This window comes from Muscardinus avellanarius (genome assembly GCF_963383645.1).
Source record: "Muscardinus avellanarius genome assembly, chromosome: 5".
Taxonomy (NCBI): Eukaryota; Metazoa; Chordata; class Mammalia; order Rodentia; family Gliridae; genus Muscardinus; species Muscardinus avellanarius.
In genome coordinates, this window is record NC_137790.1 from 105,581,671 (window position 1) to 105,725,849 (window position 144,179).

The 144,179-nt window shown below is 41.2% G+C and overlaps 2 protein-coding genes across 4 annotated transcripts; one reads left to right on the forward strand and one right to left on the reverse strand.

Moving 5' to 3' along the window:
- Window positions 1-15,844: 15,844 nt before the first annotated feature.
- Window positions 15,845-89,272, forward strand: PHC3 (polyhomeotic homolog 3; the record flags this gene model as incomplete). Of its 3 annotated transcripts, XM_080695734.1 has the most annotated exons (15): window positions 15,845-16,003; window positions 22,019-22,174; window positions 24,756-24,833; window positions 31,771-31,929; window positions 34,455-34,553; window positions 40,859-41,102; window positions 44,616-45,061; window positions 45,173-45,487; window positions 51,212-51,365; window positions 59,510-59,760; window positions 63,085-63,241; window positions 78,540-78,654; window positions 83,082-83,214; window positions 83,311-83,542; window positions 89,118-89,272. In XM_080695734.1, the coding sequence occupies 15 exons, from the start codon at window positions 15,860-15,862 to the stop codon at window positions 89,270-89,272; spliced, it is 2,838 nt and encodes a 945-aa protein (XP_080551860.1). The 3 variants fall into 3 exon arrangements, with proteins under 3 accessions (XP_080551860.1, XP_080551859.1, XP_080551858.1); XM_080695733.1 differs by having other exon boundaries at window positions 44,616-45,487; XM_080695732.1 differs by lacking the exon at window positions 34,455-34,553 and having other exon boundaries at window positions 15,860-16,003; window positions 44,616-45,487.
- Window positions 89,273-103,756: 14,484 nt separating this feature from the next.
- On the reverse strand, window positions 103,757-105,911 carry GPR160 (G protein-coupled receptor 160; the record flags this gene model as incomplete). Its single annotated transcript, XM_080695919.1, has 2 exons — window positions 105,890-105,911; window positions 103,757-104,839 (listed from the first exon to the last, which is right to left on the reverse strand). The coding sequence occupies exon 2, from the start codon at window positions 104,771-104,773 to the stop codon at window positions 103,757-103,759; it is 1,017 nt and encodes a 338-aa protein (XP_080552045.1). The 5' UTR covers window positions 104,774-104,839; window positions 105,890-105,911.
- Between the last annotated feature and the right edge of the window lie 38,268 nt (window positions 105,912-144,179).

Below are 144,179 nucleotides of genomic sequence, written 5' to 3' on the forward strand. Positions count from 1 at the left end.
ACTGGAATTACAGGGCTATTCCACCAGGCAAGGCTGACAGATCAGATTTGTATTTTGGTGGTTTCACATGTGCTTACAGTGGTATGGCCACAGATGGAGTTATACTTTGAAGGTGGAGCTGGCAGGATTGCAAGGGGTTATAGAGCTCATGAGTGGCAGAGACAGGATTCCAGTCTGTCTGATTCCAAGGCACTTTTTATAATGACTCTTTGAGGCAGCCACCATGCTAAGCAAACACCAAGTAAAAAAGCAGAATGGAGCCGGACATGGTGGCGAACACTTGTAATCCCTGCGCTTGGGAGGCAGAGACAGGAAGATTGCTCAGATTCGAAGCCAGCCTCTTTGGCTTAAGAGACCCTGTTTCCAAATAAAAAATAGGTCTGGGAATGTAGCCCATAGGGAGAAGGGTTTCCAGAAACCCCAGTACCAACACACACACACACACACACACACACACACACACACACACACACACACAAAGAGAGAGAGAAAAGAAAAGCAAAGCAGAATGGGAACAAGAGTGCACAGCATTCTCAGGTGTTTCTTGGCACCTGTACTAAGACCTTGTGACACATGACAAGAAAATTCTGGACTGGGTGGAATGGTGGTCAGAGTGTTGATTCTGCTTAAGCCATGGATTCTTCCTCCATGTAAGTCACTAGACTTCTAAGGACCTTTCCAGCTTTAGTGCCCTGTGTGGCCACTATTCAGCACCTTGGGGAGATATAGCAATGTGTGTGGTGCCACCCACAGATAACTAATGTTAGACTGATAAGCATATGATTAACACATGATATGATCACTGTAAGAATGGGTGAGAGGTTGCAATCCCAGAGGTTATGTTTTCAGTTTCAATAGTATACTAAACATTTTTTATTTTTGCATATTTTTTTTTTTTGTGTGTGTGCTAGAAATCTAACCCAGGACAGTGTTTATGATAGGCAAGCACTCTACCACCAACCTACAACCCCAGCTTTAAGTTATTTTTTTCTTTTCTTTTCTTTCTTTCTTTCTTTTTCCTCTCTCTCTCTCTCTCTCTCTCTCTCTCTCTCTCTATTATAGGGGTGGAGCCTAGGGGCATTCTACCTCTGAGTATAACCCCAGCCCTATTTTATTATTAATTTTATTATCTATTTATTTATTGGTGGTACTGGGGAGTGGGACTCAGGGGCTTTTTACCTCCAGACTATACCCCCAGCCCTATTTTATGATTTATTTGGAAACAGAGTCTCACTAAGTTGCTGAGAGCCTCACTAAGTAGCTGAGGCTGGCTTTCAACCTGTGTGATCTTCCTGTCTTAGCCTCCCAAGCACTGGGATTACGAACATGCGTCACCACCACGCCCGGCTTATTACTTTTTATTTTGAAACAAGGTCTCACTAAGTTGCAGAAGATCTCCCAAGTTGCTGAGGCTGGCCACAAACCTGTGATCCTCCTGTTTCAGCCTCCCAAGAACTGGAATTACAAAAGTGCACCACTGTGGCCAGTCTAGCATATAACCAAAGAAAAGGGAAAGCATATTTATATATGTGTCATTCCAACTTATATACTCAAATCTTATGTCTTATTGATCCAAATATCCAAGTATTCTTGGATACTCTCAAAAAGCATTTTAAGACCATTGGATATTAGGTATACTTAATAGTATTTATTGAGCAATTCTAGATGAAGGAAGACACTCCTAAAAAGTTAAAAAGAGCTAGGCATGATTATGTGTGCCTGTAACTCCAGTGTGTGGGAGGATTGGAGGATCACAGGTTCAAGGACAGCTTTAGCAAGTAGTAAGACTCTCGGCAACCTAGCAAGACCCTCTTTCAAAATAAAAAATAAAGCCGGGCGTGGTGGTGCATGCTTGTAATCCCCGCGCTTGGGAGGCTAAGACAGGAGGATCACACAGGTTCGAAGCCAGCCTCAGCTACTTAGTGAGGCTTCCAGCAACTTAGTGAGACCCTGTTTCCAAATAAAATATAAAAAAGGTCTGGGAGTATAGCCCGGAGGTAGAAAGCCTCTGGGTTCTACCCCCAGTACCACCAAAAAAAAAAAAAAAAAAAAAAAAAAATATATATATATATATATAAAATAGGCCGGGTGTGGTGGCACATGCTTGTAATCCCCGCGCTTGGGAGGCGGAGACAGGAGGATTGCACTGGTTCGAAGCCTGTCTTGCTGGCTTAAGAGACCTTGTTTCCAAATGAAAAGGTTAAAAAATAGGTCTGGGAGTGTAGCCCGTGGGAGTGTATCCCGGAGGTAGAAGGGCTTCCAGGAACCCCAGTACCACCAAAAAAATAATAAAAATAAATAAATAAAAAAAATAAATTGTTCTGAGGGATATAGTTCAGAAGTGGAATGCCTCTGGGTTCAATCCTTAGTACCACACATACCAAAAAAAGTTTACATGCCTTTCATCCCAGTATTTGGGATACTGAGACAGGGAGATTATAGATTTGAAGCCAGCTTTGGTAATTTAGGAAGATCCTCAACAACTTATTGAAACCTTGTCCTGACATAAAAAAAAAATAAAGCCTGGCATGGTGGTGCACACTTGTAATCCCAGTACTTGGGAGGCTGAAACAGGAGGATCACAAGTTCAAGGCCAGCCTCAGCAAGTAGTGAAACTTTTAGCAACCTAGTAAGACACTGTTTCTATATAAAAATAAAATAGGGCCGAGGGTGTGTAATGCTGAAATTGAGTTGGGGGTTGCAAAGGAGGCAAATACCAGCCAAATTATTAAAGACCTCTTTAATTAACCGGCACCTTCAGGCAAGGTCTGCTAACCATGGAGGAAGGGACCAATGACTGAGCAGCAGAGTCACACAGTCGCAGAGTTGATCAGCAGAATCACAGTCGGTCAACAGAGTCACACTGCCGAGAGGAAATGAGAGTATTTATGTAGCCGGGTCTTGGGTGGGGCTAGAGGCTGTCCTCTTTCAACATCTGAAGTCTTGTGGCATCTGGAGTTTCACGATGTCTCTGCTTCTGGCTTCCGGGGTTCCACCTCCTGTCCCCGCTGCGGATCCTGTGAGGAAAGGGTGGGACCCAGCCTGTCAGGGTGTAGCTCTGAGGTAGTCCCCCTCCCTCCCTTTCTTCCTTCCTTTTTACCACGTTGAAAGGAGGGGCATTCTATCTCCCAGCTACATTCCAGTCCTATTGTATTTTTTGTCTTGAAACAGTGTTTCACTGAGGCCTCCAACTAGTTATCCTCTCATTTTAGCCCCAATTCCTGGGATTACAGGCATGTTCACCATTCCCAGTTTCATGTGGTAAATTTCTATATTCCATGAATCATCTCGGGTTAAATGGTGCAGCTTGCTGCAAGCTCCGTTGTAGTCTTGTTGGGGCGAAGGGAAAAGGGTTAAGTCAGTCTTCCCTCCAGTTCCTTTCATCATTTGTCCAAGGATTGATGCAATTTCCCAACTAGTCTCCCGGTTTCCTGTTTTCCTTTTCTTCTATCCATCTACACAAAAATATATATATTTTCTCTAAAATCAAATAGCACTAAGCTAGGCCTGGTGGCTCATGCTTGTAATCCCAGTATTTGGGAGGCTGAGACAGGAGGATCGTGGTTAGTGGACAGCCTCAGCTACTTAGGTCCTTTGCAACTCAGTGAGACCCTGTTTCAAAATAAAGAATAAAAAATAGGGCTGGGAGTGTAGGTCAGAGGTAGAATGCCCCTAGGTTCCATCCCTAGTAACACACACACACACACACACACACACACACTCACATCAAATAACACTTTTTCAAAATAACAATTCCTTGCTGGGCGTGGTGGCGCACGCTTGTAATCCCCGCCCTTGGGAGGCGGAGACAGGAGGATCACACAGGTATGAAGCCAGCCTCATTGGCTTAAGAGACCCTATTTCCAAATCAAAAATATAAAATAGGTCTGGAAATGTATCCTGGAGGTAGAAGGGTTCCATTCCCAATACCAAACAAAGAAACAAACCAAAAACAAAAACAAAATAACAATTCCCGTGAACTCTAGGAAGTTCAACCTACTAGCATACCATGTCAATGTTTCTTTTAGGATATGACGGAAAGGTAAAATACCTGTCTCTTGTTTGGTTAGATAAGGAATAGTTTTCTTTCTTTCTTTTTTTGTGGTACCGGAGATGGAACCCAGGGGCATTCTACCTCCGAGCTACACCCCCAGCCCTATTTTTTATTCTTTACTTTGAAACAGGGTCTCACTGAGTTGCAGAGGGCCTCACTAAGTAGCTGAGGCTGTCCGTGAACTTGCCATCCTCCTGTCTCAGACTCCCAAGTACTGGGATTACAAGCCTGGCTTTGGGTAGCTTTCTTGAGAGTAGTCCTTCAGTATAGTGGCTAAATGATGTGGTAAAAAAATTTTTTTTTTTTGGCTTTAGAAATACAAAGTTATTTTATCTTCAGACCCCACTTCTAGTACAGGATAGCCATCAGGAAATGTATGGAATTACCATGAGCCTCACTACTGTGCTAAATGTGAATGATGATAATTAAATTACAAAGTTGTTTGTGAAGATTGACAAATGTGTTACATGCAAATCCTTTGCACATAATAAAAGGCTATACAAGTTAGGCATGGTGGCACAGAATTGCAGTCTCAGTACTTGGGAGTCTGAGATAGGAGGATCACAAGTTTGAGGCCAACCTCAGCAAATTACCAAGACCCTCAGCAATTTAGTGAGACCCTGCTTCAAAATAAAAAAAGGGATGAGGTAGAATGCCCTGTGTTCAATCTCTATAACCACATACACACACACAGAAAGATATGCAAGTGTCAGCTGTTGTTTTAATAAATATTAAGTTTTGGGCTAGGCATGGTGGTACACACTTGTAATCCCCGCGCTTGGGAGGTGGAGACAGGAGGATCACGCAGGTTTGAAGCCAGCCTCACTGGCTTATGAGACCCTGTTTCCAAATAAAAATATAAAATAGGAGCCGGGCGTGGTGGCGCACGCTTGTAATCTCAGCATTCGGGAAGCTGCGACCAGAGGATCGTGGTTTGTGGATAGCCTCAGCTACTACTTAGTGAGGCCCTCTGCAACATAGTGAGACCCTGTTTCAAAATAAAGAATTAAAAAAAAAATAGGGCAGGGGGTGTAGCTCAGAGTTCGAATGCCCCTGGGTTCCATTCCCAGACCCCCCCCCAAATAAATAAAATAAATAGATAAAATAAAATAAAATAGGTCTGGGAGTGTAGCCCGGAGGTAGAAGGGTTTCCAGGAACCCCAGTACCAAAAAAAAAAAAAAAAAAAAAAAAAAAAATTAAGTTCATGGCCAGCTTCAGCAATTTAGTGAGGCCCTCCACAGTTTAATATGACTCGGTTTCAAAATAAAAAATAAAATAGGGTTGAGGTCTGTGTAGCTCAGAGAAGTAGTAGAATAGCCACTACCCCTGGCTCTAAGTTTTTAAGTGTTCTTAAAAAGCAACACTGGTCTGATTTTACATAATATACATTCTCATTTTTAGCTAATTTGCATGAAGCAACAATAAGGACATAGCCTATTTGAAGAAAAAGGGAAATGAAAAAGGACAATTTTGGCAAATATGTTCCAAATACGCCTTGGAATTATGTCTTAGTCTTCAGATCTTAGACTGTGTGTGTGTGTGTGTGTGTGTGTGTGTGTGTGTGTGTGTGTGTAGGGGTTACTGGGAATTGAACCCAGAGGCATTCTACCTCTGAGCTCCACCCCTAATCCGATTTTATTTATTTGGAAATAGGGTTTCACTAGGTAAGAGTCTCAGTACTTGCTGAGGCTGTCTTCAAACCTGCAACCCTCTCATCTCAGCCTCCCAAGTGCTAGGATTACAAGCATGCGGCGCCATGCCAAGCCTATATTTTTCTTCCTAAACAGAAGAGTTTTAGCAATAGTAATAAAAAGTTGATTTTTTTTCATGGTACTGCAGATTTTGCTACACCCCAGTCCTATTTTTATTCTTTATTTTGAAACAGGGCCTCACTAAGTAGCGAAGGCTGGCCGGGAACCTGTGAGCCTCCTGTCTCAGCCTCTCAAGTACTGGGATTACAAGTGTGGGCCACCACACCCAGATGGCAGTTGATTCTTGACTGCTGAATGACAATGACATCATATCAACAAGTCTGAAAGAAAAAGTAGTAATATCTCTTGTTTTTGTTGTTTCTGGGGATTAAATTCAGGGGTGTTCTGCCTCCAAGCTATATCCCTAGCCCTTCTTAGTTTTTGTTTTGAAACAGGGTCTTACTGAGTTGCTGAGGCTGTCCTCAAACCCAGGATCCTCCTGTCTTAGCCTCTCAAGTACTGGGATTACAGCAAGTACCACCATACCAGGCTAGTATTAACTTATTTTAAAGAATCTTTCAATGAGTTCTAGGAGTAGTTGTAGGAGGGCACTGCTAGAGAAGGAAAGGTAAACCAAACAACCCTCTATCCCTATGTTATCAGATGGAACCAGGAATAATTTAAGCTCACATAGGGAATGTTCATCTCTCTTCTTTAGGCACATCCTGGAAAACAGGATTTTTTTCTTTTTTTCTTTTTTTCTTTTTTTTTCTCTTTTTGGTACTGGGGATTGAACCCAGGGGGGTATTCTACCTACCTCTGCACTACACTCCCAGCCCAATTTTATTTAATTTTTTTTAGAAACAAGGTCTCCTAGATTGATGAAAGTCTTCCTACTTGCTGATCCTCCTGTCTCACCCAAGTACTGCAATTACAGGCGTTTAACACCACGCCCAGCTGTAACCCGGGGTTTCTAAGGTTTAGTGTACACTTTTCTTTTGACCACATTACTTTTTTTTTCTTTTGTGGTACTGGGGACTGAATCTGGGGCATTCTATCTCTGAGCTGCACCCCCAGACCAGTTTTATTTTATTTTTTGAAACAGAGTCTCACTAGGTTAGTGAGAGTCTCAGTATTTGCTGGCCTTGAACCTGCAATCATCCTGTCTCAGAGTCCCAGGAACTGGGAATTACAACCATGTGCCACCCAACCCAGCCACATTACACTTGAAGGTGGATTTGTATCAGTACTTCATTTATTAATCCTTGAAATTAGCATGATTGCATTATGTCAGGAGACATTGATGCCGGTGCAGTGGCTCACACCTGAAGTTCCAGCTACTTGAGAGGATTGTAAGTTTTCAGACTATCCCAGACATTCTAATGAGACCTGCCTTAAAACAAAACAAAAAATAAACCGTGCTAGGGATGCAGCTTAGTGGTAGAGCATCCCTGGGTTCACTATCTAGTGCTGGGGCAGGGTGAGAGTTGTTTATGACCACTTTGCTTTTTTCTGTGAAGAGCAATAAAGATTTATTACTTGTTGAATGTAAAACACCTTTACATTGGGTGCCAATGTCTATGAAGCCCATTCTACTCCCCAGATTAAGATTTTTTTTTCCTGTTTTTCCTTTTTTTTTTTTTTTTTTGGTGGCACTGGGGATGGAACCCAGGGGCATTTGACCTCCGAGCTACACCCCCAGCCCTATATTTTATTTTATTCTTCTTCTTCTTTTTTTTTTTTTTTGGTGGTGGTGGTCCTGGGGGTGGAAGCCAGGGATTTTCTACCTCTGGGCTATACTCCCAGTCCTATTTTATACTTTATCTGGAAATAGATCTCACTAAGTTGCTGAGAGCCTCACTAAGTAGCTGAGACTGGCTTCCAACCTGTGCGATCCTCCTGTCTCAGCTGCTCAAGCGTTGGGATTACAAGCCTGTGCCACCACGCCCGGTTTTTATTCTTTATTTTTGAAACAGGGTCGAAGTTGCGGAGGGCCTCACTAAGTAGTTGAGGCTTTCCTTGAATCGCGGTCCTCCAGTCTCAGCCTCTCAAATGCTGGGATTACAAGTGTGCGCCACCACGCCGATGTTACACTTAATATTTTAATCATTGTGTCTGTCTCACCCCTCCTCAGAGGAGTTGGCATAAAACAAACTACACGAGCAAACTGGTGGCCTTTCCTACATGTTCCCTGTGGTATTCAAGTCTGTGATGCCTACCAAGTGCCTAGAAAACTCCTGTCCAAAACACAGATGATCCTTTAACCACCTAATCAGTATCTGAACAAGTCCTTCCAGCCGGGGAGAGATTGCTGGCTGGGCACAACAAACTCAAGTGCCCCCCAGCCAGAAGCCCCATAGCAGCAAGGAATTCCCTTTCCCTCTGACACCTCAGCATCCAATCCTCCTGGGTCAGAGGTTTGGCTAGGCTTTGGTATATTAGATGTTCTTGAAAAATTTAAGTCTCAGCAAGTAGTGAGACTCACCCAAAGCAGACTTTACTACATCTTTTTTACAGACCCTTGCCTAAAATGAAGAAAATCCTGCTCGCTGAAGAGGTTGACCCTGGGGTGCAGAGGCGCCCACCCCCAGGGCTGCAGGGGCCGCGGGCGGGGCGCGCGCGGAGACCACGTGACCGCGGCCGGCGGCCCCGCCCCCGCCCGCCCCGGGGGCGCATGCGCAGCCCGCGTTAGTGATGGAGGAGAGAAGATGGCGGAAGCGGAGTGAGTGACTTGTAGTGACTGATGTCGTAACCCGGGCGAGCGGGGCTGCGCCACGTCCCCCAGGGGGAGAGCTCAGGGCTCGTTCGCGGGCAGCAGGAAAGGGAGAGCCGAGGGCCGCCTCGCGAGCCGAGCCCGCCCGGCCGCGGCGGGGGCGGGGAGCGGCGGAGGGTCCGGGTGCCCCGCAGGCGGGAGCGCCCCCTCCGCCGCCCGGCGGTGCGCAGGGCCGCGGCGGTCCTCCGGGGGACGGCCCGGTGGCCGCTCGGCGCTGTCATCCAGCCGCGGCCCGCCGCGCCGCCCGGCCTCCCGCGGGCTCCCGGCCGGCGCCGCCCCGCTGCCCCAGGAGGACGGCGCCGCGGGGCCGGGCCGGGGCCCCGAGCGAGCCCGCGAGGAGCGAGCCTCCCCCGGCCTCGCCGCCGCGGCGCCGCCTCCCGGGAGGGCCGCGTTCTTGCGGTGGTGTGATGGCACGCCTGGCCGGCGACTCTGAAACTTAACGTTTCCTGCTTAGGCCTCTTGCGCACCACAACTGCGGCTTCTGTTTTTGCAGGCATTAATGTGCACAGACGTGGAGTTACCAAAATTGTTCTTTTGTGCTAGGCCTCGAAATGCAGTAGGACGGTTTGGCCCGTTGCACTTTACCGATGTTGAGACCTAATGCCTAGAATTTGGATTTTCTGTGACTATTTTTGGTCAGTCGAACTGCTTGTTTGGGTTTGAGGGCATGGTTGAGCAGAATAATACTTTAAAAGGATCAGACTTTATAATCTGACGTTTTACATCACTGGCACATGGTACAGAAGTGTTAGGATAGGCAGTTATTTGATAAAAAGTTTACTACTAAGTCTGCATAATATTGAACAGTTACTATGTGGTACAATGATTTGGTGATTTGAAGGCAGTTTAAAAATAGCACAAAAGCGTAAATAAGTGTATGTATGTATGTAGTACTGGGATGGAATCCATGGGCATTCTACTCCTGAGCTACACCCCCAGACCCATTTTATTCTTTTTATTTTGGAACAGGATCTCACTAAGTTGCAAAGGCTGGTTGCAAACCTGTGATCTTGTCTCAGCCGTCCAAGTACGGGTATTATTATTTTTGAAGTATTGTTATTTTTGTGTGTGGTACTGGGACTGGAACCCAGGGACATTCTATCTTCTACTTAGAATCCAGGGGCATTCTATCTCTGAGCTACACCCCTATCCCCATTCTATTATTTTATTTTATAACTATTATTATTATTATTATTTATTTATTTATTTATTTATTTTTTTTGCGGTACTAGGGATTAAACCCTGAGCTACACACCCAGCCCAATCTTTTATTCTTTAAATTGAAACAGGGTCTCTCACTGAATTGCAAAGGACCTCACTATGTAGCTGAGGCTGGTCAGGAGCCTCAATCTTCCTGTCTCAGCCTCTCCAATGCTAGGATTATAAGCGTGCATCATCACGCCCGGTTTTTATTATTTTACTTTGAAACAGGATCTCTCTAAATTGAAACCGGGTTAGTGAGACACTTTCTATTATTTTATTTTGAAACAGAGTCGCACTAAATTGCAGAGGTCCTAGAGAAGTTGCTGAGGCTGCCCTTGAAAATGCTATTCCCCGTCTCAGCCTCCCTGTACTGGGATTACAAAGCATGCCTAGCTCGGTATGATTTCTTTCTTTTCTTGGGGATTGAGTCCAGGATTATTCTACCTCTGAGGTATGCCCCACCCCTATTTTAATCTTTATTTTGAAACAAGGTCTCACTAAGTTGCAGAGGATCTCATAAATTGCTGAGACTGGCTGTAAACCTGCAATCTTGTCTCAGCCTCCCAAGTACTGGGATTGATTACAAGTGTGCACTACCATGCCTAGCATGATTTATTTTCTAAAAAAGTTAGTGAGGAATCAGTTCCTTTCTCCATTTTTCCTTTCACTTTTCTCTTTCTCTCTCTCTTTTTTTTTTGGCAGGTCTGGGGATGGAATCCAGGGGCATTCTACCTCTGAGTCACAGCCCCTGCCCTTATTTTTTTATTCTTTATTTTGAAAGAGGGTCTCGCTAAGTTGTCGAGGGCTTCACTAAGTAGCTGAGGCTGTCTGCGAACTTCCGGTCTCAGCCATCACACTCGACTCACTTTTCTCTTAATAAATGGAATTATTTTTCACATTTGACTCCTGAAAGCGGACAAATACTGTTTACATAGTGATAGAGAACAAAGAAAATTTGTACATAAAGGGAACTTTATGGGAATAGTCTGTGCATACCTACTAAGTGCCAAATTCCTTTGGATTTTGTGGAATAGAAAGCATTTTTGTTAGTCGGGCCTGGTGGCGCACGTTTGTAATCCCAGCATTCAGGAGGCTGAGACAGGAAGATCATGGTTCATAGCCTCAGCTACTTAGTGACATCCTTTGCAACTCAGTGAGACCCTGTTTAAAAATAAAGAATAAAAAATAGGTCTGGGGTTGCAGCTCGGAGGTAGAATGCCTTGGGTTTCATCCTTAGTATTGCAAAAAATAAAATTATGCTGCCTTCAAATTTTATTTTTATTTATTTTTTGGTGGCACTGGGGATTGAATCCAGGGACATTCTACCTCCAAGCTATATCCTCAGCACTATTTTATCTTGAAACAGTGTCTCACTAGGTGCTAAGGCTGTCTCACTACGTGCTAAGGCTGTCCTCATACTTGTGATTTTCCTCAGCTCCCAAACACTGGAATTACAAGCCTGTGCCATCTTGCCCAGCTAGAGAACTTTTTTTTAAAGCAACATTTTTAGTACCAAATTGGAAACAATTCAAATGTCCATAATAGATAAATGGAAAAACAAACTGGGGGGAAAATTACCTAAGTCTGCAATAAACACATATAAATTTTTTTTTTCTTGTCATTATTCCTTAAGGAAATGGTACAAGTATACAATTATCTATAAAGAATTTACATTGTAGCCCAGTGTGGTGGGCATGCATACATGCATGTAATCCCCACATTTGGGAGGCTGAGTCTGGAGGATCTGGTTGGAGGATAGCCTCAGCTACTTAGTGAGGTCCTTTGCAACTCAGTGAGACCCTGTTTCAAAATAAAGAAAAAAATAGGGCTAGGGGTATAGCTCCAAGGTAGAAAGCCCCTGGGTTCCATCCCCAATACTGGGGAAAAAAAATTACAGCGTACTAGGCATTATAAGTAACCAAAGACTTAAAGTATATACAGAGGGGTTTGTGTAGCTTAGATGCAAATACTATCTGCCATTTAATATTAGGGACTTGAATATCTACAGATTTTGGTGTCCTTGGGGGGGTTCTGGAACTGATGCTCTGCAGACTAAGGGATGACTGTATATTCATACAACAAAACATTATTTGGCAATAAATAATGAAGTACTGAAGCATGCTACCAAATGTATAAATATTGAAAACATTAGGCTAAGAGGAAAACAAAACAAATAAAATTATATGATTTCATATATCTGAAATCACCAGTAGTTCTATAGGAATAGTGTTGCTTAGTTGGAGGGATAGGGATTGAGATGACTGCTAATGGGAATGGAATGTTTGGGGAATGTCGAAAGTGTTCTAAAGTTAAGAATATCATATTGCCAGGTGTGGTGGTGCACACTTGTACCCAGTGCTTGGGAGGCTGAGACAGGAGGACCACACAGGTTCGAAGCCGGCCTTAGCTACTGAGTGAGACCCTGTTTCCAAATAAAGTATAAAACAGGTCTGGGAGTATAGCCCGGAGGTAGAAAAGCCCCTGGATTCCACCCCCCCCACACAAAAAATATCTATATGTACACACCAATGAATATAACAAAAACCACTTTAAAAGGGGAATTTTGGCCGGGCGTGGTGGTGCACGCTTGTAATCCCCGCGCTTGGGAGGCAGAGACAGGAGGATCGCGCAGGTTCGAAGCCAGCCAAGCGCGCTGGCTTAGGAGACCCTGTTTCCAAATATAAAATGTAAAAATAGGTCTGGGAGTGTAGCCCGGAGGGAGAAGGGCTTCCAGGAACCCCAGTACCACCAAAAAAAAAAAAAGGGGGGGGAATTTTATGGTATGTGAATTATATTTCAATTAAGGTACTGGTTATTAAAATTATTAAAAAGCTCACAGAATCTAATTGATTTCACTTCTCTTCAGCATTTTCCTAAATTTTTTCTTTTGTTTTCACTGTACATTTTCTCATTTTTTCCCCATGTAGAGAAGTGTGTGTGTGTGTGTGTGTGTGTGTGTGTGTGTGTGTGTCTCTCTTTCTCTCTCACTGGGGATTGAACCCCTAGTCCTATTTAATTTCCACTACTTTTTGAGGCTGACTTTGAACCTGTGATCTGAGAGGTCTGGGATTCCAAGCATGCACCACAATGCCTACTTTAGAGAACTTGTTTTTAAGCAAAATATATATGGTAACAAAACTAAGCTAATGAGAATTACATCCTTAAGCATTTTTTTCTCATGTATAAATGTAAATGACTTTAACTTGTATAGTCAAAAGAATATAAAGAATTGTTTTACATTTGATCTTAGCCAAAAGGTCTAGAAGGAATTTTTGTTTTTGTTTTTTGTGGTACTGGGGGTGGAATGCAGAGGCTTTTTACCTCAGGGCTATATTCCCAGACCTATTTTATACTTTATTTGGAAGCAGGGTCTCACTAAGTTGCTTGAGAGCCTCACTAAGTAGCCGAAGCTGGCTTCAAACCTGTGCGATCATCCTGTTTCTGCAACCCAAATACTGGGATTACAAGTGTGCGCCACCATGCCCGGCCCCAGAAGGATTGTTTTAAAGTACTCTGATATTGCTTAAATTTTTATCTTCCTAGGTAGGTTAATATTCTTTCAGCATCTGTTTTGGTTTTAAATCTCTCATATATATATATATATTTTTTTTTGCGGTACTGGGCATGGAACCCAGGGGCATACATTCAGCCCTATTTTGTATTCTTTATTTTGAAACAGGATTACACTGAGTTGCAAAAGGCCTCACTAAGTAGTAGCTGAGGCTGTCTGCAAACTTCAGTCCTCTTGTCTCAGCCTCCCATATGCTGGGATTATAAGCATATCACCACACCTGGCTTTCAGCCCTTTATTATTTATTATTATTATTTACTATTATTATTATTATTTATTTTGTGGTACTAGGGATTGAACCCTGGGTCATTCTATCTCTGAGCTTTACCCCCAGCCCTATTTTGTTTTTTGTGGTACTGGGGATGGAACCCAGGGACATTCTGTTTCTGAGCTCTACCCCCAGCCCTGTTTTGTTTTTTGTTGTACTGGGGATGGAACCCAGGGGCATTCTACCTCTGAACTACACCCTCAGTCCTATTTTTTATTCTTTATTTTGAAACAGGATCTCAGTGAATTGCAAAGGATGTCACTAAGTAGCTGAGGCTGTCCGTGTCCTGTTTCAGCCTCCCAAATGCTGGAATTACAAGCATCCTCTGTTACGCCCAACTCTCCAGCCCTATTTTTTATTCTTTATATTGAAACAGGGTCTCACTAAATTGCGGAGGGACTCACAAGTTTATTGATGCTGGGTGCGAACCTGCAGTCTTCTATCTTAGCCTCCCAAATACTGGGATTATAAGCATGCACCACCATGCCTGGCTATTATTTATTTTGAAACAGGGTCTGAGTTGTGGAGGTCTTCACTATGTAGCTGAGACTGACCACGAACCTGCGATCCTCCCATCTCAGCCTCTCAAGTACTGGGATTACAAGGCTGTGCCACCAAGCCCAACACTCAAATCCTTCATACTTTAATAATGTAGAGATAAGATTCAGGCCAGGCTTTATTTGAGCTACATATCCTGAATCTTTTAGAATCAAATTTAGTAGTAGATATTAACTATTAAATATAGTAGTACATGTTAACTATTAAATATAGCTCTAAAGCCGGGCATGGTGGCGCACGCTAGTAATCCCAGCATTCGGGAGGCTGAGACCAGAGGATCACGGTTCGTGGACAGCCTCAGCTACTTAGTGAGACTCTATGCAACTCAGTAAGACCTGGTTTCAAAATAAAGAATAAAAAAATAGGGCAGGGGTTATAGCTCGGAGTGAATGCCCCTGGGATCCATCCCCAGACCTGCAAAAAAAAAAAAAATATATATATATATATATATATATATATTTATATATAGCTCTATATAGCCCAGTGTGGTGGCGCAAGTTTGTAATCCCAGCATTTGTGAGGCTGAGACAGGAGTATTGTGGTTTGTGGGCAGCCTCACCAACTTAGTGAGGCCCTTTGCAACTCAGACCCTGTTTCAAAATAAAGAATAAAAAAAATTGGGCTGGGGTATAGCTCGGAGGTAGAATTCCCGATTTCCATTCTCATTACCCCTCCTCCCCCCAAAAAATACTCTTATATATATGTGAAAGATTTTTTTTGCTTCTGTTTTTGGTGACTGTGTGCTAGCTTATTTTATGAAGGCTTTCATAGAGATTTAGACTCTTGCCGAGCACTTCTTTGGAATGAAATATATATATATATATATATTTTATATATATTTTTGTACTGGGGATTGAACACAGGAGCATTCTACCTTCGAGCTATATCCCAGTCCTATTTTTTATATCCCAGCTGAAACTGGGTGTGAACCTGCAGTCCTGTCTCATACTTCCAAGTACTGAGATTACAAACATGTGCTACCATGCTTGGTTTAGAATGAATATTCTTTAAAGAAATTTTTTTTTGGTACTTGAAATTAAACTCAAGGGCATTCTTCTCTGAGCTACCCCCCCCCCCAGCACTACTTCATTACCTTTTCTTCCTTCTTTTTTTTTCTTTTTTCTTTCTTTTTTTTTATTTTTATTGTGGTACTGGGGATGAAACCCAGGGGTATTTTGCATTCTAGCAATACCCCCAGCCCTACTTTTTAATTCTTTATTTTTGAAACAGGGTCTCACTGAGTTGCAATGGACCTCACTACATAGCTGAGGCTATCTGTGAACCACAATCCTCCTGTCTCAGACTCCCAAATGCTGGGATGGCTGAGACAGGAGGATCGCCAGAAGCATGCACCACTATGTCCAGCTATTCTTTATTTTTTGAAAAAGGGCCTCACCAAGTAGTTGAGGCTGGCTGTGAACCTGCAACCATCCTATTTTAGCCTCCCAAGTACTGAGATTACAAGTGTCCGCCACCATGCCGGGCTTTCTTTTTTAAATTCTTTTTGTGGATTGTACTCTACCACTGAGAGACACTACCACTGAGCCACGGCCTCAGCCCTTTTTGTTTTGAGACAAGGTCTTGCTAAGTTCCCCAGGCTGGCCTTGGAACTTGAAGGCCTCCTGCCTCAGCATCCTGAATAACTGGGATTACAGAAGTGCTTAAAAGTTTATAAGAGAGTGCTTCTATCAATACAAATTCTTTGTGTTGCTTGCTAGATTTAAGGATCACAGTACAGCTATGGATAGTGAACAGAACTCTGGAGCATCTTCTGTGTCGACAACAACCAGTAGCACCACCACCACCACCATTACCACTTCCTCCTCTCGGATGCAGCAGCCACAGATCTCTGTCTACAGTGGTTCAGACCGACATGCTGTACAGGTATTTCAGCAATCATGATGGGTGGGCTGACACTTAGGATAGCATTATTATTATTTTTTCTTCATTTCTGAGGCTTGAACCCAGGGACATTCTGCCTCTGAGTTATATCCCCAACCCTTTTTAGTTTTTGTTTTTTGAAGTATTGTCTCTCTAGGTTGCTGAGAATCTCACTGAATTGCTGAGTCTTTTCTCAGTGATCCTCCCTTCTCAGTCTCTCAAGTACTGGGATTATAGGCATGTACCACCATGCCCAGCTAGGATATCATTATTTTTTGCTTAAGCCAGATGACTATATTCACATTTTCAATGTACAGTTAGAATTGTTAGAATTTGGGCTATGGACTTAGCTCAGTGGTAGAGTACTTGCGTAGCATGTGAGAGGCCCTGAGTTCAACCCCAGGATCATTTAATAGGAAATTGTTAATATTTGAAACAACCAGCTATTAATTAGTAATCATATAAGGGAGCTTGTATTTTTCAGCTTCTATAAGATACAAATAATTGGATGATCCGTAGTGCTGCTACAAAGTGATGGCCCTGAACCTAGATCCTTAACATGCAAAATGGCTCTAGGGCCGGGCGTGGTGGCGCACGCTTGTAATCCCCGGGCTTGGGAGGCAGAGATGGGAGGATCGCGCAGGTTCGAAGCCAGCTGCGCGCTGGTTTACATAAAAATGTAAAAATAGGTCTGGGAGTGTAGCCCGGAGGTAGAAGGGCTTCCAGAAACCCCAGTACCACCAAAAAAACAAAAAACAAAATGGCTCTAGGATTTTCTGAGTTATTTTATATTTGAAACCAAAATACAGACTTAGGAAGATCTTTTGAAGTCTGTAAATGTGTTAAGAGGTTTATTTAAAACCCATATGGTCAGCTGGCTGTGGTGGTGAATGCTTGTAATCCCAGCATTGGGGAGGCTGAGACTGAAGGATCGCGGTTCGCGGACAGCCTCAGCCTCTTAGTGAGGCTCTCTGAAACTTAGTGACACCCTATTTCAAAATAAAGAATAAAAAATAGGGCAGGGGATATAGCTCGAAGGTCAAATGCCTTTGGGCTCCATCCCCAGACCCGCAAACAAACCAAAACCAAAACCAAAACCCATATGGTCAAAGAACCCTACGCAAGAAGATCCATTCTATACTTCTAGGGTCAGAGGTGGAGGGGTATTTAGAAAGAGTCTTAAGCTTGGTCACTTGGTTGAGAAAGTAAAGTTTATGTAGTTAAACTTTGTAATAGTGGAGGCAATATGGTATTGTATAAAAGGGCATGAACATTGCATTCTGCTATGCTATTTGTTTGAATTCTATTTTCATTATCATTAGCATCTATCTATATGGCCATGGATGAGAGACATATAATCTCCTTAACCTCGGTAAATTGAGGATAAAATTACCCACTTCATTAGTTACTCTAGGGATTAAGCTAAACGTCTAGAGTTATGTAGGGGTACATTATAAGTACCTAATTGCCAAGCATGGTGGCGCATGCTTGTAATCCCCATGCTTGGGAGGCAGAGACAGGAGGATTGCTCAGATTGGAAGCCAGAGACCCTGTTTCTAAATAAAAAATTATAAAATAGAGTGTAGCCTGGAAATAGAAGGGTTTCTAGGAACCCCAGTACCACCAAAAAAAAAAAAAAAAAAAAAAAAAGATAAGTACCTAGTAAATAATTGTAGCAAGTATCTATTGAATAATTGCTGTGTGCCAAGCATTTGATAAATGCTTTATATGAATTATTGTCTTTTTTTTGGTACTGGGGATAGATCAAAGGTGTATTCTACCTCTGAGCCACACCCTCAGCCATATTTTATTTTGAAAGAGTGTCTCACTAGGTTAATGAGAGTCTGACTACTTTCTGAGGCTGTCCTAGAACCTGTGATTCTCTTGTCTCAGCCTCCAAGTATGGAAGATTACAGGCGTATGTCTTCATACTAGGCTCTGGATTATCTAGTTTAATCCTTACCACACATTTACAAAGTAGACCTAATCATTATTTTACAAATGAGAAAGCTAGTATTTTATTTTTTTAATTTTAATTTTTTGTGTGGTATTAGAGATTGAACCCAGGGGACATTCTACCTCTGAGCTATACCCTTAGTCCTTTTTTTTTAGTGTGGTATTGGGGGTTAAACCTAGGGGCATTTTACCCCAAGCTACACCGCAGCCTTATTTTATTTTTTGTTGTGGATACTGGGGGTGGAACTCGGGGAATTCTACCTCTGAACTATACTCCCATCCGTTTTAAATTTAATTTAATTTAATTTAATTTTATGTGGTACAGGAGATTGAGCCCAGGGGCATTCTACCTTCCAGCTACACTCCCAGCTCTATTTTTTTTTTATTTTTTATTTTTGAAACAAGGTCTCACTAAGTAGCTGAGGCTGGCCATGAATCTGTGCCATGAACCTGCGATCCTCCTGTCTCAGCCTCCCAAGTACTAGGATTACAAGCATGCACCATCATACCTGGCTTTACTTTTTAATTTTGAAACAGGATCTCACTAGGTTGCTGACAGTTTCTACTTGCTGAGGGTGCCCTTGAACCTGTGATCCTTCTTTTTTTTTTTTTTTTTATGGTACTGGGGTTCCTGGAAACCCTTCTACCTCCGGGCTACACTCCCAGACCTATTTTATATTTTTATTTGGAAACAGGGTCTCTTAAGCCAGCAAGGCTGGCTTCGCACCTGCATGATCCTCCAAGTGTGCGCCACCACGCCCGGCCTGTGATCCTTCTATCTCAGCCTCCTAAGTACTGGGATTACAGGCATGTGCCACCACACCTAGAGAAAACCAGTATTTTAAATAAGCTAAATAACTTTCTCAAACTCACATAGCTAGTAGGTTCTCTGATTTCATACTTTGTGCTTTTTACATTCTATGAGATCTTGTTTTTTTTCTATTATACCTGTTTGCTTTCTCAAGAATTCTCATAATTGCATTTTTTTGGCAGTTATGAGGGGCCTAATGTATGCTAGGCCAGTGGTCTACCACTAAACTAAATCTTCAACTAAATCTAATTGCATTCTAATTGCATTCTTAACTGTGATATAGTTCTGCTCTGTTTTTCTGTGGTAGAGATCATAGTGTAATAATTATTTAACTGTTCTGTGGTTTAACATTTTTAGTTGAAAAAAAAAAGCATACATATGATATATATTTTTTTTTTGGTGGTACTAGGGTGGAACCCAGAGGCTTTCTACCTTCGAGCTATACTCCCAGACCTATCTTATATTTTATTGGAAACAGGGTCTCACTAAGTTGCTGAGAGCCTCACAAAAGTAGCTGAGGCTGGCTTGGAACCTGTACGATCCTCCTGTTTCAGCCTCCCAAGCGGGGATTACAAGCGTGCGCCACCACGCCCAGCTCAGATGATATATTTTACTATGCCATTTAGTTCTTTAGATTTCACCTAAGCTTGAACTGTTAATAAAAAATAAAGTGTTACTCAAGATACATGAGGATCTGTTTCACAAACAACTCTTAACTTTAGTTCTTAGGAGATAATAGGATTCCTTCTCTTAAAATACAGTCAATAAATGTGTGTGTGTGTGTGTGTGTGTGTGTGTCTGGGGATGGAACCCAGGGGCATTCAACCTCTGAGCTACAGCCCCTGCCCTATTTTTTATTCTTTATTTTGAAACTGGGTCTCACTGAGTTGCAGAGGGCCTCACTAAGTAGTAGCTGAGGCTGTCCGTGAACCGCGATCCTCCAGTCTCAGCCTCCCGGATGCTGGGATTACAAGTGTGCGCCACCACGCCCGGCTTAATATATCTTTATTGAGCTAAAGTAATTCTTTAATCTTCCAGCTCTTTTCCAGTACTCTTGAATTCTTTTTACCTTCTTCTGGAGAAACAAAATAAGAACAACTGCTGCATATGCCTATAGTCCCAGTACTTGGGAGGCTGAGACAGGAGGATCCCAGTTAAAGAACAGCCTCAGCAAGTAGTGAGACTGTTATTGACCTAACAAAACCCTCTTTAAAAAAAAAAAAAGGGGCCAGGGGTATAGCTTTGAGGGTTGAATCTCTAAGTTAAATCTCCAGTACCAAAACAAATAAAAAAATAAAAATAAATGTGCTATACCAGGAATATGATGTTGAATGGTAAGAAAGACTATGTTGATAACTGGGAAATTACTATACTCTGACAAAAAAAGTATAAAATATATTATTTTTTGTTTTTTAAGTTTGAATTTTAAAATTCAGTTATGAAATTAGAGGAACATACATAGATTTCTCTGACAAAAAAGACATTATAATTCTGAATCACTTAATGGTAGTTTTCTGCAGCTAGGGATCAAATGCCTATATTGACTTTCTGACAGGAGTTTGTAGCAGACGAAGCAGTGTACAGTTGAAGAGATGAGATAGCAACGTAGGAAATAAACAGAACTTAGTAGTAGAAATATGCTTCTTGAAATTTGGGTAGAGGGATTTATAGCTTTATGGTTCTAGCTGACCTGTCATGGACACTTAAGCTTTAGGATTATGGTTCTGTTTCTCCATTGGCACATTTTTTTTCTCTTTTTTTGCGGTACTGGGGATGGAACTCAGGGGCATTCTACCTCTGAGCCACACCCCCAGTCCTATATTTTTATTCTTTATTTTGAAACAGAGTCTCACTGAGTTGCAAGGGCCTCACTAAGTAGCTGAGGCTGTCCACGAACCCGGATCCTCCTGTCTCAGCCTCCCGAATGCTGGGATTACAGGTGTATGTCACCATGCTCGGCTCTCCATTAGCGCTTTCGGTTTGATTCTGTGATTAAGGCTTTGTGCTCTTCCAGTCACGGTGCATGATGTGTCTTTGGAATGTGGCTGCAGGACACGAGTGTAGCCCAACTTACCTTTTGGACAGACGCAGTGTTCTTCTCTGGTCTCAATAGAATACTTTTGCTACTTATGAAATTTCAGGCTCAGATTTTATATTTTACTAATAACCATTCACTGTAACTTTTTGTGCATGTGTGGTACTGGGGATTGGACCCAGAGGCATTCTTCCTTTGAGCTACACCCCCAGCCCTGTTTTTTTATTTTTATTTTTTATTCTTTATTTTGAAATGGTCTCACTAAGTTGCAGAGGCCTCATTAAGTAGCTGAGGCTGTCCTCAAACCTGTGATCCTCCTGGCTCTGCCTCACAAGTGCTGAGATCAGAAGCATGCCCACCATGCCAGGCTCTCACTGTAAATCTTTAGGCCTTTAGGCTTTTTTTTTTTTTTTTTTTGTGGTCCTGGGGATGGAACCCTTCTACCTCCGGGTTACAATCCCAGACCTATTTTGTATTTTTTTAAAATTTGGAAACAGGGTCTCTTAGGGTCTCTTAAGCCAGCAAGGCTGGCTTTGAACCTGCGCGATCCTCCCGTCTCCATCTCTCAAGCACAGGGAGTATAAGCGTGTGCCACCACGCCCAGCCTTTTTTTTTTTTTGTAAAAATAGTTTTATTCTATGTGGAAACAAAAACAAAGAATCTGATTTTTTTTCTTTCCTTTTTTTTTTTTTGGTGGTACTACAGATTTAACCCAAGGACATTCTACCTCTGAGTCACATTCCTAACCCTATTTTATTTTAATTTGGAAACAGGGTCTCACTTAGTTGATGAGACTCTCACTACTTACTGAGGCTGTCCTTGAACCTGTGCTCTTCTTGTCTTAGTCCAAGTACTGGGATCTCAAGCATGCACCACCGTGCCTGGCTTAGAATATGACGTTAACAGATATCTAAAGTCAGGCACGGTGGCGAATGCCATATAATCGCAGTCCTTGGGAGGCTGAGACAGGAGGATTGCAGGTTCGAGGCTAGCCTCAGCAGGGTAGGTAGTAAGACTCTCAGCAACCTAGTGAGACTATTTCAAAACAAAAAATAAAAAGGGCTGGGGTGTAGCTCAGAGGTGGAATGCCCCTGAATCCAAACCAAGTACCACAATAAAACAAAACAAAAGTAAAATGCTTCAATTCTCAGCACCATAAAAAAGAGAAAAGGCGAAAGGTTGAGATTCTGACTTAGGTTCAATTGACTCATCACAGGTGATTCAGCAGGCACTGCACCGCCCCCCCAGCTCAGCTGCTCAGTACCTTCAGCAGATGTACGCAGCTCAGCAGCAGCACTTGATGCTGCACACTGCAGCTCTTCAGCAGCAGCATTTGAGCAGTTCCCAGCTGCAGAGCCTCGCTGCTGTTCAGGTAAGACTGGCATGCGTTTGTCATCTATTTATGACTGACTGCCTTATTTATTTTTTGGTGGTACTGGGGTTTCTGGAAACCCTTCTACCTCCAGGCTACCCTCCCAGACACCTATTTTTTATATTTTGATTTGGAAATAGGGTCTCTTAAGCCAGCGCGATCCTTCTGTCTCTGCCTCCCAAGCGCAGGGATTACAAGAGTGCGCCACCAGGCCCGGCTATAAATGTATAATATATGACACCAAAGTTTACATCGTCTTCAGATAAATATGGAAAATAATTACACTGGGGATTACTTCAGATGTCCCATGGTTATTTCTTCTGAAGAAAATATGTTAATAGACTGCCAATTAGTAATTATTTGGTGGGGCTGGGATAGATATGTTTTGTATTACTGTTGGTTGCTTTTGTCTCAGTGCTTTTTACCCAGATTGAAGAAATACTATGTTAGTGGCGTGTTTTTTATGTACAAATTTCTAGGTATAGCAGTGAATATTTGCCACTACATAAATTATATATATATATATATTTCTTTTTTTTTCCTGGTACTGGGAATTGAACTCAGAGGACTTCTTTCCCTGAGCTATATCCCCAGCCATATTTTTTTATTCTTTTATTTTGAAACAGGGTCTCACTAAGTTGTGGAGGGCCTCGTGAGGTTGCTGAGTCTGGCTGCAAACCTGCGATCCTCCTGTCTCAGCCTCCCAAGTACTGGGATTACAAGCATGTGCCACCACACCCAGCTTATATTTCTGTTTTAACCAAAGGCAAGATCTTTATAATGTAAACAATTTATGTTCATTAAAAAATCAAGCTGTAGCCAGGTGTGGTGGTGCACGCTTGTAATTTGAGCATTTGGGAGGCTGAGACAGGAGGATCTGTGTTCGCAACCAGCCTCAGCTATTTAGTGAGGACCTTTGTAACTCAGTGGGACCCTGTTTCAAAATAATAAAAAAATAGGGGCTGGTGGTGTAGCTCAGAGGTAGAATACCCCTGGGTTCCATCCACAGGGGTATACACAAAAAATCAAGCTGTAAAATTTTAAGAGGCAAATAGAGATTCTACAACTCCTACTGCTTCCAACACTTCAGAGGGGGCCAGTGTAACAGTTTATTATGTTTCCCTCAAGAAATTTTCTGTACCAAAATACACATACACACTTTTCTAAAATCCAGTTATGGTGGCACATGCTTGTAATCCCAGTACTTGAGAGGCTGAAATAGGAGGATCGCAGGTTCGAGGACAACTTCAGCAGGTAGTGAGATTCTCATCAGCCTAGTGAGACCCTGTTTCAAAATAAAAATAGAATAGGGCTGGGGGTGTAGCCTGAAGGTGGAGTGCCCCGGGTTCAATCCCCAGTACCACATGAGCAAAAAATCCATTTATGTTATTCCTACTAATAACATATATTTTTATGATTAAATTCTTATGCTTAAATTTTTATTAATATTGTACTACTTTAATAAAACCATGAGATTTAATTTTAAATTTCTTCAGCACTAAAGGAGCTCAACTGACTAACCCTGAAAAAGGTTCACTTCTGGTTTTTTTTTTTTTTTTTTTTTGCGGCTCTGGGAATGGAACCCAGAGGCATTTGACCTCGGAGCTACATCCCCTGCCCTATTTTTTTTATTCTTTACTTTGAAACAGGGTCTCACTGAGTTTCAGAGGGCCTCACTAAGTAGCTGAGGCTGTCTGTGAGCCGTGATCCTACTGTCTCAGCCTCCCGAATGCCGGGATTACAAGCATGCGCCACCACCCGGCTTTCACTTCTGTTATTAACAGATACCTGTTGTGTCTTTTCCATAGCTAATTTTAACTAACATTGTGTTCATGAGTTAGAAAACTGAGTCTGTTGTGTCTTGATATAGTTCCAGTGTCTTTTTCATAATGTTGAGTGGTGGTTTCACTTCAGAGATGATAGAAACCTATAGAGTGAAACTGACAATGACTGTAGGAAATAAATTAACTATTGGCTTCTGTTTCATCATTCAGCTCTTAAGAAAAATCTTTTTGCCAGGTGTGGTGGCACATGCTTGTAATCCCAGCTTTTGGGAGGCTGAGACCAGGAGGATTGCTGGTTTGGAGCCAGTCTCAGCAGCTTAGTGAGGCTCTCAACAACTTAATGAGACACTATTTCCAAATAAAAATATAAAATAGGTCTGAGGGTGTAGTCCGAGGTAGAAGACCCCTAGGTTGCATCTTCAGCAGCACAAAACAAACAAACAAATCTGACCAAAGCAGGTTGTTTCATCCATATACCTTTTGGCTTTTGTTGTTTTTTTTTTTTTTTTTTTTTTTTGTGGTACTGGGGGTGGAACCCAGGGGCTTTCTACCTCCAGGTTATACACCCAGACCTATTTTATACTTTATTTGGGAACAGGGTCTCACTGATTTGCTGAGAGCCTCACTAAGTAGCTGAGGCTGGCTTCGAACCTGTGTGATCCTCCTGCTCAACCTCCCAAGCGCTGGGATTACGAGCGTGTGCCACTGTGCCCGGCTCGTTATTTTGTTATTTGGTATCAGAAAGGTTTTTAACTTGAGGTTTTTGCAGACATATTTTAAGGGTTTTGTTATTTTAGGCAAGTTTGTCCAGTGGAAGGCCATCTACATCCCCCACAGGAAGTGTCACACAACAATCAAGTATGTCGCAGACATCTGTAAGTATCCTGTCTTTTCCTGGATTTAAAATTAATTTTTTTTAAATTATTGCTTTCCAGAGGTAAGCTGTTATTCATGAAGTTGTTATTATGGATTTGTGGCATGTTATTTAAGTAATAAGTGCCTGGAAATAGAAATGATAGGTTGAGAATTTAGAATTGTTATTAAACTTTTGAAAAAAAAAAGAGTCTTAAAAATAAATTTGTATAACTTTTTATGCATCATTCCCACATGCTAGGTAAAGGAAAACAACAACAATACCTCACATTTGTTTTGTTTATAGTCCAGGGAGCTATTCCTCAAGTGAGTTGACTGGCAGTCCACAGAATAATGGTAATAGTACAGTAAGTTTAGGTTAGTATCTCTGAAAGAGACAGAGCAATGAAACAAAAGTCCCTAGGTGATAATAGCAATGAGACATTAAGTGGCAGGCCAGTAGTTTTCAGAGTTTTGGTTATTTACAAGTAGGTTTCCAGGTAATGGTGAAGTCATGGGAGGGATTTGGCTTCCAGGATTAAAAATAGCTACAAGGTAGGCCATCAAGTAACCAGTTAGACAGGTTGGAGTTTAGAGTATGAACAGGATCCCAGTAGGGGAATGAATATTATATAACAATTAAGTCAAAAGTCAAGTCATATATCTTGGGAAAACTAGGTGTGGTGAGGGGAGAAGAACACGGTTAATTGAATGCATAGATACCTAGCAGATGCCAGCATTATCTTCTTTCTCCTTATTAGAACAAGACAACTAATTCTAGACTATTTCAGTAGTGATGGCTGGTGATTTAATGATTATTTGGCTCTAGAAGTAGGACTGAGCTTTTAGGTTGGTGTCTTCAGCATTTCAATTGAGTGGGGCAAAGATTTAATTAAATTTGGCCTGCTGAAAGTATGAACTACACATATTTAAATATGTTTCAGATATCCTGTTGAAAAAACAAAAACCAGAAACAAGGTTAAAAACAGAACAATGGAAGGAAAGATACTTGTATGTCAAGTGGCTTATATTTCTTCTTTTTTGTGTGTTTGGTACTGGGGATTGAACCCAGGGGCATTCTACCTCTGAGCTACATTCCTAGCCCTATTTTTATTCTTTATTTTGAAACAGGGTCTCACTAAGTTGCTGAGGCTGGCTATGAACTGTGATCCTCCCGTCTCAGCCTTCCAAGTACTGGGATTATAAGCGTGCACCACCAAGCCTGGCCCCCAGCCATATTTTTAATCTTCATTTTGAAACAGGGTCTCACTGGGTTGATGAGAGTCTCACTACTAACTGAGGTTGTGTTGGAACCTGTGATCCTCCTGTCTCAGCCTCCCAGGTACTGGGATTCCAAGTGCCACCATGCCTGGCTTTAACTGGGAATGTTAAAAGGACGACTGGGCTGGGGATGCAGTTCAGTGGAGTGCTTGCCTAGCATGCTCCAGGCCCAATATCCTGCCCTGGGGATTTGGGGGGCTGTTTTTGGCTTTTAAACACACAAAATATATTTACCATATTAATAAAGAAATATGTATAAAAATAACCATGAGATGGCATTTTTACCTGTCAGACAAGGCAACTAGTTCTAGAGTACTTGCCCAGTATATGTGTGAGGCGCTGGGTTTGATCCCATACTCTTTACAAAACAAAACAACAGTAACAATAAAAAACCCAAAAGGCACAATTATGTGCATATGTATGTTTTATAATGGTGAAAAATTAGGCATAACATATATTTATTAATTGTGGATTAGTTAAGTGATATTCTTACAGTGGAATACTGTAGCTGCTAAAAATTTTTATACACAGCTAGGTGAGATGGCACATGCCTGAATCCTAGTACATGGGAGGCTGAGGTAGGAGATTTGCAAATTCAAGGCCAGCCTCAGCAACTTTGTGAGACCCTATCTCAAAATTAATAAAAATAAAAAGGGCAAGAGGTATGGCTTGGTAGTAGGGAACCTCTGGGTACAATCCCCAGCACCCCCTCCCCCATAGATACTGTACCAGGTACATACAGAGAGGCTTAGGTTTTCATTACAAATTAAGTGAACGAAGCAAGAGAATGTGGTATGATCTCTTTCTTTTGATTGTTTCTACTTTTTTATTTTTTTGCGGTACTGGGGATGGAACCCAGGGGCATTCTACCTCCGAGCAACACTGCCAGCTCTAATTTTTTATTCTTTGTTTTGGAACAGGGTCTCACTGAGTTGCAAAGGGCCTCACTAAGGAGCTGAGGCTGGCTTCGAACCTGCGCAATCCTCCTGTCTCAGCCTCCCAAATGCTAGGATTACAAGTGTATGCCACTGATTATTCTGTTTTTTAGTTATAAAATTTCCTATTGTTTCTTCCATGTATCTTATATTTCTTTTCTGAGACCTTTTTGTTTTTTTATTTGTTTAGGGTATGCTCATATTGCTTGTTTAAAGCATTTTTATGATTATGCTTGAAAATCTTTGTTTGATAATCTTAATATTTTTTCTTCTTGGTTTGGGCACCTGTTAACTTTTTCATTCAGCTTGAGGTTTCTCTGGTTCTTAGTATAAGAAGTGGTTTTTCAGTGGAAAACTGGACACTTAAAAAATTGTGTTTTTATAATATTTTTGGGTACTGAGGATGGAACACAGGAGTATTCTACCTCTGAGCCACACAACCAGTTCTTTTTGTTTATTTATTTGTTTTTTATTTTGAAACAGGGTCTAAGTTCTAAGGCTAAGTTGCTGAGGCTGGACTTAAACCTGGGATCCTCCTGTCTCAGCCTCCTAACAACTGGGTATTAAGACCAGGATATTTTCTGAGATGTACCCATAGCCCTATTTTATTTTGTTGTTGAGGTTGGCCATGGATCTGCAATCCTCTTGTCTCGATCTCCCAAGTACTGGGATTATATAAGCCTGTGCCACTATGCCCAGCTTTGAAAACAAATTTTTTCTTTCTTTCTTTTTTTAATGGTACTGGGGATGGAACCCAGGGTCTTTCTACCTCCAGGCTACACTCCCAGATCTATTTTATATTTAAGTTGTTGAGAGCCTCACTAAGTAGCTGAGGCTGACTTTGAACCTGCGCGATCCTTCTGTCTCAGCCTTCCAAATATTGGGATTACAAGCATGCACCACCATGCCCGACCTGAAAACAAAAATTTTTAAAAAGGTTGGGATGTAGTTCAGTGGTAGAGGGCATGCCTAGCACATGTGAGGCCCTGGGTTTGTTACTTGTACCAAAAAACAAAAATCTAGAAGTACATGTATGGTTGATAACAAGTAGGCAGAAAGGAAAAGGAAGGGAACAGTTAGTGCTATATTTCTCTTTTGAGGTGTGGGGTTTTCTGTAAGTTTTTAGAGCTGAGCATGGTGGTGCACACCTGGGATCCCAGGACTTGGGAGGTTGAAACAGAGGGATCACAAGTTCAAGGACAGCCTCATCAACTTATCGAGACTATCAGCAACCTAGCAAGGGCCTGTTTCAAAATAAAAAATAAAAAGGAGTGGGAATGTAGCTCTGAGGTAGAATGCCCCTGGATTCAATCTGCATTGCCACACAAAAAAAGAGTTTTTAGAGAAGGTGATTTTGAGTTGTTCATTGTAGGTGGGGATGGGGTTGGGGTGTTATGGTGAGTAGGATGCTTATTACAGTCAGAAGCATTGTTACCAGTGCCATAAAAACCTGAGAAATCTTTACATCATAGGTCATTTTATATGGATAATGTGAAGATTGTGCATGGGCGAGTGGGAGGTAGGTAGAGAAGACTGAGCTTAATCCAGAAATATACATATGTTTATTTTTCCTTCTGGTTCTGGGGATGAACCTAGGGCCTTGTAGGTGCTAGGCAAGTGCTCTACCACTGAGCTACATCCCCGGTTCTATCCAGACAATTCTTTAATGTATAATTAATAAAGTCAGGGAGAAGAGAGGCGGAGTAATATAGCAGCTAAATAAAACCAGTGAAAGATTACATGTCAAGCAGGAAACACACTGAGGTGGCTCAGTTTGCAGCTGTTAGAGAGTAATGTAGCTGCAAGTGCTGGGATTACAAGTGTGCGCCACCACGCCCACTCCTAGTCTTTTCTTTCTAATGTTTCAGTAAATTATTGTTGCCTCCAATCTATCACTTTTTTTTTTTGGTGGTACTAGGGGTGGAACCCAGAGGCTTTCTACCTCCGGGCTATACTCCCAGACCTTTTTTATATTTTATTTGGAAACAGGGTCTCGCTAAGTTGCTGAAAGCCTCACTAAGTAGCTGAGGCTGGTTTTGAACCCGTGCGATCCTCCTGTCTCAGCCTCCCAAGCGCAGGGATTAGAAGCATGCGCCACCATGCCCGGCAATCTATCACTTTTTGAAATTTAAAAAATTGACAGATAAAATTGTATGTATTTATTGTGGTGTTTTGAAATATATTTACATATTGTAGAATGGCTAAATCTAGCAAATAAATGTATTACCTCATATATTTATCATTTTTTGTGGTAAGAAGATTTAACATTCACCTTTTTCAAGAGTACAAGAAATCATTAAGTATAGTCAACATACTTTCCAATAGGTCTCTTAAGTTTATTCATTCTACCTAACTATAATTATGTCCCTTCTTTCCCCATTTACCCAGTCTTTGGTGTCTATCATTTTACTTTCTACTTACTGGAAATAAGCCTTTTTAGATTCTGCATGTGAGTGACATCATGTAGTCTATGTTTGTCTGTGCCTAGCTTGTTTAACTTAACATAATTTCCTCTATATTGTTGAAATGGACAGTTTTATGACATATATGCTATATTTTCTTGGTCTATTTACCTGCTGATGGGCACTTAGGTTGATTCCATATCATGGCTTTTTTTGGCAGTGCTGTATTAAATGTGGGAATGCAGATGTCTCTGACATGCTGATTTCATTGCCTTTGGGTATATGCCCAGAAGTGAAATAGTTTTATTTTAATTTTTTGGGAGCCACCTCTATGCCATTTTCTCTTTCTTTTCTCTCTCTCTTTCTTTCTTTCTTTCTTTCTTTCTTTCTTTCTTTCTTTTCTTTCTTTCTTTCTTTCTTTCTTTCCTGTGGTACTAGGGATGGAACCTTTGCTCAGACTATACTCCCAGACCTATTTTATATTTTATTTGGAAACAGGGTCTCACTAAGTACCTGAGGCTGACTCCTCTTGTCTCAGCCTCCCAAGTGCTGAGATTACAAGCAAGTGCCACCATGCCCAGCTACCATTTTCTATAATGGTGTAATTTACATTCATACCAATAGTATTTACAGGTTTCTTTTTCTCCTTTTCTTACCAACACTTGTTATTGATGTTGTTGTTGTTGTTGTTGTTATTATTATTATTATTATTATTATTATTATTATATTTTATTTTTTTGTAGTACTGGGGATAGATCCCAGGGGCATTTTGCCTCCGAGCTGTACCCCCAGCCCTATTTTTATTTTTTTTTATTCTTTATTTTGAAACACGGTCTCAATGAGTTGCAAAAGGCCTCAATACATAGCTGAGGCTGTCTGCAAACCATGATCCTTCTGTCTCAGCCTCCCAAATGCTGGGATTACAAGCATGTGCCAACACACCCGGACACTTGTTATGCCATTCTAACAAGAATGAGATGGGGAAAAAAAATGAGATGATACCTCATTGTGAGTTTGATTTACATTTCCTTGATGATTAGTGATGTTGAACATTTTTTTCATATATCTGTTGACCATTTGTATGTCTTTTTTTTGAGAAATGTTTATCCAGGTCTTCTGCTGCCCTGCCCCTCCGTGGTACCAGGGATTGGACTCAGGGACATTCTACCTCCCAGCTATACCCCCAGCCCTACTTTTTATTCTTTATTCTGAAACAGGGTCTCACTAAGTTGCGGGGGGCCTCAGCAAGTAGCTTAGGCTGGCTGTGAACCTGTGATCCTTCTCAGCCTCCCAAGTACTGGGATTACAAGCGTGTGCCACCGTGCCTGGTATATATTTTCAAATAACATGTCTTCACATTCACAGATTATTTTGCTTTACCAATTCTCTTGATACTCTGTTGCATTTCTTTTTTCATTCATTTTTTTTCCCCTACCTTCAGGATTTGTGTGTGTGTGTTTGTTTGTTTGTTTGTTTATTTATTTATTTATTTATTTATTTATTTATTTATTTATTTAATGGGTCTGGGGATGGAACCCAGGGGCATTCAACTCTGAGCTACACCCGTTCCCCTATTTTTTTTAATTCTTTAATTTGAAACAGGGTCTCACTAAGTTGCAGAGGGCCTCACGAAGTAGCTGAGGCTGTCTGCGAATTGCAGTCCTCCAGTCTCAGCCTCCCGTATGCTGGGATTACAAGCGTGAGCCACCATGCCTGGCTTGATTTTTTTTTTTTTTTTTTTAAGCTTAACATCTCTGATACATTTCTGAATTGTTTTTCTTTTTTTTTTTTTCCTTCAAGTTTTCAAAGCTTCCTTAAAACAACTCCTTTGAGTTTTTTGTCAGCTCATGTATCTCCATGTTGTTAGGGTTAATCACTGGCCAATTTTTGTCTGTTGGTGTTATCATGCTTGGAAGGCTGAGACAGGAGGATCATACAGGTTCAAAGCCAGCCTCAGCTACTTAGTGAGGCTTTCAGCAATGTAGTGAGACCCTGTTTCCAAATAAATTATAAAATAGGTCCGGGAGTATAGCTTGGAAGTAGAAAAGCCTCTGGGTTCTACCCTCAGTTCCACAAAAAAAAAAAAAAAAAAAAAAAAAAAAAAAAAAAAACAGATACCGAAAGTCTTACTGAAAAATTCCTGGTTACTAACTAGTCCATGCTATTGGTTGTATATGCAAACAATTGCCCAAAGTGAGAAGGTCTATCAAAGATAAAGGTGTTTCTTTTGGGTTCCTCAACTATGGTGTATACCATTGATTCCCTAACAGCAGTTTGGTGACATTTAGTAACATAGATGCAAGGAATGGAAGCCTCTGACCTGATAATGTTTTCTTCCTTAGATCAACCTCTCCACCTCTCCTACACCTGCACAGTTAATAAGCCGTTCCCAGGCTTCCAGTTCTACCAGTGGCAGTATTACTCAACAGACTATGTTGCTAGGGAGTACCTCCCCTACCCTAACAGCAAGCCAAGCTCAAATGTATCTCCGAGCTCAAATGGTAAGATATGAGCTACTAGAGTCTTAGTGTCTAAGGACTTGAAAGTTCAAATGTTTCTCGATTTGATGCAACAAGACTTTTTTTTGGACATTTCTAACGTTTAAGAAATGTTAAAAAATGTGTGTATGTATGTTTGTGTGTGTGTGCATGACGCATGTGCACTCAGCACTTGTACATTTATAAGTCATGAAAAATTCCGATTTGAATTGGTAAAATTCAAATTCAAAATTGGTAAATTTTTATTTGACTTGATTTTTTTGGTAAAAAATAATAATTGTTAACTTTGGTAAGCTAACAGTCAAAATAAGAATGATTACTTTTTAGTATTAAATTTGACTGATTTAAAATCTTTTTTACATTTTAACATCTTTGAAATTGTGATACATTATATATTTGATGTCATTTCATAGTTATAATTAGTACTTATAGTGGTACATAAAATCATTTTATGCTTTTTGACACTTTAGATTTAATGAAATAGTTGGAAATATTAAAAACTTAGTTATTAGCTCTAGGTAAGAATTTTTAGAATAGAGCCATCTAAAATCTGGATGGGGTTTCTTGATAATTTACCAAATGATTCTTACCTTTGGTTATTCACATCTCAAATTCTCTAAGGTTGTGTTCTTAATGTCCACTTTGATTTTTTATTAATATAGGAATGTTAGTGTGGTTAGTTCATATTTGAGTACATACTATTTTTCTAATTGAATTGTTGAACTTCTTTAATAAAGGTTGTAGAAATGGTTGACATTTAATTTATTTGATTTCTTTACAAAACGCTAGATAAAAGCTTTGGCCCTAATATATATTTTTCTTTGTTTAGTGAACTGAATATTATATCTAGTTCACCACTCAGAATTGGAACGTTTCTAGTCATATTTCTAATGGGAATTAATTATGTGCTCACTCTTTATTTTTTATTCATTAGATATTACTGTATTTCTGGTTTCTTGTCCCCTACAACATCTTCTTTTACTAATAATATGCTTTGAAATTAGGTTAAACCACTTGAGACGATTGTAATTAATTTGACCATTTTGTTTGTTTGTTTGTTTTTTGCAGTATGGGGATGAAACCCAGGGGCACTCTACCTCTGAGCTACACTCCCAGCCCTATTTTTATTTTTTTGAAACAGGGTCTCACTAAGTTGCAAAGAGCCTCCATTAAGTAGCTGAGGCTGTCCTTGAATTGCAGTTTTCCTGTCTCAGCCTCCTCAATGTTGCGATTAGAAGTGTGCGCGTCCACTCTTGGCTTATTTGACCATTTTAGACCTCTAAAATTGGATTCATATGGTTCAGAGTAAAGGGAGTATCTTTTCTTTAGTGCTTTCAGGCTATTTATACTGAATATTATCTTCTTGTGAAAGTTATATTTTGTTGTTGAATTTACTAAAATTTAGTAAAATACTAAATATCTGAAGTCTAAAAGATCCCATGATTGGTTGTTTTAATTTAAACAGTAATAAGGAATGAATAATTCTTAAAGCATTTTAAAAATAATATTTACAGCCCGGCTTGGTGGTGCATGCTTGTAATCCCAGTACAAAGCCTCAGCAACTTAGTAAGGAAGGCCCTCTGCAACTCAGACCCTTTTTCAAAATTAAAAAATAAAAAGGGCTAGGGGTATAACTTGGAGGTAGAATGCCTCTGGGTTACATGGTTACATTCCCAGACCACACACACACACACATACACACACACACACCCCAAAACAACAACAAAAAACCCCAAAAACAGAAAAGAAAAAATGGTATTTACACAGTTTGAAATAACTATCTTAATTTACTAAGTTGAATTGGGTAATCTCTGAGTGGATTGTATTGCCTTAAAAATTAATGGCATTTGTTTAATGTTAAAATTTTGCGAAGAGATGAAGAGGAAATGAGTTTGTCTTTCTTTCTTTTTTGATGTGAATTTTTTTGTTCTATTTAAGGTACTGTGGCATTTACGTTTAGAATGAATATTTCTTTACAAAGAGTTTTAAAATGAAAATCAACCTAGGTTTGGTTGATTCTGTAGTTCCTTTGTAGCTGGTAGAAGCATTGTATTGTAGTGTGTGGCATAGTTTCCCTGTGGTAAAGAGGACTGAAGAGACTTATTTGGTGTTTCTTTTCATGTTTCTTACTGAAATTTAGTTCGTGTTCCAAAATAGTGACTATAATTATCTATTTTTCCATTTTAGGAATTCTGAGATAATAGTTTTGAGCTGGGAAAAATTTAAGTATAATACTTTTTTAGGACAAAATTTGGAGGGTTTCATGTTACCAAAATATATTTTCTTCTCTGAGCACTGATTTATTTTTGTACTCATCAGAATCATGAGCTGTTTCAAAACTGTTTATTATTATTTTTTTAGTTCTCTATTATCAGAAACTTCCCTGTCACGTAAAATGTTTGCTTAGGAGATAATCCTAAACTGCACTGTCTTTCTGTCACAAACTTCAGTCCCTCTTTCCTGCTATACATTGTGTGTGGGACATGTTCTTTTGTCTTAGGGTATTTTTTGGTTTTCTGTCTGTACAGCTGATTTTCACACCCGCTACCACTGTGGCTGCTGTACAGTCTGACATTCCTGTTGTCTCGTCGTCATCGTCATCTTCCTGTCAGTCTTCAGCTACTCAGGTGAGCTTGTCTAGCATCATAATGTGGTACTTGAAGTATGGATCTTGAGGATGAAGATAAGCATTGCGTTTGTCTTTCAACTCCTGATGGTTCCAGAGCTGTTTGTATTTTGCATTTCAGATTGAAATTTAATAAAATAAAATAACTTCAAGAAAATATTATTTTTAGAAATTGCAATACAGTGAAAACAGAATTTAAGGTATATCAAGGTTTATGAGAGTTTTGGTAATGACATTGTATTTCTAGTTTTATTTTAAAGTATATTTCTCTGGTTATATGAGATGTATTCTTTTTTGTATGTTCTTTGCAAGCAATTATATAATAAGTCAAAGTAGATGGTGGGTTTTAAGTTTAAAAGTGAATTAAAGTGGGCAAAGTTTAAAGTAAGCAGAACATTACTATTTGGTACCATGGAAAAAAAATGAACCGTAACGTTTTTCTCATACCGTTCATAAAAACAAACTAGAAGTAGAATGTAGACGTGAAGGTAAAAACAAAAGATATTGAAGTTTTATTTTACTTTATTTTGTTTTGCAGGACTGGGGTTTGAATTAGGGGCATGGTACCTGTGAACCAAACTCTCAGCACTATTTTTTTGTTGTTGCTCTTTACTTTGAAACAGGGTCTCACTAAGTAGCCAAAGGCCTCACTAGCTGAGGCAGGCTGCAAACCTGTGATCCTCCTGTCTCAGCCTCCCAAATACTGGAATTTTAAGCATGTACCACCATGTCCGGCTTTAATATTGAATTTTTAGAAGAAAACATAATAGAATATTCATGCTACTCCAGGGTAGGCAAGAGTTTCAAAAGCACTAACCACAAAAGAAAATAATGATAATTGGATTTTATAAAAATTAGAAACTATTTCTTAAAAGTTATCATTATAAAAATGAGGCAAGCCATAGACTGAGGGAAAATATTTCTGATACATGTGTCTGACACATATACCCAGAACATACAGAGTGTGTTATAAAAGTATGTTATAAAGTATGCTTATACTTTAATAGTAAGGTCATAAACAATTCAGTTAAAAATTGGCAAAAGATTTGAAGAGACATTTCATAAAAGACAATATAAAAATACCAATAAGCACCTGAAAAAATGCTCAGCATCATTAATCATTACAGAAATGCAAATCAAAATCAAAGTGAGCACCGCCACACATTCACTAGAGTGGCAGAAATGAAGAAGACTGATACTGCTTATGTTGGTGGGAGTGTGGAGCAGTCAGACTCATGCATTGCTGGTGAAAGTATAAAATGGCTCCACCACTTTGGAAGACAATTTGGTAATTTCTTATAAAGTTAAATATACACTTAACAAATCTGTAAATAAATGTTCATAGGAACTTAAATCAGAAAAGTATGTGTGTGTGGTACTGAGGATTGAATCCAGGGACATTCTACCTCTAAACTACACCCCAGCCCTTTTTATTATTTGTCATGGAACAGGGTCTCAGCTAGGTTGTTGAGAGTCTCACTAAGTTGCTGAGGCTGTTTTCCCACCTGCAATCCCCCTATTTCAGCCTCCAAGTACTGGGATGACAGGTGTGGTCCACCACAGTCAGCTACCAAGTGTCTTTTTTTTTTTTTTTTTGGTGGTATTGGGGTTCCTGGAAGCCCTCCTTCCTCCGGGCGACACTCCCAGACCTATTTTATATTTTTGAAACAGGGTCTCTTACGCCAGCACGGCTGGCTTCGAATCTGCGCGATCCTCCTGTCTCTGCCTCCCAAGCGCGGGGATTACAAGCGTGCGCCACCACGCCCGGCCCAAGTGTCTTTTAAATGCTGAATGAATGGGTAAACAAATTGTAGTATATTCATACAGTGGAATACTACTCAGAAGTTAAAAAAACTAAACATTTTGCTAAGCAAAAGAAGGTAGACTCAAAGAGAGTATTTTTTTGTGATTCCATTTATATGAAATTTGAGAATAGGTAAAATATTTACATGAAAAAAATTACTTTAGTGGTACCTGTGGCAGAAGGTGGGGGAGATTGTTTGGGAAGGGACATAAATGAACTTTTAAGGTAATGGAAATGTTTTAAATGTTAATTAGAGTAGTGGTTGGTTATATAGTGTATACATGTCAGAATACATGCAGGTGGTTCATTATTTTTTATTTTTATTTTTTTTTTTTGTGGTACTGGGGTTCCTGGAAGCCCTTCTACCTCCAGGCTACACTCCCAGACCCATTTTTACATTTTTATTTGGAAACAGGGTCTCCTAAGCCAGCGCACGCAGCTGGCTTTGAACCTGCGCGATTCTCCTGTCTCTGCCTCCTAAGTGCGGGGATTACAAGCGTGTGCCACCACGCCCGGCATAATTTTATTGCATGTAAATTATACGAGTAACTGATAAAAATGATTGAGTGAGTAAATTTTAGATTAAAAAATTGAATAGACTGTGACTTTGATATAATTTTGATGTTTTTCCATAGTGACTTTTTTAGACTGTATATGATAGAAAGTTATGTATATTAGGATCATTTTTGTCTTCTTATTTAATATCTTAGTCTTCTGATGAAAAGTAAGAGATAAGAAGGTAATGATATTCTTTGGTATTTTTCATAGAATTTTTGTATATGATTTCATTTAGTAATAGAGGCTAGTTTTCATGTTTTGGTATATAAAGATAGGTCAGTTAAACTCAGATTTCTCCTATCTTTTCTTTGTGCCCCTTTATAATTTTTTAAGTCTGTTAGCATTCTGAGTGTTGTTACTGTCCTTGCTAAGCTTCAATTTCTTCACTATAACTTAGAAGTAGTAGCCCAGAGTTGTTACAGGGAATAGATGAAATAATAATCAAAAAGTACTTAGGAAGCTGAGCGTGGTAGCACATGCTTGTAATCCCAGCATTTGGGAGGCAGGAGGATTGCACATTCAAAGCCAGCCTAGGCAGCATAGGGAGACCCCAGCTTAAACAAACAAAAAAATGGGTCTTCAAGGTCCAGTTTGATGTGGTCTAGGTAATGTGGCTCTGTGATGATTTACTTAATTCAAGGATATACTTCAAGGAATTAGGGGAATCTCTCTGTGAAGGTTGTTTTTCTCTGCTGTGCTTTTGAATTGGCAGAGGACAAGGCTGGCTGTGGTGGGTGATGCTAATGCTTTGTAACTCTAATGCTGACTTTCCTTAAGTTCAGGCATATTAGTTTTGAAAAGTTGCTTTGTTGATTTTTAAAATTATATTTGCAGTTTTTAAAAAAATTATAATTGAGAAATGCCAAATTTGATGTTTTAATACTCTTTAAACTATAGAAGCCAGTATGACATTTAATTTTTTTCAGCATTAAACACTTTTATAGCATGCTGTAAAAAATGAGAAGTTTGGGATATCTTACTTTTATTTACTATTTTAAGTGCATCATCCATCCTCTCCATTGTGCAAAGAGGGAAAAAAAGATGATTTTCATTAAGATCCAGAAAAAAGCCCAGTGTGGTGCACGCTTGTAATCCCTGCGCTTGGGAGGCGGAGACAGGAGGATCGCGCAGGTTTGAAGCCAGGCTCACTGGCCTAAGGGACCCTGTTTCCAAATAAAAATGTAAAAAATAAGTGTCTGGGAGTGTAGCCCGGAGGTGGAAGGGTTTCCAGGAACCCCAGTATCACCCCCCCAAAAAAAAAAAAATCCAGAAAAAAAGGCATAGTTATAGAAAAGTAAGAAATTTAACTTTCTAAGGGCATCTCTCTGGTAGTTTAAGGAAAAGTCATCCCTGTGGACTTAAAAGCTAGACATAGATTCTCAAACTTAATGACTTACTGTCCCCTTTTCAGAAAAAAGTTCCTCATTCCCCTACCCTGTGCTTCCTTATTCAGTACCCTCCATTGTACCTGAGGCTAATGGCACCCTCACCACCTGGGGTGGAGCAGAATCACTGACTTAGGGAGTCTGAGCTAGAAACTAAGTTCTCCTCTCAACACTGTAACATTGACTCTAGTTTCTTCATTTACAATGAAGGGTGCTTGCTGGGGTCCAGCCCTAGCAGAGTTGGGGTTCATGTGTTGATGAGGGGGAAACCGAGGCTGATGAGAGAAGACGCTACATGATTCAGATTCAATCTTCTCCATCTTATTCAGGATTTGTTACAGTTTTTATGCTTTATTTTTTGGCAGAAAAGCAAGAGCATAGTCATGCAAGCAGGATTGCCAAGGACAGTAAAAATTATTTTCTATAAAGTTTAGGGCAAGGGTGCTGGACATAGTATATTTTGTCTCACTTCACAAGGCTGACTCAAACATAATCGTATACAGTGGCTCTAACTAAGGTCAGTTTGAACTTAATATTTGGCCCAATATCTTCATCCTTGGGAAAGAATCTTTGCTATCTGTGTCTCTCACAAGCCGCTGCTCATCAGTTTTTAGTTATAATGTCTATACATAAAGTTCCAATTATACATATTAATCCAAATAATCCTAAAATAATTTTTTGAAGAAAGGAATGCCAGACATACTTCATGGGGGATCTATGCCGTTGCGGATCCCCTGATCGAGCTTTCTCAAGATCTGCATGAAATTGCTGTGGCAGGTGTTATGATACTTTCCACAGTGTTTGTTCAGTTCAAATTAAATAATTGATGTAAGAGTATTTTGGCAGTGGGGACTCTATAAAAATGTAAGGTGTGTGTGTAGGCAGGCGTGGTAGCATACACACGTAATCCCAGTACTTGTAAGGCTGAGGTAGGTAGGTTTGAGGACCGCCTTAGCAAGTAGCGAGACTTTCATTAACCTAGCGAGACCCTGTTTTTTAAAAATGTAAATTAAAAAATAGGGCTGGGGCTATATCTCAGAGGTAGAATGCTCCTGAGTTTAATTCCCACTACCAAAAAAAGTAAAATAGGAAATTAGCCAAACTATAGGCTTTTCAAAATCAGAAAATTTTTATTATTTGATCATAGGATTCAGATGAAATTAAAGTTGAATTTTACAGTGCCCCAATTTTTTTTTATCTTAGGATGAGTCTTCTGAAAAGTGAAGTTCTGTTAAGGAAATCTGAATATGTGGTCTATTAATATCTAAGTTAACTTTTATAATATACTTTGGTAATATAGTTATAATATAGATTATATACAAATAATATATGATACTTGTAACATTGTGTAAGTGCACATATTTTCTTTCAGAATTTCAGAAACAGGAAAATTAGAAGAAAAAAGTATATTCTGTAGAAATGGATATGGTTTGGGCTGAGATTATGGGGAGTTTTGAGTGGCAATCTGAGAAATGTGTTTTTAGTGCATTTTATTTTTGTATTAGACTTAAATAACGGTGGTTATTGGTCCATTTATGTGTTTACATTGACATGAAATATTTGAGAAAAATAAGAAAAGATGCTCTGTATGGTCTCACTTAGAAAATCTTTTCAGTAGTTTAGAATAGATTAAAACTTGACCTTGCCTGACATATGAACATTTATTGAGTATCTGCTCCTGACTGAACGGGTCATTGGACAGTTGGACAGAGAAGGTGTAACCTTAGAGCATGAGTTCGTGATGTAGCTGTGAAAGCAGGGCACACAGGAAACTAAGGAGCAGTGTATCATTGCATTGTCGCTTCAGAATCTCTTGCTTGAATTTTTATCCTGGGGCCAGTGCTAGCACTGAATATATTTGATATATTTATTCCAGATAGGCCAGAACTTAGGCAGCTTTTGGTGAGGCCATTTTCTGCCTTTCTATTCAGAAATGTTATAAACTCAAGTGAGAGTAGTTGGGGTAATCCTTGCCTCCGTTTCAGTTGCAGGATATTTAAAATAGCCATAGGTATAGACAGGAGCAGCATGTAGACCTATTTTAGGGCTGTGCACCATCTTTTTGGTTCATGAGAATTAGTTTTTAAAGGCAGTAAGTGTTCAATAACCAAAAAAGTAACTAAATTAATAAAGGGGGTTTCTGAAAATGCTTTTTATAAGTTTCACAATAGGGTAGGTGATTTGATGAAATAATTTTCTTTCTTACAAGATTAGTCTTATAGTCACTGTGCTTAGAGGTGGTCACTTAATGCTCTGTGTTGCAGCATTCATAGTTTATTTGTGATCTACACACACACACTTTCATATACTTTTTCATGATCTTCCTTTCTCTCCCTCCTTCTCTTCATCCTCTCTTCTTGCCCTTTACATCTTTTTTACAAATATCACATAATATTTAAGATAATAATTCTCTTTTTCTTTAGGATTAATTAGTTGTTTCAAGTGCTTAGAAAAGTGCTGTGAAAAGTATAAATGTTTTGTTCTATTATTATAATTGTAACGATTATTACATCGATTGAAACCATGTTTCATTCTTATTTTCTGTTATGTGGTTCTTAGGTTCAGAACTTAACGTTACGCAGCCAGAAGTTGGGTGTATTATCTAGCTCACAGAATGGTCCACCAAAAAGCAGTCAAACTCAGTCATTGACAATTTGCCACAACAAAACAACAGTGACCAGTTCTAAAATCAGCCAACGAGATCCTTCTCCAGAAAGTAATAAGAAAGGAGAAAGTCCAAGTCTGGAATCGCGAAGCACAGCTGTAACCCGGACATCAAGTATTCAGCAGCTAATAGCACCAGGTGGGATAAAACTTTTGTTGAAAGTGGTTGCATTATTATTATTATTGTTATTATTATTATTATTATTATTTATTTTCTTACCAGATAGAGCAAAACAAAGGATATCCGCTACTTGAACAAGAATGACATTTAAAAAAAAACATTTTTAAATGTGAGTTTTGTTAAGTAAAGAAAGAACATCTCATATATAGCTTGAAAAGAAGATTATAACAATAAAATAGATGTTTTTTGTTAATTAACTTTTTTTGTACTACTATTGGGGATTGAACCCAGGGGCATTATACCTCTGAGCTATATCCCCAGCCCTACTTTATTTTTATTATGAAACAGGGTCTCGCTAGATTGATGAATCTTTGACTACGTGTTGAGGCTGTCCTGGAACCTGTGATCCTTCTGTCTTAGCCTCCCGAGTACTAGGATTGCAAGTGTGCTCCACCATGCCTGGCTAATTGACATTTGATTAACATCTTCATTATGTGCTGGTCTTTATAGCAACAGAACCTTTTAGCTTAAAAAAAAATTGCCAGTAATTTATGTAGTATGTTTTAATGAAACAAATTTAAAAGTATAAAAGCAAATATATTATTTTGTTTGAAGTTATTAGTAGGAAGAATTTATCTGAGAGAAAGATGTCAAGGAATCCTTCCTTCCTTCCTTCCTTCCTTCCTTCTTCTTTCTTTTCTTTTCTTTTCTTTTCTTTTCTTTTCTTTTCTTTTCTTTTCTTTCTTGCGGTACTGGGGATGGAACCCAGAGGCATTCTACCTCTGAGCCACAACCCCAGCCTATTTTTTATTGTTTATATTTTGAAACAGGGTCTCACTGAGTTGCAAAGGACCTCACTAAGTAGCTGAGGCTGTCCATGAACCGTGATCCTCTTATCTCAGTCTCCAGATTGCTGGGATTATAAGTGTGCAGCACCACGCCCGGATTGAATCATTTTATTTTTATTTCAGCCTCATCAAGCCTTGATGTCCACTTGTGCTTCCTCTTTTTTCCACAGATAATCTTGCCTCATGGTTCTTAGAATGAAAACTTTGGGGGCATCCAGAGTGAGCTTGCTTTCTGTCTTGAATCATATTCATCTTAGTATTTCTCAGCATTGACCGACCGACCTACCTTCCTTCCTTCCTTCCTTTCTTTTTTTATGGTACTGGGGGTTTGGTGGAACCCAAGGGCTTTTCTACCTCTGGGCTATACCCCCAGACCTATTTTATATTTTATTTGGAAACAGCCTCTCACTAAGTTGCTGAGAGCCTCACTAAGTAGCTGAGGCTGGCTTCGAACCTGTGTGATCCTCCTGTCTCAGCCTCCCAAGTACTGGGATTACAAGCGTGTGAGCTTTCTTTCTTTCTTTCTTTCTTTTTTTTTTTTTTTTTTGGTGGTACTGGGGATGGAACCCTTCTACCTCCGGGCTACACTCCCAGACCTATTTTATATTTTTTTATTTGGAAAAGGGTCTCTTAAGCCAGCTGAGGCTGGCTTCAAACCTGGGTAATCCTCCTGTCTTAGCCTCCCAAGCATGGGGATTACAAGCGTGTGCCACCATGCCTGGCAAGCTTTCTTTATTTCTGATAAAAGTTTTACCTGCTTTCTTCTTAAAGTTATCACCTTTTGCTTTTGCGATTGATTCCGTCTTTTTTGTTTTATCAGCTTCTGATTTTGTTTAATAGTTATAGCATCTTATGTCCTCTCATGCTGAATCTTTTTCATTTTTTTCTCAGCTTATTTAGGTCTTCCCTTTTAGTAATTTATCTGCATATATTTTTACATCGGTATAATGAGAGAGAGAGAGAGAGAGAGAGAGAGAGAGAGAGAGAGAGAGAGAGAGAGAGAGAGAGAATGTGTATGTCTGTGTGTGTAGACAGATACGTGCACACTGGGCTAGACACCAAACATTAAATTAAATTTTTTTATTCATTAACTTCTCCTTTATTCCAACAAGTCCATCAGATAAGCATCTTTTTTTTCTTCTTTTCTTGCTACATCCATGGCCCTTTGTTATTATTGTTTATTTTGAAGCAGGGTCTCACTAAGTTCCCTAGGTTTGCCTTAAACTTTCAGTCCTCCTGACCAGCCTCCTGAATAGCTGGGATTCCATGCATGTGTTACTATAGCTGGCTAACTTTATTTATTTATTTTTTTTAATATGTTTTAAGCCAAGTGTGGCACACACTTGTAATCCCAGCATTCGGGAGACTGAGACAGGAGGATCCTGGTTTGTGGCCAGCCTCAGTTACTTATTGAGGCCCTATGCAACTCAGTGAGACCCTGTTTCAAAATAAAGAATTAAAAATAGGACTGGTGGTGTAGCTCCGAGGTAGAATGCCCTTGGGTTCTACCCCTATACTGCCCCCCCCAATATATATATATATAATATGTTTTTTGTTACTAAGGTCTCTCCTTCCCCACTCCTAAATCCCTTTTTCTTTTTATGTTGTTCTGTGTAACTGTGCCCTACATCCTCTACTTTAGCCAATCTTGACGTCTTGGCATTGTCAATTCCTCTAGTTAGAAATTCCTCCTTACTCTGAACTTTTGTAGCATAAAATGCTTTCTTATATTCTTTTTTTTTAATTTATTTTTTTATTTGGTACAGGGAATTGAACCCAAGGACATTCTACCTCTGGGCTACACCCCTAGTCTTATTTTATTTTTATTTGAAACAACTTGTTTATGATAATTCAGAAAAACATAGAAATTATATTTTTATATTTATATATACTTATAAAGAGATATATCCCTATTGTGAGTAGCTCTTCTGTAGAGAAGATTTGATATCATCACTTAAAAATTGCTGTAGGATTTTTGTAGGAAGGAAGATTAAACCAGATACTTTATTTAGGTAGCATTGGGCTTCTGATTGCCTCATTCTCTACAGGTAAAACTAGTATTTTCCTAACTTTGGAATCATTTTTAGTTATAGTGATTATTTAATTGTGTTCTAAGATTCACATATGTGTTTTACTTAACTGAATTAAAGTTTTATACAAAACATTTTCTCTTCCTGGTGAAATACTATAGACTCTTCATCTGAGCTCAAATTTGGAAACTCATTTGGGAAGCTTTATATAAATGTAGAATGATATCTTTGTTTTATGAATTTTAATGTACATTTTTATGATTCTGAATTTACCTTAATATATACTTGTTCAGTGATGGTATTCTTTTTTCCTCAAAGAAGAGATTCAAGTGGGTAAACTTTGCTAAAAGTTAATGCAGCTATTCTGGTGACTTATAAAATTTCCTAAGAATAAGTCAGTATAAATTCAGATTTATCAATAGAATATTTTAGGGAGTTTTCTATTAGAACTTTTATCAGTACAGCTTATTTTATCAAATTTTTCTAGTCTCCCAAGGAAAAACTCATAAAATTTCAAATCACTCTTATTTGAAAGACATAATAGAATTCTAAGATTATGACCTTTTGATGTGAAAAATTTCCATCTTTAGATTTGTTTAAAATTTTCTCATATTTTTGAAAACAGTACTAATTGTCATTTTTTTCTCTCACAGCTTCATATTCTCCAATTCAGCCTCATTCTCTAATAAAACATCAACAGATTCCTCTTCATTCACCACCTCCCAAGGTTTCCCATCATCAGCTGATATTACAACAGCAGCAACAGCAGATTCAGCCAATCACACTTCAAAGTCCAACTCAAGATCCACCCCCATCCCAGCACTGTATACCACTCCAAAACCATGGCCTCCCTCCAGCTCCCAGCAATGCCCAGTCACAGCATTGTTCACCAGTTCAGAGCCATCCCCCTCCTTTACCAGTCTCTCCTAATCAGTCACAGCCAGCACAGCAGTCTGTAGTGGTGTCTCCTCCACCACCTCATTCACCAAGTCAGTCTCCTACTATAATTATCCATCCACAAGCACTTATCCAGCCACACCCTCTTGTGTCATCAGCTCTTCAGCCAGGGCCAAATTTGCAGCAGACTACTGCTAATCAAGTGCAACCTACAGCACAGTTGAATCTTCCATCCCATCTTCCACTTTCAGCCTCCCCTGTTGTACACATTGGCCCAGTTCAGCAGTCTGCTTTGGTGTCCCCGGGTCAGCAGCTTGTATCTCCAACATCACACCAGCAGTATTCAACCCTACAGTCCTCTCCAATCCCAATTGCAACCCCTCCACAGATGTCGACATCTCCTCCAGCTCAGATTCCACCACTGCCCTTGCAGTCTATGCAGTCTTTACAAGTGCAGCCTGAAATTCTATCCCAGGGCCAGGTTTTGGTGCAGAATGCTTTGGTGTCAGAAGAGGAGCTTCCAGCTGCAGAAGCTTTGGTCCAGTTGCCATTTCAGACTCTTCCTCCTCCACAGACTGTTGCGGTAAACCTACAAGTACAACCACCAGCACCTGTTGATCCACCAGTGGTAAGCCCTTGGAAGCTCTTTGACTTTCTTGCTGAACTGAAAGTAAAAACTGTTTTTCCCACACAATTTTATATTGCTAAATCTAAATGCCTATGAATTTAAAAAGCTTGGAATGTCCATATGTCAGTATTCTGAGAAACATGCTATGGGCCAAAAAAAAATTATGCCATTGTTTATTGTAGTATGGTTGCATGCTTGATAATTTGTGATGGTTATTAAAGTCCCTCGTTAATTTTATTACTATTTAAACAAATCCATCTGCTATCTTTACAGAGTTGATTTTTTTTCCCCAAGGGAATGCATTTGAACCAGTGTCATCTGCACAAAGTTTTTTCTCTTAAGGTGATTATCCTTCATAGATCCCTTCTGTTGGCTTGTATGTTCTTAAACGTATGATTTATTTAGCTAACCTTTTTGGTTGTATGCATTCTGAAGTCCTCGGCCTTTAGGCGCTTTTGTTTCAAGGTGGAGGAGGTATGCTTGTATGATGTGACTTTTCGGTAAAATTGTATTTCATAATTAAAATTTTGTAATAATTTTATTTTAGGAGAGAGCCCAACTTTGCAAAATAACTGATTTTTATTTCTATGAAGGGAAAATATCTACTTAAAAGATTTCTTATTTAAAAAGCTCAAAAAAATCTCAGTAGATGACTTTAATACTGAGAGTGAAAAAAATCCACTGGAAGGTGTAAAATAATTGAGGTTATAGTGAAATTAATTAGGAGAAACTTCTAAAAGTAACTGCATGTTGCTTAGAAAGAAAAATTATCTTTAAAAACACTTTAAAAATACTCTGTAAAGGATTTTTTCAAATTTATAAAATAATTTATAATAAAATTGGAATAAAGTCTATAAATGTTTAGTCAGAAATTCAAACTCATAATTATTTTTGGAGGGCAGCACTGAGAATTGAACCCAGAGCTTTGCACAAGTTAGGCAAGCACTATATTCCCAACCCTTTTAATTTTTTATTTTGAGATAGGGCCTTGCCAAATTTTTTAGGCTGGCCTCAAACTTGAAGTTCTCCCACTTCAGCCTCCTTAGTAGCTGGGATCACAATCATGTACCATCCTGACTAACTCATCATTTCTTTCTTTCTTTCTTTCTTTCTTTCTTTGCCGTAATAGGGCATTCTATCATCCTGACTAACTCATAATTCCTTCCTTCCTTCCTTCCTTCCTCCCTCCCTCCCTCCCTCCCTCCCTCCCTCCCTTCCTTTGCCGTAATAGGGATGGAACCCAGGGCATTCTACCTCTGAGCCATGCCCTCAGCCCTATTTTTTTATTCCTTATTTTGAAACAGCTCAACTGAGTTGCAAAGGGCCTCACTAAGTAACTGAGGCTGTACTCAAACCGTGATCCTCCTGTCTAAGCCTCCCAAATGCTGGGATTACAGCGTGCGCCACCATGCCCAGCCTAACTCAATTTTTAAGGAGAAGATTCTTAAGGAAGTTTTATATAAAACCTCATTGAGGAGATTTTATCACTTAAAAGCTAAATAACTATTAGCTTAGAAAGCAAAAGAGTTTCAAAGTCTCTTTGTTAATGGGAAACATTTTGAATTTCAGAATGCAAATTTATAGATATTTTTATCATTCTGTGTGATCTTCATAGGCATAAAGAACTTTATGCTTGCTCCCCTTTTTGAAACCAAAACTTAACAAGTGCTAGAAATAAGTTTTTTATTTACAATGATAATGTTTCTATATTTTCTTTGAATGGATTTTTGAAGAGTTTATAACGGGTAGTATAACAAAAAATAGGCTTACGAATTTATACATGTAATTTAAATTTTATTTTCTCTCTAGTTCAGTGTTTTTTGTTTGTTTTTCTTTTAGTGGTACTGGGGATTGAACCCAGAGGCATTATATTTACTTTCAAGCTACACACCCAGCCCTACTTTTTATTTTTTATTTTGAAACAGGATCTCACTAGGTTGATGAGTCTCACTACTTGCTGAGGCTGTCCTAGAACCTGCAATTATCCTGTCTCAGCCTCCAAAGTACTGGGATTACAGGTGTGCACCGCCATGCCCAGCTGTGGTTTGGTTTTTAATAAGTAAAAAATAAACTTTATATTCCGTACATTTTCTAATTGTTTTTGTTAGGGGAAACATATTTGAGTAGGAACATAAAATATACTTTAAAAGTAATTAGATTAAAGCTGAAAATATTTGAGGTTATATCTTGATGGTTCTTGTCTTTTTAAATTTAAAAAGGAAATTTCTTAATAACACTTTTTGATTTTGTTATGCTTATTGTAGAAGTCCCACATTGCATTTTCTTATTTCCTACCTTTCTTTGAGTAACATATCTTTGTTTATTAAATTGTTTTTCTTCTATTATCTTTGGCAAAATGTATTATTTTTCCCATCAAAACACATTTTACAAATTATACTTTTCTTGATGGTTTCAAATACTTAAAGGCAGAGAGATATATTTATTTCTTAAGACATAAAAAAGTTTGAAAGTAATGATGAATTATCAAAGTAAAACCAGCATGTTTTAAAAAATATCTATGAAAGAATTAAAGCTTTTTATTGACATTTGGGTATAAATGAGATATGTTGAGGGTAGATAATTTAGAACTAATAAACAAATGTTCCTCAGTTTATTTAGGAAAGGGAGACAGATGGGAATAATGGACTTTATTGAGGTAAGTTTGGCAGTCTTTGTTATTTTTAGAATAGTTATAGTTATGAGCTAAACAGAAATTGTGATGTGCAATTTCCTAATGATTTTGTGAGCAAAACCTCCACCTCTTTGATTTCAGTTGTTGCATTTAGATTTCTTTGTGTTGATTGTACCAGATGTCTGTGACAGATTTGTTTTTATCTACTTCCTTTATTAACTTATTTTGCCTTTATATGAAAGATTTGGAAGAAAGTATGTATAGCTTGCCTTAAGTATAAAAATATGAAAAGTGTTTTACAGTAATCTTTGATGGATTATTTTTAAAGAGTATTTGTGTTATAGCATTCTTTAGAACTTCATTTAAAAAAAATCAATTCTATGCATAATTACGCCTTCATTCCTTAAAAAATACTGTACCAGATGTTTGAATAACATGTGACAGCATTAAGATTAAGGAGAGTTTTGGCTTTTTTTTTGGTGGTCCTGGGGATGGAACCCAGGGGCCTTCTACCTCCGGGCTATACTCCCAGACCTATTTTTTATGTTTTTATTTGGAAACAGGGTCTCTTAAGCCAGCGTGGCTGGCTTCGAACCTAAGCGATCTTCCTGTCTCAGCCTCCCAAGCACAGGGATTACAAGCGTGCGCCACCACGCCCGGCTGAGTTTTGGCATTTTAAGAAAAGATCTTTGAAAGAAAAGTACTATTTAAGAAGATGCTATGTTGATAAAATTACACTGGTTAATAAAGCTATACTTCTGATACTTCCCCACCACTCATGCATATGAATTACTATACCCACAGATGCCTATGGGCATTCGAAATTTTGGCAGAGTAACCCTCATCTTTGGGGTTATTTCCCTCCCCTATGTTAGGCATGGTCAGTTAAAAATTACTATTACCATGAACAAATACTAAGAGCTCTCTTATATTGTACAATAAAGAATAATGGCTTTTCTGAAACCTGTACATGAGGCAATGAGGTGTTGTTGTTGTTGTTGTTGTTGTTGTTGTTGTTGTTGTTGTTGTTGTTTTGTGACACTGGGGATGGAACCCAGAGGCATTCTACCTCCGAGTTACATCCCCAGGTCTGTTTTTTATTCTTTATTTTGAAACAGGGTCTCACTAAGTTGCAGAGGGCCTCGCTAAGTAGCTAAGGCTGGCTACGAACCTGTGATCCTCCTGTCTTAGCCTCCCAAGTACTACAAGTGCAGGTGTGTGCCACCATGTCTGGCAATGAGTCTTGTTTTGTTTAGTTTTATTTGCATTACTCAGGATCAAACCCAAGGGTGCTCTACCTCTGAACTGCTTTCCCGCTCTTTCTATTTTTTATTTTGACACAGTGTCTCTAAGTTACCCAGGCTAGCCAGGAACTTATCCTTCTGTCTCAGCCCCCAAGTTGCTGTGATTTACAGACATGTGCCACTAAGGCCTGTGAAGACTCTTGGTGAAACAGTTTTCCAGATGCAGGTTTTGATCAGATAACCTTAAAAAGGTTGCCTACTTAAAAGCTGATTCAGATCACGTATCAGGATATCATATATGATATAAAATGATCAGTAATAACAAGATTTATTTTATTGGTTCTGGGGATTTAACCCAGTAACACGAACAAGTGCTTTACTACTGAGTTGCCTTAAGTTTTAAAATGGCAAAGTAAGATGAGTATGGTAATGCCTGCTTCTAATCCCAGTACTTGGGAGGCTGAGACAAGGAGGATTGCAGGTTCATGGCCAGCCTTGGCTACTTAATGAGGTCCTCTGCAACTTAGTGAGCCCTGTTTAAAGAATAAAAAATAGAATAGGGCTGGGGGTGTAGCTCAGGGGTAGAATGTCCCTGGGTTCAATCCCCAGAACCACACACACACAAAGGCTAAATAAATAGATGTTGTATTCTTAGAAAAGGTTTTGGGAAGTTTTTGTGTTTTTGTGTTTTTTTTTTTTTTTTTTGGTAACTCTCTTGCTGCTTGTTGTATATCTTTATAGCACCTTTTATAACATGTGGTTTATGCTGGATTCAGAAATCTTCATTACTTTTATAGTTTATATACTTCAAATCATTAAACTTTCTCAATATTTAGTTAAAATATGTTAGATGTCACTTATTTTGTAAATGTTGAATTTTTAAATTTTGTTAACACTTATTGGAATATTATAATCCTAATAATCCTAAAATACTCATAAGCTAAGTAAAAGCTTTGCACATAAAAAGGGAGGTGAACTGTTTTGTGACTTTGTTTAAATAATGATGGCCTATGAAAATACTTGTATTAATGCATTTTGAAAATTAAATCAGAAACTTAATACAATAATATGTTAGTTATTTTGAGATATATAATTCCTTCTCAGAGTGCGTTTGAGTCCATGTTCCTTCTTAAATACAATCATTACAGTTGGATAATAAGTAGTTAAAGACCTAAAATCTTTCCTCCATAAGTGTGATACCTAGGAACTAAATATATATATACACAAATGGCTTAGGTTATGTGTGTATGTGTTGTTTCAAAGAAAAAATACTTTGAAAATATATGATATTAACATATAAAGATTAATTATATTCTTGAATAGAACAGAAAAGGAAATTGTTTTTTGTATTTTGCATACTTTTTTTGTAGATATTTGACTTTTTTAGTTTAGTCTTTAATTCATAAAATAATAATAAAGCCTAGGTGTTGTCCTGGTAATACATTTCCTGACTTATTATGTATTATTTTGAGAATTTAATTGGTGTGCCTATAAAAATTAAAAATTACTACCATATATTTTGCTTATGGAAAGTAGAAAGTAATAGAAACAGGAATATAATTCTGAAAAGTTATTTGATTGTATAAAATCAAAACTTCAAAAAATTTTCAAAATTGAAAATATTTTCAGACTTGACTATCTTTGTTTTGGAAATCTTACTAATTGTTGGTCTAGATAACTGATACCCAATTTATTTTTAAAAAGTTTTTATTTCATTTAAGTGATTTTAACTTTTCAGAAGAGTCATTTTGTTTTGTTTTTAAATTTAATACACTTCGAATTAGTTAAGAATACCTCATTTAATGTATTTTTGGAAATATTTTAAGGCCATGTTGCTTGTCATTGCAGGTTTATCAAGTAGAAGATGTGTGTGAAGAAGAAATGCCAGAGGAGGCAGATGAATGTGTCCGGATGGATCGGACTCCCCCGCCCCCCACCTTGTCTCCAGCAGCTATCACTGTGGGGAGAGGAGAGGATTTAACTTCTGAACACCCTTTGTTAGGTGAGGGCAAACCAAAATATAGGGAATTCTTTTTATAAATATCACTAATGGAAAATATTTTTTCATCATTATATTAAATTATAGTTGTTAATGGCAGCAAAATTTATAGTGGAATTCAGGATTTTAAAATTTTCATGAAGAATAGCTTATTAAAAAGTAAACAAAAGCTGGGCATGGTGGTGCATGCCTGTAATCCCAGTATTTGAGTTGCTGAGAGAGGAGGAGGCTCACAGCTTCGAGGCCAGGCTTAGCAATTTAGCGAGACCCTGTTTCGGAAAAAAAAAAAAGGAAGAAAATAGGGCTGGAGGTGTAGCTTATTGGTAGACTGTCCCTGGCTTCAACCCCCAGACCCCCCCAAAAAAAGTAAACAAAAATTATTTCCCTTCTCAGAAAATTCTTTTTTTTTTCTTCTTTAATTTGTGTGTATATGTGTGTCTCTGTGTGTGTCTGTGTGCATGCGCGTGTGTGCTAGGGATAGAACCCCCAGGGAATTTCTACCCCCAGGCTACACTCTCAGACCTATTTTATATTTTATTTGGAAACAGGGTCTCACTAAAGTTGCAAAGGGCCTCACTAAGTAGCAGAGGCTGGCTTCGAACCTGCACAATCCTCCTGTATCAGCCTCCCAAACACTGGGATTACAAGGGTGTGCTACCACACTGGCTCTAGAAAATTCTTTTTTTTTTTTTTTTTTTTTTTTGGTGGTACTGAGGATGGAACCCTTCTACCTCCGGCTACACTCCCAGACCTATTTTTTATATTTTATTTGGAAACAGGGTCTCTTAAGCCAGCAAGGCTGGCTTCGAACCTGCGCAGTCCTCCTGTCTCTGCCTCCCAAGCGCGAGGATTACAGGTGTGCGCCACCATGCCGCGCATCTAGAAAATTATTTAATAGGGATGCTTTAGTACTTTATAAACTGTTTAAGACTACACAAATGAAAAACATGTCATTTTAAATCTTCTAATTTTCAGTGGTTTATGCAGATGTTTTCATGCTTTTTCACATTCATACATTTAGCTGTTATTAGCTTAAAAGTTAGAATAAATGAGAATTCCATCAAGATTTAAATTATACGTTCCAAAAATCACAAAGCATGAAAGTCATATCTGATATTCTTCACAACTGCTTTTGATCCAGACTAAGTACAAGTTTCACACTTCTAGTACTTAAGTTCTCTAATTCTTAGAAGAGATACAGGTTAAAAAATTCTTGTATTTAAGCTCCCACTCTTCATTCCTACTTATAAATTCACACCTCTTGTACAACTCTTCTCATAATACCAGAGTTGCCGTGAGCTCTCTTTTACTAAAAGCTTTAGTGTAACTTAAAGCCCAGTGTCTAGGTCCTATTTTTAAAACTTTATGAATACTTTATTTAGACCAGCAGTTGGCACTACAGCTTATTGTTCAAGTCTTGTCTGCTACCTGTTTTTACATGGCTCAAGCTAGGACAGTTTTAAAATTTTTGAGTATTCGAAGAAAAAATCAAAAGAAATCATTTATATCATGTGAAGATATGTGGAATTAAGATTTTAATTGTTCATAAAGTTCTGTGAATCATAGCCATGTTCATTTGTTTGGATATTGCCTATGGCTGCTTTTGTGCTAGTATTCACAAAGTTGAGCGTCTATATGCCCCTTTACCAAAAGTTTGCTGACCTCCTATCTAAATAATATCAGTTGGTTCAGACTTCTTGGTAAATCGTTCTGTTTTCTTGAATGTCTCATGGCCTTTGTGATTATAAGTTAAGAAAAAATACTATATTAGGCATGGACACAAGTTGTAATGGGACACTGACCCTGTCTTGTGCTATCTTCTTCAGCATACCAAATCCTCTTTCCCTCTATTCTCTCAAGGTTTTATTTCCATACTACTAATGTGAATCTCTGCAAAGCATAGTAGGAGGAAAATCGATTTTCTTATAACTTTACTCCCTCCTGAAAATAGAAAACACTTAGTCAATAAAATACATAAATAACACAAATGAATATCATTGCCTTTGTTTATTCAAAATAATAGCTCAAAATATAGATTTAAGAAAGTCTAAAGCCAGGCTTGTTGCGCACACTTATAATACCAGTACTTACGAAACCGAGACAAGAGGATTGTAGGTTTGTGGCCAGCTTCAGCTACTTAGTGAAGACCTCCACAACTTAGTGAGAACCTATTTCAAAGTAAAGAATACAAAATAGGGATAGGGGTATAGCTCACAGGTAGCATGCCCCTGGGTTTAATTTTTCAGTGCCACTAAAAACAAACAAACAATGCTGGGCGTGGTGGTGCACGCTTGTAATCCCAGCATTCCAGAGGCTGAGACTGGAGAATTCCCCGTTCGCGGACAGACTCAGCTACTTAGTGAGGCCCTATTTTAAAGTAAAGAATAAAAAATAGGGCAGAGGGTGTAGCTTGGTAGTCAAATGCCCCTGTGTTCCATTCCCAGACCCACAAAAAAAAAAAAAAAAAAAAAGAAGAAAGAAAACCTGTAATTTTAAATATTTATGTTTTTTTGTTTTTTGGTTTTTTTTTTTTTTTTTTTTTTTTTTGGTGGTACTGGGGTTCCTGAAAGCCCTTCTACCTTCAGGCTACACTCCCAGACCTATTTTATATTTTTGAAACAGGGTCTCTTACGCCAGCGTGGCTGGCTTCGAACCTGCGCCATCCTCTTGTCTCTGCCTCCCAAGCGCGAGGATTACATGCGCCACCATGCCCGGCTATTTATGGCTTTTTTACACTAAAAATGTATTCTTCTTGTTGCAGATTTCCTGGAGCTTTTATTTAAAAGCAGAAATATAGTACATGTGAAACTTGCATTAAGGCTGTGATTTAATCACAAAATAAACACCACTAATGGCACTGAAACCAAATTTAAGCTATTTTGTAATGTTGAAGCATAAGAGTCTCTTTACAATTTTTCTTTAGGAAAATAGTCTGAGATCCTTTCAAGTATATCCCTCTAGCTAAGTTGTCAGCTACAATGTAGACCACTTCTTTTTTTTCCTGGTTTAATGGGGATACTCTTAAATGTGAGTTGGCACTTTTCTCCTACATATTTTTCTTTTTCTTTTCTTTTTTTTTTTTTTTAAGGAACTAGGGGTTGAATCTAGAGGTATTCTACCTCTGAGCTATATCCCCAGCCCTATTTATTTTATTTTATTTTTTTTGGTACTAGGGGTGGAACCCAAGGGCATTCTACCTCTGAGCTACAACCCTAGCCCTATTTTTTATTCTTTATTTTGAAACTGGGTCTCAGTGAGTTGCAAAGGACCTCACTAAGTAGCTGAGGCTGTCTGCCAACCGTGATCCTCTAGTTTCAGCCTCCAGAGTGCTTGGTACAATCATGTACCACCATGCCTGGCCCCAGCCCTATTTTTTATTCTTTATTTTGAAACAGGGTCTCACTAAGTTGTGGAGGGCCTTACTAATAGCTTAGGCTGGCTACGAACCTGGGATCTTCCTGTTTTAGCCTCTTAAATATTAGAATTATAAGTGAGCGCCACCAGGCCTGGCTCAGTATAGCCATTTTAATCTTATAATTTCATACTTGCCATTCTTTTTTAGTTTTTAGGGTGGTGGAAGTAGTTTGATTTTTAGAATAACTCATTAAATGAAATAAACTCACTTGGAAAAATACACTTTTTTAACAAAAGTTAGGACTATATAAGATTAAAACATATTAACTAAAAATTGATTAGAATATACACCAAGCAGTATTTTCTGAACAAATGAAATTGTACTTAATGCAGTGTTATGCAGTGTTATAGTCTGTATGGTGCTGCTATTACCATACCACAGCAGCTGGGTGTGGCGGCTCACGCTTGTAATCCCAGCATTCGGGAGGCTGAGACTGGAGGATCGCGGTTCGCAGACAGCCTCAGCTACTTAGTGACGCCCTCCGCAACTTAGTGAGACCCTGTCACAAAAATAAAGAATAAAAAATAGGGCAGGGGGTGTAGCTCGGAGGTCTAATGCTCCTGGGTTCCATCCCCAGACCTACAAAAACAAAAACAAACAAACAAAAAGCAGTACCACAGAGTTAGTTCTTTATAATGAACAGAAACTTATTTGGCTTATGGTTCTGAAATCTGGGGATTCTAAGAGAAAGGGGCCATATCCGTTGAGGGCCTTCTTGGTTCTCCTAACAGTGGGAGGTATCACATGGTGAGGGAGGATGCACAGGGAGGTCACAGTCACTTTTAGATTAAATCCACTTCAGTGGTAACCTCCCAAAATAACATTAATCCATTCTTAGGGGCTTTGCTCTCAAGACTTCACCCCTTTAAAGTCCTGCCTCTCAACAGTGTTGCATTGGGGATTCAGTTTCCAATACATGGACTTTGGGATACACATTCAAACCATAGTGTACTACTTTATATTTCCCTTTTTTTTGGGTGGGGGTGGTACTGGGGTTGGAACCCAGGGGCTTTCTACCTCTGGGCTATACTCCCAGACATATTTTTTACTTTATTTGGAAACAGGGTCTCACTAAGTTATTGACAGCCTCACTTATTAGCTGAGGCTGGCTTCGAACCTGTGCAAACCTCCTGTCTCAGCCTCCCAAGGCTGGGATTACAAGTGTGAGCCACCACGCCCGGCTCTCAAACCTATTTTATATTTTATTTGGAAACAGGGTCTCACTAAGTTGCTGAGAGCCTCACTAAGTAGATGAGGCTGGCTTCGAACCTACGCAATCCTCCTGTCTCAGCCTCCCAAGTGCTGGGATTACAAGTGAGCGCCACCATACCCAGCTTGCTACTTTATATTTCTAAAGTAAGAACACATCTGTAAGGATAGTACAATTTTATTTTGCTTTAGTTCTCTATAGATTTACTTTGTCTTTCCAATAGAAAAGACAGCCCCACTGCAGAATTTTTTTTTTTAAATATTTCTCCCAGCCAGGTTAGGGGGCACATGCTTGTAATCCCAGTACTTAGGAAGCTTAGACAGGATGATAGCAGGTTCAAGCCAGCCTCATCTACTTAGTGAAGCCCTCTGCAACTTAGTGAGATCCTTTTTCAAAATGAAGAATAACAAATAGGACTGGGTATAGCTCAGAGGTAGAATGCCACTGGTTCAATCTCCAGTACCACTAATAATAATAATAATAATAATAATAATAATAATAATAATAATAATAATAATACCTTGTCCCATATAAGTATATGTGAAGATTTGATATAGGATTTTTTTTTTTTTTGGTGGTACTGGGGGTGGAACCCAGAGGCTTACTACCTCCGGGCTATACTCCCAGACCTTTTTTATATTTTATTTGGAAACAGGGTCTCACTAAGTTGCTGAAAGCCTCACTCAGTAGCTGAGGCTGGCTTCAAACCTGTGCGTCCTCCTGTCTTAGCCTCCCAAGCGCGGGGATTACAAGCGTGTGCCACCACGTCTGGCTAAATATAGGAATTTTTTGGAGTTCCTTTTTTTTTTAATACCGATGTGCAATTGTGTATATGTTCCTAAAAATTAGTTTTTTAAGCTTTTTATAGATTGTGTGACTTTAAACAGATTTTTAAATATAGTTTATCTTTGTGGATTTGGTGAAGCTAGGTTAATTTATGGCTATAGTAGTGCTATTAAAACTTCATAGTAGCCGGGTGTGGTGGTGCACGCTTGTAATCCCAGCATTTGGGAGGCCGAGACTGGAGGATCGTGGTTCGCAGACAGCTTCAGCTATTTAGTGAGGCCCCCTGCAACTCAGTGAGACCCTGTTTCAAAATAAAGAATAAAAAAAATAGGGCAGGGGGGTGTAGCTCAGAGGTCAAATGCCCCTGGGTTCCATCCCCAGACCGGCAAAGAAAAAAAAAAAAAACCTTCATAATAACATTATCACATTGGTGTTGCTAAAGGGAACTAGTCAGTTTTTCATTGCTTTATTTTAGTTTTTTTTTTTTTTTTTGATGGTACGGGGGATGGAACCCTTCTACCTCCGGACTACACTCCCAGACCTATTTTATATTTTATTTGGAAACAGGGTCTCTTAAGCCAGCAAGGCTGGCTTTGAAACCTCTGCGATCCTCCTGTCTCCACCTCCCAAGTGCGGGGATTACAAGCATGTGCCACCATGCGTGGCTATTTTGTGTTTTTTAAATTTTATTTATTAGCCGTGCACGGTGGCTCATACTTATAATCTCAGTGCTTGAGAGGCTGAGACAGGAGGGTCCCAGGTTTGCAGCCAGCCTCAGCTACTTAGTGAGGCCCTCTTCAACTTAGTCCTTGTTTTAAAATAAAGAATAAAATATAGGGCTGGGGGTGTAGCTTGGAGGTAGAATGCCCCTGGGTCCCATCCCCAATACCATACACACAAAAAATTTATTAAAACTGTTTTTGTGTGGTGTTAACATCAACTCAGGGCTTTGCACATGATAGGCAGATGCTTTACCATTGGGCTACATCCCCAGCCAGCATTTACGTTTCTAAGACTACATGCAGATGATTACTACACTATTTATTCATTCATTTTTGCAGTACTGGGGATTGAACTCATGGGTGTTCTACCTTTGAGCTATAACCCCAGCCGTATTTTTTTTTTTTTTAGTTTGAAACAGGGTCTCACTAAGTTGTGAAGAGTCTCACTTTGCTGCTAAAGCGGGCCTCGAACCTACAATCCTTCTTTCTTAGCCTCCATGTACTGGGATTACAGGCATGTGCCACAATGCCTGGCTCTATTTTATTATTATTATTTTTTTGTGTGTGTGGTACTGTGGATGGAACCCAGGGGCATTCTGCTTCCGAGCTACACCCCCAGCCCTATTTTTTATTCTTTATTTTGAAACAAGGTCTCACTGAGTTGCAAAGGGCCCTACTAAATAGTAGCTGAGGCTGTCTGCAAACTGAAATTCTCCTGTCTCAGCTTCCCAAATGCTAGGATTACAAGCGTGAGCCACCACACCTGGCTATCTATTTTATTATTTTTATTTTTAACTTTTGTTGTGCTTGAGATTGAACCTTGGCCTTGTGAATGCTAGGCAAGCACTCTCCTGCTGAGCTATATATCCCAGCCCCTACTACACTATGCTTATTTTCTGAGTTTTAGTCTTCAGGGCCTCCTGTTCTTTCTTTTTCTTTACCTAACTGGGCTTTATTTTGAGCATATATGATAGGTGATGTCAGTTCAATCATTTCTCTACTAATGGTGGAGAGAAGTTAACAAAAAGTTGAGAGCATAGTCTCTAGAATCAAACTACTTGGGGTTAGTACCATTAAGGAAAGCAACTTAATCTCTCTGTGTCTTGGTTTTCTCATCTGTAAGGTGGAGATAAGAATAAGAATAGGGTAGTTGTAAATATTAAATTAGTTATAACATGTAAGGTATTAAATATGATACCTGGATAAGTATTCTGTAATATTGTTACTGTTTTTACATGCGTACCCTACCCTGGCCCCAAGACATCTGTACTCAATTATATTCTCAGATGGTTAATGGTTCCATCTTAACACATTAGAACAGGCAATAAAGACCTGGTGCTACAAATGAGCAGTCAGGCTTCATCATGGGCTGTCAGATGTATTTTACTATGGTTCTCATTTTCATCCTCAACATTTTGTACTTGACTGGTGTCACAATATTTCAAAAAATAAACATACACAGTGCCATTGAAAAGTTAAAAAAGATTATAGACCATTTATGTGAGAATTTACAGGAGTCTTATTGCTTGAAGTGAAGGGTGATGACTTGTATGAATCATTAAAATTTCTATCTATTCTGTGGATTTCATCATCCTTTCTTATTTTCAGAGTATTTGCCTTCCTGCTCATAACATTTTGGAGTATAGGAACAGAAACATAGGATTTAATATCTGTGTAGCTTAAAAAACAAACAAGCAAAAATACCCACTAACCATTTTGTAGTTACTCTTGAGTTGATACTCTAAAATATCTTCATGTCTTATGGGGGTAATTTTTTTTATACAATGTTTGAATGAGAACTTTGATCAAGTTGCCCTTTTCTTCTATAAAATGAGGATAATAGTAGTTTCTACCTTGTAGGTTTATTGTACAAACTAAATGAGAACAAAGTTTTTAGAACAGTTTTTGAAGACAGCAGATATTGAGTATTATTGTTATTCCTGTTTCTTCTTTAATGCTCTTTTATATTTACATGGACAAAATGCTAAAGATCAAAAACTAACTTTTTTTTCAGAGCAAGTGGAATTACCTGCTGTGGCGTCAGTCAGTGCTTCAGTAATTAAATCTCCATCAGATCCCGCACATGTTTCTATTCCTCCACCTCCACTCTTACTTCCAGCTGCTACCACAAGGAGTCATAGTACATCTATGCCCAATAGTATTCCCAACATAGAAAACAAGCCTCCACAGGCAATTGTTAAGCCACAGATCTTGACTCATGTTATTGAAGGCTTTGTGATTCAGGAGGGATTGGAGCCATTTCCTGTAAGTAGCAAGCATATTTGTAGATATTATTCACAAAATGCTTTTTAAAAAATTGGCTATTAATGTTCTATAAGAGAAAACTTATAATTTTATTTCAAAACGGTTGCTAATTTTTACCTAGATTCTAATTCTATATCTTATATATAAATTCCAAATATATTGCTACAGTTTTATGCTATCCCTTTAAATGTATAAAGTAGGAAAAAATTCAGAGTATAGGAGTCATTAGTTTTTTTTAATTTTTGAGAAGGGTACTGGAAATTTTATCCAATGAAATCAATGAAATAAACAGTTTTATTTTTTTATTAATTTTTTTCTTTTTCTTCTTTTTTTTTTTTTGCGGTACTGGGGATGGAACCCAGCGGCATTCTACCTCTGGGCTACACCCCCAGCCCTATTTTTTACTCTTTATTTTGAAACAGGGTCTCACTGAGTTGCAAAGAGCCTCACTAAAGTAGCTGAGGCTGTCTGCGAACCCGGATCTTCCTGTCTCAGCCTCCCAAATGCTGGGATTACATGCGTGTGCCACCACGCCCAGCTTCATTAATTTTTCAATTAATTTTTCAATTAATTCTTGAGAAGAGTACTTGGAAGTTTTATCCAATGAAATAAGCAGTTTTCTTTTTTTCTTTTTGAGGGAATTTTACTTTGTCACCTTTAACTTGGATGCAGAAAATAGTCACTTGTCAGTGCCTTAATACATATGAAACTACCCACTTAATGGTTTATAGTTACCAAGTAGATTTTCTCATTCTTTAATTTTAGCCTTCAATCAGATTTTGAAAGTTCTTTAAATGTTCACCTCACATGACAGATACTCTGTTTCTACAAGTCTTATAGTTTGATACAAGCTATAGTCATACATAATTTATATGATACCTAGAGATGAACATTTTTTCTTAGATAATAAACCAAAGACAAGTAAATATAAAAACATAAATGCTTCTCTTGAAGATCTTTAAATCATCTGAATTTTCGGATTCATGGGAGAAAAATCTTGAATTTTGATGGTTGATTAACAGTTGCCATTGTGTTCATTTGTGTGTCTTGAACTTGAATCTCCTATAAAATTGTTGATACAGTAGATGGAGTAATACTCAAAATCGTATGTGTAACTGAAAGTGTTTAAATCCTGGCTGTACTGTGTATTGACTGTGTAACTCTTGTCAGTTTGTTCAGCCTTTCTTTTCTTTGTTTTGCTGTTTTGTCAGGTGGAGATGATACCTTGCTCTTGTTTGTTGTTGAGAATTAATTTATGTAGTGACTGATATTTAGTAGCTGTAGCTATTATTGTGACAATTAGAACTTTTGTTTTTCAGGTTATAGAAGTTTTAAAGTTTTCATAATGTACTTATGGACAACCGTAATTTATGTAATCCTCCCATCATTGTTGGGAAAAAATTTTTCTTTTGAGGGGCTGGGGATATAGCTCAGCAGTACCTAATGTTTGAATCCCTGGATTCAGTCTCCAGAACTATGCACACACACACACACACACACAAAATTATGAAAAGACTATCTTTGTGTATATATTGTCATCTTTATTTTAAATAACTTTCTTAACCTAAATTCCTAGGAGTAGGATTATTCTGTCTATATATGTACACATACACACAAACACACACAAGACTTGATATATTGTCAGATTATTTTCATCAGCATTGAATATTACCTTTATTCTTTTCTAGGAACAACTTTTATATATCATTTCTTTTTGTCTGTCTCTATGTCTGTTTGCCTATCTGTCTTACACTAGGGCCTGCACCCAGGAGCATTCTTCCTCTGAGCCACACCCCCCACTCTTTTTTATTTTTTATTTGGAAACAGGGTCTCACTTAAATTACTGAAATTTTAAGCCGGGCGTGGTGGCGCACGCTTGTAATACCCGCGCTTGGGAGGTTGAGACAGGAGGATCGCACAGGTTCGAAGCCAGCCTCAGCTGGTTTAAGAGACCCTGTTTCTAAATAAAATATAAAATGGGCCTGGGAGTGTAGCCCAGAGGTAGAAGGCCCCTGGGTTCTATCCCCAGTACCACAAAAAAAAAAAAAAAAAAAAAAAATTACTGAAATTTTCACTAAGTTGCTGAGATTGACTGTGAATCTATGATCCTTCTGTCTCAGTCTCCCAAATACTGGGATTATGTTCTAATCATCTTTTTTAGATTGTCCGAAGGCTTACCTTAGAGAATCAGCAAACATTTATTATGTGAATTGTTTCTCTTGAAAATATTTCTAAAATAAGTATTTATGACAACTGGATATATTGAATGTAGTAACTATTTTATTGTTGATGTTAACAGTGTTTGAAGAGTTTTCATTTCTCTTGTCATTATAGTGGGTTAGGTTGCTCAGCAAGGAGTTAGGAGACTTGCCGTCTAGTTTTGATTCTGTTTTGTAAAGAAATAACCTAAATACGCTCATCTGTAACATATATACAATGTGGGCTGGGGGTGTAGCCCAGTGGTGGAATACCTGCCTCAGCATGTGAAAGGCCCTGGGTTTCATCTCCACCCCTTTAAAATAAAAATCACTTATCTTTTATTTGTGTTGCATTCATATGGAGAACAATAGTTTCTGGAAGAAGAAAAAAAAAAGATTAGTCACCTCATAGAACCTAAGAGGTAATTGTTAATTGAGTAATAATAATTTGTGTACGTGTGTAGTACTGGAGATTGAACCCAGCGGCATTCTATCTCTTGAGCTCTACCCCTAGTCCTATTTTATTTTTTTTTTATTTTGAAACAGGGCCTCATTAATTTGCTGAGGCTGGTCTTGAAACTGTCTGTCTCAGCCTCACAAGTACTAGGGTTACAAGCCTATGCCACCATGCCCAGATATAAAATTTTAAAGTTAAGAAAAAAGGGGAAGGGAAGTGGCACAGCTCTTGTGTAGCAAGTGCAAACCCTAGCTTCTGTCCCCAACATGGCAAAACAGAGAATCAAACCACCCACCCGATTCCTACATAAACTAATTGTTTTAGCATTGCTTTTCAGTGGTAGACAGAACTACTGGAACATTCATAGTTCAGGATAATGTGATCAGTTGTATTCTGAATATTAGGAACCACTAAGTTTCAAGACTTATGTTTTAACTACTTACCTAAACTAAGACTCCATTTGTCAGATGCTTGAAGTATTCAGTCTGCTGGTGAATAGAAAGTGTTATGTCCAGACTACTTAACCCTCGTCTGAGGAATAAAGTGCTTAATGAATGGATCTGATCAGTGAACAAGAAATTATAATCATCATTCATCTCAAAAGGTATTTTAACCGATTTTGAGTGTTTTTCAGAGATTATTTCATTTTATTCTCTATCCTTTTTAAAGGTGAGTCGTTCATCTTTACTAATAGAACAACCTGCAAAAAAAAGGCCTCACTTGGATAATCAGGTGATAAATTCTGTGTGTGTTCAGCAAGAACTACAGAATAATACAAAGCATGCAGATAACTCATCTGACACAGAGATGGAAGACATTGCTGAAGGTTTGTGGATTTCACTTACAATACCCTTTAACTCATCTTGACTTTTATTTCTTGAAATAGAACATGGATTCTTAATCTGCATAGATTTTCACTTAAAAATATTCACTTTTATTCTTATACAGGGTATTATTTGACTAAAACAATGGGAAAGCTAAGCAGATTCTTAATGACTAAATAACTAAAATAGCAAGATTAGGAGCTGGGCATGGTGATACATGCCTGTAATCCCAGTACTTGGTAGTCTCAGATAGTTTGGAGACCAGCTTTAGCAGGTAGTGAGACTCATAAGCATAATGTGACCCTCTTTAAAAAAAGAGGTGAGCTGGGGGTATAGCTTTGAGGTAGAATGCCCCTAGTTCAGTCCTCAGTGCCACCAAAAAATTATATATATAAAATACTTCACTGTCTAATTTCCTAAGGTAATCTGTAATCTCATTCTTTCACTATGTATTCAAGTGTTTAGGGGAAATTATATAATAATATATTTTTTTGAGAGAAAGAGTGCAAGATTAGTGTACAGTCATTTTGTTTTTTTTTTTTTTGGTGGTACTGGGGTTTGAACTCAGAGGCATTCTATCTTCCAGCTATACCCCCCAGCCCAATTTTATTTCTTATTTGGAAACAGGGTATATTGGTTGTTGCAAGTCTCAGTACTTGCTGAGGCTGTCCTCGAACCTGCAATCCTCCTGTCTCAGCCTCCCAAGTACTAGGATTACAGGCATGTGCCACCATGCCTGGCTTTTGACTTAAAAAAAAAAATTATTGGTTCATTGTAATCATACATCTTGATGAGGTACAGGATGGTAGAGGCACACATGCACACGTGACTCATTATTTAGCCCTTCTACAATTCCTACCCCATTCTCTCCCCCCTGCTTCAGTCTCATGTTCAGCTTAGTGGCTAGTTCCATGTTTGGCAATTATGAATTGTGCAGCTATGAACATAGATATACAGACATTAGGTAGTTTGGTTTCAGTTCTTTCGGGTAGATACCCAGAAGTGGTATTGTTGGGTCATATGGTAGGTTCATTCCCATCTTTTGAGGATCTTCTATATTGTTCTCCAAAGTGGTTGCATGATTACAATCCCACCAACAATGTATTAGAGTTCCCACTTCTCCACATCCTTGCCAGCATTTGTTGTTGTGCTTAATGATTGTGTTTTTAATAACTGCCATTCTAATTGGGGTTAGGTAAAATCTCAGGGCAGGAGGAGATATGAACAAAAGAGTGTTTTTGGGAACTCTGCTGGTCTATTTAGAAATTAGGCATGTAGTTGATACCTACAGTTCTGGTGGGAAGAGGTAGAAAAGTTTGAACGGAGACAAAGCAAAGGGTAGGTCGAGAGGACAAGGCAGCAGAGTATGGCAGCGAAGATACCAAGTACACTGGAGAAGTAATTACATGAAATGTACTAAATATCCTAAGGTAATTTTATAATTTCAGTTTTTCATCATTCAAGTGTTTGGGGGGAAAGTATCTAGTCAGATGAATTGCTCACTTTTTAAAATTGGGTTGTTTTTAAATTTAAGCATTAAATTTTAAGCTCTTTGTATTTCTATAGATATAAGTCCTCCAGCAGAAGAGTAGCTGGCAAAGATCTTTTCCCATTCTGTAGGCTTGCTTTAGATTCTTGCTTTCTTTTGTTGCACAGAAACTTTTTCATATGATGCCAACTCATTTACTAATTCTTGTTTTAATTTACTGAACTTTTGGGGTCTTCTTGAGGAAGTTTCCACCAGTACCTATATGTTGCAGTGTTGCTGCCATGCTTTCTCCTACTAATTGCAAAATTTCTTATCTGAGTTCTAGATCTTGATTCATCTTGAGTTAACCCTTGTGCAGAGTGAGAGGTTGGGGATTAATTCCATCTTCTACAAATGGATAAGCAGTTTTCTCAGCACCATTTGTTGTAAAGGCTATCATTTGTCCAGCATATGCTTTTGGGAGTGTGTGTGTTTTACTGGGGATGTTGAACTCAGGCATTCTACCTCCAAGCTACACTCTCAGCCCTGTTTTATTTTTATTTTGAAACAGGGTCTCACTGGGTTGAATGTTTGCATCTATGTTCATTAGTGATAATGGTCTGTAATTTTCTTTTCTTGAGGTATCTTTATTTGTTTTGGGGATTAAGGTGATGCTGGTTTCGTAGAATGAGTTTCGGAAGTACTATAGGGTGAAATGGTATATCACTTTTATTTAGTGGCTTTGGTTTTAGTAGTATATATATAGTTTCAGTATAAAAAATCATCATGGTAAGGAATGTTGTTTGTTTAAAGGGTAAACTATGGTTTTATTTGGACTGGTTTTGTGACCAGAATCTCCAACTAATAGATTTTGATTTATCAAAATATCTTATTGTCTTTGCTGGCAAATCATTATACTGATGTGTTTTTTATCTTATTGCCTCTCTTTCCTGCTGATCCTCATGTGATTTTGTATGTTGGGGAATTAAAAAGTGATTCCTAGGGCTGGGTGTGGTGACACATGCTTGTAATCCCAGCATTTAGGAGGTGGAGACCAGAGCCTCAGCTACTTAGTGAGGCCCTCTGCAACTTAATGAGACCTTGTTTCAAAAGAAAGAATTAAAACAAAATAGGGTAGGGGTTGTAGCTCAGAGGTTGAATGCCCCTGAATTCTGTCCCTAGACCTACCACAAAAAAATTATTTCTAGCCAATGATTCCTAGCAATGAGTGGTGGTGCACACCTGTAATCACAGTTCTTAGGAGGCTGAAACAAAAGGGTTGCAGGGTGGGGCCAGCCTCAACAATTTAGTGAGGCCTTTAGCAATTTAGCAAGACCCTGTTTCAAAATAAAAGCAAAATAGGGCTGGGGATGTAGCCTGGAGGTAGAATGCTCCTTAGTTCAATCCTCATAATCCCTATCCCCAGGCAGAAGTGATTCTTCACACAAAGAAATGTGGGACTTAACACTAAGATAGAGGTTGGCCATTCTTTTTTTTTTTGTGGTACTGGGGGTGGAACCCAGAGGCTTTTCTACCTCCGGGCTATACTCCCAGCCCTATTTTATATTTTATTTTGGAACAGGGTCTCACTAAGTAGCTGAGGCTGGCTTCTCCCAAGTGTGGGGATTATAAGCGTGCACCACCACACCCGGCTACGGGTTGGCCATTCTAAAAGAGACCCATGATAATGCTCAATTAGTTAAGATAGAAGGTTATTTTTCTCTGACATAATCCAAAGGTCCACAGTCCAAAGCCTTGGTGATGGTGGTACCCTAACTCCAGTGTCTTATGTCTGTGTCATCCCTAGAATGTTGCTCTCATCGCCATGATGGCTGATCTTACCATCACATTCAAACCATTTAGATAGGGGAAAGGGCACCATCTGGAATTTGTGAGCGCTTCACTCACACCCCAGTGGTCAGAAATCAGTCATACCAGGGCAGAATCTAGTTTTTATCCTGGCTAGCTGTGTTCCCAGGGTTTTGTGTTCTGTGGGGGAAAGTGAAAAATGAATGCTGGAGAATTATCAGGTATTTCTACTACAGAATTATATTTTAGCTAAATCATTATTTGTTTTTGTTTTTATTTTTATTTATTTATTTTTTGCGGTACTGGGGGTGGAACCCAGGGACATTGTACCTCTGAGCTACACCCCCAGTCCTATTTTTAGTCTTTTATATTTTGAAATGGTCTCACTGAGTTGGAAATGGCCTCGCTAAGTAGCTGAGGCTTTCTGCAAACCACGATCCTCCGGTCTCAGCCTCCCGTATGCTGGGATTACAAGCAAGCTCCACCATGCCCAGCTTTAATATTTGTTTTTAGCTAAATCAATATTGGTTTTAAATTTGGTTGGTTCTGGGCTGGGCTTGGTGGTGCACGCTTGTAATCCCAGCACTTAAGAGACTGAAACAGGAGGATTGCACAGGTCGAAGCCAGCCTCAGCTACTTAGTGAGGCTTCCAGCAAGTTAGTGAGACCCTGTTCTCAAATAAAGTATAAAAAAGGTATGGGAATATAGCCTGGAGGTGGAAAAACCCCTGGGTTTCACCCTAGCACCAGAAAAAAAAAAAATTGGTTCTGCAATTTTTATTCACAAATATGAATAAAACACGAAAGTGAATTGGATTATCATCAGATTTGTTAAAAAAAAACATAGACTAACACTAGAATAGACTCTTTTTTGTAGAAGAATATATATTTAATTATTTTTATTAGGGCATTGCAATTATGCATATAGTGAAGTTTATTGTAATAAAAACATGCAAGCACACAGTTCTTGGCGTATTTCCCTCCACGTGCCACCCTGCTCCTCCTCTTCCTTTCCTGAACATGTTAGTGAAATTGTAGTAATACCTTCACATATTGCCATAGTATTGTTTTTGAGCTATTAATATTTCTCATTTCATTTTAAAGAATAAAACATCTTTTAGCCAGGTGTGGTGGTGCATGCTTGGAATCCCAGCATTTGGGAGGCTGAGACAGGAGGATCGTGGTTTATGGGCAGCCTTAGTTACTTAGGCCCTTTGTAACTCACTGAGACCCTCTCTCAAAACAAAGAATAAAAAATAGGGCTGGGAGTGTAGTTTGGAGGTAGAATGCCCTTGGGTTCCAGCCCCATTACTGCAAAAACAAAACAAAACAAAAAACCCTGATATTTTACCTTTGTTAGGCTGTTAACCTTAAACCATATGTATATATCTGTTTGGTATTTCTCTTCTCTCTTTTTTTTTTTCACAACCAGTTTTTGTTTTTTTTTTTTTTTTTTTTGTGGTACTGGGGTTCCTGGAAACCCTTCTACATCCGGGGAACACTCCTAGACCTATTTTATACTTTTTAAATTTGGAAACAGGGTCTCTTAAGTCAGCACAGCTGCCTTTGAACCTGTGCGATCCTCCTGTCTCTGCTTCTCGCAGGGATTACAAGCGTGCGCCACCACGCCCAGCTCAACCAATTTCTTTTTTAATAGAGTTCACTTGGATCTGGAAATCTGCTGAGAGATTAGGTAGGCAGCGGCAGCTTCTAGTGCTTCCTGGCCACACAGCTGAAGAAACCCGCTGGCCCTTTGCTGTGAAGCAGGCCCCAGTTCCAGGCCTGCGTGCAACAGGCTCCGGGCCCCACCTTGCTGGCTCCAGACCCGGCCATGCCATTCCGTAGGCTCTGGTTCCTGTCACTGTGAGCAGGATGTTTACAGAGATTTCCATTTTTCCCTCTGTATTTTTTTTTTTTTTCAGTAGGAGAAAACAGCACATGTCATGTGCAGAAGCTGAGAGTTCAATTCCCTAGCAGCAGTGGATTTTATCACCCCACTGAAAGCGGAGGCTCACAGCCTCACCATGGAGAGTAGGATCCGCTGATCCAAGCACACCCTGGCCCCCAGCGCAGCGCAGTGGAGCACAGCGGCCATTAGCTGAGGTCTCCCAGGACACCTGTGCGGCAAATCAGCCCAGCAATATGGGTGGGGCGCCCTCTGACTTGCTCTGGACATTTTTCTTACATAGTATGGTATCCAGAATTCTTGCACATGTGTGGCAAGAGCACTCTACTTTTGGGGAGATATTTTCAAAAATTCAAGGTGGATTGGAGTAGATCTGTCTGCCTCTCCCATATACTGCCTGCTGCCCGCTACTGCCATCTTGGTCCATTCCATCTCCGCAAAACTTTTTCTTATATAGTATGTTGTTCAGATTTTCTGAGCATGTGGGGCAGAAGCAGTCTACTTTTGGAGAGATTTCTTCAAAAATTCAAGGTGGATTTGGTTGGATCTACCTGCCTCTGCTGAATACTGGCCGCCACCACTGCCTTCTTGGTCTCTCCTAGAGTACGTTGTTAAGTATTCTTGTGCATGGGTGGCAGGAGCAGTCTGCTTTCTGATCTTTTCTGGGATATTCCTTCAAAAATCACTTTTCTAGAGGCTGCTGTCTTGCCGCTAATTCCGCCACTTTCCACTCTCTCTCCTATATTTCAGATGGGAAGTCATGACTGGAAATGTTTCTGTGTGTTGTCCCATTCAGTTATTAAATCAAAATCTGTTGTCCATGGTTTCTCAGGGGGATGCATATCCTATTCTGCCACTGCTAACCATCTTCCATCTTCCTCCCTCTTCAATATATATTGTTTTGTGGTATTGGGGTTCTTGGAAGCCCTTCTACCTCCGGGCTACACTGCCAGACCTAGTTTTTATATTTTTTATTTGGAAACAGGGTATCTTAAGCCAGCGCTGCTGGCTTTGAACCTGTGCGATCCTCCTGTCTCTGCCTTCCAAGCGTGGGGATTACAAGAGTGCACATTACAAGCGTGCGCCACCACGCCTGGCATAATATTTTTTAGTAAAAGAAAATAGTAAGCCAGGCGTGGTGGCGCACGCTTGTAATCCCTGCGCTTGGGAGGTGGAGACAGGATGATCGCGCAGGTTCGAAGCCAGCCGTGCGTGTTGGCTTAGGAGACCCTTTTTCCAAATAAAAATGTAAAAATAGGTCTGGGAGTGTAGCCCGGAGGTAGAATGACTTCCAGGAATCCCAGTACCACCAAAAAAAAAAAGAAGAAGAAAGAAAACAGTACGTGTCTTTTGCAGGCTGCTGAGAGGAACATGGCAGTCAGGAGAGCCCTTGGCTCCCAGGACGCGCGGCACTGGCTGACCCGCGCCCCGTACATTTTTCTTACATAGTATGTTGTCCAGGGTTCCTGAGCATGTTGGGCAGAAACAGTCTACTTTTGGGAAGATTTCCTCAAAATTACATGGTGGATTAGAATAAATCTACCTGCCTCTCCCTGATCCTGGCCGCTGCCGCCGCCACCGCCACCATCTTGGCCCTCTTCTCGAGCATATTTCTTACTTAGTATGTTGTCCAGAATTCCTGAGCATGTGGGGCAGGAGCAGTCTGTTTTTGGGGGGGATGTCTCCAGCAGTTCAAGGCAGGTTGGATTGGATTTATCTACGTCTCCCGAATACTGGTCGCCGCCACCGTCTCCGCCATCTTGTTCCGTCTCTTCTCGTTTATATTTTAGGTAAGAAGTCATGAATAGTATGTTGTCCAGAATTCCTGAGTAGTGGGACAGGAGCTGTCTTCTTTTGGGGAGATTACTTCAACAGTTCAAAGCAGGTTGGATTGGTTTTATCTACCTCTCCCAAATACTGGCCGCCCCCGTCTCTGCTATCTTGGTCCTTCTCTTCTTTCATATATTTTAGTTAGGAAGTTATGGCTATAAATGTCTCTATATATTGTCCCAGTCAGATATTAAACCAAAATGTGGTGTCTGAGGTTTCTCAGAGGAATACCTGTCCTATTTGGCCGCTGCCAGCTATTGTTGCTGTGGCCGTGGTTGCCACTGCGACTGCTGCCATCATGACCCCTTTTCAGCAATTTCTTTTTCTTTATGAGGTATTCTGTTATCAGATGTATATTGTTTTGTTAACTAATAAAAATTTTTTGAAGCAAAGCTTTGAGCATAGCCTGTTCTTGGAACAACTTAAAGAACGGACTCTGTAGGGTTATATCAGTGGCAATGTGGTTTACTGAGAGGGTTTCTCTCTGGTACTGGCTTTTCAAGGTCAGTTCAGGTTATAAGCATGACAAAATAAAAATAATGCACTTAGGAGTTAGAATATGTTGGTGGATGCTCTTACTTACTGGGTTACAATATTTTAAAGCCACCCTGTCATTGGAGGGACAATTTTTATTTTTGTTTTGAGACAAATTAATAACTTACTTATTGAAGGTAGTCCTGAGAATTTCCTTAAAATAGCTACTTGGGGCATGTGGATGTAGGTTAGTGGTAGAGTGGTCCCCTAGCACGCAAGAGGCCCTGGGCTTGATCCCAGCACCGCACAAGAAAAGGCTGCTTGTTAGTCCATGATTTCTCTAGTCAGGATAATGTATATGAGCGTCTTACCAATGTCAAATATTACTTCACAATATGTTTTTTTGTGGGTCTTGCTACCTTCACTTGATTTAGCACTTTTCAATCTGCTTCTCAAGTAAAACTGGGATATTTGTGAGTGGCTGAGCTTCCCAAGTACATGCTATCCTAGTCTATATTTTCTGAATGCCTGTCTTCATGAGTAATATAGAAAGATTACCTAAAGATCTCATAGCTAACAGTTATACATAGTAGAGTGCTTTTTTTGTTTGTTTGTTTTTGTTTTTTTGGTACTGGGGATGGAACCTGGGGGCATTCTACCTCCAAGCGACACCCCAGCCCATTTATTTATTCTTTTTTATTTTATTTTATTTTATTTTTATTTATTTTTTTTCCATCTTAATTTTTTTTATTAATTTATTTTTTAAATTGGTGCATTGTAGTCATATATCAATCACATTGGAGTACAAGACTTGAGAGGATATACAAGCACACATCATCCAATTAGCCCTCCTCCAGCCCCCATCCCATTCCCTCCCCTTCCCTCCATCCCACGCTTCTTTGGTGATTTACTTTGATACATTTGTTTATGTACCTCCTGCGTTTTAAAGAGGCTCCGTCCTCCAGTATTACATACCCTCTGATTGGTCACATTAGTTGCTTCACTATAGGGCCCTTTCTATAGCTCAACCTCTTCCTGTTGCCCTTTTCCTCCTAGTTATTGCTGATTAAGAGAAGCGTCTGATTTATATTTTCTGCGATGTTTCTCTGTGCATGCTGCGTTGCAAGTACCGATCCCACTCTTGATGGTCCCAGTAGTGGCCTGGCTACTCAGTGGACTGATCCAGACCTCGCTGGCTCAAGCAGCGGCCTTGCCTCATGGGAGGCCCCAGTTCTTGTCTCGCTGGCCCCTGCACCGGTCTAACCCCTAAGCTGGCTTTGGTCCCGGCCTTGGAGGCCGCAGGAGTGAACTTGCCTCACGCCAGGCTCCGATGCTGGCCATTGGCCCCGGCACCAGCCTAACCCCTTGGCAGGATTCCAGTCTTGGCCTGGGAGGCCCCAGCACCGGCCTAGCCTCACGGCAGGCTCCAATGCCGGCCTCGTTGGCCCCAGCACCGGCCTAACCCCTCGGCAGGTTCCGTTTCCGGCCTAGGAGGCCCCAGCACTGGCCATGTCTCACGGCAGGCTCCGATGCTGGCCTCGCCTCACGGCAGGCTCCAATGCCGGCCTCGCTGACCCCAGCACCGGTCTAGCCCTTCGGCAGGTTGTTATCCTGGCCTCGGAGGCCCCAGTACCAGCCTTGCCTCACGGCAGGCTCCGATGCCGCCCTCGCTGGCCCAAGCACCAGCCTAACCCCTCGGCAGGCTCTTATCCCGGCCTCGGAGGTCCCAGTAATGGCCTTGCCTCACGGCAGGCTCTGATGCCGGCCTTGCTGGCCCCAGCACTGGCCTAACCCCTCGGCAGGCTCTTATCCTGGCCTCGGAGGCCCCAGTACTGGCCTTGCCTCAAGGCAGGCTCCAATCCCGGCCTTGGAGGCCTCAGCACCGGCCTTGCCTCACGGCAGGCTCCAATGCCGGCCTCGCTGGCCCCAGCATCGGCCTCACCCCTCGGCAGGCTCCAATCCCGGCCTCGGAGGCCCCAGTACCGGCCTTGCCTCATGGCAGGCTCCAGTGCCGGCCTCGCTGGCCCCAGCACCGGCCTAACCCCTCGGCAGGCTCTTATCCTGGCCTCGGAGGCCCCAGCACCGGCCATGCCTCACGGCAGGCTCCGATGCCGGCCTCACTGGCCCCAGCACCGGCCTAACCCCTCGGCAGGCTCTTATCCCGGCCTCGGATGCCCCAGTACCAGCCTTGCCTTATGGCAGGCTCCGATGCTGGCCTCACTGGCCCCAGCACCGGACTAACCCCTCGGCAGGTTCTTACCCTAGAGAAACCGGGCCCAGTAAGACGCTGGGTTCTGGGCAGGGGTCGGGCGCGGGGCACGCCAGATGGGGCCCGGGTCACGGGACTCTGGGCCCCGGGCCGAACTGCGAGTAGCACGCTAGACCCCTGGAGAAACCGGGCCCAGTAAGACGCTGGGTTCTGGGCAGGGGTCGCGCGTGGCGCACACCAGCCGGGGCCCAGGTCGCAGGACCCTGGGCCCCGGGCCGAACTGCGCGTAGCACGCCAGACCCCTGGAGAAACCGGGCCCAGTAAGACGCTGGGTTCTGGGCAGGGGTCGCGCCCGGGGCACGCCTGCCGGGGCCCGGGTCATGGGACTCTGGGCCCCGGGCCGAACTGCGAGTAGCACGCCAGACCCCTGGAGAAACCGGGCCCAGAACAGAAAAAGATAAAGAAAAATATCGGAGAGGAGGTAAGAAAGCCGTTATGGATGCCAGGACACTGGAGATGCAGACAAAACTTATCTAAATGCACTGGAACTTATGGAAAAATTCACCGTGAAAGAGGACTGCTATTTCTCTATATTGTTAAGAATCTCAGACATCACCTGTAAGGAGAGAGTTTAGCAGAGACCAAGGAGAAATGCGGTGTTGAAATAGTTCTCCGCGATGGTGGTGGAGACTTGTATTCAGGAGAAGCAGAAACCGGATCCTACCAACTTTATTTTTTTTGGAGAAATGACACCAAATGTCGAATGCTACCATCACGCATGCTTAGGAACACTGGACAACATTCAGAGTGGAAAAAGAGCCTGGGAAGGATTTGAAACTGTGGAGGCAGTGGCAATGCCAGTGGCCAATACTCAGGGGAGGCAGAGATCTGATACATTACACCTGGAACCTTTAAAATCATAACCACAGAGACAGTGATCGGAACCTGCTGAGGGGTTAGGCAGGCGCCGGGGCCAGTGGCCAACATCAGAGTTTGCTGTGAGGCAAGGCCACTACTGAGGCCTCCGTGGCCGGGATTGGAACCTGCCGAGGGGTTAGGCCGGTGCTGGGGCCAACGAGGCCGGCATTGGAGCCTGCCGTGAGGCTAGGCCGGTGCTGGGGCCAGCGAGGCCGGCATCGGAGCCTGCCTTAAGGCAAGGCCGTTGCTGGGGCCTTCGAGGCCGGCATCGGAGCCTTCCGTAAGGCAAGGCCGGTGCTGGGGCCTCCGAGGCCGGGATCGGAGCCTGCCTTGAGGCAAGGACTGTACTGGGGCATCCGAGGCTGGGATAAGAGCCTGCCGAGGGGTTAGGCCGGTGCTGGGGCCATTGAGGCCGGCATCGGAGCCTGCCGTGAGGCAGGGCCGATACTGGGGCCTCTTTTTTATTTTTTTAATAAATTTTTATTGGTGCATTGCAGTCATACATCTCAATGGAGGGGGGGAAACTTGTGGAGATATACATGCACACATCACGCAATCAGCCCCTACCCAATCTCTAAACCCTTCTCTTCCACTCCCTCCTACCCATGCTTGGCTTCCTGATTGACTTTGATATGTGTAAGTATATCATGTGCTTTAAAGAGTTTCCCTCTTCCTCCCTCTTATCCCCTCAGATATGTCACCTTAGTTCTCCTCTATAGGGTCCCTTCTTCATCTAGAGTTCCTCCTGTTACCCGTTTCTCCCTAATATTTTGCACATTAAGAAAAGCATCTGATCTCCTATTTTTTTGTGACAATTCACTGTAAATGCCATAATTTTGTTCTCCCTTATGGCTGGGCAAAATTCCTTTGTGTACATATTCCATAGTTTTGAAATCCACTCATTCGTTGAAGGACATCTTGGCTGGTTCCACAGTTTGGCAATGGTGAACTGTGCAGCTATGAATATGGTTGTTCATGCATTAGTTTGGTATTTGCTTTTCATTCTTTTTGGTAGATACCCAGAGGTGGTATTGCTGGATCATATGGGAAGTTCGTTTTCCTTCTTCTGAGGATCTTCTGTACTGTTCTCCAAAGTGGTTGCACCAACTTGCAATCCCACCAACAATGTATTAAAGCTTCTATTTCTCCACACTTATTCCCACTTACTGAATACCTGAAAGCCAGAAGGTAACTTTGATCAGATGATCCACTCACAACCAATTATTTTTTATTTATTTTTATTTTTATGTTTTTGGTGGTACTGGGGTTCCTGGAAACCCTTCTACCTCCAGGCTACACTCCCAAACCTATTTTATATTATTTTTATTTGGAAACAGGGTCTTTTAAGTCAGCGAGGCTGACTTCGAACCTGCGCAATCCTCATGTCTCAGCCTCCCAACCACGGGGATTACAGGTGTGTGCCACCATGCCCAGCATCGATTTTTTTTTAAATAGAGGTCACTTGGGTCTGGAAATCTGCTGAGAGATTAGGTGAGGCAGCAGCAACTTCTAGTGCTTCCTGGCCACACAGTTGAAGAAACCTGTTGGCCCTTTGCTATGGAGCAGGCCCCAGTTCCAGTCCTTCTGTGCAACAGGCTCCGGGCCCGGCCTTGCTGGCTCCTGACCTGGCCTTGCCGCCCAGCAGGCTCTGGTTACTCTTACTGTGGGCATGATGTTTACAGAGGTTCTTATTTTCCTCCATATATATATATATGTGTGTGTGTGTGTGTATATATATGTGTGTGTATATATATGTGTGTGTGTGTGTGTGTGTGTGTGTGTGTGTGTGTGTGTATATATATATATATATATATATATATATATATATATATATATGTATATTAGTAGGAGAAAACAGCACATATCATTTGTGGAAGCTGAGAGCCCAATTCCCTAGCAGCAATGGATTTTATCTCACCACTGAAAGTAGAGGCTCACAGCCTCACCATGGAGAGCAGGATCTGCTGCTCCAAGCACACCCTGACATCTGACATACAACACAGCGCAGAAGAGCGCTGCAGCCATGAGCTTAGGTCTTCCGGGACATCGGCGCAGAGAATCAACCCGGCAATATGGGCTTGGCTTCCTCTGACTTGCCCCAGACATTTTTCTTACATAGTATATTGTCTAGGATTCTTGCATATGTGTGGTAATAGCAGTCTACTTTTGTGGAGATATTTTCAAAAATTCAAGATGGATTGGATTGGATCTGTCTTCCTCTCCTGAATACTGGCCGCCACCACTACCACCATTTTGGCCTGTCTCTGAAAAACTTTTTCTTACATAATATGTTGTTCAGATTTCCTGAGCATGTGGGGCAGAAGCAGTCTACTTTTGGAGAGATTTCTTCAAAAATTCAAGGTGGATTTGGTTGGATCTACCTGCCTCTCCTGAATACTGGCTGCCACCACTGCCTTCTTGGTCTCTCCTAGAGTACGTTGCTAAGTATTCCTGTGCATGGGTGGCAGGAGCAGTCTGCTTTCTGATCTTTTCTGGGATATCCCTCCAAAAATCACTTTTCTTGCAGTGGCGGGAGCCACGCTGCAGTCTTGCCTCTAATTCTACCATTTTCCACTCTCCTATATTTCAGATAGGATGTGATGACTGGAAATGTTTCTGTGTGTTGTCCCATTCAGCTATTAAATCAAAATCTGTTGTCCAGGGTTTCTCAGGGGGATGCATATCCTATTTGGCTGCTGGTAACCATCACCGCTGTGTTCGTGGTTGCCGCCGCAACTGCAGCCGCCACCTTCTTTCTCCCTCTTCAATATTTTTTTAATAAAAGAAAACAGTGTTTGTCTTTTGGAGGAGTTGGGGGCCCAAGTACTTAGTAGCAATGTGTTTTATCTCTCCTCAAAGAGCGGAGGCCCACAGCTTCACCACAGAGAGTGGGCTCTGCTGCTCTGAGTTCACCCAGCCCCAGCGCTGCGCAGATGAGCATGGCAGCCAGGAGCGCCCTTGGCTCCCGGGATGCGAGGCACCAGCCGACCTTACTATGCAGGGTTCCATTTGATGCGTCCGAACATTTTTCTTACATATTATTTTGTCCAGAGTTCCTGAGCAAGTGGGGCAGTTGCAGTCTACTTTCGGGGAGATTTTCTCAAAAGTTCAGGGTGGATTAGAATGAATTTACCTTCCTCTCTTCAATACTGTCATTGCCACTGCCGCCATCTTGCCCCTCCTCCTGAGCATTCTTTTTTACATAGTATGTTGTCCAGAATTCCTGAGCATGTGGGGCAGGAGCTATCTCTTTTTGGGAGATTTCTCCAACTGTTCAAGTTGGGTTGGATTGGTTTTATCTACCTCTCCCAAATACTGGCCGGCACTGCCGCCCCGTCTCCGCTATCTTGGTCTGTCTCTTCTTTCTTATATTTTAGTTAGGAAGTCATGGCTATAAATGTCTCTATATATTGTCCCAATCAGATATTAAACCAAAATCTGATGTCTGGGGTTTCTCAGAGTAATACCTGCCCTATTTGGCCACTGCCAGCTATTGTTGCTGCAGTTGCCAATGCGACTGCAGCCACTGCCATCTTCCCAGAAGAAACCCTATTCTTATTTTTTGAAACAGGATCTCACTGAGTTGCAGAGAGCCTTACTAAGTAGTAGCTGAGGCTGTCTGCGAACCGCGATCCTCCTGGCTCAACCTCCCAAATGCTGGGATCACAAACATGCACTACCACACCCGGCTAGTAGAGTGCTTTTTGTTGCATATTTTATATGACTTAGCATTGGAGTTATAGTGATTGAAGAAAATGGGAAAATATAGATTTAAGATTTAAGAATTTAACAGATTTCATTGAAGTATTTCTTAATTTCCTCTTTTACATCTTATTCTTAGTTATATGGAAAGCAAGAATTGGAACTGTCACTTTTTTATGTCTATTGCCTATCGGGTATGGGTTTAACCCATTTACAAACAACAATAATCAGGGTCATGAAGATTGAGTTGTGTGTTTATAAGTGACTGCTGCTGAGTATTTAGATGGAAGGTCCTGTCCTTGGCAGGAGTGAAAGGACATTCTAACTTAACATGAAGCACCCTGAACAAGAACCAGGAGTTGGAAATCATAAAACTTCGTGATCTTTAAGACTGCTCTAAATTATTTTTATTTGATGCAATATTACTAAAAGGAACGGTTTTACAATTAGCTATATACATCTTCATCTACTTTGTCATACACAGCAGCTCTTTTAGAGTTATTTTACAGGCCCTGCTAATATCAGACATACCAGAATCTCAGCACTTTGAAGTCGTCCTCACACTCTTCAGTTGAGATTAAGGTTTTCCTGTTATGTATTTCCGCAGCACAAAGTCCCCATTCAGATCCCCCACTCCACTTTTTGAAGGATCCTTCTGCAGGTCGGTGATTATGTGTTAATATATCTTCATCTCTTACAATGTTTATGAAGTTTTCACATTTTAGACATGCTGGATTGTTAGCAAAATGAACCTTTAAAATTATTATACTCATTTATAACAATTATTAAACTCTGTAATTTTTTGTAGAGGCAGAAGGAATTAGGAGAGTTGTTTGGTTTTGAAGGCTTATACCCTGCTAGAGCGGCTGTGGCTTCAGAAGTGAAAGGATCATTGGTCTGGTAGCAGTTTCTAATCAAAATAGAGGCTAAAAATTTTTTGCCACATTAAATTTTTGGGATTTTCTTTGTTTCCTTCTTTTTTTAGAGACATTAGAAGAAATGGACAGTGAGTTGCTCAAGTGTGAATTCTGTGGGAAAATGGGATATGCTAATGAGTTTTTGCGGTCAAAACGATTCTGCACCATGTCATGTGCCAAAAGGTACTTTTATACTCTTGAATTTTAAAAAGGCAAACCAACAACCACAGCAACAAAGCCAAAAAACTCTTGTATAGTTTAATAGTCAAACCTTAGTATAATACATTGTAGTAACTAGGCATTATATACAGCTACTTTGTTATTTAGTTATAACACAAGGTAACCAGTTTTATAGTGTAATCTAGTATTATCTAATACTGAAGTAGCAATCTTCTGGTTTTAATAATATGTGTAGGAAGCCAAGTGTGGTGGTACACACCTGTAATCCCAGTACTTGGGAGGCTGAAACAGGAGTATCACAGGTTTGTGGACAGCCTCAGCAATTTAGTGAGACCTATAGCAACCTAGTATGACCCTGTTTCAAAAAAACAAAAAATAAAATGACTGGGGGTATAGCTCAGAGTTAGAATGCTCCTGGGCTCAATCCCCAAAAGTACAAAAGAAAAAGAAAGAATATGGTTAGGAGCATCTTTTGAGTCTCTTCTGTGAAATGATCAGGATGTTATAGGATGTTGGTCCTTAAAATATCAAAACAGTATTTGTTTTTTCAACTGATTGTTTTACCAGTATTGAAATACCTGGACTCACTTTGTTTTAAAGTGTTTTGTTTGACTCATATTCTGCTTATTTTAGGTTTCTAAAATGGGACAGCTGTAGCATAAGTTTTCCATAGTGTTGATATCAGATAACAAAATATCTATCTTCTAAATATTTTCAGTATAATAACTATGGGAAAATATATTAATATCTAAAGAAATGTTACACTTATAACTCTTTAGTTTACATTTAAAAAACCCCACTCTGATAATAAAATTCCAACACTATTAATATTTATCATTAAAGTTGAAAGGTATGCACAGGTTGATTATTTAGAAATTTGTTCTCCATTTTAAAAAGTAAGTATTCATCTGGGTATGGTGTCGCATGCTTGTAACCCCAGTATTCAAGAGACTGAGACTGGAGGATCACAGTTTGCAGATAGCCTCAGCTACTTAGTGAGGCTCTTCAGAACTTAGCGAGGCCCTGTTTCAAAATAAAGAATAAAAATAGGGCAGGAATTGTAGTTGGGAGGTTGAATACCCCTGGGTTCCATCCCCAGACTTGCAAAAAAAAAAAAAATTTGCAAAGAGTATTTAAGTTAAATACTGATGGTAGAGGGGAGAGGATACTGAGGATTCAAATTCAATTCCATCCCCAGACCCACAAAATAAATAAATAAGTAAGTAAGTAAATAAATAAATAGTAAGCATTCTCTATTTAGAAATTTGCTCTCCATTTAAAAAAGTAATAACTTAAAACATGAGTTTGCATATTCTATAAGAAAGAATAGTGGTTTTCTGATACTGTGATTAAAAATTATACTTTCAGGACATTTTAAACTTTTCGTTGTTTAGAAATATTTCAGGACATTTGACACCATCATTATTCTTATCCAAGAGACAGTGCTGAGAAGCTGAGGATGTCTTTAGTGGCTTAGGGGCTCTAACACAGGGAAATAACTAGAAATCAAAAGGCTACATTACTGAATCCACAGGTGAACACTTATTGAACACAGTAGGAACTTGTTAAATTGTTTTAGGGTAAAATAAAGTGGGGACACATATTTTAGGGGGGAAATAGCCTATTCTCTAGTACTCCTTATTTCCATTTTTCCCAGGTTTACATATAATTAATAAAGTTAAATTCCCAAATGAAAGTTATTGTAGGTAAAACTATGAAATTTCCAAACACTTGATTTTTATACATTGCACTAGTTTTCTAAAATAACTCCGAGTAGCAAAAATTTGCAGTAGGTGGAATATTTATGGAAAACCTGTCATCAGATGTGTGTGTGTGTGTGTGTGTGTGTGTGTGTGTGTGTGTAGAGAATACAAGGTTATATGTAACTAGGAAACAGGTTGTAAGTCTTATCTTAAAAGAAATAGAGAGTAGAGGGAGACTTGGGTTTATACGTGCTTTTCAAAGCATGGGGTCTGGACAAGGGGCAAATATCTTGTTTCAAAACCTGAAGTTTTCTCAGGATTAAAGTCAAAATTAGAACTGCCACAGAGGAAAAAAAGAAAGCTTTTCCCACTGTAATTGTTCATCTGTGTCAGAGTCCCGTATCTCTGAGATAGTTTAGGTGTGAGATAGGATAGGAGGAGTGACAGGTCCCCTCAAGGAGGTTGTTGCTTACTTAGGCCTCCCACCCTGGCCACCTGGTGTAAACCAAGATGTTTCAGTAGTGATTCATTACAACCCCTTATTTCCACTTCTTTATGGTTTTATTTTCATTTCACTATGTTTCTGAGGTTTGAACCTGGGGGCATTCTACCTCTGAGCTACAGCCCCGGTCCATTTTATTTTTTATTTAGAAACAGGGTCTCACTAAGTTGCTGAGCTGGCCAATTCCTTCCTGCTGCTTTTATTTTGCATGGTTCCTGAACTAAGGATGATTGTTAGATGACTGGGGGAAAAATCATATGAATAATATTAATGGCATATTATGTAAAATTCAGATTTTAGTCTTTGAAAACATTGAAAGTTTTATTGGAATATGGCCATTTTTATCCAGTTATTTCTGTGGCTGTTTTCATATTACAATGACAATGAGTTGAATAGTTGTCAGAGACTTGAATGGCTGACAGAACTTAAAATATCTGGCTCTATATAGAAAACGTTTGCCAGCCCTTGTTCTAGGGCTTTGGAGCCTAGTAGATGGCATAGGAGTCTTTTAAGACAGTACTGGGGAGGCTAAGATAGGACATTTGCAAGTTTGAGGTAAGTTTCAGCAATATAGTGAGACCCCTCTTTCAGAATAAAAAAATAAAAAGGGCTGGGATAGAGCTTGGGGGTAGAATGCCTGAGTTCAATCCCCGGTACCGACACACACACACACACACACACACACACACACACACACTCCAGTAAACATAAACAATGAAAAAAATTAGGCTGTCTTTTTTCTTTTTTTCTTCTTCTTCTTTTTTTTTTTTTTTTTTTTTTGTGGTACTGGGGTTCCTGGAAACCCTTCTACCTCCGGGCTACACTCCCAGACCTATTTTTATATTTTATTTGGAAACAGGCTCTCTTAAGCCAGCGAGGCTGGCTTTGAACTTGTGCGGTCCTCCTGTCTCCGCCTCCTAAGCGCGGGGATTACAAGCGTGCGCCAACATGCCTGGCTAGGCTGCCTATTTTGATAAAATAAAAATAATAATCACTAAGCCAATTTTAAAAGAATTATGATTATTTTTGTGTATGTATGGATCTGGAGATGGAACCCAGGGGCATTCGACCTCCGAGCCACACTACCTGCCCTATTTTTTATTCTTCCTTTTGAAACAGGGTCTCACTAGGTTGCAGAGGGCCTCACTAAGTAGCTGAGGCTGTCTGCGAACTGCAGTCCTCCTGTCTTAGACTCCCGAATGCTGGGATTACAAGCGTGCGCCACCACGCTTGGCTAAGAACTGTGAATTTCTTAATGATTCCTGAATTGGTGGAAGCAGTGAATTTACTGACTTTGAAATTTTAACTTAAGTCCTTGTTGCTTTTAGTAATATTTGAAAAATCTTACTAGCTGTTTGAGAACTTCATTTGTTTATTTATTATTTAGTGTGTGTGTGTGTGTGTGTGTGTGTGTGTGTGTGTGTGTGTGTGTGTCTGGGGATGGAACCCAGGGGCATTCCACCTCTGAGCTATACCCCCTGCCCTATTTTTTGTTCTTTATTTTGAAACAAGGTCTCACTAAGTTGCAGAGGGCCTTACTCAGTAGCTGAGGCTGTCTGCGAACCACGATCCTCCAGTCTCAGCCTCCCAAATGCTGGGATTACTACTGTGCCCCACCACGCCCGGTTCAGTGTTTGTTTGTTTATTTTACTGGTCATTGAACCCAGAGACATTCTACCTCCAAGCTGCACCCCCAGCCTTATTTTATTTGGACAAGAGTCTCACTAGGTTGCTGAGCACCTCACTTAGTTGCCCAGCATAGCTTTGAACCTGGGATCCTCCTGTCTCAGCCTCCCAGGTACTGGAATTACAAGTGTGTGTCACCGTATTTGGCTGTTCCTTCTATTATATCAGTCTTTTTTATTAATTTCTCTTCAGAAGTTACTACTGAAAATATCAGTTTGAATAAATTCTAAATATCTACCAGAACACTTTTTTTCTTGAAATTATGAATTCTTTTGGCTAGGAAAATAGTATTTTGCAGAAAGTTTCTCACTATCATACTATAATCAGGAGAAAATATCACTACCCTTTTATAAATATCTGGTATTACATTATTTATTCAAGCATAAACTTATTGAGCAATATGGTTTAATGAAGTATTACAATCCTAAATGAAGTATATGACACTGACTGATTCACAATTAAACTTTTAAGTCATAATTAAATACTAAATGGAGTGTCCCATGTATCATTTAATATTTTTTATTACTTGAATTTCTTAGGTACAATGTCAGCTGTTCTAAAAAATTTGCACTTAGTCGTTGGAATCGTAAGCCTGATAATCAAAGTCTTGGGCATCGTGGCCGTCGTCCAAGTGGCCCTGATGGGGCAGCACGAGAACATATCCTTAGGCAGGTCTGTAGAAACCTTGCTTCAGTGTATAATACCCTTTTCAGAAATGTAAGGAAAATAAAATACAATGCTGTACTTTACTTGTACTACATTTTCCAGCTTCCAATTACTTATCCATCTGCAGAAGAAGACTTGGCCTCTCATGAAGATTCTGTGCCATCTGCTATGACAACTCGTCTCCGCAGGCAGAGTGAGCGGGAAAGAGAACGTGAGCTTCGAGAAGTGAGACTTAGGAAAATGCCCGAGAACAATGACTTGCTCCCAGTTGCACAGACAGAGCCCTCTATCTGGACAGTTGATGATGTCTGGGCCTTCATCCACTCCTTGCCTGGTATGTAATTCCCCACTCAGACTAAGTGTTTCTTACGTATTCACATTCAGGAATGATGTTAGATCCATCCACACCTGATGCACAAAAGGACTTGAAGTACTGTGTATGTGTATAATTTAATGGCATTTGCTATTGAAATGTGATCTTTTCCTCTTGCTTATTCCCTCAGCACAACTGGGTATTTTTTCATACCCCCCCAAGTTGATAAAAACTGACTAGTCCTGCTTCTGCTGTGATACCCCAGCCGGTGAAGATAATAAGGTGCTCTCTTCTCCTCAGTCTGATTTCTCTCGAGAGGTCAGTAGAGAGATTGAATCAGACACTTCCCTCTGCTCCCTTCTTTTCTATTCTATTTTCTCCTTATTTTTTATTTTAACATTTTTACCAAAATAAAAGACTTATTTTTTCAAAAATTTTAAAGCTAATCAAGACTGTATAGAACATGGCAAGATTTTGGTTTCTTTTTGAAAACCCAAGCTGGTTCTTTTAAAGAAGCTGCATTCTTTCATTCTTTTCAATAAGTAAACATTGAGCACTTCTAAAATTTTATTTTCAAGTAGAAAGCTGAAATTTAGTTAGAATATCCATTTTAATACTAAGGTTAAACTTTTTTGGTTTTCTTTTCTTAATTTGATGCTCTTTTCGTCAACTTAAGTCTCTTTTTTCTTTAAATCAACAATAAGCTTTATATCGACTCTCTCCAAGGGATTGGAAACTATAACAGATTTGTTTTAAATCAGCGTATCTTAATCACCTTGACCTTAATGGAAAGTGAGATTTTGAAAATATGTTTCCTTATTTTTTTTTTTTATGGTGAATCAGTGTCTCTTGATTCAAGCTTTCCAGAAGAGTTCCTCTTCCAGATTTAAAAAAAAAAATGGAGCTAATTAAATCATTTAGCTGTCGTTTCCATCTTTCTGTGAAGATGACCAAAGTCTCAGAAGCAAACTTAGAGCTGATGTGGTATGCTTTTGAAAAACTGCCGTCCATTTTACCTAATATACAGAACTCACTGAAATTTATTAAATTATCAGTAGCTTTTATAAATGCTACAGTAAACGAAACAAGTTATGGTCACTGTTAAGGAAAGATGGAATTTAAAGGAGGTACATTGTCTTCATGTGAGGATCTTTAAGCACAGGCCTAAAAAAGCTAAGGTCTGAGTTAATTGCTGGCCATGAGCATTTAAAATCTGCTTCAAACTTGATGTATTAGAGGATGACGGCAAGTCTTCCCTAGCCGTGATTTTATTACTTAAGGAAACTAAGGTTAACTTTTAGACCTGCATAGGGATCTTGAGAATTGGAGATTTGTACTGCACTTTGATTCTGTCGTCTTCAGTAGTCTCATCTTCCACGTGGGGTGTGTGGTCTGTTTGTGAGTCTCATTTCTCATTTGGGAGAAATTCTTTTCCTTTGGAAAGGAGAGTCGCTTTATACCCTAAGGAAATTAGTTGCCCAGATAATGGTAACTGCTGATTCGTGTGTGTGTGTGTGTGTGTGTGTGTGTGTGTGTGTGTGTGTGTGTGTGTGTGTTTAAGGTGATTCTCTCCTGTGGCTTCTCTTGACTGCTTTATTAGAATAAAATAAAGGCTAACTTCCTTTTCTCAGTCTTGCTTCATTTGAATTAAAAAAAAAACCTTACCTTTGCTAAAGTTGAGATGATTGTCTTATTGAATTCACCTAAGACACTAAATTTTGTTGTAAATTGTTTAGAGAACATATCATTAAAAGGATACTGTTTCAGAATTTAGAATTGCGTGGTACTGTTATGGAGTCTACTTAACATAACTTTTTGTTTTAATTGATGTAATGGGAGTATTTCCAAACTGCTTAAACTTATTTATGTGATCATTTATATCACCTTTCACAGTGTTTCTCTGAGTAATGTCTGTAGCTTAAGGTATAAGAGAAAACGCCTTTATCTTGACTCTTGGCGCCCACTGGCTTTGTGTATTTCCTTCTGAGCTTGAGCCTCTTTCAGCTCACTCAGGTCTGTTTTTCCCTGAATCGTCTTTTCCCATAGAATGAATGTGCTTGCAAATTTTGTGATCTCTTGTATCTTGTTTCTTTATAGTTAGTGCAGACTTTCTTCCCTTTCTAATAGGGTGCCTCTGTTTACTCCTGAGGTTTTCTGTTATCTTTATGTATTATCTTATTAGCCATCCTGTTGCTACTATGTTAGAGTTTATATGCAGTGTTACCGCTCACCTTTCAGAGCTGTTACTAGAGTGAAAAATTTTTGTCTTACAACTTTTTGTGCACTAAAAAGTTCTCTATAAGAACAGTTCGTATTTTCAGTGAATTGCAGGTTATCTTCTTTAACTCTTCCTCGATATGGAGAACTGTCTTTTGCAAAGATTATTCTGTATTGTTCTGTGAACCTATATGATTTCTTGTAGGCATGTAAAGTAGAAATTATTTTGAAAAATATGAATATTACTAGTATTTTGTAATGCTAGCTTTAGGACTTATTCTGTAGTATTGAATGGCAAGTGATCTTTTCACCAATCTTACTAAGGTCAGTTTTTGTTCAGGGTGTTTTTCTGTTTCTGGTTTAACAAGAAAAACTCTGTATGCTTGCAAAGTTTAATCGAGGCACATACGACAAGGTCTCTCTCTGCCCCTACTGAGATGTACTGATTTGGTTCTGTTGTGGTAAAGCCAGCTCTGCTGACTGATTGCTCCAGGGCTGTATGATTTGTGCATGTCGCTAGGTTCCAGCCATTTTACAGAAGTAGATGCTAATGTCAGAAACAGAATTTTAACTCATTGTCATGAGCACTTAAATTTTTTTTTTCTTCAGTTAGGTTTTGGAAGCATACTTGCTTTTTCCTTGTTTTAAAATTCACTTTATTTTCTCAATTCTATACTAATGTAACTATTCATTTTGTGTGTGTGTGATTGGCTTTAGTTATACTAATAATGCATTCCTATTTAAATGACCCTATTTTCTAGACACTTTTTGTTTTTTAATTTTTTAATTTTTAATTTTTATTTTTTGGTGGTACTGGGGTTCCTGGAAGCCCTTCTACCTCCGGGCTACACTCCCAGACCTATTTTATATTTTTGAAACAGGGTCTCTTACGCCAGCGTGGCTGGCTTCGAACCTGCGCGATCCTCCTGTCTCCGCCTCCCAAGCGCGGGGATTACAAGCATGCGCCACCACGCCCGGCTCTTCTTTTTTATTTTAACAATACATTTACTGTCTATATACAAGAAGACATCTGGAGAGGAATCTCATAGTACCGAGGACTAAGAACATGCTATATATTTTTCTCATGAAAAACTCCTTATTTCTATTCCCAAATGTAGCTCTTATGGTCCTCATTACTTCTCGTTGCTCCTATTTTCTGATTCTAAGTAAGTCCTATCCTATCTTTCTCCTTCTCTTCTTTCCTTCCTGTGTTCTTAAAAGTAAGACTGAAGAGAGAAGAACATTAGTTCTTCATAGAAAGAAGATTGAAGTCACAGCTAGATGCAAGAGTAGTCAGTTTTGTCTGCCCGGTTTTGTTGAGAGCTACCTCTGGGAAAAGAACAGGGTCTTTTCTATGGTGAGTAATCCCATTTCATGTACATCATTTCTTTTAAATAGTACATGGGCAAAATTAGAAAAAATTTGTAGAGGGTATTAAATGTCAATTCTAGAGGTCTGTGAAATTAATAAAAGAAATTGAAGAGCTGGCTATTAGGAAATAATAAAGACACATTTAACAGAAGACATGGAAAAAGAAATGAACATAGGAAAAAATTGATTACTTTTACTGATAATGCCTTTCTATAGTTTATATTTTTATTCATTGTTTATTCACGTATTCAGCCATTCACTTACTCATGATGCATACATTCTGCACCTATACGTTTTGCGTTTGGTACTTGGTTATAAGGGGAGACATCATTATCTTGTACAAATGAGAGCATAATATATGTGCAGTAGAAGGGATACAGATATAATGTAAACATTTACATTTTTCATTATCTTTTTCTCTCTGATCTGAAAAAAGTAGAAAGACATTTATTTATTTATTTAGCTTTTGTTTTCGTGTTTTGTAATACTAGCGGTTACACTCGGGCCTTCAACCTCTGAGCTACACCTCCATCCCTATTATAGTCTTTATTTTGAAGCAGAGTCTCACTAAGTTACTGAGGGCTTTACCAAGTAGCTGGGACTGGCTGTGAACCTGCAGTCCTCCTGTTTCAGTCTCACCAAGTACTGGGATTACAAGTGTACACCACCATGCCTGGCTTTTAAGCTGCTTTCATAAGATATATATATTTATTTATTTTTATTTATTTTGGTGGTGTTGGGGTGGAACTTAGGGGCTTTTCTGCCTCCGGGCTATACTCTTGGACCTATTTTAAACTTTATTAGGAAACAGGGTTTCACTAAGTTGCTGAGAACCTAAGTAGCTGAGGCTGGCTTCGAACCTGCTCCATCCTCCTGTCTCAGCCTTTCAAGCGCTGGGATTACAAGTGTGCACCACCACGCTCAGCTTGTTTTTTTATAATTTTAAGGAAACTTCCATATTTCTGCATTCTCTCTTCTCTTGGCTGCTTAAGCCATTACCTAACCTATTGGTTTCTTTGCCTCTAATAGTGAAGTTACTGAGTAACCTGGGTGTGCAAAAGTTTTGGTAGACAGTAAAACTTTGGGGGTTCAGGTACTAGCCTTGCTGCCTTGTTTTGACTGACAGGTAAAATATTGGTTATCTGGCAGATGATTAGTCTGCAAGCTCATTATTTCAATGAGAATTTGTTTTCTTTTTTTAAATTTTTGTATTGGTGCATTGTAGTCGTACATCTTAATGGAGTACAAGATGGTAGAGCCTACATGCACACATCACTCCTTTAGGCTATACCCAGTTTCTACCCTAATCTTCCCCCCCAAGAATTTGTTTTCTTATAAAAATGCAGATGAGTCCAGTGATATTGATTTGAAGTTGACATTATAACTTTAACAGCATAATTTATTTCTTCATTATTGCAATATATTGCAATGTAGTCCTGAGGGACGTCCCGTCTTGAGTGAACAATGAAAGTATTTTGGAAGTACTTGGCTATAAGTCATAAATTTGAATAAGGTACAAATGATAATGAAAGCAATACTCTGATACTTGAGAAAATATTTCCAGATTATTTATGCAGCAGAACATCCTATTTTATTCCTCTGTACCTATATGTGAAGGATATACAATGATACATTCATGAAGTGTACTAATTAGTTAATCCAAGCCTGTTAATGTGTGTAGCATGCTTTGAGGTGACACTATAGTCCTTTTCGTGAAAGAAATGTTATATATAGACTGATCACTCTGTATACTTTTACCTTTAAGATTACTTTTAAAGCAAGAATTCTAAGTGAATTATTTTACCTAAATTTCAAATTAATGCTTAATTTCAGAACACCAACAAATACTCTCTTCTTCAAGGGTGAACCCCAGACTATAAATAAATTTTGTTTATCAGCCTATATTTCATATTCTCAAACCCAGTAAGAACCTAACTGTGACTGTCAGGAGTAGTGTTCTCATTATTGTATATTTAATTATAAATTTTTTCCTCTGATCCAATTCCAGGTTGCCAGGATATTGCTGATGAATTCAGAGCACAAGAGATTGATGGACAGGCCCTTCTGTTGCTAAAGGAGGACCATCTCATGAGTGCAATGAATATCAAGCTAGGTCCAGCCCTGAAGATCTGTGCACGCATCAACTCGCTGAAGGAATCTTAATAGCAACTTAAGGCATTGATAACACCAGTTTTATTCTTTTTAAACAGACTTGTAAGGTAAAGGCCTAAGTTAGCTTAGAGTATTACATTTTTTGTGGTGGATGGCCAAGCACATTGAGATCTCTGTATCAAATGCTTACATTTCTTCAATTATTGATCATACATTTTCATAATTAGCCAACATTGGTGAAATTAATTTGCCAAGTTACATGCAGCATTGAAAGACTTGTTATAGATGGCCATGATATTTTTCAAAGAAATATACTAGATAATTTTTTAAGAGGTAATGTTTATCATTAATATAAAGACCTTTTTAAAGTAATTTAATGATTTACATTTCTCCTTTTTTAAGTCAATTTTCTTATACATTTTTCTGCCCTATTAGTTTTCTAAAGGTTGTTGTAGAGCTCTAGAAGTCCAGTGATGGAATCATATGCAAATGAAATACCAGTTCACAGTTTTTAAAACATGTCTTTTTAGACAAATGCTTTGTCTATACAAATTGTATTCTATCATGAATGTTACTGATCTGAAAGTCAAAAGAGTTGGTTTCTATTCTAGACTTGACTAACAATTTGGCTTGACTAACAAATTAGTTTTCTTCTCAGTTTTTGTGTATTTAGAGCTGTATTTTCAATTGAGGTTGGTTTTGCTCCCCAGAAGACATTTGACAATATCTAGAGACATTTTGGTTATCATAGATTAGGGTTGCGTTTGGGGAGAATTGCCCCTAATATCTAGTAATGTTGCTAAACGTTCTACAATGCACAGGGCAGCCAACTGCAACAGAGAATTATCTGGTCCAAAAATGCTAGTAATGCCAAGGTTAAGAAACTCTGATGAGGAAGGAAGATAAATGTTTTTCACCCAAAGGATTATTTTTAAGAGATGAAGCATAATGAGGAATACATATACCAATGGAAATATATTCAGATAGCATTAATGTTCTCCTGCAGTATTTTTTCCAGTTTTATGTTTCCCCTAGAAAAAGGAAAAACATCTGCAAAATTGTCTTATAAAGACTAGCTTATGAATAATTTGACAGTACTAATTTGTATTAAAAATCATTCATATCTCTGTGTTCCTCTGCACTGATGAAGGTATAATGTAATTATACCTATGAATCAGTCCATCTTTTATAACAAGGAGTGGACTTGTGATTGTTCTCTTGGTTTTTTAGCCTGATGAGTCTAGCTAGAATGCACATTTCTTTTTCCTTTATTAAATCTTTTTATGCTTCCAAGATACTGAGCAAGCAGTTTCTCTTGGATGATCAGATCTAATTTTAAAAAATTTTAAAGCAAAACCTTTCACTGAACAATTAATTTCATATAGAATTTTGACACTAAAAATTGTGGGAATTCAGAATGCTTTATAGTTCTGGACATCAAAAGTTTAGAGAAGATTATGAAAGCTTTGTTTTAATCATTTTCTATATTTTCTCCTTATCATATGATTGAAGGAAGTGTGTTGATATTTGGCCACAGAAGTTAAGTGAAGGCAAAGAGAGTTCATGAATTTCAGTCGTTTTCACTGCTCTTTTCAGAAGATTGTGTTGAGCTAGTAGAAGACTAAAGATGTCACTAAAGGCATCAGAGATATTTATCTTTTGGCTTTGTGTACATTAGAAAATGTTGATTATTTTTATATGAAAATATAGCAGGTAATTTTTTTAATCTTTAGAAGCCTCTTGTTTGAATGTATGCATTGTGAGATTATTTGTGTAGTGATGTTTCAAAAACAGATGTTTACTGATAGTCATGTGTAGGATTAGAATGTGTACTGTAGAGGAAGGCTCATGTTCCAGACCTACAATAGTTTGTAGTCTACATGACATATTTCTTTGTATCACATTTTTAGTTATTTTAATAAAAGTTTCAAGGAAAGGTAGGTACTCCACAATCAGTTTTCATTTAGTAATAATCATCATGACAGAAATTTTCATTTCTCCTCATCTTGTAATTTTAGAACAAAAGTGTAGGCTCAGCAGTAGTAAGAGATTGCAAAAGAAAATCTCCTAGACTTAAAACTTTATTGTAGTTAATTCACAATTAATAGAGTTGATTTTTCAGGGGTAGACTCCCTTAGCAGTAATGATTATCTTCCATAACTATTTTATTAACTTGGAACTGTGTTGTAAGATGTTCTTTTATTTCCTCTACTAGTGTGAGCCCCTGTGCCTAGCACTGTCTTAAATATCCAGAGGGACCTTCAAAAGAAGGTTGGTTTTTTTTTTTTTTTGGAGGACACCTTACAATCCTAAATCTTAAAACTAGTCCAAGTCTTCTTTTATCCTGACTCAAAACATAACCAGAAAATACACTTGGTGTTTTTTCAAGTGGGTTATTTTATTTAGAAATGATTATTTCTAAATAACTGTTAGTTCTCCCATCAATGCAGCTATTTCTTTCTATAATTTAATTTCAAAACTTCAATTATATATAATGGTTATACATGTAATGCCGGGAGTCCAGCTCTCTTGAGCTTTAAGCAGTTTCAGTGTGATGTAGATGGGGAAAGTGCTGTTTTTTCATTTCCTTTCATATTATACATGTTTTAGGATTTTCATTGGGAAGAAAGAATGACAAGCAGAAAAAGAACATGGGAAATTCTTCCTATTTTTGCTACCTAAATTAGTATTTTCTTCTTTAAGACTATTGCAATCTTCCTGTTTTAAAAAAATGGCTGTAATTTTGAAATTTTATTTGCTTTAAGCTTTGTGTTCTTAGGAAAGTAAACAAACAGAGAGCTGGTTTGTAAACATTATTTTTATATGACATCAGTTTTCATCAAGCCTGTGTAGACATGTGTAAGACACAGCTGTACAGCTTTGATGAACTCAATACAATATGAGACAGTGGCTGTCCCTAAACTTGTCATCCCTTTAATGACATGGAAGTGTTTTTTTAATTTTCTGTGGACTTCTCTAAACTCAACTTTTTTTTTTACATCCCAGTTTAAAGGCTGTTACCTAGGGGTAGGGAAGGTCGAATGTGAGGAAAATGCTGGGGAACAAGCTTGAGAATGGGAAAGAGGCAAGAGACCCATCGTTTTGTTTAGCCTACTTCAACACTCAATAAATTTCTATACTGTTGAAGTTAATATTCACATTTTACCTAGTTTAAAGTAGAAATGATTTGTTAGATATCCCATTTATTTTTGCTTCCTAGATTGTTGAAACATTCAGAATTGTATGAAAGTATTATTATAATAATTTCTGACATAGCTAATTTTCATATATTAAGGTAAAACTATAATTAGACATCTGTTGACAAATACATGTCTTGGATTTAAGTCAGTTCAATGTTTTAAAGCCCACTGTTTACATTTGTAGGGTTTTGATGCCATGTGGCACAAGTATAGTAGGAAGGCAACAGAGCTGTATAGACTTAAGCTGTATTTTCATGTGTATAAACAGTTTTGGAAAGAATAAACTGTTATAGGTGTATATGAACAAAGCTGATATTACAGCTTTGTACAGTGGATGAAATACCCGACTGGAAGCACTGTTAAGATGTTTTAAAGATATTTCAACCAAAAGAGGCTGGTTATATTTTGTGGTTTGGAAACTCTCATCCTAAAAAAAAGTCAGCACTTAATAAAAGTTTAAAGAATTAAAATTTTAAGTCAGCACTTAATAAAAGTTTGAAGAATTAAAAAAAAGAAAACTCTTATCCTTGGCGAATGGCAGGAACTCATGCTGCCTATTGGAGTTGAGCATTAGCTAAGGACACAAAAGGGGACCTCACTTCCTCTCCAAAAGCCTCCTTCAGCCCTAAAACACTATATGAAAACTTTCTTCTGAGAAAGATCTTTGCCTGAAAACAATTAAGATTTTGTAATGGAGCTGATTTTAGGGAGAAAGTTAGCTTGAGCAGCCTCTCTTAATATGGAACAACCATGTTTCAGTGAAACCTTTGGGTAACAGAAACCAGCCTATCTATGCAAATCATTTGCCCAGCCTACTTCTTTTGCACCCCATATGTAACTAGCTGTGCTCTGAGGAAGGTTGTTTGGGGCAGAAGGGAGAGGTGGAAGAGGAGACAAATAGTAGGAAAAGTATTCCAGACCCAAGTATTCCAGACTGGTGGATAACGTAGTTAACTAAGTGAACTCATCTAGCATAGGTAGGTGCTTTGTTTATAATACAAAACAATAGATTCTAGTTATTAGATTCCATTTTAGCAATACACAGGTTATAGAGATTTTATTTTTATTTTGTTTGAGTTGGTAGTGGTGGAGGCTGAAAACAGGGCCTCGAACTCTATCCCTGAGCTCTGCCCCAGCTCCTGTAGCTTCTACTATGTCAGAATTTAGCTATAATCAAATTCATTCTTTCACTCTGTTAACAGCTGGCCCTGCTTCTAGCAGCATAGATATTAATAGTACCAGTGATTCATAAGTTACTTGATCTTTACTTTCTGAAGATGACAACTATTATAGTTGAGAATATTTGTCAAAAACTGAAAGGTTAAGTGTTAATTATTGAGTGGTCAGAATTATAGAGGACATATTTTGAGATATCACAGTTGAATCAACTTTGTAGACTGTTATAATGAAAGGTATATTTAACATGTTTTATGTGTTAGGTTGTGGCTAGTAAAAGGTATGGTTTTCTCTTACTAGTCTGGATTTCAGTATAACAGAAGCCTGTTTCTTTAATGCAAAGCAGTATGGATCATGACATAAATTGTTTAACTCACATTCACTGACAGTGGTGTTTTATAATAGCATTTTATTTCACCGCAAAGATTGTGATTCAGCTTAGATAAGCACAAATACAGTGTTAGGAAAAGTAAATATGCAATCTTTCAGCCAGACATGGTGATGCACACTTGTGATCCCGGTACTTGGGAGGCTGAGACAGGAGGATCCAGGTTGATGGCCAGCCTCAGCTACTTAGTGGGGCTCTCAGCAACTTAGTGAGACTCTGTTTCAAAATAACAAATAAAAAGGTAGGGCTGCAGGTGTAGCTCAGACGTAAAATGCCCCTGGCCATACCCCCCCTCTCTCTAATTTGATTTCAACCTGTTCAGCTGTACATCTTAAAAAACTTCTTTGTGAAGATATTCCCCTTTTGTTAGAAGTTAACAAAAGATATCTCATATAGTTTTCCTTAGAGCATCAGTACAAGACATTTCTTCAGTAAAAAATGTTTAACATTCTATTTGCTTCTTCGGAAAAGGTATTTCCTACAATTTCCAAAGTTTTACATATTATTTAGAACTTAGTCTACTTTAAAATTATACTATAAGAAAGTTCCTTTTGAAAATTGTAAGGCACTAATACAAATATATTTCTTACCATGATATTTGAGAGCAAAGTGTGGCGGGTCTGTGATGCTAGTTCCTCCAGTGCATACTCTCCCGTTCTACTCAGACACGGCAGTGCCCCTTATGGAACCCTTTGGAAATGTTTACTACAAATATTTTATTTTCTTGATGATTTTAACCAAGTGTTAAAGAAGAGGTACAAAATGAGTTCCTGGCAAAAGGTTTATTATACTTTAGGAAAAATGTTTTTTATTGCTTTTCAAAATTACTCTTAGTAATATTAATATTAGTTGGTCTTCAGTGTAAATCCATAGAAATAAAACATTATTCAAAAGAAATATGGTTCTGGGCATGGTGGCACACACCTGTAATCCCAGTGAACTTGGGAGACTGAGACAGGAGGATCAAAGGTTTATAGCTAGACTCAGCTACTTAGTGAGGCCCTCTTCACTTAGTGAGACCCTATTTTAAAATAAAGAACAAAGGATAGGGCAGAGGGTGTAACACGGAGCTAGAATGCCCCTAGATTCAATCCCCAGTGCTGCAAAAATAAAAAGTAAAAAAATTAAATAATAGTATAGTAATGAGTGAATTTTAATTTGGAAAAAAACTTTATAATTTAAAAACATTCTCATATTAGTATGGCATAGTTCTAATTAAATATAGGAAAGAATAAAAGTTTTTTAGACTACCTACATTAACTTCATTGATCATAGAGTTGATAGTAGCCATCCATGCTGACTTAAAAGTTAAACTTTCTGGAATATTGATAGTATTGCATTTTTTTTTTTTTTTTTCTGTACTGAAGATTGAACCCAGAGGCATTCTATCTCAGCCTTATTTTTTTACTCTTTATTTTGAAACAGCCTTACTAAGTTGTGGGGGCCTCACCAAGTAGCTGAGGCTGGCTGGGAACCAGTGGTCCTTCTATCTCGGCCTCCCAAATACTAGAATTACAAGCATGGTCCACCACGTCCAGCTACATCCATGTTTTGTGGAATTTTAATTGATGACAGTGAAAAGTAAGGAATGGTAGAGCTGGTAGTTATCATTGTACATCAACCTATGTTTTTTTCCCCTAGTTTTGCTTCTTTGCTAGAAGTTACCAGTGTTTAAAATCTTTGTTTATAATACTTGTCTTAAAAGTTTCTTCTTCCTTGGGTAGTACATTAAAAGAGTAATCTACTTTAGTAGTACATAGTAGAGGAGTGTACTCACTATTCTGTTACGTGAAGCTCATGTGAAGCACACTGGCTTGGAAACGGGGTTTTACTTCCAGTAGATTAGTCAGCTGTGTAGCACCTGGGCAGTTACTTGGGTTTCAACCTCTTGTGAATATATGTACTATGGTGCCTCTACTATTCAGAATATTGACTCTGGCTTAAATCATCTTCAAGGTACCTTCCCGCTCTAAAATTTTGATAGTAGGCCACATAATGGGGGTACTTTTGAAGTTGCTCCTCCTCCTTTTGCTCTTTCATGGTTTCATTTATAGTTGAGAGCTTTTGCTGAAAAATAATTATTAAGCATTCATATTCTGTGTCATAGTATTTGTTCTTCTGAGGATTAAGGTAGAAATATACGAATTAGACCTTTTTCTTTTTTCTTTTTGGTGGTACTGGGGATGGAACCCTTCTAATTCCGGGCTACACTCCCAGACACACACACACACACACACACACACACACACACACACACACACACACACATTTTTTTTTTTTTTTTGAAACAGAGTCTCTTACTCCAGCATGGCTGGCTTCGAACCTGCGCGATCCTCCTGTCTCTGCCTCCCAAGCGCGGGGATTACAAGCGTGCGCCGCCATACTGGCTCAATGAAACCTTTTTCTAATGCAACCTATCGGCTACCCACTCAACATAGGAACATATGTGGACGCTGTCATTCATGCACTCATTGACTTAGCAAACCGTTTGAATACTTATATTGTGCATGGGATACACGACTAAGAACCTGATAAGTAAATACATACTACATAATGTACCGAAAGGACACGTTTTTATGCATTGAGTAAAGGATTAGGCTAGACGATACCCAAAGGTTCTGAACCAATCACAGTTCCTCTAACATATTGCACATCATTTGACTATATACCTGATAGGTTACAAAATTGAGTCTTTAACATCAAGGACATACATTTTGAGATTTTGTGGATACCCAGTATTCTACAGCATTATTTTAATGCTTGAACCTGTTTCTGATTTGTTGCTGTACATGGTGTATGGCAGAACAAAAGTTGATATTGACTTACTGTGTTTTAATGACAAAGGCTTTAAACCTAGTATTTACAGAATAGCAATTTTCCCACACTGAAAAATCTCAAAGGAGATCACCAGAACAGGCTTTTGAAAAGGCTAGGTTACACAACAGTATTACAGATAGCCACCTTTTAAAAGTTTTTTAAGAATTAGTAATAGAAATCATGTGTATTGCATAATAAAGTGTGCCCTTTAAAATGTAGACTGGTAAAATTCCACACGTGAATTGGCAAGTATTTGGGGAGTAAACAGAGTGGGTAAATCAGTTATTATCAATTTTTAAATGAGTCATTAGTAAAACTCCTTTTGTCACTGTGAGATTTTGTCACTGTAAGAGTTTGTGCGTCATATTGTAATTCTAGCTTTATATATTAACATCAGTTGATACTAACATTCTCCATGAAGATACAAAAATGAGAATATACAACTTTTTTTTGTGTGTGTGTGGTACTGGGGGTGGAACCCAGGGGCTTTTCTACCTCTGGCCTACACTCTCAGACCTATTTTATACTTTATTTGGAAACAGGGTCTCACTAAGTTGCTGAGAGCCTCACTAAGTAGCTGAGGCTGGCTTCGAACCTGTGCGATCCTTCTGTCTCAGCCTCCCAAACGCTGGAATTACAAGCGTGCGCCACCACGCCTGGCAGAATATACAACTTTTTTTTTTTTTTTTTGGTGGTACTGGGGTTCCTGGAAGCCCTTCTACCTCCAGTCTACACTCCCAGACCTATTTTTACATTTTATATTTGGAAACAGGGTCTCCTAAGCCAGCGCGCGCAGCTGGCTTCGAACCTGTGTGATCCTCCTGTCTCTGCCTCCCAAGTGCAGGGATTACAAGCATGCGCCACCACGCCCGGCAGAATATACAACTTTTAAAAAACATTATGTGTCATAGTTGCAGCTTTCTAAAACAGGGAAATGTCCAAAAAAGTGATAGATTAGAATCTACATTAGATTCTTTTACACTGATTGAAAACACACTATATCTTAAGTAGTCAGCCTGGATTTTATAACTTGTTCCATGGTACTGGTTAAATTTGACTATTTATAAAGATTTTCCAACCAGGCGTGATGGCGCACACTTGTAATCCCCGCGCTTGGGAGGCGGAGACAGGAGGATTGCGCAGGTTCAAAGCCAGCCGCACTGGCGTAAGAGACCCTGTTTCCAAAAATAAAATAGGTCTGGGAATGTAGCCCGGAGGTAGAAGGGCTTCCAGGAACCCCAGTACCACCAAAAAAAAAAAAAAAAAAAAATTTTTTTTCCAAATATTTTATGCTGTTGAATGCCTATAGCATATATATATATATATATATATATATATATATATATATATATATATATATGTATTCCTAAATTTTAAAAAGTCAACTGAGTGCCACAAAAGATGATATAAGTTTGGACGTGTAATTTCCAAGTTGTTTTGACTAAAGTCCCAGTCATCTCATTCAGAAGATGGGTTTTTTTGTTTTTCCCATGAGGAGGGGAAAAGTCAAAGTTCCAAAAACTGTCCTCAAAGTGAGGATTATACAAGTTGGACATTGTAGACAGCAGTGTACAGGGCAGTGAGAAGGCATTTCAAGCCTCAAAATTAGTACTTCTTGTCTTTTTGCTTATTAAAATTTTTTTTGTTACTTTAGCAAAGGTAAATTATTGTGTTAAACTTTTTCAGCTGGGCGTGGTGCGGCATGCTTGTCATCCCAGTACTTGGGAGGCTGAGACAGGAGGATCACAGGTTTGAGGACAGCCTTAGCAAGTAGTGAGACTCTCATCAACCTACTGACACCCTTTCTCAGAAAACAAATTAGGGCTGGGGGTGTGGCTTGGATGTAGAATGCCCCTGGGTCCAATCTCCAGTACCACACACACAGATTATTTTTTCCAGAAATGTTGATGCTTCAGGGATATCAGTTTTTATTCCTCCTTTGGTTCTTCCCATTGTTCTAGGATAGGACTTGATACTGTTAAAACCTCAAGAGATGATCCAGAGTGAACTAAACAAAGCATCACCAAGGGGAAAGAGAACTGTTTTTAAAATCTTTACAGAAAACAAAATGTTAAGATTATATATAGATGTATTATTTACATTAGACATTGTATTAGAGTCCTCCTTACAGGAAATGAAATAGTTTTAGCACTCTTAGCATTAGAATCCCTGAACTGATGTCTATAGCTACAGTTTTCAAATGTATAACCTGAGATGAAGTGAATTTTGCATTCTGGGAGCACACCATGATCTATGTAAAAAGTGTTCATTTGGTGTATTTTTTTAAAAAAGAGAGAAAGCACTTTCATATTAACAGGTAGCATGTATATGAATTTTAGCTTTTCCTATTTGTTGTGTCTGTTGAGTGAAGTTAAATTGAGCATTCATATGTTTGCTGATGACATCAACTATTAAATGAAAGCACCTTATATTCTGCTGCTTAAACTTGCTTGTAATTGCACCTTTGTTACTGCACATGTTCACATAGAATGTTGTTGTAACTTGCTTCGTGTGGGTCTGGGTAGAAGATGAATGGGCCTACAGGATCATTTATTTATATTGTTTATATTATAATAATATATTGTAGACCAGTTGTAAGTTCATTTCTTTACAAATAAAAGCCTCTTCCATTTGGCTGGTCTACTGAGTTTTTGTTTTTTTTTTTTTTCTTTAAGCTTATGAGATATGGGGACACCTTTTAAAGTAAACAAACAAAAAGCTTAATGAGGGAGCCAAGGCGTAGTGGTGCACACTTGTAATCCCAGTACTTGGAAAGCTGTGACAGGAGGATCGCACGTTCACAGCCAGCCTCAGCTGCTTAGGGAGTCCTTCTGCAACTTAGTGAGACCCTGTTTCAAAGTAACGAATAAAAAATAGGGTGGGAGCCGGGCGTGGTGGCGCACGCTTGTAATCCCCGCGCTTGGGAGGCAGAGACAGGAGGATCGCGCAGGTTCAAAGCCAGCCTTGCTGGCTTAAGAGACCCTGTTTCCAAATAAAAATATAAAAAATAGGTCTGGGAGTGTAGCCCGGAGGTAAAAGGGTTTCCAGGAACCACAATACCACCAAAAAAAAAAAAAAAAAAAAAAAAAGAATAGGGTGGGGATGTAGCTCAGAGGTAGAATGCCCCTGGGTTCAATCCCCAAATCTGAAAAAAAAAAAAAAAAAAACCAGCTTAATGAGGGGTAGGAGATTTAAATTATAATTTAAAATTTTCAGCTGGGTATGGTGGTACACACTTGTAATCCCAGCATTCGGGAGGCTGAGACAGAGGATCACGATTTGCAGACAGCCTCAGCTACTTTAGTGAGGCACTCCATAACTTGGTTAGATCCTGTTTCAAAATAAAGAATAAAATATAGTGTGGAGTGTAGCTTGAAGGATGAATGCCCCTAGGTTCCATCCCCAGACTCACAAAAAAAAATTGCAAAGAGTATATGTGTTTTTGGAGGAGAGAGGATACTGGGGATTCAACCCAGGGGCATTCTACCACTAAGCTACAACCCCAGCCTTTTTAAAATTTCGAGACAGGTTCTCACTAAGTTACTGCACACTGGCCTCAAACCCACGATCCTCCTAAGCCTCCCAAGTCTGGAGAGTATAGGTATGTACCATTGTACCTGGCTCTAAGCTCCATTCATTCATTCGTGGTACTGGGGATGGAACCCGGGGACGTTCTACCTCCAAGCGACACCCCGAGCCCTATTTTTTATTCTTTATTTTGAAACAGGGTCTTACTGAGTTGCAAAGGGCCTAAGTGGCTGAGGCTGGCCACAAACCACGATCCTCCTGTCTCAGCCTCCTGAATGCTAGGATTACAAGTGTGTGCCACCACACCCAGCTAAACTCAGTATATTTAAAAATAATTCCTTTCCACGTTATGGCCAATTGGGTGGCAATATATTTAGAGGAAAAATTAACAAATATAGAGGGCCAGGTTTAAGACATTCTAAACTGTTTAAACACACCCTGTTCACTTGAACACAGAATATTATATCTACTTAACTCAATATAATTGGCTCTTTATTTGCATTTTTTATAGAACAATGCTTTTTATTCCTATTTTCTCTAAATATTTTTAATATCGTACCATCCAGTCCTTACAGTGTCTTCTGTTATTAGACTCTGACTTTGGGGGTGGGCATATGATTCAAGTGTGGCCAGTTATTTCCTGGGATTTTATGTCAGAAACTGGGAGGACCTTGGCAGCTATGGACTGCCCCTGGTATGGACCGGTGATTCTTCAGGTATTCCCCACAGTTGTCTTTCCAGAGCCCAGCTTTTGCTTACAATGGCCCAGCGTGGGTTTGTATTACAGATTGAGTAGCCTTTATTGGAAATGCTTGAGATCATATGCTTTTTGGGTTTTGCAGTTTTTCAGATTTTAGAATATTTGGATAGACTTTCCTGGTTAAGCCTCCCTAGTTCAAAAGCCCAAAATGCTTACAAATTTAAACATTTTTGAATGTGCTTAAAAAGTTCTGGATTTGGGAGCATTTTGGATTAGAATGCTCAATTTATACTTAAAATAATTCCTAATTATCCAGCAGCACTTTCCGGCATCCTAGACGGCTGGTGTTCATCAAGCGGCAAGTAAATGGGTTTCTTTACCATGGGGTCTCAAGTCCTTAGAGTGAAGTTCTAAGGGCATTGGGCATTTTCATGGGCAAAACAGATAGAAAACAACATTCTACACCTTTGACTCGGCCAAGCCGTGTTTGAGAAGTAATGGGTGGGAAATAACAGTAGTGTGGCAGCGACAGCTCACCTCGCCTCCCAGCCGCTGCCTGTGTGACCTTAAGTGAGTTTCTTAATTTTTATGTTTTATTTTCCTTACCTATAAGAAGGGGGTAATAATAATACCCATCACAGAGTTGTTAGGATTAGTCAGTTGCTGCATCTAAACTACTTAAAACAGAGTTGGCACACAAAGAGCACTTCCCCATCTTTGTTATTTTGTTTCTCCATTGCACTAGTTTTAGTACAGTGTGTGTGTGTGTGTGTGTGTGTGTGTGTGTGTGTGTGTGTGTCTGACATATTCGACAGACACTGGGAATTGAACCCAGGGGCATTCTACCTTCAGGCTAAATCTCTAACTGTATTTTGTTTTTATTTTGAAACTGGGTCTTGGTAGGTTCTAACCTGCAATCCTGTCTCTGCCCCCTAAGTACTCAGATTAGAAACATGTGCCACCACATTTGGCTAGGACATCTTAAAGGGAATTGAACCCAGGGGCATTCTACCTTCAGGCTAAATCTCTAACTGTATTTTGTTTTTATTTTGAAACTGGGTCTTGGTAGGTTCTAACCTGCAATCCTGTCTCTGCCCCCTAAGTACTCAGATTAGAAACATGTGCCACCACATTTGGCTAGGACACCTTAAAGTGATGGGAAGCCATCCATCTGTGGACCAGGAATTTAATTTACTGGGCCACAACTAGCACTTTAGAAATATGACACTAGCCAGGTGTGGTGATGCACACCTGTAATCTCATGTGCAAAATAACTAGAAAACAACATCAGTACTTGGGAGGCTGAGACAGGAGGATCATACATTCGAGGCCAGCCTCAGATATTTAGACCCTGTTTCAAAATGAAAAAAGACTGGGTATGTAACTCAAATGTAGAATGCCCCCCTGGGTTTAATCCCTAATACAAGAAAACCTAAAAATATATCTATATAACATGTAAGGATATGTATTGTTATGATATAAATATATCTTACAAATGTCAAAAATCTCACCAATTTTGGAAATGATTAGATTCTTGCAATATAATTTTTTAATAAATAATGGTCAAAAATATCCGTGTTGCTTAACTCGTAAAGTGATTCCAGACTATTCTGCTACTTATACTGCTTATCCAATAGTTATCACTGGGGGCAGTTGTGCTCACCCACCAAGGACAGTTAGCAATATGTGGACATTGTGTGTGTGTGTGTGTGTGTGTGTGTGTGTGTGTGTGTGTGTGTGTGTAACCCAGGGGCTTTCTATCTCCGGGCTATACTCCCAGACCTATTTTTACATATTTTTATTTGGAAACAGGGTCTCACTAAGTTGCTGAGAGCCTCACTCAGTGGCTGAGGCTGGCTTCAAACCTGTGGGATCCTCTGTCTCAGCCTCCCAAGCGCGGGGATTACAAGTGCGCGCCACCCCGCCTGGCTTTTCTTCCATGATTTTTAAAGCAGACCAAATAGCATTTGAGGCGGACATGGTGGCGCACACTTGTAACCCCAGTACTTGGGAGGCTGAGACATGAGGATCGCAAGTTCACGGCCAGCATCAGGAACTCATGAGGCCCTCCAACTTAGTGAGACCATGTTTCAAAATAAAGAATAAAAAAAACTCACTCTAAATTTGATAGAAATGTTTATTTAAATTCGCATCTTAAAGTTGGCGATGGAATCTCAGATTTACATACTTTACATCCAATCCTTTTGGCAGTACAAACAGTGTGGCCCAATGTCAGCTGGTTCCGCTTTTGTATTAACAACATGAGTATTTATAGATTCCTGAGCAGGCATTAAAAACGTCTTGGCGTTGTTTCTTTTATTTTTTTTTATTTTTAATTTTTGCGGGTCTGGGGGTGGAACCCAGGGGCATTTGACCTCCGCGCTACACCCCCTGCCCTATTTTTATTCTTTATTTTGAATCTCACCGAGTTGCAAAGGGCCTCGCTGAGTAGCTGAGGCTGTCCGCGAACTGCGATCCTCCTCTCTCAGCCTCCCAAATGTTGGGATTACAAGTGTGCGCCACCACGCCTGGCGTGGTTTCATTTTTAAAAGAAAATGCTATTTAATAAATAATGTCATAACCCCAAAGACACACACCAGAAAGATGCAAAAGGTCAGAGGGAAAAGAGCTTCAGTTCTGCTCATTTTTTTAGTGTCCTGAGTCACCCATTCTTTCCTATTTATACAGTTATGAGTCATAAACTTAGTTTTTAACATGGTGACATATTAACAGATCATTATTGCTATAGGCTTCTCCGTGTGCTCAGGATCGTGAACAGTAAGTGGAAAGAAACAGCATTTCCAGTTGACGAACGGGTCTACAGGCAACGCCATGTCTCTCACGTAAGGCCTGTGGCACTTAAACCAGCACACTGCAGCGATGAGAAAGCTGTTGACAAAGTATAGCCAGGGGATGTTCATCTCGACATATGCTGGGATCTCTACTTTAAGCAGAAGGATGACTACCTGAAGAAGTACAAATGGCAGCCAGGTGCCAAGGAAACAGACAATGAGCTTAGACAAGAGGATTTTTTTCGAATTCACAGTATACCTTGAGTGAGATGAAAAAGGAAAATAAAGGATCGTCTCATTCTTATAGGAAGCTATGTGAATAGCTTGTATCAAGGTAATAACTTCTGACCAGGAGGTTAGAATAGTAATCAACAAAATGACCACCAGGGACAATGATATCCAGTAACTCTGAATGCTAACGTAGAATGGACACTGGTAAGAAGAAACATTCTTTGCCTTCAGGCTTTGGTAAATACCTGGATCTCCCAAAACATAAGCAAGAACTGAAACCCAAATTAAAGTTACTGTAAAGAAATAAAATAACTTTTGACATCTACATGAAAGCTTAGTGGCTTTGGAGAAATTCAGACAATAATCTATACAAGCTATCAAGAAAACTGGATAATGCAAAAAGCCATAAGTTAAGGAAATAATTTGAGTAAATAGGCAGATGTGGTATTTAGTAAACCTAATGCCTACAAGAACAAAATCCCTGAAATAGGATATAATAGAAATATTTACCAACAGTAAAACATCAACGAATGCTAGTGAAACACAGAAATATTCCATAAAATTCTGATAGGTATTTTTCCTTCTCATTCTTAGTGTGACGATATTAAGTAGTATTTTCCCAAGTATGATCAAGAGTAGCAGACAGGTAACATCTAGAGGCTGGTTCCTTTTATGTAACTGATAATGAAAAGAACAGTTTTCTGAAGAAAGAGCTGTCATAGTGTTAAATTTCAAGATGTGCTGAAATGTATATGATGAAAGACCGCTTCACTTTATTTTCCATTCCTGCAAAAAAAGTAAGAAAAAAACCCTTAATATTATCCTAATATTATCCTTTTTTTTTTTTTTTTTTTTGCGGGTCTGGGGATGGAACCCAGGGGCATTCAACCTCCGAGCTACACCCCCTGCCCTATTTTTTATTCTTTATTTTGAAACAGGGTCTCACTGAGTTGCAGAGGGCCTCACTAAGTATCTGAGGCTGTCCGCAAACCACAATCCTCCAGTCTCAGCCTCCCGAATACTGGGATTACAAGTGTGCGCCACCACACCATGCCCTTAATATTATCTTGATGTTGTATCTCTATCTTAAAACTTTGCAAAGCAAGCATCTTTATTTAGAAAAAAACAAACTAGATTCAATCACTTCTCCAAGTAATTAAATACATAGCTGGGCGTGGTGGCTAACGCTTGTGATCCCAGCATTCTGGAGGCTGAGACCGGAGGATCGTGGTTCATGGACAACCTGTGAGGCCCTCTGCAACTCAGTGAGACCTGGTTTCAAAATAAAGAATAAAAGCCGGGGGTGGTGGCGCACACTTGTAATCCCAGCATTCGGGAGGCTGAGACAGGAGGATTGCGGTTCGTGGACAGCCTCAGCTACTCAGTGAGGCCCTCTGCAACTCAGTGAGACCTGGTTTCAAAATAAAAAATAAAAAAAAATAGGGCAGAGGGGTGTAGCTCGGAGGTCGAATGCCCCATGGGTTCCATCCCCAGACCTGCAATAAATAAATAAATAAATAAATAAGTAAATAAATAAAATAAAGAATAAAGCCAGGAGTGGTGGCGCACGCTTGTAATCCCCGTGCTTGGGAGGCGGAGACAGGAGGATCATGCTGGTTCGAAGCCAGCTGCGCTGGCTTAAGAGACCCTGTTTCCAAAAATAAAAAAGTATAAAATAGGTCTGGGAGTGTAGCCCGGAGGTAGAAGGGCTTCCAGGAACCCCAGTACCATCAAAAAAAAAAAAAAGAAAAAAAGAAAAAAAAAAAGAAAAAAAGAGAGAAAGAAAGGAAAAGAAAATGTGTCTGTATAATAAAAGTAAAAAGGAATACCGAGTACCATTTGATTCTGTTGTTTATCTTCTTTCTGTTGCTTACTTCTTTCCATGAAGTAAGCAGAGCTAAGCAGGTGCCTACTCGAGGGTGGTTCCTGGGTTTCCTGTCCACCGTGGACTGGATGAAAGAAAAGCCTAAATGAGATATCTATGATATTAATAAATTGGAAGAAAATGAGACCCAAGGGAGGATGTGCCACTGGCGGTGATAAGACGCAATAGAAAAGTCTCCTGGAGAGTGGGACCAAGGTCATTTTACAATGATTCCAGATCATAGAAACAGGCACAATGATCACCAACATTGTGGAAACCCATCAAGATGTAGATGAGACCAGTTTTATATATCTGCATCCCACTTCTCCCATAACCACTAAACATTCAGGTTTCTAATATTCTGTACTTTAAACTGGCTGCCAGGATAGAACTCCTTTGATAAGCTCCCTATCTTGAAATTTCCCTGGGAAAAAATGCTCACAGTAACTACAGGGATTTAGAGATTTATAAAATATGGTCTTTTTCCTGCATGCTTTTTAATTATTTATGCATCAACTCATATATGACCTAAAAGGTTAACGTGGAAGTCCTTTTCAAAGCCTCCATTTCTCCCACGGGCTTGCCTGGCAGTTGGCTCAGTTTGGAAGTATCAAGGGCCTCAGGGAAACAAACCATGATTTCTCGTTTACTTTTTTTTTTTTTTTTTTTTTTTTTGCGGGTCTGAGGATGGAACCCAGGGGCATTCGACCTCCAAGCTACACCCCAGCTCCATTTTCTTAATTCTTTATTTTGAAACTGGGTCTCACTGAGTTGCAAAGGGCCTAAGTAGCTGAAGCTGTCCGTGAACCGCGATCCTCCGGTCTCAGCCTCCCAAATGCTGGGATTACAAGCGTGCGCCACCACGCCCGGCTAAACCATCATTTCTTCAGGCTGTGCTTTTCTATTTGTAACCCAAGTAATTCTTAACAAAAGCCATACTTACTCTCCAGCAGGTCTTCTTGATGGATGATCTCCCTATGGTGTTTCAGTTTTTCTGCCTTCAGTTCCGTCACTGTTGGTCCCTTGCATTCACTCTGCTATAGCGAGATGCGGTGTGAGCAGGTGCCGTGTGACAGAAGACAGCAGCCATCTTACTCAGTACAGCCTACTTAGTGTCGCTGGCTCCAGACCCTGCAGAGAAAAGCGTCACCCAGTCACTGAGCAAGCTCTCGGTTTCTCTCCAACAAAAGGAAGGAGGAGGACAGTTACATGGAAGTCCACCAAAGACTGAAGACAGGCACAGGTAACACAGAGCGCATGTAAAGAAATCTTGCGTTACACTACATCCAGAACAGCAGCTCTCACAACTGTTGTGTTTCAGGCAGGATCTTGTGTAAAGCACGGGACATAAAACAACGTCAGGAACTCATAAGCACCCGTTCAGCCGCGTCAACTGTATAGAGCTTGGGACATAAACAACCCTGGGAACTCATCAAGCAGTTTGTTTTGACGCGTCAGCCTGTCTCGGACCAACAGGCCTGTGCTCCAATTGATAACAGACCTTTGGATCATAAATCTACTTATTGCATCTGATAGGCTTACGGCATCAGTACATTTGTGGAAATGAAGTGTTTGGTAAGGTTCCATAAGCCTCCCAAAGACAACTGACAGTGCAGAAGCCTACAGTAACCCTGTGAAAGAACAGCTGTCTTGACACGGTGTGCTGGGCTTCGCTCACGCTACGAGCCCACTCTGTGTACGATTCTGGTCCAGCAACTTCGCTCCAGCCTTGCTCTTTACTGGCTGAGGATCAGTGTGATCCTTCAGCCTTAGCATCTCCTGGACCAACTTCAGAACCTCCTCCTCCATTCCTGGACTTGGTTCTTTACCCCTCCTCCCCGTTTGTAACTCTTTTGTTAAGTATTTTGAAGTGCCCTAGGTTTTAGGATCTGTGTTTTCTTTTAAAGTCTTGTCTAACCTCAATTGTTAGATTTTCTAGTCCAAAGTGTATTGTTTGATTCTCATCCTTAGCTAATTGGCTTTTGGCAGAGTAGCTGCCCAGCATCCCAAACTAGCTTAACCTTATTACAGAATTTACTAATAATTTCCCACATGCTATAACTTTCAAGTGTTGAACAAACCTCTCGACATTGTAGATAGACACAAATTATGTATGATGTGACTTACTGGTCTTGGGAACTTGCAGACTGTTGCTCACAACACGTAGTAACAGTATTTATTTATTTTTATATTTCATTTTATTTTTTGTGGTACTGGGGATAGAACGCAGGGGCATTCTACCTTCAAGCGACACCCCCAGCCCTATTTTTTATTCTTTATTTTGAAACAGGGTCTCACTGAGTTGCAAAGGGCCTCACTAAGTAGCTGAGGTTGGCCACAAACCATGATCCTCCTATCTCTGCCTCCCAAATGCCCGGATTACAAGCGTGATAAGCGTGCGCCACCACACCTGGTTTTAGTAACAGTATTTAAATGACAAGTTACGCCAGGCGTGGTGGCACACGCTTGTAATCCTGGCATTTGGGAGGCAGAGACAGGAGGATCGCAGTTCACGGACAGCCTCAGCTACTTAGTGAAGCCTTCTGCAAGTCAGTGAGACCCTGTTTCAAAAGAAACAATAAAAAATTGGGCTGGGTGTGTAGCTCAGAGGTAGAATGCCCCTGGGTTCCATCATCAGTACCACAAGAAAGAAAGAAAGAAAGAGAGAGAGAGAGAGAAGCAAGCAAGCGAGCGAGCCTCTCTGGGGTTTTAATATCCCCTTTAGTTAGTCCTAACAATAATCATCAAATGTATATATTACTTTTCCCCATGAGGAAACAGTGCTGGAGTTAATGAGCACATTTATCCAAGGAGCAGGACTGGCAAAGTGTTGGAGCTGCAGCTCCAGCTCAGATCTGGTTTCAAAGCTCTTGTCCTCTAGTCAACCAGTTACAGCCCTGCTCACAACTGGAAACGCAGAGAGAGACCCAATTTATGAGATGAAAAAGCCTTCTAAAGAAGTACCATCTGAAATACGGTGACTCCTAAGATCTGACTGTCCATTTGGACAGTACAATCTTCCTCCTCCCAAAGGTAAATTTAAACTCTTCAAGCTGTGGTTCTTGTTTGATGATACATATCCAAATCCAGTGAAAACAGATGTCACTCAGCTCTGACAACTTAATAGGTATTTTGTATTCATTCATTTATATATAAAATTAAGAAAGCACAAAACAAAGAAAATATAGAAAGCATTTTTTAAAAAATAGGTTATAGCTGGGTGTGGTGGCACACACTTGTAATCCCAGCATTCGGGAGGCTGGAAGAGAAGGATCACAGTTTGTGGACGGCCTCAGCTACTTAGTGAGGCCCTCCGCAACTCAGTGAGACCCTGTTTCAAAAATATAAAAGACTGAAGCCAGCCTCAGCTATTTGGTGAGGCTCTCAGCAACTTAGTGAGACCCTGTTTCCAAATAAAGTATAAAATAGGTCTGGGAGTATAGCCCAGAGGTAGAAAACCCCCTGGGTTCTACCTCCAGTAACACACACACACACACACACACACACACACAGACTGAAAAAATAGGGCTGGGGATATAATAGCTGGAAGGTACAATAACCCTGGGTTTCATCTCCAGTACTTAAAAAAAAAAGTTCAATTCAATGATCCAAGCGCTAACCTTAAGAAAAAAAAGTGAATTAAACCCAAAGTAATCTGGAAAATGGACATAATAACTGCAAATTAACAAATAATGGGCCAGGCTTGGTGGTGCACACCTGTAACCCCAGTATTTGGGAGGCTGAGACAGGAGGATTGCAGTTCACAGCCAGCCTCAACAACTCAATGAGGCCCTGTTTCAAAATAAAAGATAAAATAGGGGAGGGGACGTAGCTCAGGGGTAGAATGCTTCTGGACACACACACACACACACACACACGGAAAAATCAATAAGGCAAAACTGGTTCTTTAGACCGGGTTGGTGCCTCACAATAAAACAATAAAAGTATAAAACAATAAAAGTGGTAAACTTCTAGCCACACTAGAAAGAAAGAAATAACAAGAGAGAACGTTTAGAGAACGTGTCTGAGAAATGACTTGGAAACAGAATAAAAGTGCTCTACAACTTAATCACAGCACAACTAGATGACGGGGAGGGAGGGTGCAGTGAAGACCCCGGGGAGATGCCCGTGCACCCCTGCTACAGTAACTACACTGAAAGGCTGGCCACCCTGCTCCTGGCAAGGAAGGGGAACACCTAGACCTTGACCCGGGCCTCGTGCCAGACACGAAACAAACGAAAAGCGGACCACTAGACTCAGAGCACAAGTAAAACGAAAAGTTCTGGCAAACAAGAGGAAATATTTGCAATTTTGGTCAGGTGGATTAGCTTCCTAGGGCTGCCAAAACAAATGATCACTAGTAGTAAATTTAAACTATTCGGCTTAAAACAGCAGAAATTTTTTCTTTCCCAGTTTTGGAGGCCAGCAATCTGAAATCAAGATGCCAGCAGAAGCATCCTTCTGTGACCCTGACCCACTGCCAACAACCAACCACATATACAAAGCCTAACACTGGTTCCCACTTTTCCCACGTTAAAAAATAGTATGCCAAGCCGGGCATGGTGGCGCACGCTTGTAATCCCCGCGCTTGGGAGGCTGAGACAGGAGGATCGCACAGGTTCAAAGCCAGCCTCAGCTACTTAGCGAGGCTCTCAGCAACTTAGTGAGACCCTGTTTCCAAGTAAAATATAGAAAAAGTCTGGGAGTGTAGCCTGGAGGTAGAAAGCCTCTGGGTTCCACCCCCAGTACCACCAAAAAAAAAAAAAAATAGTATGCCTGAATTCCTTCTTTGTGGTCATATATATAACCAGTTTGATGGGCCCATTGATTCGTTGCTCTTTAAGTCTTCACTTGTAGGATTTCCTTTCCTCTCTCCCTCCTTTCTTCCTTCCTCCCTTCCTTGCTCCCTTTCCCTCCTGTACTGGTGATTGAATCCAGGGTCTCGCAAATGCGAGGCCATCACTCTACCACTGAGCTACATTCCCAAGTGGTGTTTTGAGGCCAGGTCTCCTAAGTTGCCCAAGCTGCTCTTGAACTTGCAATCCCTCTGCCTCAGTCTGCCAAGTACTGGCGTTACAGGTGTGCACCACAATGCCTCACTATTTCCATTATTTTTAGTTTACTTGTATATAATTGAACATTTAAAGTATTTACATAGTTCAAAATCAAAACCTTTCTATAAAAGGTACACTCAGAAAAGTCCAATTTCCATCCCAGACATATCAACTCACCCCGTCATTTATTTCTGGCTTACAGTTCCTAAGCATCTTTCTGTAAAACTAAGGAAAAATAGGCTTATTTTCCCTTCCATCTTACATACAAGGTAGTGCATTAGATACATTTTTTAGAACTCTTTTCTCCCTGCTTAAAAAACATATCCTAAAAATTATCTCTATTCAGTTCGGCGTGGTGGTGCATGCTTGTAATCCCAGCATTTGGGAGGCTGAGATGGGAGGATGGCAGTTCGAGGACAGCCTCAGCTACTACTTAGTGAGGCCCTTTGCAACTCAGTGAGACCCTATTTCAAAATAAAGAATGAAAAAAAGGACTGAGGGTGTAGCTAGGAGGTAGAATGCCCCTGGGTTCCATCCCCAGTACTGAAAAAAAATTTTTTTTTAATAAAATAAATAAAAATTATCTCTGTTCATAGATAGCTTCCTTTTTGATTTTTAAAAATTATTTTTAAAACCGGGCGTGGGAGTGCACGCTTGTAATCCCCGCGCTTGGGAGGCGGAGACAGGAGGATTGCGCAGGTTCAAAGCCAGCCTCGCTGGCTTAAGAGACCCTGTTTCCAAATAAAAGTATAAAAAAATAGGTCTGGGAGTATAGCCCAGAGGTAGAAAAGTTTCCAGGAACCCCAGTACTACCAATAAATAAATAAATAAATAAATTTAAAAATTAAAAATTAAAAAAAACAATTTTAAATTAAAAAAATATTTTTAAGCCGGGTGTGGTGGCACATGCTTGTAATCCCAGTGCTTGGGAAGCTGAGACAGGTGGATCATACAGGTTTGAAGCCAGCCTCAGCTACTTAGGCTCTCAGAAACTTAGTGAGACCCTGTTTCCAAATAATGTATAAAATAGGTCTGGGAGTATAGCCCAGAAGTAGAAAACCCCCTGGCTTCTACCCCCAGTACCACACACACACACAAAAAAAAGTACTTTTAAAGCCGAGTGTAGTGGCACATGTTTGTAAGCCCAACACTTGGGAGGCTGAGACAGGAGGATCGCACAGGTTTGAAGCCAGCCTCAGCTACTTAGTGAGGCTCTCGGCAACTTAGTGACACCCTGTTTCCAAATAAAGTATAAACTAGGTCTGGGAGTGTAGTCCAGAGGTAGAAAAGCCCCTGGGTTCCACCCCCAGTATCACACACACACACACAAAAATAGTGCTGTAGCTTGGAGGTAGAATGCTCCCTGGGTTCCATCCCCAGTACTGCCACAAAGAAAAAAATTGTTTCTATAATTTTATTAATTGGACATAGCATCAGGTTTTTCTTTCACCCAGTGTCCTATACAGGAATATTTAGATTGGTTCCCATTTTTTTCTACTTGCAAATGATGTAGTAGTGAAAGTCTTTTACATGCACTCTCGTTTCTTGTGGAGGCGCTTCCACAGGATTAATGACTAGACGAAGAAGTGTTAGGCCAGAGGAAAATGCTTCTGTAATTTTGTTAGAAATCACCAAATTCTAGGCAGGTATGGCGGCCCATGTCTGTAATCCCAGTACCTGGAAGGCTGAGGCAGGAGTACTGCAGGTTCAAGACCAGCCTCAGCCACTTATGAGACCTTTTCAAAATAAAAAAGGACTGGGGTATAGCTGAGAGGTAGATTGCCTCTGGGTTCAATTTCAAGCAGCCACCCCCCCTACACCACACACACACACACACACACACACACACACACACACACACACACACCTAGCCTAGTCCTAGTCAGAAGCACAGCTCATGACCTGTACAGCTCATGACCTGTGGTTGTTGATATTATTATTCACAATTAAATCAACAACATGAAAAAGTTAAGATGAATGTGCCCTGCTTCTTCCAGATCCTTGCCAAATTATTTTCCCTAGGGACTGTGACACTCTCCTTTTTTGGTACTGGGGATTGAACCCAAGGGCACTCTATCTCTGAGTTACACCCAGCCCTATTTTATTCATTTGTGGTACTGGGGATGGAACCCAGGGGCCTTCTACCTCCATGCTACACCTCCAGACCTATTTTATACTTTATTTGGAAACAGGGTCTCACTAAGTTCCTGAGAGCCTCACTAAGCTGCTGAGGCTGGCTTAGAACCTGTGTGATCCTCTTGTCTCAGCCTTCCAAGTGCGGGGATTACAAGCGTGCATCACCACACCCGGCTCTAGCCCTATTTTATTTTGAAACAGGGTCTAAGTGGCTGAGGCTGGTCTCAAACCTGTGATTCACTTCTCTCAGCCTCCCAAGTACTGGGATTACTGGTACACACCACCACACCTGTCACTGCAATGCTTTCTTTATGTTGTATACCCTCCAGCTAAACACGGCTCTTGTGTGTCTTAATATAGTGAATTATGAGATGGTTTTGTTAGAGCTTTGCTTGCATCCGCCCCCCGAGTCTTGTAACCAGAGCACTGATCTGTGAAATGTGGCGTTCTGCATATGCCAGTTGCGATGGCTTGTATTCACCAGGGTCAGGGGCCTTTCCTGCCAGGAACCAGCACAAGGCCAATCCCTTCTCCACCTTGAACTTCCTACTTCCTACAAAATGAATTAGCCTTCACTAGACTTGGTCCAATTTAGAAACACCCAATTTATTTCTGACTTGTTTCCAGTATTTCTGGCACACAAACAAACATATGCTAACACATCACCAGGCATGAATTAAATTGATTAACTGGGTCCAGACTGACCTCTGAAAGGTTGCATTGTCCACTAGCACCACACTCCTGACAAGGTCTCTGTGTGACCCTCCCATCACCTAACTGTTAAACCATGCGAGCCAAACGATGTTTCCCTGGGTAGTTGTTGATGTTGTTATCCATAATTAAATCAACAGCATGAAACAGTTAAGATGAATGTGCCCTGTTTCCTCCAGATCCTTACAATGTTCTTGAAAAAATTAGGTTACACTGATATGACTCATTTTTCCATAGAGCTACCATTTATTTTGACTCAATGTTATGTTTGCTTACAAATTAATATTCTTTGTGTGTATGTGTGTGGTACTGAGGTTCCTGGAAACCCTTCTACTTCTGGAGTACACTCCCAGACCTATTTTATACTTTTTAAAATTTGGAAACAGGGTCTCTTAAGCCAGCACGGCTGGCTTCGAACCTGCACGATCCTCCTGTCTCTGCCTCCCAAGCGCGGGGATTATAAGCGTGCGCCACCACGCCCGACACAAATTAATTAATATTCTCGTGATGTATATTTTCACATACCCCTCCCTCAAAATATGACTATCTTATTTACTGTTAATTCTTTGCATATAGTCACCTTTTACCATTTCAGTGGAAACAGATACTACCAGTACAATGTTCAGATTTAAGAAGAGTTCATGACCTTGTACTAGTCACTTTAAAACTGCTATGAATAAACAAATATATTTAAAGAAGTCCACAAGTATAGAAAAGGAATTCCTAAATGGAAGATGCTGAGAAGCAGGATATGTTAGTGTAGAAGCTCCTGACCGCATCATCACTGAAGATGTCACCTCCACAGGCTGACAGCTTGGCAGACATGTGTGCAGAAGAGGCTTGGTCTCCTACGGAATGGCTGGCCTAGAGACCGCCTCCTGGTATGCAGTGATTACCAGCTTCTTGAGGCAAGGAAGGGGCTTTCTACAAAAACACTTTTTTCTTCCTCTTAACACATCACTCAACCCATCTTTTTTTTTTTTTGGTGGTACTGGGGGTGGAACCCAGAGGCTTTCTACCTCCGGGCTATACTCCCAAACCTTTTTTATATTTTATTTGGAAACAGGGTCTCACTAAGTTGCTGAGAGCCTCACTAAGTAGCTGAGGCTGGCTTCAAACCCGTGTGATCCTCCTGTCTCAGCCTCCCAAGCGCGGGGATTACAAGCGTGCTCCACCACCCCCGGCCTAACCCATCACTTCTGACACCAGATATATGGGAGTTTTTCCCCACCTGAGTAGGTCTCTAGTGCACACCAACTCAGTCCCATGAGACCCCCTCCCCCAACTTTGATGCCAGCTGCATGCACAGATCATGACCTGTGCTTCTGACTGACGAGGCTACAAATCAGGGCCTCCTGTGACCCACGCCTTGAGTTCAGTTAAATTTTAGAGCAACTTACAAACCTCGGGACAACACTTTACTTATGATTATTAGCTTATAAAAATACAGAATAGTTAGATGCAGAGACACACAGGGCAAGGTCCTCAGAGGAGGGCGAGGTTTCACCTCCAGGTGCCTCTGTGTGCTGAGCCACGAGGAAGCTCTTTGAACCCTGTCCCTCAGGGTTACGGAGGCTGCATTTGTTGGCATCACCGATTATATCACTGGCCCCTGGGGATCAGTTCCTCCTTCAGCCCCTCTTCTGAAAAGGACCTTCTCAGAAAAGTGATGCTCCTCTGACCCTGGACACCCTGAGGGGCTGCAGAGCTCTGTGGCAGCCACTTCCATCACTTGGGAAATTACAGAGGTTATAGGAGTTCTTCGTCAGTAACCAGGGGCAGGCCAGGTGTGGTGGCACATGCCTGCAAGCCCAGTACTTGGAAGGCTGAGACAGGAAGATAGCAGGTCCACCACTTACTGAAGCCCTGCTTCAAAATATAAATAAAACAGGGCTAGGGGTGTTGCTCAGAGGTAGAATCCCCCTGGTTTCAATCCCCAGAAACACAAACAAACACACACACACGCACGCACGCACACACGCGAAGGTCAAAGGCCAAATACAGAACGAAAGGAACTCCTAGCATCCCTACCTGCGAGGGCTTTACAGTTCTATGTCAGCAATCAGGCTTCAGCACACCATGACTGAGGAAGCGACCATCAGGAATCTGTGCTCAGTAGTTCCTCAGACCTCGCTCAGTCCCTGGCTTCTACCTCCAAGCTAAACCCAGCCTGATTTTGTTTCTTATTTGGAAACAGGGTCTCACTAGGTTGCTGAGGGACTCAGACTTTCTGAACACAGCTGGGGTGTGACTCATGACCAAAATTCCCACCAGGATGCCTGCTCGTGCCCAGCTGTACATGGCTTTAAAACCATAGCTGTGTGTCACTGTGAGAAAGCGGCAAGGCCAACCACCTAAGGGCGATCCTTTTTCCATCCCCGCATAATGGAGGGGAGCCCAGCCAATCCACCAGGATCCAGTTCTCCTAAAGTCCTTAGCAGTACCTGACCTATGCCAGCTTGCTCTGCAACCATGAACACATGCCTGTTTCATTCCCTGAGGATTCAGAAAACGGAACCCTCATGCCTCCTAGGACTGACTTTTTTTTTGTGTGTGTGTGTGGTACTGGGGTTCCTGGAAGCCCTTCTACCTCCGAGCTACACTCCCAGACCTATTTTATACTTTTTTATTTGGAAACAGGGTCTCTTAAGCCAGCACGGCTGGCTTCGAACCTGCACCATCCTCCTGTCTCCGCCTCCCAAGCACCGGGATTACAAGCGTGCGCCACCACACCCAGCAAGGACTGACTTTTTAAAGCATAAAACTACTGGTGAGAGCTTAACAGAAATTCTGGGGGAAGGCAGGTTCCTCAAGCCAAATAACCACCTAAATCTATAAGATGCATTTTATTTTATTTTTGGTGCTGGGGATTGAACCCAGGGGCATTCTATCTCCAAGCTACACCGCCATCCTGATTTCTTTTTTGTGGGGGTTGTACTGGCGATGGAATCCATAGGCATTCTACCTCCAAGCTACACTGCCAGCCCTATTTTTTATTCTATATTTTGAAACAGGGTCTCACTGAGTTGCAAAGGGCCTAACTTACGCTGAGGCTGTCCACAAACCTGGATCCTCCTGTCTTGCCTCCCAAATACTGGGATTATAAGAGTGCGCCACCACACCCAGCTCTGATTTTTTTATTCTTTATTTTGAATCAGGGTCTTACTAAGTTGTGGAGGGCCTCATTAAATAGCAGGGGCTGGCTGCGAAACCAGATTCTTCTCTCTCAGCCTCACAAGTGCTGGGATTACAAGCATGCGCCACCACGCCTGGCTCCGATTTGTTTCTTTTTTATTTTGAATCAGGGTCTTACTAAATGGTGGAGGGCCTCTCTAAGTAGCTGAAACTGGCCACGAACCTGGATCCTCCTCTCTCTGCCTCCCAAGTATTGGGATTACAAACATGCGCCACCACGCCTGGCTTATAAGGTGCACTTTAGATCATTAAACTATTAGAGATGGTCTGATTCAAAATGCCTAAATCATAGGCTGGGCATGGTGGCACACACTTGTAATCCCAGCCTTTGGGATTTGGAGACCAGAGGATCGTGGTTCGCGGGCAGCCTCAGCTACTTAGTGAGGCCCTCTACAACTTAGTGAGACTCTGTTTCAAAATAGGGCAGGGGGTGTAGCTCGGAGGTCGAATGCCCCTGGGTTCCATCCCCAGACCCACAAAAAACAAAAACAAAATGTCTAAGTCATGCTCTGAAGTTACATTCTATGAATGGAACCATAGTGTCCAAATGTTAAAGCTGGAAAATAGTGGTCTTTTCCCTAATTTGAGGTAAAAAGAAAATGCCAAAGATGAAACGGGGACATAATCACATTGAATAAATGAAGAAAAATAAACATTTGATCATCTTGAATTGTCAACATTAAAGCTACAGAAAACAGCTAAGAAAAACTAATGACCTAAAATAAACGGCAAGATGTACCATAACCCATGGACATGACTGCATTATTAAGATGTCCAAGCTGTTCAGATTGATACAGTCAATGTCTGATCGCCCTCTAGGTCCACAGGTTTTGCATCAACAGATTTAAACAACCTCCAATTTTTCAAATGTTTTCACATTATTTTTCTTCATTACAGATGCTGAATATACAGACTTCCTTCTTGTCTTTATTCCATAAACAAGACAGTATAACTATTTGCATAGAATTTATATTATATTAGGTTTTATAATTAATCCAAAGATAATTTAAGCCAGGTGTGGTGGTGCACGCTTGTAATCCCAGTGCTTGGGAGGTTGAGACAGGAGATCACGAAGGTTCGAAGCCAGTCTCAGCTACTTAGCGAGACCCTGTTTCCAAATAAAATATAAAATAGGTCTGGGATTACAGCACGGAGGTAGAATAGCCCCCATGTTCGACCCCCAGTACCACAAGAAAAAAAAATAAAGATAATTTAAAGTATATAGGAGAATGTGTATAGGTTATATATATACAAATACTACGCATTTTATTTATTTGTTTATTTTGGGTGCTGGGAATTAAATTCAGGGACATTCTACCTCTCAGTTACACCTCAGACCTATTTTATTTTTTATCTGGGAACAGGGAAGAAAGCCTCACTAAGTTGCTGAGGCTGGCTGTGAAACTATAATCCTCTTGTCTCAGCCTCCTAAGTACTGGGATTACAAGCATGCACCATCATGCTCAGCACTGTGCCATCTTATATAAAGGATTTGAGCATGCATGGATTTTGGTATCTGAGGGGGTCCTGAAATCAATCCCTCTCAGATAATGAGGGGCATTAGGATTGAAATCCAATCAAGCTTATTTTTGTGTGTGTGGGTCTGGGGATGGAACCCAGCGGCATTCTACCTCTGAGCTACACCCCCAGCCCTATTTTTTATTCTTTTTTTTTTTTTTTTTTTTGGTGGTACTGGGGTTCCTGGAAGCCCTTCTACCTCTGGGCTATACTCCCAGACCTATTTTATTTTTAGAAAGAGGGTCTCTTACGCCAGCGCGGCTGGCTTTGAACCTGCTCGATCCTCCTGTCTCTGCCTCCCAAGCACGAGGATTACAAAGCATGCGCCACCACACCCGGCTTATTCTTTATTTTGAAACAAGGTTTCACTGAATTGTGAAGGGCCTCACTAAATAGCTGAGACTGTTTGCAAACCTCAATCCTCTGGTCTCAGCCTCCTGAATGCTCAGATTACAAGCATGCACCACCATGCCCAGCTCAATCAAGCTTATTTTAAAATGTACATAAAACACATAGGGCAGAAGATTAGAAATGTTTTTAAAAAATTTTAAATTGACTATGTGTGTACATGTGAATATAGTAATGTCAATATTGGTATTCTATATTTGGAGGAAGGGAAATGGGGAGGTGGGGGGGACCCACCAAGTGCTGTGGGCATGTATATCATTGTCAACGTGATTTACATTATGATATGAAACTATAATGCACCAATAAATAAATTCCTTACCATGGGGGGAAAAAGAACAAAGTTGAAGGCTTTATTTTTTATTTTTTAATATGTATTTTTATTGGTGCACTGTAGTCATATATCACAATGGAATACAAGACTTCTGAGGATACAAAAGCACATATCATCCAATTAGCCTTTATCCAATCCCCATCCCATTCCCTGGTGATTAACTCTGATACATTTGTTTAGTACATCATGAGTTTTAAAGAGATTCCATCCTCCCTCATTTCATCCCCTCTGACTGGTCACCTTAATTGCTCCTCTACAGGGCTCTTTAACTAGATCTCCTCCTATTACCTATTTCTTCCTAGTTTTTGCATATTAGGGAAAGCATCGGTGTTTTATTTTCTGTGATATTTCTCTGTGTATGCCGCATTTCAAGTTACGTTCCCACTTTTGCCGACCCTGGCACTGGCCTGGCTACCCGGCAGACTCTGATGCTGGCCTTGCTGGCTCTAGCACCAGCCTTGCCTCATGGCAGGCCCCAATCCCGGCCTCGCTGGTCCCGGCACCAGCCTCACCCCTTGGCAGGCTCTGAACCAGGCCTCAGAAGCCCCAGCACCGGCCTTGCCTCACGGCAGGCTCCGATCCTGGCCTTGCTGGCCCCAGCACCGGCCTAACCCCTCGGCAGGCTCCGATCCCAGCCTCACTGGCCGCGGCACCGGCCTAACCCCTTAGCAGGCTCCAATCCCGGCCTCGGAAGCCCCAGCACTGGCCTTGCCTCACAGCAGGCTCTGATCCCGGCCTAGCTGGCCCTGGCACTGGCCTAACCCCTTGGCAGGCTCCAATCCTGGCCTCAGAGGCCTCAGAATTGGCCTTGCCTCATGGCAGGCTCTGATCCCGGCCTCGCTAGTTCCAGCACCGGCCTAACCCCTTGGCAGGCTCCAATCCTGGCCTCGGAGGCCCCAGCACCAGCCTTGCCTCACAGCAGGCTCCGATCCCGGCCTCGCTGGCCCTGGCACTGGCCTAACTCCTCGGCAGGCTCCGATTCCAGCCTTGCTGGCCCCAGCACCGGCCTAACCCCTCAGCAGGCTCTGATCCCGGCCTCGGAGGTCCCAGCACTGGCCTAGCCTCACGGCAGGCTCCTAACCTGGCCTTGCTGGTCACGGCACAGGCCTAACCCCTCAGCAGGCTCTGATCCCAGCCTCAGAGGCCCCAGCCCCAGCCTTGCCTCACGGTAGGCTCCGATCCCCGCCTCGCTGGCCCCGGCACGGGTCTAACACCTTGGCAGGCTCCGATCCTGGCCCTGGAGGCTCTAGCACCGGCCTTGCCTCACAGCAGGCTCTGATCCCGGCCTAGCTGGCCCCAGCACTAGCCTAACCCCTCAGCAGGCTCCGATCCTGGCCTCGGAGGCCCCAGTACCAGCCTTGCCTCATGGTGGGCCCCAATCCCAACCAGGCTGGTCCCAGCACCGGCCTAACCCCTCGGCAGGCTCCGATCCTGGCCTTGGAGGCCCCTGCACTGGCCTTGCCTCACGGCAGGCTCCGATCCCGGCCTAGCTGTCCCCGGCACTGGCCTCATCCCTTGGCAGGCTTCAATCCGAACACCCTCTTCACACAGCATGTTTTCCCAAGTTCCCGAGTGTGTGCGGTGGTAGTGTTCTGCCTCTGGGGTTATTTCTTCAAAAGATCCAGGTGTGTTGCATCAGATCTCTACCTCTCCTAAGTACTGGCCGCTGCCGTTGCTACTGCCTCCACCATCTCAATTCTTTTCCAAACTCTTTTCCCACACTGCATGTTGTCCAGTATTCCTGAGCATGTGCTATGGTAGCATTCCACCTTTGGGGCATTTCTTCAGAAGATCAGGGTGGGTTGGATCAGATCTGTGCCTCTCCCAAATACAAGCCTCCACCACCACTGCAGCCCAGCTGCCAACACTGCCTTCCTCCTAGGTCTCCGCTAAGCTCCCTCCTTACAGATGATGTCCAGGATACTTAAGCATGTAAGGAAGAAGCAGTCCCCCTTCGCAGGGAATTTTTCCATAAGTTCCAGGTCAGTTGGATATGTTTTGTCTGCATCTCCAGAATCCTGGCTGCCACGGCAGCCATCTTGACCCCTCTCCAATGTTTTTTCTTTTCCTTCCTTCCTTCCTTCCTTCCTTCCTTCCTTCCTTCCTTTTCCTCCTCCTCCTCCTCTTTCTTCTCCTCCTCCTCCTCCTCCTCCTCCTCCTTCTCCTCCTCCTCCTCCTCCTCCTCCTCCTCCTCCTCCTTCTTCTTCGAATAAGAGAAGGCAGTATGCGTGGTTTGAAGAGGATGTGGGATCAGGCACTTGGTAGCAATGAATTTTTTCTCCCTTCTAAGAGTGGAGTCCCACAGCCTCACCGCAAAAGAGCAGGATCTACTGTTCTAAGCGCATCACAGCCTGGCGCAGCACAGCAGCGCTGAGTTCCTCTGTATCGGTAGCTGGGTCTCCTGCCCAGCTCCAGGCCTTCCTGGGAGCAGACTGGGCCACCCACCCCCAGCCTGGGACCAGGCCTTCCCTGGAGCAGGCCGGGCCGCAAGTTGGAGGCTTTAAACACTTGACTTGCAAACTACAAAACTCAAGGTAGTGAGGTGCCGGCTTAAAAACATAGTTCAGCAGTCCACTGATCAATAAGTACTAATGCAATTCAGTGAAGGAAAGTCTTTTCAACACACTGTGCTGAACCATCTGGATATCTATAAAAGTATACAAGGGCCTTGACCCCACATCACACATGAACTCAAATTACTTCAGGATGAAGCATAGCCTAAACGTAAAAGATTCTACAAAGAAAACAGAATATCCTTTTTAAGATTATCTTCATTAATATGTATTAACTGTGTCTATTAATGGGGTTACGCTTGTATTTCCATACTTGCATAATGCACACACCGATCGAGTCCAACCATACTCCCCTCAACACGCCCTTCTCAGTTTCTAGTAATTACATCCTACCGCCACTGTATTTAGATTCCCTGTGAGAAAGAACATGCAGAACTTGTCTGTTGGGCTTCTTTCACTTAACATAATGTTCCATACAAGTTACTGCAAAGGGTGAGGTTTCTGGTTTGTTGTTGTTTTTTGTTTTTTGTGGTACTGGAGAACCCAGGGGCATTCTGCCTCTTAACTATACTGTCAGTTCTATTTTATTTTATTTTTTTTTTTTTGCAGTACTATGGATGAAACCCAGAGGCAGTGTACCTCCAAGTGACACCCCAGCCCTAGTTTTTATTCTTTGATTCTTTTTTAATTTTTATTCTTTGATTCTTTATTTTTATTGTTTATTTTGAAACAGGGTCTCACTGAATTGCAAAAGGCCTCATTAAGTAGCTGAGGCTAGATGCCAGCCTGGATCGTCCTGTCTCAGCCTCCCAGATGCTGGGATTACAAGCGCGAGCCATCATGCCCGGCTACATACACACTCTGCATCTTGAAGGCATTCTTTCTGGGGGTGGGTAATTACATGTTATTCATTTTTACCTCTCACAGTGTTTATGAAGTTGTTTTCACATTTTAGACATGCTAGATTCTTAGCAAAATGAATCTTTAAGAAGGTTATACTCACTTATAGAGAGAAAAACTAATTTTTATTCAGAAAAAGAGGGAATTGGGAGAAGTGGTTGGTTTTGAATTTCATTGGTATTCTGAAGGGGAGTGCACTGAACTCATAGAGCACTTTGCAGAGTACAGAATCAAACACCTGACATGCAAAGAGGAAGAAGGGCTTATTTGCTCATGGATGTGGAGATGTCAGAGTCCATTTTTGGGCTGGCTTCCAAGCAGGAGCCTGGGCCACACATCCTCAGGGTACCATGGCAGGGAGGAGAGAGCAATGGGTCAGAGACCTTGATGCCCCTGGAAAGGCATTAAGACATGCATTATCCCTGGCCACACCCCCAGGGACCCTTCCCCAGGAACCCAGGCCTGCCTCCAGCACTGCTGAGGTCTGGGAAGCATTTTAAATCCAAACTATAACAGTCTCTGTGTGTTTTTGCTTAGAATTGCAAGAACAGCCAAGTTTATAAAGCCTAGTAAGAAGCAGAAAAGGGGAGAAACAAGAGTAATTGAAATAAGGAGTGTCAGCCGGGCGTGGTGGCGCATGCTTGTAATGCCAGTACTTGGGAGGCTGAGACAGGAGGATCACAGGTTCGAGGCCAGCCTCAGCTACTTAGTGAGGCTCTCAGCAACTTAGTGAGACTCTGTTTCAAAATAAAGAATAAAAAATAGGGCTGGGGGTGAAGATCAGAGGTAGATTGCCCCTGGGTTCAAACCTCAGTACTGCGAAAAGAAAAGAAAGGAAGGAAGGAAGAAAGGAGCCACACAGTAAAAAGAGAGCACGAGTGAATTCCTATACAAACAGTATAGAAAAAGATTTTTCATGTAAACCAAAAGCCAGAAGTGGGAGTGTTGACTCTAGTTCTGCATACTACACAGTCACACTGAGCACTAAAGACAGTGCTAAGTTGTCATAGGAAAATTTAGCATAGGAACTTGCCATCCACACCTTTAAAATAACGCGTGGTGTCTGAATATGTCATTCATTTTCTCCTGATCCACAGGTTTCTCCTGAGAAATTTGCTGCTGGTTTAATAGGGATACCCGTAAATGTGACTTGGCACTTTTCTCCTATAATTTTTTTTTTAAACTAAGGGTTGAACCCAGGGGCACTCTAACTCTGAGCTACACCCCCCCCAGCCCTATTTTTTATTTTTTATTTGAACCAGGGTCTCACTAAGTTGTGGAGGGCCTCACTAAGTAGCTGAGGCTGGCTTTGAACCTTCGATCCTCCTATCTCAGCCTCCCAAGCACTGGGATTACAAACTGTGCCACCACACCCAGCTCCTACAGATTTTTAATTCTTCCTTTGTCTTGTACTTTTGGCTGTTTGGCTATAATGTGCTGCAGTGAAGATCTTTCCAGGTCACGTCTGTGGGTCCTATAAGCCCCCTGTACATGGATGTCCACAGAAATCCCAAGGCTAGGGAAGCTCCTGATTATTTCATGGAGTAGGTTTTCTATGCCTTTACTTTTTTCTCCTTGCCTTCGGCCATTCTGAAAATGCAGGGTCTGTTCATTGAATGGTGGACAACATGTTTCAATACTCTTTTCATTTCTATTATTTTTCCTTTTTCTTTTTTTGTTTGACATGTTTTGTCAAAAGGCCTGTGTTCAGGTTCAGCTATTCTTTATCCCACTTGATCTGGTGTGTTGTGGATATTTCCACCTCTATTCTTTTTTATATGAATGTGTGGTACTGGAGATTGAACTCAGGGCTTTCTATATCTGAGCTACACCCTCAGCACTACATCATCACCATTATTATTATTATTATTATTATTATTATTATTATTACTATTATTATTTGTGGTACTGGAGATTGGAACCAGGGGTATTCTACCTACAAGCTACATACCCAGCCTGACTTTTTTTTTTTTTTTTTCTGTACTGGGGATGGAACCCAGGGGCCTTCTACCTCCAGGCTATATTCCCAGACCTATTTTATATTTTATTTGGAAACAGGGTCTCTTAATCCAGCTGAGGCTGGCTTTGAACCTGCAATTCTCCTGTCTCAGCCTCCCAAGCACGGGGATTACAAGCGTGCGCCACCATGCCCGGCTTAATTCTTTATTTTGAAACAGGATCTCACTGAGTTGCAAAGGGCCTCACTAAGTAGCTGAGGCTGTCCAGAAACCCAAATCCTCCTGTATCTCAGCCTCCCAAATGCTGCGATTGCAAGCATGCACCACCACACCTGGCTCTGATTTTTTTTTTCTTTTTTTGGTTTTACTGAGGTTCATGGAAACCCTTCTACCTCTGGGCTACACTCCCAGACCTATTTTATATTTTTATTTGGAAACAGGGTCTCCCAAGCCAGCGAGGCTGGCTTCGAACCAGTGCAATCCTCCTGTCTCCGCCTCCCAAGAGCAAGGATTACAAGCGTGCACCACCATGCCCGGCCCTTGCTCTGATTTTTTTTTTCTTTATTTTGAAACAGGGTCTCACTAAGTTGCAGAGGGCCTCACAAGTTGCTGAGGCTAGCTGCAAACCTGTGATCCTCCTGTCTCAGCCTCCCAGTACAAGCGTGCACTACCACATCCAGCTTTTATTTTCATTTTGAAACAGGGTCTCGCTAGGTTGCTGAGTCTCACTAATAGCTGCGGCTGTTCTGGAACCTGTGATCCCTCTATCTCAACCTCCCAAAGACTGGGACGACAAGCTGTGCCACCATATCCAGCTCTCTGTTTTTACTTGACTGCTTCAGCTCTTCATGTCCAAGATTTCTGTTTGGTTTCTCTCAAAATCTCTTTCTCTCTCTGCTGAATTTTCCATTCACGACTTGCACTGTCTCCCTAACTTCACTTGACTGTTCACCTGCATTCTCTCGGATCTCAGGGGGCTTTTAAAAAAAATAATCATTCTTTTAAATTCTTTATCAAGCGTTGTATCGCTTGGACTTCTTTGGAATCTATTGGCAGAGAGCTATTATACCTCTTCAGAAGCATATTACCTTGTTTTATTTTGCTTTTTTTTTTTTTTTTTTTTTTTTTTAGTATTCCTTGTGCTCCTGCGTTGAGATTTGTACTTTTATGGAGTGGCCTTCTTAGTGAGTGGCTTTTTCCTGAGAGATGTGCCTTGGGGTACTGCTTTGTTTCCTGGCTGGGTACCACAGTGTAGTCTTCCCATAGCTTCTCTGGCTGTGACTAACTCTGAGCACAGTGCGTTCCCGGGTGGAGTAGGAGAAACCCACTGCCTCTGTGGACCACTCAAGAGCGGGCCAGCGCGCCAGTTCAGGCAGGCATGGCACAGACGGCGGCGGGCACGGAGTGCTGACCGTGCAGATGCTCCTCCAGAAGAAAGGTACAGGGCAGCTGGCAAGGGCCTCTGCCCAGCAGCCCAGCACGGCGAGGGCTCTGAGAACCTGTCTTCTGACCAGTCCGTGGTGCAGCCGCAGTGCTGCCTGGGGAGACAGTGACGGGAGCCACAGCTCGCCGCCTGACACGTAGGTCCAGTCCTGACAGCAGCGTAGTCAGCTATGGCTATGGGCTGGGAGGTGGAGGCATGGCCACAGGAACCTCGGCATTCTTCCTGCCATGCCAGTGCCATGCCAGCCCAGGAGCAGAGCCATGGCCGGAGCGTGGTAGGGCCCCTGTGAGCCATCACAAGAAGGCCCTCCACATCTGTGGGCAGCGTGCCAGTGGGCAGGGTGGTGTTCTCCCCCTGCCCATTAGTGCCAGGTGCCTAGCATGGCGCAGCGAGGCCTGTGGCCTTGTGGGTACCTGCCTTCAGTCCTGGCACCGGTGTGAGGCATGGCTGACCACACCCTTGGTCTCTGAGGACAAGTACCCTGATTTCTTGGTTCCTAAAGGCAGAGCCCGCCATGGCCTTCTGTGTAGTAACAGCTGTCCCCTACGATGCAGGGCGTCTAGAGGGCTAAGTTGGGTTCTTGAGGCAGATACCACCCCTAAGCCAGTAAAGTGAATGTCTGTGGAGTTGCAGAGGTAGGAATCCACAGGGGCTTCTGGTCCCTGCAGCATTCCAAACTCAGGTGTCAGCTCACTTCTTAAGATGTGTCCTGGCAACAGCACCCTGTGGGCTCACTGGGAGGTGATGAGAATTCTTTTTCCAAAACAAGGCTGTAACAAGGGTTTCTGGTCACTTATCTATGTGGGTTGCAAGCCTGTGAGGATTGTGAGACTTTCTGTAACTGGGACTGCCAGGATTCATGCTGATCAGCGTTTGCTGGGACTCATTCACCTTTGCCCCTGAGAAGGGGGAAAGCCCCCTCCCCTAGCTGCGGAGCTGGGAGGCAGTGCTGGGCTCTTTGGTTCCTCTGCTCTGCCGCTGTCCCAGGTCTCTGGCTCTTAGGAGGTCCCAGTGTTTTTATGCCGACCTCCAACGTTCTCCCACGGTCAGTCACCCGCCTCCGAGTGCAGCCGCACACCTCTTCCTTCCTCTGCTGTTTCTTTGTGAGAGAAGAGTGCTGGGTGCCTCTATTCAGCCACTGTACTGCTCGGACAAAAGAATGTTTTGCAGCCATAGAGGAGGTGAAGAATTCTTAAACAAAATCCCCAAAGCATCAAAGATAGAAAGAAAAAAATTAATGACTCATTACAAATCTCTGTTCATCAAAAGAAAATGAAAAGGAACAGACTTGGAGAAAATATTCCCAACATATATCTCTAACAAATGACTAATTCCCATACTATCAGAATGAGTATACAGAATACAAATTAAGAGTGAAAAGGAAAACTGAAAACTGCCAGAAATGGCAAGACACAGAGAGCACCTGGCTGCTCCAGGTGGAGACGGGGTGAACTGTAAACGGGCACGAGAGAAGGCAGGGGTGACAGAAACGTCCTAACACTGAATTGTTGAGATGGCTACACAAGTCTGTAGATTTAAAAATCACGGCACTGCGAACTTACAATAGATGGATTTTATGGCAAGCATATAACATCTCAATAAATAATAAAACAGTTAAAAATGGACTTACAAGTGTGCTCGATACAGCTTTGCTCATCATAGTGAAAATCTATTTTGCTCATAATAGTTAAAACTTGAATATAATTAGATGATCAGAGGAAAGTGGATAAACTGTTCTATTCAAAGGACAAAATGCTCGTTACCTATAACAGACTGAGAATGACAACCGCAGACCTGCGTCTCAAAGCCGCGCTAAACAAAGGCCACTTGTATTCTACTTCTTACTGCCCCCAACTGGCATAAACTTCAAGACCTGTCAAAGTGCACCCACGCTGCCAGGAATCAGGACAGCAACTGCTTCTGTGGTTGGGACTGTAACTACAAGAGGAAATGAAAAAACTTTCTATAAGCACAAAAATGTCCCGGATCTGGACATGGGATATAAACTTACCAAAACTCAACATTTCCAAGCTGCTCATTTTGCTTTATGTATCAATATATTTCAAATGCTTAAAAATGCCAAAATAGAGGGGCATATTACAATACAAACTCAAAATCAATTCATCACACATTTTCAGGAGATATATGTGTCTATTGTCTGTCTCTATCTGGTTATCATCACATGTCAAATAGTTAATATAAATGGGTGGCTAATAACGTTTCATTTTATTATTTATTTATTTTTATAGTACTAGAGCTTGAACCTAGGGGCTAGAATTCTACCTCTGAGCTATACTCCCTAGCTCTTCTTTAATTTTTTTTTTTTTTTTTTTGTGTGTGTGTGTGGTGCTGGGGATGGAACCCAGGGTCATTCTACCTCCAAGCTACACCCCCATCCCTATTTTTTATTCTTTATTTTGAAATAGGGTCTCACTAAGTTGCGGAGGGCCTCACTAAGTAGCTGAGACTGTCTCCGAACCCAGATCCTCCTGTCTCAGCCTCCCAAGTGCTGGGATTACAAGTGTGCACCACCGTGCCCGGCTCTAAATTTTTTGTTCTGAAACAGGTCTTGAGAGGTTGCTGAGAGTCTCACTAAGCTGCTGAGGCTAGCCTCGAATCTACAATCCTCCCAAGTACTGGGAGTACAGGCATGCATACCATGCTGGGTGAGTTCTCATTTAAAAATAAAGCCGGGCATGATGGTGCTTGGGAGGTGGAGACAGGAGGATCGCGCAGGTTCGAAGCCAGCCTTGCTGGCTTAAGAGACCCTGCTTCCAAATTTTAAAAAGCATAAAATAGGTCTGGGAGTGTAGCCCTGAGGTAGAAGGGTTTACAGGAACCCCAGTACCACCAGAAAAAAAAAAAATGAGAACTCATTTTTATGCCGGGAGTGGTGGCACAGGTTTGTAATCCCAGCACTTGGGAGGCTGAGACAGGAGGATCGCACAGGTTCGAAGCCAGCCTCAGCTACTTAGTGAGGCTCTCAGCAACTTAGTGACACCCTGTTTCCAAATAAAGTATAAAAGGTCTGGGAGTATAGCCTGGAGGTAGAAAAGCCCCTGGGTTCTACCCCCAGTACCACAAAAAATAAATTAATTAATATCTTAATTATGTCATGTGGCATGTAAAAATATATATTTAACATACACATTATAAAACATAATCAAAGTCACTTACTCTCTGTATATTCAATCACTCATTCATTTAAAAAAAAAATCATTTAAGTGCCCGGCGTGGTGGTGCATGCTTGTAATCACCATGCTTGGGAAACAGAGACAGGAGGATTGCTCTGGTTTGAAGCCAGACTTGCCAGCTTAAGAGACCCTGTTTCCAAATTAAAAATATATATATAAAATAGGTCTGGGAACGTAGCCCGGAGGTAGAAGGGTTTCCAGGAACCCCAGTACCACACAAAAAAATTAAGGCGGGCAAAACATATATTCCAGGAATCCAAGTTTAGAGAAGTGCTGATACTTCACTATTAGAATCTGTTTATCTTTCACAATAAAGTTCCTTAAAATGTGGTTCCTAGCCAGGCGTGGTGGTGCAGGCTTGTGATCCCAGCATTCGGGAAGCTGAGACGGGAGAATCATGGTTCATGGACAGTCTCAGCTACTTAGTGAGGCTCTCTGCAACTCAGTAAGACCCTGTTTCAAAATAATGAATAAAAACAGGGCTGGAGGTGTAGCCGGAGGTAGAATGCCCGTGGGTTCCATCCCCAGTACCGCAAAAATTAAAATAAATAAATAAATAAATAAAATAAAAATGAGGTTCCTAATCTTCTCATAGAAGACAAGTGTTAGATAACCTAACAGAGTCAGACTTAGGAAGCAAAAGCAAGTTTGGTGGCAACCAGGTGCTGCAGATTCAAGACTTGCCAGGTTGTCGTCCCAGGCCTCCATTTGAGGTCCTGGAGCAAAGGCTACCCCGTGGGGACACACCCTGAAGGAGGCTGCCGCCTGGCCAGTGATTCCTGTGGTGACTTGGCCCAGGAGGCGACTCTGCCACCACACATCCGCCCATCCCTCCCCCACCCTCTTAGAGCAGCAGCTCTTCCCCCAGGCCTGGAGGTATGGCAGAGTGGGCATGACCCCTGTGTCCCAGGCCTGGGAGGGAACTGTATCTGGCACTCCCTGCAGTCCGGGGGGCATTTTAGAGTGTTTAAAATGTTCTTCTGACCCAGGATCTGCATGCCAGGAATTTATCATAAAGAGATGAGAGATGCAGGAAGGAGCCACTGCGAGGGCAGCTCATGTCAGCGTCCTTAGAATAGCCGATGAAGCCCCCTCCCAAGGACGCAAAACAGCATAGTATCTAAGAGTACAGGGAATTCACTAAGTGAAGTGCGACGGTCACTTGATGAACTACTACCTGCAGCCATGAGACAAGCTCTGGAGAAAAACGGAGGAACAGGAAGACTTTGCCAAATGACAGAAGTGAGATAAAACCCTGAGCCGCAGTGCCTCTCCCAGCAGATGGGCTGGAATTCCCCTGGCTTCCCAGAGAGCTGCTGAGCCCTGGTCAGGTTACTGGGGACTGCTGCTCACCCTCATCATCTTGTGGGGTGGGAGAGAGGAAGCTGAAACCCCAGGGTACAATTCGGGAGGCTGAAACCAGAGGATCGCAGTTCATAGACAGCCTCAGGTACTTACTGAGGCCCTCTGCAACTCAGTGAGACCCTGTTTCAAAATAAAGAATAAAAAAATCAGGCTGAGGGTGTAGCTCTGAGGCAGAATACCCCTGGGTTCCATCCCCAGTACCACAAAAATAAAAATAAAAAAAAGAAAAGAAAAAGTAAAAGAAAAGGAAAAAGAAAAAGAAAGAAAAAGAGAGAGAGAAAACCCGCGTACATACAGTATCACCCCAATAGCAGGTGTGGGTGAGACAAATGTATGTGTATGCTTAGATGCAAGGCAATTAATGCATGTGAAAGGCAAGGCTGTGTCCTTGTAAACCAATACTTCTAAAACTTGAATGTAGAGATTGTTAAAAGATGGACTTTGATTTAGCATGTGGAGGTAGACCTGGAATTCTTCACTTCCGGCAGCTCCCAGGCAACGCACCTGGTCCACACATGGAAAAGCACAGCTGCAGGCGGCACACACCCGGGAGAGGGAGAGAGCTGCGCTACACCTGGCAGCGACCTCTGGTTGGCAAAAAAATGTGTTCCTATTTACTTTTATACCATCCCATGTTTCCCATAATGAAAATTTATTGCTTCTGTAGTAAAAAATAAAACTTTCTACTCTTTGAAACCTTTGACTTAGACTGTGGGTGTAGGTCAGTGGCAGAGTGCTTGCCTAGTGTGTGCAAGGCCCTGGGTCCGATCCCACTGCCACAGGGAAAAGAAGACGAAAAAAATCTTCACTCAAGTCATTATTCTTATAGGAATCCACATTAAATAATGTGAAATGGGATCAAAGGTTTATTTACATTCAACTTAGAGTGATCTACAATATTAAAAATTAGCATAACACTACAATATTAAAAGTTATATAACAGTGGTAGAAAACACTCTACCACTGAGCTCCACCCCAGCCCTCTAATTTTAAGGGAATGGCAATCAAAGACTGAGATGCCATGTGGTTATTAAAAATATTGATAGCCGGGCGTAGTGGCACATGCTTGTAATCCCTGCGCTTGGGAGGCTGAGACAGGAGGATCACACAGGTTCGAAGCCAGCCTCAGCTACTTAATGAGGATCTCAGCAACTTAGTGAGACCCTGTTTCCAAATAAAACATTAAAAAAAGATAGATCTGAGAGGATAGCTCAGAGGTAGAAAGCCTCTGAGTTCTACTCCAAGTATCACAATACATACATACATATATATATATATATATATATATATATATATATATATGTATATAGCCAGGCATGGCACACATCTGTAATTCCAGTACTTGGGAGGCTAAGACAGGAGGATCACAGGTTCAAAGCCACCTTCATCAACTTACGCTGTGAGCAATTTAGCAAGACCTCGTTTCCAAATAAGAAATAAAATAGTGCTAGGGCTACAGAGTTCAGAAGTAGGATACCTCTAGGTTCAATCCCCAGCACTAAAAAAATAAATACCTAGGTGTCCATCAACAGATGAATGGATTACAATATTGTGGGAAATATACACAATGGAATTCTACTCAGCAATAAAGAAAAATAAAGTTACATCATTTGCAAGAAAATGGAAGGACCTGGAGAGCATTATGTTGAGATTAGCCAATCACAGAGAGTGAAGGGCCATATGTTTTCATTAATATGTGTAGGATGTGGAGTAATTGGGATACAAGACAGATTCCAGATGATGAGGAGAAACCGCAGGGGAGCCAGGGAGGAGATAGAAGGGTAGGGGTGGAGGAAGACTTAGGTTCATTAATAGAAATACTACCATAGACTATGTGTATACATGTGAATATATCCCAGCGTCAATCTGGGTACTCCGTATTGGGAGGGAGGGATATGGGGTGGGCGCCAAGAGTATGTGCAAGTATGTCATTGTCAGCATGATTTACACTATGATGTGAGACTATAATGCACCAATAAAAGGAAAAAAGAAAAAAGAGATATTTATAAAGACATGGGTAAGTGCAACATTAAATTTTCATCACAGTATGACAACTTCGTTAAAAGGCTCATATAAGCCAGGCATGGTGACACATGCTTGTAATCCCAGTATTTAGGAGGCGGAGACAGGAGAAATGCAGGTTTAAGGCCAGCCTCAGCTACTTAGTGAAACCCTCTGCAGCTTAGTGAGACCTTGTTTCAAAATCAAAAAAAAAAAAAAAAAAAAAAATTGGGCTGGGGGTGTAGCTAAGAGGTAGAATGCCCCTGGGTTCCATTCCCAGTACTGAAAAAAAAAAAAAGCTCAAATAAAAGCCAAGTGTGGTGGTGCATGCTTGTAGTCCCAGTACTAGGGAGGCTGAGACAGGAGGATCACAGGTTCTCAACCAGTCTCAGCTACCTAGGCCCCTGTTTCATATAAAGAACAAAAAATAGGGCTGGGATGTAGGATGGAGGCAGCATGCCCCGGGTTGAATTCCCAGTACCACACACACAAAAATATTCATAAAATTTTGGTGGTACTCAGGGTAGAACCTAGGGGGCTTTTCTACCTCCGGGCTATACTCCCAGACCTATTTTATATTTTATTTGGAAACAGGGTCTCACTAAGTTGCTGAGAGCCTCACTAAGTAGCTGAGGCTGGCTTCAAACCTGCGCGATCCTCCTGAGCACGGAGATTACAAGCGTATGCCACCACACCCAGCTACATTTATTTTTTAAAAAGGGAAATATGTGCTGGGCGTGGTGGTGCACGCTTGTAATCCCGTTTGGGAGGCGGAGACAGGAGGATCACGCAGGTTCGAAGCCAGCCTTGCTGGCTTAAGAGACCCTGTTTCCAAATAAAAATATAAAAATGGGTGTCTGGGAGTGTAGCCTGGAGGTAGAAGGGTTTCTAGGAACCCCAGTTCCACCAAACAAAACAATACAAACCAAAACATAACAAAACAAAACAAAGGGAAATATGTTAAAACGTTAATGTCTTTAGATCCTTGGGTGGTGGGGGTCACAAAAGATCTTTTCCCTTTAAACTTTGCAGAATTAGCACCGGAAGCAAGGTCACCAATAGAGTGTGGCAGGGGAGGGGAGGGAAGGGAGGAGACAAGTCCTGGAGGTTGGGAGCAGGCTGGGGCCCATTTGCTGGGGACATGGTAAGAATGTAAAAAATGGGGGACTTCTCCCTAGAACACCTGGCTGGGTACAGGAGAGAGGTGACGGGTTTGGTGAAGGGAGGCTCCAAACCCTCCTGCCTCTCCTCCCTGCCCCCTTGCCGGAGGAGTCTGGGCAGGAGCTGAGCACGGGGAGACCTCTGCCTCCGCTGCAGGGGCTAGCCTCTGTCCAGCTTCCCTGGACTCAGTGGACACTTCCAACTTCCTGGAAACATTTCTTCTATCCATCCCCCCGCCCAAAATGTATGATCACTTAAGGGCAAAGGGAACAAGAACTCACTCACGTTGCCCTCGCTGGGAAAGTAACATGAAGCACATTCCATGCTCCCATTTCTGGGCTTCCTGGCCTAAGCTTCAGATTGCTTTTGTACCTCCCCTGGCGGGCGGCGGAAAGGCAAGAGAAACAAGCGCAAACAAATAGAAAACTGTATCACTGGTTGAACATCAAATCAGACAGTCTGTGTGTTTGTGTGTGGTGCTAGAGCTTAAACCCAGGGAGGCTCTGCCTCCAGCTACACCCCTAGCCCTGTTCATTTTGAAACAGAGTCTTGTTAAATTGCTGAGGCCAGCCTCAAATCTATAATCCTCCTGTCTCAGTCCCCCAAGGACTAGGATTACAGAAGTACACCTCCATGCCTGCTTAGTAGATAGATTTTCTTTTAATTTGAGATGGGTTCTCACTGTGTTGCCCAGACTGTTCTAATCCTGGGCTTTAAGGGATCCTCTGGCCTCAACCTCCCCAATGCACTGTGCCCAGCTAAAACTATAAAAAGATTAAAATGTAAATTCCCAGTAACTGAGAGGCTAGACGGAGGATAGCAGGTCTGGGGACAGTACACAGTAACTCAGCAAGACTCTGTCTCAAAATACAAAGGGCAGCAGCCACGCAGCGTCGGCCGCCTCGACTCACTTCAAGGAGGCGAAGGTGTCCTGCGCCCGCGGCCGCCCAGGTCTAGCGCCCCGCCTGCGCCCGCCACCATCACCACCATCCGCAATGCCCGGCCACGGCCTGATGAACACGCAGCACCGAGCCTCCTCTGCCTCCCGGAGGGCTGCCCGGTGCGGCGCCACTTCTACCGCGCCGTCCTGGCCCCAGCTCTCCTCTATCACAGGCAAGACTGTGGGCCACATCCCCGCCGAAAAGGAGGCGGACCCCACGGAATTCCTTTATGAATGGGATGATAAAAGGATAATTAGACAGTGGAGCCGATGCACAAGAGCCAAGGGAGCTTGAGGACTGGCAGTACCCAGCCTCCCCGGGCCGCCGCACCATGCTGATCTTGTATTGTTTGCAGTGGTATATGCTGTGTGTACTGATCCGGTAAGGTTGTCTCCTAGAATCCAGAAGGAAGTAGGGCAACCCCACCCCCACCCCCCCACCCCGCTCCCGGGTTTGTTGTTGTTATTATTATCTTATGGTATTGGGAATTGAACCCAGAGGCATTCTACCTCCAAGCTACGCCTTCAGCCCTACTTTATTTTTATTTTGAAACAGAGTCTCCCTAGGTTGACGACAATCTCACTACTTGCTGAAGCCGACCTCGAACCTGCGATCATGTTTCAGCCTCCCAAGTACTAGGATGACAGAGGTGTACCACCATGCCTGGCTTTTTGTCATTATTTATCTGGGTTTTCATCCTTGGTGAAGTAGACAGGACCATCAAGTGAGACCTCGTGTCCCATTCCTTCTCTTTGCTGGTAGAAGTATCTGCTTCATCTTCTCTCTAGAAACACTCCCTTTATCCTAGTCTCCTCTTTCTTATGGAGGTATTTTTTCCTTTCCCAGGTGGAGAAGTGACAAGTAAGGGCTTCAACTATACAAGCAGAACTTGGATTTTAAGAAAAACTAGTCAAATTGGAATCTCTACTCTGCTTGTTTGTGTCAATTTGTGTGTGTGTGTTTTCTGTAAGGATGTAACTTGCCATTTATTGAGGAATTATAATGCTCACATATAATGCTATGGCATTTATTAATATATTTAATCCTATTGGCAACCCTGTGAGCTAGGCATTACTTATTATCTTTGTCTTACAGATGAGGAAAATGAAGCCCAGAGAAGAAAAAACTATCCGAGATATAAAGCCAAGTCTGTTTGAATTCAAAATTTCTTTTGCTCTCCTATTGCCACTGTTTGCCTTTTATTTACAAAAATGTTGAAACTTCAGCAAAAAGGAGAATCTGTTTTTTTTATTTTTGTTATTTATTTATTTATTTTGCGGTACCAGGGATGGAACCCAAAGGCATTCTACCTCCCAGCTACACCTCCCCAGCCCTATTTTCTCTTCCTTCCTTCCTCTTTCTTTCTTTCTTTCTTTCTTTCTTTCTTTCTTTCTTTCTTTCTTTCTTTTTTGGTGGTACTGTGGGTGGAACCCAGGGGCTTTCTACCTCTGGGCTATACTCCCAGACCTATTTTTTTTTTTTTTTTTTTTTGGTGGTACTGGGGTTCCTGGAAGCCCTTCTTCCTCCGGGCTACACTCCCAGACCTATTTTATATTTTTGAAACAGGGTCTCTTACGCCAGCGCCGCTGGCTTCGAACCTGCGCGATCCTCCTGTCTCCGCCTCCCAAGCGCGGGGATTACAAGCGTGCGCCACCACGCCCGGCCCCTCCCAGACCTATTTTATATTTTATTTGGAAACAGGGTCTCACTAAGTTTCTGAGGGCCTCACTAAGTAGTTGAGGCTGGCTTCGAACTGTGTGATCCTCCGGTCTCAGCCTCCCAAGCGCAGGGATTACAAGCGTGCGCCACCCTGCCTGGCAATATTTACTTTTTTAAATGGAGAGCAAATTTCTAAATAGAGAATGCTTACTTTTTATTTATTTATTTACTTATTTATTTTGTGGGTCTGAGGTTGGAATTGAATTTGAATCCTAGTATCATCTCCCCTCCACCATCAGTATTTAACTTAAATACTCTTTGCAATTTTTATTTTGTGTGTGTGTGTGTGTGTATGTGTATGTGAGTCTGGGGATGGAACCCAGGGGTATTCAACCTCCGAGCTACAATTCCTGCCTATTTTTATTCTTTATTTTGAAATAGGGCCTCGCTAAGTTGTGAAGAGCCTCACTAAGTGGCTGCGGCTGTCTGCAAACCGTGATCCTCCAGTCTCAGAATGCTGGGATTACAAGCATGCGCCACCATAGCCAGATGAATACTTACTTTTTAAAATGGAGAACAAATTTCTAAATAATCAACCTGTGCATACCTTTCAACTTTATTAATAGTGTTGGAATTTTATTATCAGAGTGGGTTTTTAAAAATGTAAACCAAAGAGTTATAAGTGTAACATTTCTTTAATATTAATATATTTTCCCATAATTATTATACTGAAAATATTTAGAAGATAGATATTTTGCTATCTGATGTCAACACTATGGAGAACTTATGCTACAGCTGTCCCATTTTAGAAACCTAAAATAAGCAGAATATGAGTCAAACAAAACACTTTAAAACAAAGTGAGTCCAGGTATTTCAATACTGGTAAAACAATCAGTTGAAAAAACAAATACTGTTTTGATATCTTAAGGACCAACATCCTATAACATCCTGATCATTTCACAGGAGAGACTCAAAAGATGCTCCTAACCATATTCTTTCTTTTCCTTTTGTAGTATTGGGGATTGAGCCCAGGAGCATTCTAACTCTGAGCTACACCCCCAGCCATTTTATTTTTTGCTTTTTGAAATAGGGTCTTGCTAGGTTGCTATAGGTCTCACTATATTGCTGAGGCTGTCCACAAACCTGTTATTCTTTATTTTTTTTTAAACAGGGTCTCACTGAGTTGCAAAGGACCTCTCAAAGTAGCTGAGGCTGGCTGCAAACCACGATTGTCTCGGCCTCCTGAATGCTGGGATTACAAGCATGAGCCACCACACCTGGCTGAATCTAATATTTTAAAATGTTATGTTGATTTAATGTATCCACTGTGTCCACTGTAAATATTTATATAGGCTTCAACTACAATCCACTTTCAGTACTTTTTTCTAGTAAAAATAAGTGAAGACAAAGTGAAAAAAAATAAATGAAATAAATAAAAAGGACAGGGGTTGTAACTCAGAGGTAGAATGTCCCTGGCTTCAATCCCCAGTACCACATATACACAAAAATATGTAAACAATAGCCAGGCATGGTGGCACACACTTGTAATCCCAGCACTTGGGAGGCTGAGACAGGAGGGTCACACAGGTTCAAAGCCAGCCTCAGGTACTTAGTGAGGCTCTCAGCAACTTAGTGAGACCCTGTTTCCAAATAAAGTATAAAATAGGTCCGGGAGTATAGCCCGGAGGTAGAAAAGGCCCTGGGTGCTACCTCCAGTACCACACAAAAAATGTAAACAATAATTAACAGCATATTACTTTTCCAAGTTAAAAGATAAACTTGCAAACATACCTATTCTATGATTTTACCATTGAGGCACAAGTGAGACATGTTTTTTCACTATAATGATATCAGGATTTTGTAAAATTTTCTTAGTCCCTCAGGACATTCCTATGGCATAGACTGGTATACAGAAGAGGCACTGGGTGGCCAGAGGACCAGCCTTGAACCCCTGCCAGGCCCAGGCACACCTGTGTGCCTCCCATTCCACACTGAAGGCCTGCTCCTCCCCTGCAGGGTGGAGCTTACAGCCACACAGCTGCCAGGGGATTCCATCTGCCTTCACAGTCAGAGGGGCTTTAATCCCCAAACAACAGAGCAAAGCCCTGGGTTCAAAGCCAAAGGCTCAGGTCCACCTTTCATCAATTCCAAAGCTGCGGCTGCAACCAACACCCTGTTAGCACTCGCCATTTCCCTACGGCCACATGGCAGCTTGTGGCTCATGTTAAAAACATAGGTCAGAGCTGAAAACGTTTCTATCCCGCTGCCTTTCTTCTGGCATTAGAGAGGGACAGTTTCCCCAAAGAGAAAGTATAGGAGGCGGCTCCGTCAGCAGTCATAACAGCAGATCCGTAGTACCTCCTTATTCTCTGCCAGGTTCTGTGTGGAGCCCCTGATGTGCCATTTAATCCTCATGGCCCCCAAAGGCAGGCATTATACTACCTTTGTTTTGCACAGAGGAAATGGGGTGAAGACATTAAATTTTTTAAAAAGGTCACAGTCACTCAAGTGGTGAAAGAACCAGAAATCAACCTTAGCAGCCTGGCCGAGGTTACTCTGGACGGCTGCACCTCGTCTTTGCTTGCTCTGGCTAATAATCCACCAGGCCGTTCATTCTAGATGAGGGAATGAGATGAGGGAATAATCATCTGAGAAACGCAGACCTGCAAACCAGAGTCCCAGAGTTTTCCCGGAAGGAAAACTGGCTAGTCTGGACTGACAGTTCTAGTGAGAAAGGCCTCCAAACAACTGCTGACCTTCCCTCAAAAGCACTCCACAGAGGCCGGGCGTGGTGGTGCACGCTTGTGATCCCCAAGCTTGGGAGGCTGAGACGGGAGGATCCCACACATGCGAAGCCAGCCCCAGCTACTGAGTGAGGCTCTCAGCAACTCAGTGAGACCCTGTTTCCAAATAAAGTATAAAATAGGTCTGGGAGTATAGCCCGGAGGTAGAAAAGCCCCTGGGTTCCACCCCCAGTACCACCAAAAAAAAAGCACTCCACAGGCCCATACTGGTGGTACTTCCTCTTTGCCAACCACTTCTCCCACACGCCAAGCTGAGAGGAAGGAAACAAAGGTCTAAACAGAAGCTTCAACTCTGATGAAACTCATGATATGGGCAGATGTGAGAACATCTGTCCCAGGACTCTTACCCCAAAGCCAGCGGTGCCTGGGAGGCTGGGCTGCGGCCTGCATTCCTCATCCCTACAGGGCTCAGGGACATTGCAAATCCTGGGAGACACTGCGTGGCTGGGATGTGGCTGGGGGCAACTTTGGAGCTAAAGCAATACCTCTGCACACATTTGGCTCCAAGAGGTAAGGTGCTTAAAGAGGGAGGGCTTCTTGAGACTCCACCTCTATGGAGCATCCTGCGTTTGGAACCCCCAAGGCACACAAGACCCATCTTTCCACTCAAAAAGTTCATGGCATGCAATTCTGAGGCATCCTCCTCCCTACTGAGGCCACCCTGCACATGGACCCCATTTTTGTGGTGCCGCAAGTGTGGCAAATCTGAAGCTTTGTGTAAATGAGAACAGCAGCAGGGGGTGAGAAAAAATGATGACACCACTTGTGTTGCCACACAGAAGTGCCCAGAGCAAACACTCTCTACTTCCTCGACAGACGAGGGCCTCCCAGCTCACATCTTTGGCTGTCTCATTTTGGAGAGGCATTTACACACAGATCTTTTACTCTTTTGAGGAACACCTGCAACCTCGGGAATGGGGACACTTTTAGTGGAAGCAGGGGGAAACATGCACCACTCCTCCCAGAAGAGATTGTTCCAGCACTGCCTTGGGTAATTCCTAGGAACAAAACACTTAAAATCTCTTGATTTTGCTGGGTGGGGCAACATATGCTGTGATCTCAGTATTGGGGAGGCTAAGACAGGAGGACTGCAAGATGGAGGCCAGCCTTGGCAACTTAGTGAGACCTTGCTTCAAACTAAAAAGTAAAAAGGGCTGGGGAGGAGGGATAGCTCTGAAGTAGAACGTCTCTGGGTTCAATTCCCAGTAACACACACAGACACACACACACACACACACACACACACACACACACCCCTGATTTTAACTCTATGCTGGCCTGATTAAACATCTACATCTCTGTTAGTTGGATGTGGCCCAGGCCCCCAGTGTGTCACTCTTGGAAAGACAGTTGCCTATACTGACCAACTGGCCCTTGGTGTCTGTCTCTGTTGCCCGTTGGACATAGTGTGGAACTGCAGAGGCTGGTGATAATCGAGACCTCAATCTCAGAGATAAGTCTGTCTCTTGCCTCCACTTATGGTAGCTGCAGTTCCCTTCTGTCATATCCCTTAAGAAATGGCTTAAGGCAAGCCGGGTGTGGTGGCGCACGCTTGTAACCCCAACATTTGGGAGGCTGAGACAGGAGGATCGTGGTTCGCGGCCAGCCTCAGCTACTTAGTGAGGTCCTTTGCAACTTAGTGAGACCCTGTTTCAAAATAAAGAATAAAAAATAGGGCTGGGGGTGTAGTTTGGGGGTAGAATGCCCCTGAGTTCCATCTCCATTACCACACACACAAAAAAAAGAAAATAAAAGATTTAAGGCAAGTTTAGGACCCTTAGATTTCAATGTTCCCATCTATTTAAGTCAAAATAACAGTCCGCCACTGTTGCTGACCTCGCCGGCTGGGGTGGGGCCAGGCAGATGGAAGCAGCGTGCTTGTGAACGTGGAGACTGTTGACTTGGTTGCCAACACTCTCCTTGCATCTGCAGCCCAAAGGAGCAATTTGCTTTTCTAATGTGTTTGTGCTGCTTAATAAAATGAAGCAGAGAGATGGTGTCACACTTGTGTCAACTCTTTAACATAGCTACTAGCAATCAGTCCCCAGGATTCAACCCCACCGTCCTCTAACAGAGAAGAGTAAACATTAGGTCACTGCCCGGTCACCTACAGACCCAGCAGGTTTCTTTTCTCCCTCCACGCTCTCATTTTAGGAAAGAGGTACAAAATAAAGTCACTTAACAGTTGCATCTTTCTTTTATCCAAAGAAAACTGAACCATAAGTCAAACAATCATTAAAATACCACTGTGAATTCACTAAGGTATTTTCCAACCACAGCAAGATTTTATTTATTTATTTATTTATTTACTGTTTGTTTATTTGTTTGCTTGTATTTGGGAATAAATCCAGGGGCATTCTATCTCTGAGATATACCCTTAGCCCTTTATTTTGTTTTATTATTATTATTATTATTATTATTATTATTATTATTTTATTTTTTGGTAGTACTGGAGGTGGAACCCCGAGGCTTTCTACCTCGGGGCTATACTCCCAGACCTATTTTACATTTTATTTGGAAACAGGGTCTCACTAAGTTGCTGAGAGCCTCACTAAGTAGCTGAGGCTGGCTTCGAACCTGTGCGATCCTCCTGTCTCAGCCTCCCAAGTGCTGGGATTATGAGCGTGCGCCGCCATGCCCGGCCCAGAATCCATACTTTTATAAACAACTAATCAAGATGGCAGAATATTGAGCAAGAAAATGAAAACTGAGCACGCTGGATCACTATATGCGTATGACCCTCCCCCAAAGCAAGGTTCTTGAACAGGGAGGGAACGGACTGACACTAAGCACTATTTTAAGAGTCAGCTCTCTGCGAAATAGTTACAGCATGATCCCTGAAGCAAAATGGTAAAGATATGAAAAAAGCAACATAAAAATATAAAAAAAAAAAGATATAAGTAGATCTCCACTCGGTTTGTGCTTTGTTCTTATTGTGAATTTTTGACCTATACAGTGTTCCAGAAGCTGCACAAATCCACCTCCAGCCCCTGGCCTCTGTTTTTTGGTGAGTGTGGCCTGGAGGGGTTTGGGCGATGGGGAAAAACTGCTAACACATTTCATACAGCCTGCCTGACAGCGGGCGACTCAACCCCCAGGCTTGCTAATGCCCTTTGTGTAGAAAAAGCTGACCCAGCACCCACCTGCATCAGCTTTATCCCCTCAGCTCTGACATCCTGGGCAAACACCCCGCCCTCTGAGCCAAGTCATCTGTCCCCCCAGGAGGGGGCAAAAGAAGACGTATGATGGCTGGGGAGGCAGCCTTGACCACCGGTTTACAAAGGGTGAGGATCTGCGGAAGGAAGGCCTTGAATCTAGAAGCATCTGTGCTGCCAAACATACTTTCTGGTACAGAAAAGTCCACAGGTATTGTGCTGCCACTTTTAAAGGAAAGTGTTTTATATAAACAAAAATAGAAACAGCAGTGTAAAAACTCCCATGCCCACCACCCAATTTCAATTAATAACAGTTTGCTCCCTCCCCAAGTTCTCTGCCGGAAGCACTCCCCCCAAATTGGGTTATTTTGAGGCAAATCTTCAGCCTATATTTTAACTTCACTCAATAACTCTAAAAGTTAAGGGTTTCAAGAAACCGTATGGTGACAGCAGTACTGAAACCAAACAAAACTAATTACTGTCGAATAAAAAGAGCAAACTCCTCCATCGTCTCAATTACGAAAAGGTTCCTCAAACACGATCCCACCAAGTTCCACACGTTTTTATGGCCACCTGCATCTCTTAAAATCTTTTAAACCACAGGTTCCCATCCCTGTGACGCTCACAACAGCCAGGCTGATCCCCGGCGGCAACTCCCCGCGACTCGATCCCGGGGACACCACAAAGAAACGCTCATCGTGCGCGTATCTGTATATAAATCTATAAACATAAGTAAACCGCAGGCGAACCCCCTTAAAATTTAACAATATTGAGAACCAGTCATTTCCGCGTCCTTTGCGACGACGCGGGCTCTCTGGGACTTGAGCAAGACCCCCTTCCCGCGTACCTGATCGTTTGCGGGCGGGGGGACCAAGCGAGGGGCGCGGTTTCCTCCACGGTCCGCAGCCCGGTCTTCTCTCGGGGGGCCCCCACCGACACCCCGGCGCAGGTGAGCGGCTGCCTCGGCCGCGGAGTCCGGGGCTGGCCCGGCGATCTGAGGGCGGCTGGGGCCAGCGGGGTCGCCCAGCCGGGCTCACCTGGGGGGCCGCGGCCGCGCAGACCCCCCTGGGCCCGGAGCCGCGCTGCCCGACCCTGCGCCGACCTGCGCCCCGAGCAGAGGAGCCGAGCCCCCGACTCCGTAAGGGAATCCGCCGGGCGGGCGCCGCCCCGCACGCGCCTCGGCCGGGCTCCGTGCCGGCTCCGCGGGCCCCAGGTGACCGCGGACGGAGGGCGGCCCGCGCGCCCACCTGCGCCCTCCTGCGCCCGCGCCCCCAGCGCCCCCGACCCCCAGCGCCCGCCGCGCGCACGCCGGCTGGAGACCGCGCGGGGCGCACCCTGCCGGCAGGGCGGCGACAGGCCTCCGTGCTGCCGCCTTGGGGTTGAGGCTGGAGGAGGGACTGGGGGGGGGGGGGTAGCCGGGCCTCTCAGGTGCTAGGCCTGGAGGACCCAGCCCCCGCCCAAGAGGAGCTCACGACCCCGGCCGGCAGGGCGGGCAGCGCGCCTTCGGGTCACAGCCTCTCCTTCCCTAACCAGTTTTGCAAATTTATACTTTTGGCAGTTGTCCACCGATGAAGATGTACACAGAGTGACCGATCTTGAAACTTGCATGCCACTAAGCCACTGCCGGCACGATTTAGCTGGGCGTGGAGGTGCTCGACTATAGTTCCAGTACTTGGGAGGCTAAGACAGGAGGATCACAGGTTCCATGCATGCCTCAGCAACTTAGGGAGGCCCTATTTCAAAATAAAAAGGGCTGGGGTGTAGCTAGATCAGAGGTAAAGTGTCTTTAGGTTCAACCTCCAGCATATACCCCC